The 144,179-nt window shown below is 41.4% G+C and overlaps 2 protein-coding genes across 10 annotated transcripts; both read right to left on the bottom strand.

The window, feature by feature from the left end:
• Nucleotides 1-28,713: 28,713 nt before the first annotated feature.
• mctp2a (multiple C2 domains, transmembrane 2a) lies at nt 28,714-64,780 on the bottom strand. The gene is made up of 25 exons (XM_080504342.1): nt 64,628-64,780; nt 60,541-60,611; nt 60,320-60,419; nt 58,000-58,965; nt 57,124-57,183; nt 56,937-57,048; nt 54,720-54,862; nt 54,547-54,623; nt 54,339-54,453; nt 54,223-54,246; nt 51,703-51,882; nt 50,861-50,991; nt 50,568-50,754; nt 49,838-49,931; nt 49,643-49,745; nt 49,425-49,527; nt 49,236-49,337; nt 49,046-49,120; nt 48,637-48,756; nt 38,908-39,027; nt 37,761-37,802; nt 33,082-33,191; nt 32,844-32,953; nt 31,614-31,711; nt 28,714-29,456 (listed from the first exon to the last, which is right to left on the bottom strand). The coding sequence occupies exons 4-25, from the start codon at nt 58,951-58,953 to the stop codon at nt 29,397-29,399; spliced, it is 3,120 nt and encodes a 1,039-aa protein (XP_080360468.1). The 5' UTR covers nt 58,954-58,965; nt 60,320-60,419; nt 60,541-60,611; nt 64,628-64,780; the 3' UTR covers nt 28,714-29,396.
• Nucleotides 64,781-67,981: 3,201 nt separating this feature from the next.
• Nucleotides 67,982-131,180, bottom strand: mef2aa (myocyte enhancer factor 2aa). 9 transcript variants are annotated; one of them, XM_080505153.1, is made up of 11 exons: nt 130,932-131,180; nt 111,025-111,242; nt 101,462-101,665; nt 84,736-84,867; nt 84,534-84,668; nt 82,913-83,135; nt 75,962-76,146; nt 74,232-74,255; nt 72,256-72,385; nt 71,840-71,963; nt 67,982-71,646 (listed from the first exon to the last, which is right to left on the bottom strand). In XM_080505153.1, exons 2-11 carry the CDS (start codon nt 111,076-111,078, stop codon nt 71,310-71,312), a joined length of 1,548 nt encoding a protein of 515 aa, XP_080361279.1. In that variant the 5' UTR covers nt 111,079-111,242; nt 130,932-131,180; the 3' UTR covers nt 67,982-71,309. The 9 variants fall into 9 exon arrangements, with proteins under 9 accessions (XP_080361279.1, XP_080361282.1, XP_080361280.1 ...); XM_080505156.1 differs by having other exon boundaries at nt 84,766-84,867; XM_080505154.1 differs by lacking the exon at nt 130,932-131,180 and adding an exon at nt 127,566-127,705.
• Between the last annotated feature and the right edge of the window lie 12,999 nt (nt 131,181-144,179).

Below are 144,179 nucleotides of genomic sequence, written 5' to 3'. Positions count from 1 at the left end.
TTCCAGGCAGTTGGAGAAAAGCTAATGTAAAACATAGCATTCAGGAGGGGCTGTTTGCGAGGTGATACTTTTTAATTGCTTCAGACAAATTTGTTTTGAGTCAAGCGTCAAATTCAGAACATTAAAGTGGATTTCAGCAAATGAGCACGTAAAAGGCGTGTCCTTGGGGAGCTCTGTGATGTGCCGGTAATGAGTGGAGGTAATGAAAGACTTCACATAGACAGATGTATCCATTTAAAATAGTAATAACTACAGTTAAGATGGCAAAGTGCAAATTACACACAACTTTCACCACAGCACATGTTTATTCGTGCTCTGCGGGGACCCGTCATTTTTACCGAGTCCCTGGGAAGTGAAGGGAGCTCCTGACGACTCTCATTGCCCCTCAACCAAGGTCAAAACTGTGATAGAGACAGTATGACTGAAGTGCTACTAGGTACTGTACCTCTGAGCCCAGAATGGGCTGTCTGCATAATGCCCCATAAATCCACTGTTGTGTGGCAAATTCGTGGCACTTGAAGAGCAAGATAAAATGCCTTTTGTAATTATTATTTTATACGTATTCCCTCTGTGCATGATCTAATGCAATCTTAACACTGACTGGCCGATCAAAGGGAATGTCAGTTTGATGTTTCATGTACACAATGTCCTCATCTAATCTTTTTAATTCCGACACAGGTGGCATTTTGTGTGAGGATCTCACAGAGGAGGATGACAGACAAAAGATATCCATCACTCAAAGTGAACTTGCATCCCAAACTATGATTTGCTATTCATTCTGCAGAATGAGCATGCGTGACCTCGACACAAAGCTTGTCCATCCATATGGATGGTGTAGCTTCGAGCTGACAAAATAAATGACACTTTATAGAGCAGTGTCGCTCATCAAGCAGTGTGTGCCCGTGCTCGTGTGTAGGTCATGCTTAAACCCTTCACCCCTTGTCTGTGGTTTCAGGTACAGCCTGCCAGCGAATCACTAAAGGTCAATAGACTCAAATGACAAAGCTGAGCACTTCTTCATTCTGCACTGATGGAGAGAGGGGAGCATCTAAAGACAAGGCGCTTATTCGACAGTGATCCGTTCCTCACCTGAGCAATCATTTGTGCCATTTAATTCCCATGGCACCATCTCACTGAGATCCCTCCAACAGCAACTGTGTGGTTTTTAAGGCCTTTGTTGTGGAGTCACATGAAGTGATGGATGGTGAGCTATTGAATGAAGATCAACCTCTTCCTGAGTGGGAGATGGTGTCTGAACTATGTGTATTGGTGCACTCAGCAGCGCTGCCTCCTCCCTGTCTTCTCCTGGAGGGCCCAACCATTTATCCTGATTTAGTCTGGAGTGGAAACATCAGTACTTCCCCTTTGTGTTGGACAGAGACTGATATTCAGCCGCTTAAAGCCTTGGTTGCTCTTGCTACAAATCTGTGGTGTAAAACTCTGAAGAATGGTGTTTGTTTTAAACTTTGAAAAATGAAGTGGCGCTTGTGCATGTGTGTGTCCATGCACGTGTGTCAGTGTGTGAGGGGGGTGATCATGAATGTCTTTGTTTGTGAAAACTGTTCACAGGCAGCATGCACAGAGCCCGCCTGTGCCAAAGCAGTGCTTCCCACGCAGCTAATGGCTGGGATGTGGAAATGACTGGCTGGCCGTGGCGGTGGAGGCAGGGGATGTGTTAATTGAAAGTTAGGATCACTTTGTGGCCATTACAAGGAAACCTGAGACATGTTAACGCAACGGAGTTAGGCAGCACCTGCTGTCGCTAGCTAATTGTGTTGGGTTTGGTCATGTCTGTCAAGAGCAGGTTCCCATCACACTCCGCCTCTAGTTACAGCTGTATTACTGCCAGAGTTGACATTACAGCAGCAGTCACAGGGGAACCGAAGCCAACCTGCGACCCCACCGCCACAGCTCAAGCTGATGGAGCTAATGAAGCTAATATAAGTCATAGACATGTCATTATTTTGGAACTTTTTCCCGTTGTATTTGATAGCTTTGTGTTTCTTGTTTTTTGTGGATTCTTATTATATTTAGCAGTCTGAAGTAAATTACAAATTTTCTACAAATACATTTTGATAAAGTATCTATTTGTATGAATTTTTATCTCAAATTGTTCTACTAATTAACTTAAAGAGCTGCTGGTAGAAAAAAGGAAAACAAATCTGTGTCTTTCCAATTCATCCTCACTTACATATGCATCAGTCACAAACCAGGGTGCTGTGCAGATGACTCGCTGAGGAGGCATACTGTGCTTTTGAGGACCTGCTAGGGGCAGCAATGTATAATCTGATTTAGACTAGAGCAACCTCCTATTTATTTTTAATTGTCCCACTTTAGCATTTAAGAGCTATTGATCCCCGGAAAAGCATTAAGTGACAGAATCACTATTACTGTTAGTGCTCCCTGCTTGGGGAAGGCACATCAAAGGACATTTTAATGTCACTGACTTTCTGAGGGAATTTGAAGCTTGGTTTTGAACAGGCCAGCCTATGAACGGAAAGGACACACAATAGACAAATGCAGAAATAAATGTGAGGGCAAATTGCAGCAAATCAAAGAATGGCTGAGAATTGATTTTTTTTTTTTCCCCTTTCAGCCGGGTGAATGTTTGGAAGTGCAAGGATTTCATAACACAACAAGATTTAAAAGTCATACAGTGCTTCTATAAAATCTCACAGATTGCTGGATGGATGGATGGATGGATGGATGGATGGATGGATGGATGGATAGATAGATAGATAGATAGATAGATAGATAGATAGATAGATAGATAGATAGATAGATAGATAGATAGATAGATAGATAGATAGACAGACAGACAGACAGACAGACAGACAGACAGACAGACAGACAGACAGACAGACAGACAGACAGACACATACATACATGCATAGATGGTCTCTACTGACTCCACTCACAAAATGTGTCCCTTTCAAGTGAGACCTCCCCCCTTCTTCTGCCACCATCCCCAGATGTTTTGATTAGCAGCAACTCGTATGCTGGTCAGATCTCGGGATTAATGATGGATAATTTGCCTAAGGTTGGCATAGCACACCGCCACGCTGCCAGCCTTTGGATGCCATATGGGCAGAAGCAGCTGTTTTCATTACTCTCCCTTGCCCAGATGTGTCAAACAGGATGCCGACTTCAATCCGCAGTCTTGCTGGCACTTGGTGGGGGGTGCTTTCTACTAGCTTGGCAGCTAATTACTTTAATGTAGCCGAGTATGGAGGCCCTGCATGTTTTTTAAAGGCCTTTTACAAACAGCTGAATGCCAGCTGTCACCTCTGTGCACAATAAGGAAAGATGGATAGGTAGAAGCTGAGTGCATGATGAGGTTGGCCGCAGGCACGGACCCGGCCCAGACCAGGGGCAGGGCGGCTCAGCTCACGAACAATAGGAAGGTCATCCCAAATACATGCTGGGAAACTATGTGAGCTACAGCACCACGGTGATACCTCTCCCTTTACTAAAGTCCACACTTTCAGATCTGACCTTGCCCATGTCGTCCATGTCGTTTGCTTGGCCTCCCTCCACCCAGAAAAAAACCCCAGTGCGTTCAATGAAATGAATGTGAATGTAGTAATCCGAGCTGCAGAGGTACAGTGCCAAGTCACGGCAAAGACCACACACAGGATAAGCTGGCACAGGAGCAGAGAACGGCGAGTGAAAACAGAAAGGAGGATGCTGCCAGAATGTCAGCTGGGTCTTTACATGAGATTGCACACACCACGGAACATGTGTTCAGTGTGTCCCGTCTCCTGCTGAGCAGCTCTGTTTTATTGTTCAGTGATAAATCCTGAGATTTGTCACAACTGCCACATTTTTCATTGTTCAGACTTGTATGCCACTGCTGTCTTCAAACCGCGTACAATGTGCTTTAAAGTGATTGACACCAGTCAGATAAAACCTCCCTTTTTTATTCCGGGACATTGACACGTGTCAAACGACCTGAATAATACAAATAATAGCTCCGTGCACTCAGTCAGTTTCATCATTACTGCAGCGCAGGGCATCAATAAGTTTTCATTATGTTGAGATGCCATGTCTATATTATGACTTAAACAGTGCCCAGCAGCAAGAGCTGAGTGCTGACACAATGAAAGGGTCAGCAGTGCCTGTCTGTGGCTTTGATATTTCCATCAATAAGACTTCATGTTTCCACACCTGTATGTCCTCTCTGCTGTAATGATCAACAAGGGGTTGCCATCAGTCAATAGAGTATTATGGTTTCTTCCCAGGGCAAGAGATGATGAAAGCGTTGTCTTCATCCTGTGCCTGCAGTCATCAAGGTGCTGTAACCCGTCCAATGACCTCATGATTTTAAATGTTTTTTTTTTTCTTTTTCTTTTTTGTCGTAGTTCACCAGAGCAAGACTGAAAACAAACATCTGGAATTTGGAGACATTTTGCTCGTGTTATTGACAGGCCTCGGAACATAAGCGATGCAGGGATAGTAACAGCCGTAGCTCTTCCTTGCAGCTTGATCCAACAAAGTCACTGGGGTGTTGTCTTGTTGTTGTTGTTTTTGTTAAGTATTGATCTTAATGTTGCGCTTCATGTTTGTCTTCCATTGGGGAAAAGATGAGTAAAGAGAGCATTTAGTTTATCAAAAGATCCTCTTTCAAGCGAGGGCGCTGCGATGCTTTCCTCCCCTTTTGCCTTTCTTTGTATTTTGAGTGATATTTTGTTCAAATTATTGACAGTGCCTCAGGGAAGGTGATTCCAAACCTCTAAACTGTTTTAAATTATTGTATACACAAGTGCTGCTTTGTGTCCTCGAATGTAGTTCCTAAATCAAAGTGGTGTTTGTTCAGTTGTGGCTCCTTCTGCATGCCACCATGTTGTGTACATCCCCTTCACAGCACTTTTGCAGTCATGCTCACTTTTGGGCCTTAGCCTCTTCTCCCTAAGGAGCCTATTATCCTTCTTAACATATGCAAAAGCCTGCTGGATTGTGCATCATACTCACTCAGGGACTTGACACTCTCGTGTTGTGAGGCTGGTAGTTCTGTTGCGGGCTGCTCAGCATTACCGGAGAGGTGCTTCTTATTTGGAAAGCTCTCCTCACTCTGAGGGCTTTCACAAAGAAAGTCATTATAAGTTTTGAGTGAACATGGAGGGTCATACATCAGAAAGGAGACACTGTTACGTCTTGGTGTGAGTTTGAGCAAGCAGTGAAATCAACTGTTTAACGGAAGGATCCAAGTTGGGACATGTGGATGAATTGCTTTCATAATCAGTGCTTATCCATTTTTTTATATATATATTAAAACATATACAGTGGAACCTTGAGCTCTCCTTTTTTTTTTCTTGCAAGATCACAGTTGATATTTGAGTCACTAACAGGCCATTTTTTGCGGTAGCTAAATATTGTAAATATTTCTAATTAAATTTGAGGATGCAGAAAAACTCACAGTTTTCCTCATCATCACGTCTGTTCTGAAAGCATACACTCAATAGAGATGGGGGCACCTCAGCAGCGCTTTGATTTCAGCTATGAAATTTTAATTTGAAAAAAAGAAAGGAGGGAACATATTGCTCTCATTCAAATCTAACTTTGTTCCCTCAAACTGGAAGATTGGATTTTCTTAATTAAATTATCCCCCTTGTTCACATACTCAAGGGGGCCATTGGCTCAAGGCAGTGAGAAAAATGTGTCTGGGTTTTTGGATGCACGGCTGGCATAATGCTGGTTTGTGAAGAGAATGAAATGTTTTGTTCTGGTTGGACTCCTTTTTTCCATTCCATTTGGACTCCTTTTTTCTAACTGGCCGTCCCTGCTTTCTTCTGTGCTCCTCTGTGTTGTGCCAGCATCAGCCCTGAGCCTCTCACCGAGAGAACGCTTTGATGTGTCCCCACTGTGCCGCCGCCCCCCTGTGCCCTGATTGGTGGATAGCAGGCGGGGCTGGCGGGGCAATGTGGGAGTGGATGGGGGATGAAAGCGAGCAGGGCAGCGAAGGGGCACCTGCACACAGAGCCTTGCCTGTGTGTCTGCTTCATCTTCAACTGCTTCCCTTGACCGCAGTCTGAACTCCTGTGTCAGCGACCATCACACGGTCGCTATGACCTCCCTCTCCCTCTCCCTCCCTCTCTCCCTCAATTTATTTCCTTTCTCTCTCCCTCCATATCCTCCTCTTTTCTTCCCTTCCCTTTTGTCTGTTTCTCTATAAATGTGTTATGAGAGAGTAGCAGATGACAGGTGAATCTCTCTGTGTGTGGACTATTAAGCAGAATGTGAATCAAATGAAATTCCTTCTCCATTCAAACCGATTCTCCAAAGCAGGCAAAAAAATAAAAAAATAAAATTCCCATCTTCGAAGCCATGAGGGATGGACTAAGACTTTTATAATTGTTTTATAAATGCAATCAAAACAGAAAAATGCTCCACTAATGACTCAGGACGAGGTGCATGAACAATATCGGACTACATCTGTCAATTCTAAAGCCGATCTCCTGATTCTCTGTTCTGTGGGAATTTGATTAACCATAAAATGGAGCATTATGCCATTCCTAGTCATGCCATTTAGAGCTGCCAGAAGGTCAGAGCAAAAGGACCCCTTTTTTAACTTTTATTGAGATGTCTCAGCAATAAGGGTACTGTTTCAGCACAGCTGTATGCCAAGACCGGCCTGGGAGAGACAATGAATGTCTCTGTGCCATCACATTTCAGACTTTGCTGTATGTAGAAGAAAAGAGGTTGTGGTTCATGGCTGAAATATGGCTAGCTCATATTTCTTACAATGAACATTTACATATGATTTTGAAACATCTGTTCATGCCGTGCTGGTCAGTGCTATAATCTGAGTGGCAGTGGTGCCAATTTCCAAATTCTTGCTTAACTCTCTGTTATTCAGATTTTATGGCTGTGGAGTCGTCGTGAAATGTGCAATGATTGATCGCTTGTGCCCCTTTTTCCAAAACAACTTTAACTTTCACTATCTGGCACGTCTTCAATAATACTCTGTATTTTTGTGGTGCAGAGAAGCTCATGTTCCCAAGTTGCGACACTATTGTGTAACATATGAAGATAGCGCTCTAATTCTCTGTATTTTTTTTTTAATTACTTCATATCATAAATGGTGCAGGAGTTATAAGAGTTATTAGAAGCATACATGCCAAATGTGACATGAACATGAGGGTTAACATCAGCATGAATGAGTATTCACCCATTTTTTTGAAGGTTGAATCCATATTCAGGAAATGGTCTGAAGTCAGAAATCTCCTCACTCTTTTTTCTTGGAAACTTTTATGTCAGTAAGAACTATAATTATCACTCAGCTTTTATTTACAGTACTATCTTTGACCTAAAAGTTTAAGTTTAAAACAATATTTGCTTCAGCACTGGTGACGATAATTGACATTAGATCTGCGTGTGCACGTGGGCCACATAAACATGTTGAGGTCTCCTCTTGCACACCCAGCTGTGACCCTCCTCTCTGATGTTGCAGACATGCAGTCACGTCTCTGCTCTTGGTGAACAATATACGATTAAGATCTGTCTGCTTTTTAGAGCTGTTTGCTGTACAGAGATCTTAGCTGACCCTGTGTAAATGCAGTTGTTGCAGAGGTGACCTGCTTGTAAATGAGGGTCATGGTTCAGGTGCTAAAGGTCATATGAGTTGGCCCTCTCTGTGCGCGAGGGCACCTTAGTGGCTGCCACCGCTTTGACCCCCAAATGCTGAACGTGCATTTGATTGTGTTAGGGCCAATAACGTATGGAGCTCCAAGGCAAGAGGGAGGTCACCCCTGAGCCCATTGAGATGTGAAAGGTGACAGGCACCAGGATCTAAGCCAATAGAACTCAAAGAGCATCTGTCAGATGTCTTCGACAGGAGTGTTTGCTCAGCAATCAGACAGATTTGCTTTAAAGAGACACAAGTATTACATTCCAGATGGAAAATGATCTTCAGCTCTGCATCATAGAGTGCAATATTTAAAATGCAATAAAAAAAATCTTACGTCCTCCAGTCAATCTTATATTGATCTGAACTATTTTTTTTTTTTTTTTTAATGTAACGTAGCTGTTTGAGAGAAACTGGACAGAATTGTTAAAGAAGTGTAAAATACTTTCAGGGCTGCCTGAGCTTGAGAATTTCAGAGCAAAGCATCACAACGCACAGCACTTAGGCCAAATCCCAAAGGCCGTGACTGGCGCAGCGTGTCCCACATTAGCTCAACCACAGCTCACTGAAATGGACTCGCCTGAGTGGAATGAAACCCATAAGGCACCATGCACACCACGCCAGCGGCTTTATCAGACAAAGATCAATGGACGGCAGCATTCACTCTGAGCACCCAAGCTGCAAGGACAAATACAGTATCTTGGGGGGTTGTGAGAGTCATTGATAGGCTTAGGCTGTGTATGTGTACGTCTCACCCCCTTTAATCAGGTTTCCCAACAGCAAACACTGGGCGTCAAGTGATGCGTTTCAGGCAGTGAGGCCTTTCAGGCAGGACAAAAGGTGGGAGAAGCTGTGGGACTCTGGGCCCAGCCCTCTCATTCGGTGAATGTCTCTCAGTTTTCCAGTGGAGCTCAAAAGGCCTTTGCCCTTCCAGCTGTAAAATTGGCAGACGGGGAGCCTCTAAAATCCCCTACTACTGTGAGTCCACACAAAACTACAGCATTTACTCTGAACCAGCTAACCAGGCTTTAGCACAGCGCACATCAGACTGTGGTGCTGACTGAAAACAACTTATTTTGCACACATTGATTCAGGCAAGTTGAATGGGAGAAATGTGTTGTCTGTGTCAAATATAATATTTACAGATAAACTTAAAATGACAACATACATAATATGATTGCATTTAAAAAAACAAAAAAAACAAAACAAATAACAAAACTTGTGGAAGCTTTTTGAATAAACATCCTCTGTAAAATTAAAAATAAAAATATTGAAATGCTTTCTTTTAATATGAAAAAATGTGCTTCAAAACTATATGATTAACTAATTTAAATAGATTTACAACTCCTACAAGTGCTGTAGTGCAATGATATACATAAAGAGATGTACACAATATTTAAAACCTCAAAACCTCAAATTATCATTGTTCCTTGTGTTCCCTTCCCTTTTAAATAGCAAATACCAATAACAACTATTGCTACTACTAATCTACGAAGAATTGTAATTTGGAATGAAACAACCAGATGTCCATTGCAATGTCAATACACACTAAGTTTGAGTGTAACATCACTTCAGTGTGGGGATCACCATGTCCACTATCTATAAATCAGAGCGCTAATTGAAAGTGTTAAAGGTCTGCATTCATCATTACTGCATCGCAAACGGGTGAACTGAGCAAGACAGGACCCACAAGCCCCTCAACGGAGAATATCATTTATTTATGAAGTGGCCCGTGACTTAAGAGGATCAGAGACCTTCTGAGGGATTTACAGTACCGTACAACCGTGGCATAAAACAAGTGATGTGCTTTTAAACTAAGTAACAGGTCATCATTATCAAACTGGTTATGGCAGCTTCAGAAATCTGTATGTCATCACATGGTGATCTTGCATAAAAGCAGAAACTTCAGTGACCTTGTGCTCATGATTAATCAGAGTAGTAGTGAACAGCAATGTAGTGTGCTAATTCTCTATGTTCTCAAACATTTCTGGTTATTTTGCGTCAGTAAGATAAATTAAGCATATATAATTTATTGTTTTACAAATATGACTTACAAATAGTGTTTTTGGGCATTTTAAAAGAAGGTGATTTTTGATTATTGTTATATATAAAAAGTACTAAAATACTCATATACTATACTCATACATATACTTATATACTCAAATACTAATATCAATGGCGAATTCAGGAGCGCTATACAATTCTACTCAATATGAAAATATCTTCTTTCAAGAAGTATTACATTACATGGGGATTAATGAGTCACTGTTTCTGCTCTGCATCAGCCAAATCCTCATATTGCATTGTGTGTTTGGTCTCACTTGGACAATTCAAACTGAAATCTTTCAACTTGGTTAAAACCCGTAAAGGTAATTCACCAATGTTGCCAAGTGAAAAAGTTTCTGATCGTATTTTAGAGATAATTTTGGGATAATTTACAAGCCTCCGTGTGTTTGATAGCATCCTACAGGCGCTTGCAGCTTTGTGCCATCACTATGGAATGGACCATCAGCAGCCCCAACTCAAACCTGGGTTACACTAGTGTTTCCCAAATCTGACCTGACTCAGGGTCCCGTAGGAAGGCCACAACTGACCATTTGGCCAATCAGGTTTGTTGTTCTGAGACAAACGTCAATCGTACTTCATGCCCAACAAAGCATCGTCGACTGGAAATGTAACATGGGGACGGATTCCTTCAGGGTGCACAAGAAACTTTCCATCAGGTTGCAGGAAGCTGATTACAAGCACATATTGGCAAAATGGTCAAATTAATTGAATAAAATTAAAAGATAAAATAATTATTTCACGCCTGCCAATGCTGACGATAGCAAACCTGAGCTTCACACACTGACAAAACAAAGCTTCCACCTTCAAAAAGAAAGCAAAGCTGTTATACATCATACATGAATTTTGTTTCCCATTGAACCCTTGCAGGATGGTCAGGGACTGCCAAGGGCCGCATGTGGCCCGCGGGCTGTACAACGCTCAGGTCTGTTCTATCGGCATCACACCCTCCCGAACAAAACTGACTTATTGCATCATCATATCAAAGCATCGCATTAGCTGACTGAAAACACGCTGTCAACGTTTGTTCACCTTTCCTGCTACTTTTACACCAGTTTTTAAACAAACACACTCCACGGGCAGGCAGAAAAACTGACAGCTAAATGTAGCTAAATGACGACTAATTAAAATCTCACGCGGTATCTCCCAACCATCTGTAAATTTCTGAAATTGACTAACGACAAGGTTACGACATAGGCACCGGGACACTTTGAAAGGAAGACAGTAGAGGATATGTGAGGTTGACACAGAGCACATCAGTCAGTGCCTGGCCATGTTGTTTACATGATTCATAGGACTTGCTGCCCATCACGGCCTGTGGCACTCTGTCAGGAAAAGAGAGAAAGGATTGTAACTTTGGCCCTATTGTTTAACAGCTCACAAAGACGGAGGACACAGAAATTATTCTGAAGAGCAGGAGGCACACGGTGGAAAATGACCTTTAACTGCACTTCCTTAGCTGAATCTCATCCAATTAGAGCACTGTATATTTTCCCTAATAGCGGCTGATGAGGCAGGGCGTATGAGCGAGCACGCCCGGCCGGCGTTGCTATGCAGCGAGATGGCTGCTTAGCACCAGAGGAGCGCTGGGGAATAAGTGAGCAGAGAGCTTTAATTTGATAGGGTTAGAATCCTGCAGGCTCCAGGGTCGCGGGTCACCAGGAGCTCGTCTCACACTGAATATGAAGAAATCAGAAGTAAATTGCTTACATCTGCTGCCAGTGGCTGTGAAGGCTGTGATTGGCTCCCAGAGGTGTGCACTATCTAACACAGGCAGCGGAAGGGGGCCTTGGCGCAAAGAAGGCTTGTAATTGGAGTAATTCTGCATTAATAGATGTTAAAAATCCTCCAAGCAGCTGGTTTGAAAAGCAATGCCTTCATGAAATGCTGCAGGATCATGGGGGCGTTTTTCCTCCTCTTCTTTTAAAAAATCTTTCTTCTTCAAATTTCTTTGCTGCAGTGCAATCACAACAGCAGTCTGAAAGTGCTCTGTTTCCCTGATGAAAGCAATGATGTTTATGTCAGACAGGAGACCACATAAATAAGGTAAACAAAGGTGCCATGTGAAAATTACTATCCATCGACATTGTCCACATTCCTGAAATAGCATGTAATACTAGTGCCAATAAATTACGTTATATCAGGTCAAAGTTTCAGATGCTCCATATTGCATCTTCCGTGTTTCTATCTATGGATCCTCTACCAGCTCGCGGCTTTGTTTGTCTGGTATCCATTGTGATTACTGCGGGGATATTCCTCCAGGCTTCAAATATTTTATTATAATTTCCCTTGTCAGTGTGACACTGTCTAGTGGTTCATGTTACTCATCACAGCCCCTACTTTGGGACTGTGTCCAACAGAAAATGGGACAGGCTGTGAATTATCACAAATGCTCTGGCAAATGACACTTCATTGGAAGGTCTTTGTCACCAATTATGTGTCTATTAAGAAACAGTCAATCAGTCAATGTGCAAATAGCCAACCCTCCAAGGGCTCAGCTATTGACAGGATACTGTCAATAGTCCATCTGATATGATTTAGCTGTAGAAGAACTGTGTGCTCACCAGACGCTTGACAATCCAGCTGAATGTTTGGAGACCAACTTCAGCTCTCTCCGTCTAGCTTATTGACCAACAATTATTTTAATGAGCCTTTTAATGGGAATGTATTATTCACTGCAAGGGAGCTGAGCAGCTTGCTGTGTGTGAACCTTTTGATTATGGGGTCTCTGCAACATCAAGCATAGGTCATTTCTTTGCTTAGCAAAATAAAAGTTTCTATTTCACATAAAGAGCTGCACATTTTCTTCCTGTTATGTAACACAAATGAGCCACTTTCCTGTCGTCTTGTGGCCTCCAGCAGATTATGCACCAGCTACATTTGACTAAACCAAAACGCAAATTGGATGTCTGGCAGACTAATTTGATTTCCCAAAAACCCTGAAACTGAAACCCTGTTAGTTACCTCAAATGATGGGCACTAATATTGTGTTTTCAGCATGTAACTGCAGCTCGGCAGACTGTCCCATCCCAATCAAAACAGTTGCTTCCCAAATGTTATTACATTATGTTGCCATTTTCAGATAAATGACTGTAAAACAGCTCTGCACCACCATTGATGTCCTTGCACAAACAGATTACATTTACTGGCTTACTCTGGTTTCACACAGTCCCACTGTCTCATTTCAGTAACTTATATACTTGAGATAATGTGCTACAAAACCATCACTGTGAAGGAGAGGAAGAAGAAAAAAAAAGAACATCTCCAAACAAAAGACACACAGTATAAGAGTCGAAGTAAACATTTTGATCATTTACAATCCGACTGCAAAAATCCCTGTCCTCCAACAAGCAACAACTAAGTTAATTTCCTGTGTTTTTAGTTTGGGGAGCCCTGCGCTGCTCTGAAAACTGTCACCAGAAAAAAAAAAAAAAAAAAAGCAAGCAGCGTTGCTCGGTTCAGGTGCTGGAGAGACGTTCGCTACCGCTTTCAGATGCTATTCCTGTCAAAGATTGACAGGTTTTTCCCTTTCTGTTAGCAAATTATAACATGAATGACAATTCAGTGACTTTACCTGTACCTTAACCAGTCGGCTGGTAGCAGAAGTATTCATGTTCTGACACAGCTTGATGGATAATCAGACACAGCAGTACAATATGGCCATAGAGCGCATGCTAATATACCACTGCCTCAAATACAGTTATTCCTTGCTATACAATGCATGTGATTTGCCTGAGCTATTGCCATTAGGCAGATAAGTGCATCTTTTCAATTTCCCCTAAGCACACAGGAGACTCTTTATGTTCAGGATAGATCAGACTGGCAGTGAGCGAGCTAAGGACCTGATAGTCCTCAACTATCCACCATAATTACCATGACAGACTCACTTAAGCTTCTCCTCCATCTCACAGCGTTACCGACATGGATAGATCTCAGGATTGTGCATAATGGTCATACACTGCGAGAAAGGAAAAAAAAAAAAGTAGAGAGGTTATGGCATCTTCAGTTTAGACCTTGTTCTAAACTGAAGGCACTGAAGTCCTTCCTCTGGGATGCCGTTGAAAGACTGATGGGGTTTAAATTAATTAGTCATAGACTGTATGGGGAGTCAAGCACATTGTCATTTCTCCTTTTGTTTATACTCGCTCCTTGCATATTAACAGATTTTTCTTTAAGAGCAAAAATAAATACAAAATCGAATTTTAGCCAACTTTGAAATTAACTTCAAAAATATCTTTAAAAAAAAAAAAAAAGAATCTCCCCAAGAGGATTTAAAAAATATTCTCTTTGCTCACATTTATTTTTGCACTCATTTTCCACAACAAGCAGGAGACTCAAATGATACCATTCCTTTGATTCCTGTTTTCTTTGGCACATTTGAATAACACTTCCTTGTTTCAGATTTGATTTGTGGGGGAAAAATAAACAGATAATCATTAAAAGCAGTGTAGTCTCCTGCTCATAAATCAGTGGTGGGTGTTCCAGCTGAGGTAGCTCAATAAGCTTTCCCTTAAACATTGGCCCATGGTAATGGGAATATCTGCAGGTCAATCGGGGTTAGGCAGTCTTCCTCAACAGGAAATGAGCTTTTGGTGGGCTGTGTTCCCAAGGTAATGAGCAATGTGTGTGTGTTTAATCTTAGCTAATATTGTTATAATAACTGGATAAATTATTAAAAACAAGCAAATGGTTACATTCTGAAGACCGCCACTACAACCTGACTTTGTTGTGTAATTTTACAACTTCCAACAAGGCAGTGGATCCTCAATGTGAAGCAAGTTCTACTCTTTTAATGCTCGATGAGCCTCGGGATGGTGAAGATGATCCCTGAAGGCAGATCCTTTATTTTCAGAGTTGGAGATGATCACTTCAACAAACTTCTCCTCATTGTCACATGTTTACGTTATGCTTTTTGTTAAAAACAACTTAACTCATAAAGCATTAATTTTACAAGTGAGCTGTCAAATCTTTGTTCTTTTCATCTGATGTAAGGTCATCAATTGCCTCGACTCCGCTGTAAAGCGGCAGCAGCAGTGAGGGGGTATGCAATCTATGTCCTAATATGCAAATGAATTCATGAATGCTCCATATTGTATAACCGCATGCATCTGGCATGATTGGGCAATGTGGGACAAATAGTCCTCAGCCGAGGCGTTTTGCTACTCAGCAAAATCTCATGTTAATAGTTGAACCACGGTCACAATTTCCCTGAACAAGGTGAGCAGAGAAAGAATACATTGTGGAAAAGGAAAACTACTGCAGGGGAGGAAAAAGCTGTCTATATGAATACAATACCTACTTGGTCCTGAAATCACAGAACAAATGCATCAAATAAATACTTCATTCATATGGAGCTAATTTCACCCCTCCATTTTGATCACGTCATTCCCTCTGGAAAATTGCAATTAAGTTTGGAGAGATAAAACATGCCAACTACTCTGCATTTCAAGGCTTGATTGGCCTATCAGCTAGTCAGTATGCTGCCATGGTTTTCATCACTGTTAATTGATCCTTTCTTTAATTAATCTGGAAAGGAAAGCCCATATCTCTATCCTGTCTGATCGTCCCCTCTGTCTGTCATAACACAATAAAGGCCCTATCACCACTGCTAGTAACTCTGCCTTAGCTTCTCCGTCTGGCTCTCGGCCAAATGGACTATTTATGGTGCACCTATCTAACGACAAGTCCGCTGTATGGAGTTCAATGGCTGGGTTCATTAACAGTGCTTTGCCCGGCGACTCCTAATTTGCATGCAGTGACACCTTGCTTTTAATATGGATGTGAAGGTTAGTGGTGGGCCAGGCCACTTTCTCAACTACCAATAGTCTAAATGTTGTTCCTGGAGCTCCTTCTACCCCCACTGTCACTAACACCTCTCCACATTTTCCCTCTGATTCAATTATGCCTCATCTTTTTTGTCATGCTTTAGTCCTCTGCTGGCATTTGTCATGTATATTAGCGCACACCGCTGCGGTCTGAAATAAAACATCACCTCTCAGATTGGTAAAGGCATTGTTTTATTCCATTTTTTTTTTTTTTTTTTTAATTTGTGTGAATTACACATAAGTTGACAGGTTAAAATGACAATTCCAAAAATACTGTGATAATTAGATTATAAGATGCAAACAAATTCATGCTTCTGGAAGCATTATGAGATTACGAACCATTGTGTACTTCTTTCTTTGCTCACTACAAAGGTTTTAATACAGCTTTGTTTGCATGGGTGTGGTCCTCAGCCAGGAGGTAGCTCAAGACTTTTTGAAAAATACTTTCTTTGTCCATGGAATAAAAAAAAGTCTTTGCCCTCTCTTTTGTGTATTTTAACAGTTGGCCTGTGATTCTGACAGCTCTACCTGCTGTAATGGTTGCCTCTAGGAAGTGTGAAACAAGGTCTTAACACTTGGCTTTTCACTATGAATGTGTGCTTCTTTCTTTGCTCACAGTTAAAGTTACAATTGGACCATAAAGCGTTTTTCCCCAACAGACTGTAAAGAAATGGATGGGAGGCAGCTGAGAAATGAACATGTGAGTATCTGTTTCTGTCTAATTAAATCCACAGAACAGCCTCAAGCCTTCCTCTGCCAAGGCTGGATTCAGACAACTTGAGGATACTGTAGCTGCCTTGTGTGGTCGCACACTGCCACCTATTGTTCAAGGCGCTCGTCTCTGCTTTCTGAAACCTTTGTCTGCCTCCTTTCTTGATTGCTGGAAAGACAAGTTAGCTGGTAACAGATAACTGATGATAGTGACATCAGTCATCTGCCGGCATAAAACACTCTTTTAAGATCACATATCTCTTTTGAAGGCTTCTTTATTACTATTTGTACAACACATAGGCTACCTCTAATGGCACAAATCATCTGAGCAGGGGAGTAATGCAACCCCAGCTCTTATGTGTTATCATTGTGAAATGTGTTTTCTTAGTGTGGGATCCTGCAAAGGCCCATTTGTTGTTGTTGCTCTTGAGAACAAAGCAAAAGAAGAAGTGGCAGCTGGAGGAGCAATTTTTGTCCATCAAGGGCTATTGAGAGTTCAATTATTTATCTTGTGAAGTGTTCCAAGGATGTGGTCAGCTCATCAGGGTTATAATGCATGGAGTGAGAGGACATGTGCATGGAGCACAGGGAGGAGGATGTTGTTGTAGTCTGAAAAAAGTCAACTAAAGCTTGTTTCCAGATACCAGCACTCCCACGCTCTCTGCGACTAACGAGGAAGTCTTCAGGAATGAATATTGTTCATATCTCTGCTGGTGAGGAGGATAGGACCGTGAATGTTAAACACTGGACAAACTTGAACCAACTAGTGCAGACGGAATAATTTATTCATTTCAGATTTAGTTATACTTTATTACTGCAAGTGTGTAAAGCAAGATTTGAGGTCGAACCTGCTGGTAACTCACGACATAAGTGAGAGTGTTCTGAAAAAAAAAAAGTCATAGGGATATTTGACATTATATTATATTATATACAAAATGTAACAAAATTATGTTGGCATTTAATATGCCAACATAAAACTAGGGAAGTTTTCTTTAACAAGCATTTTGAATATTTGTTTTCTCATTTTGATTCAAACTTTCAAAAGGTGCTTTTAGTTTTAAATGTTTTGTTTTTTATTGCAGTGGGGCAGATTCAGGTGCTTCAAAAAATTAAGCATGCAATAACATTGGGCTGAATTAAGCAGAAAAAGTGATTTCTCCAATTTTTTAGCTGTTCTCAAGTCAGAATGACTTAATCTTTAATATATTAGACTCAAAACCTTTAACAAAACAATGTCGAGATCGATTTTGTTTCACATCTGTAGCATTGACCCTTTTATTCTGGAGGGAAAATTGTCCTAATCCAAACATGGCTAAAGGATAGAGATCATGATGTCCTGTAAAATTTAGAAGTAAAGTTGTTTTCTATGATTTTGTAGAATATATATCTATGCAATATACTGATAAAACGCTGAATTTCTTGGCTCTGTTTTCTAATTTTGGCAATTTTTACTCAATATAGTTTTGGAGGACAGGGAATGAGTGGGCAATTTGGATGCGGCACAAGAAAAATAAACCTACTGGCAGCCCCTAGAGGCTGTCTTTCTTATATACTAGCGTTTGAGATCAAAGTGTTTTAAACGGACCAACAAACATTTTCATTCATTGGAAAGCCGAGCTTCGGCTTCAACCTGAGGTAAGCAGAGTGGCAGAAGGAGTGCTCCGCTGATCGGAGGAAAATTTATCATCTGCATTTCAAGCCAAGAAAGCCGAGGTCGTAATTTTTCCAGCAAAGATACATAACAACTGTTAATGCAGAGGGATGGCAGCTGAAAATGCATTACATCCATAAACAATGTCAAAGTCCTGGATGACATCATGAGCTGGTTTTGGTCCATATTGCTGCAAAGTAAGTAATACTGAACAAAATAAAAAAATTTATATATATATATATATACAGTATATCTACCCGAGTGCTCCCAATGAGGAAATACAAAAGCATCTTCAAACCTATGTTCTTAAACTGCTTTTGAAGAACAAGAAAGACACAGTGAATTTTATTAAAATAGTGCCTGAGGAGAGATCCATCACTAGTTGTTCCAAAAAAATGGGCCGTTTTCAGAATTTCTTCTAAAGTCCATCCATTTTTCCCAGTCAAATGGACTCTGGAGAAGTGACTGATTTTACACTGAACTCAATAATACCAGAGATGTGCAGTGCAAGTCATGGAGTTTCACTGTGCGTATGTTAACACCATTAAATCACCTCAAATGTCTACATGATTCAATTTTTTTTTCACAGTGGACGACAACTGAATTGAATTTCCCCAAAGTGGCTGTCCATTTCCTGTCTGTGTGTGACGAGTGGCCACGGCTGCCGGGGAATTCAGACCCACTCTCCCATTTACTTAAACTCCCATATCACATTTAGCACAGGACGGGTGGCTGCCCATTTTTCAAGAATAAAAATCTGGCATTTTCTGAGACTGAGTCAAACATGCCATCCCAGAAATACTGATTTTAAACTTTAATTCACTCAAAGGTTATGATTTTTCTTCTCTTTTCTTTAAAAGTGTTTGTACACAGGGTATATTTTTTATTGGGGGATTTTTTTTCTTCTTCTTCTTTTTTTTCCCTCCACTGTAAACAACAGTTAGTGCGTAAAGTTTGGTATTGCAGCCAGATGAGGCCCTGGCCTTGTACAAGCCTGTCAGTGGCACTCTATAGCACAGCAGCTCTTAGTGGCCGTGACTCCATGACCTGCTTTCCTGCTCCATCATGAATAGCTGCTGGCACCTCTCCCCAGCCTGTCTACTAGATGAGGAGCAAGTTTAAAGAGATACACATTTTCTTTTTTCAGTCCTACTCCATTTTGGCTTGATTATGTTATTATGCTATATGCTACGTCCTCATGGTACAGCACAGTTTGACAGTGCCCCCCAGGTCAGATATAAGAACAACAAAAAGAAGCCTCCTTCTGTGTAATTCAAAGACTCTTTGTATAGTTGTGCTACTCACTATGCAAATGCTCAGCGGGAATTAAGAAATGCAGAGGAAAATATAGCTACAGTGTTGACCGTTAAACAGGGAGTGATTTTATTTTGCTTTTTATTGGGCAAAGACGCCGAAAGTTAGAGAAATAAAAAGCCCATCGCGTTATATGACATCAGTGCTCCTCGTAGCTTTTCACGGAAGCTCAAAGATTTCACTGCAACGGTTTTAATCCCACTTTAACAATTCCACTCAGAAAATATGAGCTGTCTAGTCAATTCCAAGATAAAACCTTTCACCGGGAGAGCGGCGGTAGACGGAGTGAGACAGACGATGTACACGTAGGCTGGGGAACGCTGATTCTCTCCGACAGACTGGGCCTGTTTGCTACCTGCCTAATCCGCAGCATTTTAAAACCGTGTTTGGAATAAACGGACTAAAGGGAATAGAGCACCTAAGAGCTCAAGAAATTGAGAGCTCTGCTCGCTTGATTGGCAGGCCTTGTCAGCGAGTCTCTTCCACTAAGAGGCACCTGCCTCAACCCTTGTGGGATCCACGCTCCAAAGTGAAGCGCAAAGGCATTGTCTTAATTATCCCCGTCCCAGCCCCCACACCACCATCTCAACAAGAAGGAGGAGAGGAGAAAAAAAAACACAATTAACAGTAAGCGTTTAGGGGAGAGAGATTATTTACTGGGGCTCATCCAGTGGAGACAGACGCTCAGTGGTCCTGAGAGACAAGCATGTCCATCAGCTTGGGGAGGGCTAGCAATCCAATTAAAGTAGAAGTCTTTCAGGCGGTCACTGCTAACCAGTGGTGTTCATCAACCGCCAACTACTGTTGCTTTAATAATTTCTCAGTACTTAAAAGGTAAAATGTAGATTTTTCTGCAACAACCACAAAAAAAAAAAAGCAGGATATGCAAGATCTTCAGTTGTTTGAATAGTGACACTCAGACATGAATGATATACGCGTATTCACGAAATAAGGTCGTTCTGACGAGTTGATGTTTGTCAGGGTATACATGACGTCTAACAGACTGAGTCAGTGGGAAGGTATCAGCAGTCATTAGCCATTTCCATGGAAGACTGACCACTCTGCACTGAACAAGGGGATTCTTATAAAGACAACAAAAGGAATGCAAGGATGTGACAGCAGGAAGATTCCTGTGCACACCACAGTAGACGAAGACTTCACTACAGACCCTCCAGGCTGAGGCAGATAAAAAAAAAAGAAAAAAGAAAAAGAGATTGCTGCAATTCAAAGAACAGGACTTTGCTCAGAGAGGCGAACCAAATGAGAGTCTGGGCCTTGGGTCCCCAGGTCAGCTAGCAGGTGGGAATGAGATGAAGCAGAGCAGGGGGAGAAAAAACAGGATCGCAGAGTGGGGACGTCACATCTGGGCTGAATTAGGAAAGTAATACAGCGGGCCCAGAAAAGTGTTTGAGGATCTGGGAGGCAGATCTCCTTTCCTTAGGAACAGCAGGTTAGTATGTCAGCAGGGAGTCCAGATGAGAACGATTAGAGCTGGCCTTTGAGGAGCAGGTGCCTCCTCTACCTCTGCTGCTTAGCACTGAATAGACGGTCATTAATCTTACATTGTCATAAGGCATTTAAGCAGATGATACTTTATGAGCTTGTCAAATTCCTCCTTGTATGTGGTTTGTTTCAAATGCTGAATTTTCTATGCATGGACCATTATGAGGAAAGTGCTTCATTACATTCAACAAGCCTTGAAGTTGAAATTAGAATCTGTTGGTGCATCGTGATGAAAGAAAGATGGGGGGGGGGGGAAAAACCCAGGGCCTCTTAATTACTGTAAGTGGATTACCTCACCTAGCATGACATCAGAGCCGATTTTGTGAACACATTATTTGACAATATCGCAATTTAAAATCATGCAAGGAACAGACAACATTGTACGGTTAGATCCTGCCAACTCTTAAAAAGGACTTGCGAAATACTCTCAACAGCCAAGAGTAACAACAGTGTCTTCTTAATAGTCTCATAATTTCCCCCATGGCTCTATCAAACTCACTGTCTCTGTTCGCTCCCCAGCCCCGCCTGCTTCGCACAGCAGAGACAGACATGTTTGAGAATTGATTCAGCGCTACATTAAGTAATGTTGTAATCATATACACCAACTGTTTTTCGGCGAAACAGAAGCATATTAAACAGGCATCGGTGTCACTCCGAGAAGAAACGGAACGTCCGGGTGCAATGTGAGGTCTATCAGACGCGAACGGCTCGTGTTGGGGTTTTGCTTTTTGGTTACTTCCTCGAGCTATACAGTGAAGTGGAAGATCTCCCTTATTTTTCACAGCACCGATTCCACCCCATTTATTTGCATTGCATTGTTATCTCGATCTCTAAAACAACTCAGTCAGTCATGAGACTCGACCCAAAAGAGCGAAGCCGGCATCTGCTCGCAGCGAGTGGAAAGAGTAGCTGTGGGTACAGATTGCTGCATAAGAAGTACAGTGTAGGTGTTTGCCAGCCTAGAAGGCTCTGACAGACAGACAATGATACCTTTTTTCACAGTTTTAGATCTGCACTCAGCTTTACTTCTTTTTTTTTTTTTTCCCACTCATTTCGCTTCACAATTGCAGGCATTCTCACTACATTCAGCTCCACTTAAGCATTGTGATCAGATAAAAGTGGCGATGTAAGGGGCGAGACTATTTAGCTTTCATAGTTTGACAAGTTTGCATTTAAACATTTGTGTTTGTTTTTGTTTAAAAGGATTTCAGTGCAGGGTATGTGTGTGCATGAAACCTGAAGTGCTTTAATAAGAATTCTATAGTCTGTAGCTGTGAGCTGTCTTAAACCTTAAACTCTGGACAAAGACGGGGAGATGGAAAGGAAATCTGAGCCAAAGGCAGTCTAGTTTGAACAGCTTTACAGACTTGCCTCTAGTGCATTGTGCAGATTTTGGGGTGTAAAAGCATGAAAGTAGTAATTCTCACCTGGCAATGGTCTTTGTCGTGAAACAAAAGGTTTGTGTTCCTGCGGAACGTTTCAAAGATATGAGGTTTGAGACACTGGTTATTATTCTGTGATATCCGCAGAGACAGTTTCCAAATGTTTTCGACAACAGACAAAATGTTTTGCTTTATTTAGACATGAGAGTAGAAAAAAAAAGATGCATGTACATATGATATTAATTGCTGTCAAATAAGATTAACATAATTATTATTGATTTCAAATTTGTATTATAATACAATTATTATAATTATTCATATTGTTGCATGATTAAAAAAAAGTTAAAAAATACGCCATATTGTAAAGAAGAACAAATATAACTAATAAAAACTGGATCTCATCAGCTTGAGCTGAGGAAACTTTTGGCTGAGGGAAGTGCATTCTTATCTCCTTGCGTAGGTTTAGGACGGAGGTGTGGGTGGCTGCAGATCAGTAATGATTTACAAATAATAAGTGGAGGAATGAACAAATCAATAAATCAGTAGATCTCTGGATATTTGTGAGGCAACCTTATTTTTTTTTCGGTATTTTATTTATCTAGATGTTTTATTTGTTTTCAGCTCTCCAAGGCAGGAGCAGGAATCCCAAATTATCCAGGGGGTTAGGGGGCGCAGTGCCCCTGAGCCCCAAGCCCCATAGCGGAGGTAACGTATTCAATGGCCTGGGGCGAGTGGAGGAGAAGAGCAGCCCTGCTGCATACTGATGGCAGGGAGAGAAGCCTGTAATTGGAGCTGCAGAGGAGAGGGGAGAGGGGGGCAAGCACTGGGAGATGATGGCTTTGTTTTCGCTCTTCCTGTCTGTGCAGCTCAAACTCCTCCTCCCAGACCTCGCTCTCCTTCACTCTCACTAAGTAGAGATATGGAGAAATTGAATAGAGATACTTGCTAATTGGTCTCTTGCCGCTTGCTTAAAGGACCATGGACATTCTTTTTCATTTGCCTATTGAAACTAATAAACTATGTCTGGATGTGTGCGCCAGTGAGACTGTGTGTGTAGTAATTCAAGGATTACACGAAGCACTGTGTTGTTCTAAAGGAGAAAAGAGGAAGGTGTGAAGGACCGCTATTACAGTAGATTTAAGAATGGTTGTTATTGTTATTAAGATTGAAAGGAGAGGCTGAGCTTGCTAAAGTGAGCATGTTCTTTAAAATATCCAAGACTGGCCTATTTATAATACCATATCAAAGCTCGACCAGATCATTCACTGCTTTATTTCCCCTCTCTTGCCGGAAAACATATGCATTACTGCCATGAAAGCCAATTTAAACCCTGTACTGCCTGATATGAAGTAAATTGGTAAATACTATCTTAATCAAAGCAAATCACAGTTAATTAAGAAAATTACTTTGACAAACGGTTTAAAGCCGGCGTAGGAGCTCAAGCCAGCATCGCAATCATGCTCATTCCTTATGGTGCTGCTCCCTCATGTGGGTAGGGGATGCTGAGAAGGCTATTACATACATTGTCAAACATTGGCCAAGAGAGAGTGGCATGAAAGTGAAATTGTACCCTAAATAATATTGGCACAGTGTCCCCACAGCCTCTCCCGATGACAGGTACTGTCGATGTATGCAGGCAGTCGGCCCTCAAAGAACTAGATGCAGGAGGTTGTGGTGACATGCTTGAGTCGGTGCTGCTGGTCGGCCTGCCCTTAACAGGTTGAAGCCCAAAGGTCACTGGAAGGACATGCGCAAGAGGAGCTTTCATTTCCTGTCAAAGAAGAGCAGAGAGATGCTTTCCAAGGCATCAGTCGCAGGCTAATTGGGCCCCGGTGGGTGACACTGCGGCATCATAAATAAAACAAACACAGTTGAGGCGTTTTCTGCCGCTGGACTCTTTAAACCTTCATCACAGAATAAGCGGTTCCGATGAAACAGCCAGTCTAATTACTCTGGTACGGGAGCTGTTATCTTTCCTGCCTCACTGTAATTGATCCTCTTTTTTTTTTTTCCTGAATGCATTTATGTTTTTAATCAGAAATGAGAGCATGCATTGCCTGAGAGCTTGAAGACCTTGTAGGAGCTGATAATTAGCCGCTGTGGTTAATGGGCCTAGCTGCGCTTGTGTGCTACACAACTCTATGGTGTCATAATGTGGCATAGCTTGGAGGAGACGGTGCTCAGGGGTGATGCACATGTGATTAGTCTCCTCACTTCACCATAGCCCTCTTCACACCTTAGCTTTACAGTCAGCATCACAAACCTCGAGTGTAGGAAAATTACATATCTTTAACTGCACTCACTAATCAAATCTGCTCTGTGTGAACCTCTGACCGATCCTTGACCAGTGTTGGGCTTTAATCCTTTTTTTTCTCCTCTCTTCGTCTCTAGAAAATGATTGAAATGCACAAGTACTGTCTCAGTGTTCTCATGGACTGACACAAAATAAATGTAATGTAATGTGGTTTCTGCATTTATATGTTTGTGTATGTATGCTAATGTATATAAATATACAACTTGCCCTGGGCCGTGAATTATAAATCAGGCTAATAGTGATACACTTAGAGTCTCTTGCTACTTTTAAATTCACACCAAATCAAAACACATCATCTGTCCAGTTGTCATGTCGGGCATTCTTCATCCTGCTGGGTTTCCTGATGATTTTACTTTGTAATTCAGCTGGTGGCTCCTTTCTTGGGACCATATATCCATATTCATTCTGAACCTATAGAATGTGTCAAATAGAGGTGTCCTAATTGTGTCCTTGATGAAAGGCTATTAATATTGAACACTTTCACATTCACCCATGTGCCAGCAGTGAGAAAATGTGTTTTCCCCTTCTTTCACGGAGACAAAAAGCAGATCTGTTCATATCTCTAATGATACCTGATTCCCCAGGGGTTAGTGGCGAGACTAGCTGTGGCTTTAGCAGATTCATCAAACAAAATATGGTGCTCTTTCCTCAGGAGGCTGAGAGTCACATTGCGTTATATCACTGTTAATTAGAATGAAATATGCAGTTCAGTTATTCTTTATGTCGCTTCCTGACGCATGTGCTTGCGCTAACTATAAAGCACTGATGTAACACCAAATGTTAGAAAGCTTAACACTTAACACTATTTCCTCTAATTTTTTTTCAAAGCATCAGTATTTTTTTTCTCTCCCACTGTTTCACTCTATTCTTGAGCATAACAAAATAAGCCCATAACTATTGCATACAGACTACAAAAAACAAACAATTTATTAGAGTGAATTTTTTTTGTTTTTTTGCCGTAGTTCACATAAGCAGCACTGATTGTGAGAGTGGCCGATGGACTGTTCTGATTGGCTGGGTGGCCGAGCGTCGTCCCTGTTTTGTCACACACTGTGTGACATTGTTTTTGAGCCAGACAGTCGCTGTCCTGTGGACGGTGTCAGAACCAAGCAACCTCTGATCTGGCAACAGCAACTGTCAGGCATGCACCTGTAACACTGAGACCTTGTGGCCCCTCCACGTCCACCTCGCTGCACCCACCCACCCCACGGCAACTGCGCTCCCATCCGCAGAGCAAGGTTGTGCTTAGACATGCTTTGCATCTCATCGCCGCTCATTGGCCCAAGCAATACTCTCGAGACTGAGCATGATCCCAGCTGTTGTCTTCATTTTAATGCACTCTGAATAATATTAAAGCAGAATCAGTTGAATTTATTAATGCAACTTGCCCCTTAGAGAGAAGCTTTTAAAGGCCAGTGATTTAATTTCAGCTCTTAAAGGCCATCTTCTGTTGTTGATGCTATAAAGAATTATGGCTTTTGCCATCTCTTAACACCAGTGTGTACTGTGGGCCACAGAATGAATTATTAGTAAACTGGAGCTACTGAAAACAGCTGCTATTAGTGGCCATTTTTCTCTCTGTTGTTATCTCAGTCATATCCATGCCCCTATTCCCAGAGACAACATCGGTCCTGGTTACCATGATTTATATCTACTGCGAAACACTGTAAAGAAACGCGTCGACCAAGTAGCTTGCATTCAGGGACAAAAAGCGTAATTTTGTCTTGCAGATGTGTTCACATATAAGAATAAAATCAGTAACTAGCCTCTGTGTCCTGTCATTTTTGTAGCGCTGAAAGCAAAAACCGCCTCTTTATTGGTGTCAAGAGTTCTGTCTGGAGGCAGACCATAACCTCTGCACCATTAATTTGGGCCATTTAGAAGTCACAGCACAGCCACTGATCTTCATGATCTGCTTCTCAGGTGGTACAAGGAGACCAAATAACACATGCATAAGAGCTTTAACACATGTAAGCCAACTATGAGAGCTGCTTTTGTTACTTTGTCCTACTGTGAGCATTATGTCTCTCAGAGAGGAGGTCAGAGAACCTTAACAGCATTGCACATGTAGCAATTACTAAGGAGGTGTTGAGAACACTGGCTTATTTAAATGAGGAGGATTTTTTTTTTCTCCCCTTCTGCAATGCATCTCGTTGTAAAGCAACGTAGAACTGCGACACAGAGAAAGGGTGCAGTGTTCTCTCTCGCTCTCTCTCTCTGCACTTGGTAGTTTGACGCCCGCTCCGGGGCTGAACATCAGAGGAGCGGTTGCTGAAAAAACAGGTTGTATGGGTCCTTGCACACAGCCTGCCTGTGGTGCTGCCTGAAGGACTGCCATGGAAACAAGGAGTGTGACAGGCTCTAGGGGGATCCGCCACAGCTGCAGGCACTTCCTTTTTGACAGCCTGATGAAGACATCACTGCCACACCATGCACAACAACAACAACTACTGGAGGAAAAAAAAAAAATATGATCAGACAATGTTAACTGCTGTGTGGCTGAAATGTTCATTAGCAAGCTTGTAAAACATCCAGGGATTTCCCCCACCACATTTGGGGACCATATTGAGCAGTGACTTCCTCTGCTGAGATTTGCAACCGTCCCAGGAGAAAATACATTGATAAATAATTCCTTAAATATGATTACACCACTTTGAACAGGGGCTCATGGCTGTTTGCGTGAGTGTGTGTGTGTGTGTGTGTGTGTGTGTGTAGGTAGGATGAGGGTGCATTGGTGCGTGAAAAGTTGAATCAACAATTGCTGAAACCCTGTCAGACTCTTCTGTATGATCCACTGAATATGAATGATACAGGAAACATCCAAGTCCACAACCTCAGTGTCACAGATTCAAAGATTTGACAGCTTGGAGGCGGGCAGCCGTAGTCCCACAGGACCACACGTAATGTCACTGATAGCATTTGCCTCCATAATAGACTGTATATGCCCATGACACAGTCATTTTCCTAAAATCTGCTATTTATCAGCGTTATCTAAGTTGTACTGGGTTTTTATGTCCCACTAATTGGCAAGTTCTTATTGTCATGTGTTCTGTCAGAAATCTAGATGCACTTTGGTTGTTTGCTGCAATGTTGATTAACTGTACCCTGGGAGTATTGCTTAATTGGTTTCACCTCTTGGGGACATTTCATTGGGTCTTGCCAGTGATCTGCTTGTAACCCCCCACCCTCCTCCCAGGCATTGCCCTACCCTTAGCATAGCCCCCCCCCCCCCCCCCCCACCCGCAACCAGCCCCAATGGAGCCAAGGATGTAGGAGTGTTCCAGCCAGTGTGTGGGATTTAGCTCGTCAGAAGCTCAGGGTCACCTCCACACCCTCCTCACTTTGAAATGGACCCCTGGTGGCAGCTCCTGGGAGAGCCCAGTGATGTCTCTATCAGCCTGTCAAAAGAGATAGCCCGGGGCTCCACCAGGTCCCCCTGAGCCAATCAAACTCTTCACAAAGCACAGATGGATGCTCTTTCACCAGCATGCAACTCCTGAGGAGGGGGGCACCCAGCCGCGATGCTCAGTCCCCCAATCAGTTAGAACAAACTCCCATTGCTGGGGTCCCCTCCTCAGTTCAGCTCCACTTCAATTAGAACTATGTATATTTTAAAAGAGAGGACTTGGCATTTTTTCTGCTTTTAAAAGGCCACGCAGGTATTCTTTTTTTTTTTTTGTCATACATTGAAAATATTTTTTTCTGTTGTATAATTTAGTAGAACAATAGTGATATTATTGCAAACATTTTGGAGGGGAAACAATAAAATGGTAGAATGTCATATTAAGTGATTCTTTTCCATAGATCAACTAAATATGCATGAGACCTCAATACATTACTTGTAAAGACAGTTTGGAAGAGACACACGGAAAAACGGAGTACGTATGTGTGTGCGACCAATACATACACCAGGTGATTTTAGTGGAAATATAAAGCACTAAGTGCCGAAAATGGAGAGAGTACTCTCTGTGAGATGAGCTCTTTCTCTCTCATCTGGACCCTGTTATTGTGGGAAGGCAACAAAGCAATGCATTAGGAAGCACACTGGAGCCACACAGCTTTGATGTGAGCTCGGTAACCAAGGCGCAGCGGTGGCCGGTGTGTGAGCTCTGTTTCAATGGCTGTGTTGTGTAATCAGATGTGTTTACTGTGTATTCAAGTAAAGAAGTGTTGTAATCCATCCTCACTGGAGTGCAGTTATTGAAAAAAAAAAAAAACAAAAAAAACACGCGCGCACACACACATGGGCAAGGAAGAACTCATAATGATTAAGATCCTTTATTTGAGATTCTTGTAAATTCTTCATGATGACAGTAAAAATAAAATTTGCACAGGGATCAAGGATCCATAAACTATGTACGAAAAAGAGTTAAAAATACATACATATATATTTTGTGCTGAGACATAAATGTAAAAATTACATACAGCAAATTGTAACTGAAAGGACAATGTTTGTTTTTTTTCTTGTATTTTAAAAACAGTTCTATTTGATTATTTATATATACATGACCTTTCGACCTCTGATTATATGAACACATGGATAAAGGAAAAAAGAAAACTACATTGCACTGGTTTGTTAAGCTCATATTGTCTTTACCTTAAGGCAAATTTCTCAATTTAACTGATGTAAAAAAAAAAAAAAAAAGCAAGAGGAGGCCCTGGGTAAGCCACACCAGACACCTTTCATTCATTTTCCAAATTATATCAAAAGATGAAGGCTGAGCCCTGCAATGCTCTCTTTTCTTTACCTCCAAGCTTGTGATTGACAGCGCCATGTGCTGCCCCCCTCGCCGCTGCAGTTCACAGCCCCTGTCAGGGGGGTGGCAAACACACAAGCCAGAGAGCGGCTGGCTGCCCCTCAGCAGCAGGGGGCAGAGTTGGGGGTGGTACGGTGGGGAGCGCGGGGTCGTGGGCTCTGCTGGCACCGGAGCATTGTTGTCAGGTGGACTGCATCGCACCACTTTTGAAAAGAGACCAGCCAGCCTTTCATCTGACGTGTCCGCGGAGCTTAGCGTCTCTTCCGCGGCTGGTTCTGGCTGGTGGGCGCTCTCAGTGCACTGTACTGCACCTGTAAAAACAAACAGGAGTTTGGTCAGAGGCAGGTAATCCGAGCTCAGTGGAGCGCGCGGTAATGGCTCCCCTGAGGAGAGCTGGTGCAGGGGAAAGCGAGGCGGGCTCGCCTGTAATGAATCATTTTTTAAACACAGGAGCAGAGGGGATTAATCACAGAGAGGAAGGATTTGAGAAGTCAAGGGTTCCGTACCAGTGTACGCCCCCCTCATTCTGCACCAGAATCACAATATTAGAAACAGACATCAACTGTTCAGGTGACCTGCCAGACCAGTAAGGGAGTTGCACAATGCATAACCAAACACTGCAAGTTGTGTCTCCTAAAGAAGATTATCTGAGTCTTTCATGCCGTTTAAGTTGAGAAGTTACAACATCAGCCGATGTGAAACTTTCTTCAGTACTTCATGAACTCTTTGTGTGACTTTGATTCCTTCAGGCTAGAACAAGACCTGAAATGTGGTATCTGAACTTATAACCTCGGTTTTTTTTTCCACAGTTAGTTACATATGTAGAATTAAGCTGAAGATGCATTTGCTCATATTTCAGGATTTTTCCCCCCCTCACGTGACGCTTTTTGATGTTAGAAAACATGTATATTTTGGCTTAATCTTCAATTTCGCTCCAAATACATTCAATTAGTCCTTTTCAAAATTATGAAAATGGTAAAAAAAAAAAAAAAATCATCACCAAAAGAGGCTGATCATAGGGTAACCTAAAAAGAAGAGTTGGAATTCGAAAACTTGCTTTTGAAGCTCGCTTGCCGAGCTCAAACAATACGGCGAATCTGTTGAATAAAGGTAAGAACTCTATGCTAATTAGCTAGTCTCCATTATTAGAATGGGAGATGGAATGTGGGAACAAAGTGACTGCCTCCTGCATCAGAACATGAAACTGTCCTCAGAACTGACAGATGCTTCTTATTTCAAGACAGACAGTGTTGTCAGAAGTCCCCGTTTGAGGCAGACTTTGTAGATGTGCACAGGCACTAATTGCCAAGTCACATTTGCAAGAAAGACAGGAGTCAATTTTCAGCCTTTGTGGTGTTTTGTGTCCACACCTATCTGAGGATTGAAGTTCTAAGTCAACAAAAACAAAATATGTGGTCTATTGTTTTGGGTCTCCTGTGTATATGATGTTAAGGTTATTTTTCACGGTACATAATGAAACGTACTTATGATGAATCTTAAGAGTGTTTTGTTTTTCATGATTGGAGCTATTTTCGAGATGTAGTTTCTGCTTTTAAACCAGGCTAAAAAGTATTGTTTCCATGGGATTTGAAAGTGAGTCATTTTCAAAGCTCAAACATTGTATCCCAATGGGAAAGAAGACATACAAAGGACTCTGAATCAAAATGTATTCACCACCTTGTTTTGCCAACTCAGTCAGCCAAATCTCAAACAACACAGGCTCCCTCCAACATCACAGAGGAGTCAGCAATGGCTTGCTGCAAGAGGACATCAAGGGTGCAGCTGAGAAACAGACTGGGGTGAGAGTGTGTTGCCAGATCCAGACTGTCAGGATTTCTTGTTGAATTCTGTCTGGTGAGTTACCTGCGAGATGAAGGCACTTTGTGGCACTTCATTTCCTGGCTAAGCAAAACTCTCAGTCAAGAGAACGGAAAGCACCTCGCGCCACTTATAACAGCCTGACAGCCCCTCTCTGCTCTGTGAGGTAAATGCAAATGACATATCAGCCATGGCTAATATGTAATCACATATGGCACCCAGCAAGACGACTGGGGCTCACAACTACATTAATTGACTCTACCACCCTGAAGTGACTGAGGCCACATCAGAGTTTCTGTGCTGACACAACAGGCAGAGATGTCAGGAGCCCTCTGCCGGCAGTTAGCCAATCACCAGCTTTAATGTCACAGATCTTCAATCAGACACAAGAAATTGCTAATAACGGTCGAGGTTGCAGCAATATGGCTGAGGACAGATCTGAGCGTCTCCTCGTTCAGGCACCACGACGACTACACGGAGTTGCACCAAGGAATAATTGGGCCAGTGCTGCTTTAAAGGAGAGAGTCCATTAATAATCAAACAAAGCCAGGGGATATATTTCTACAACACCTGGGAATTCTGGTACGGCAAATAATGCAGACATCTTCAGGGAATTCCCTCGCTATCTGTATGTAAAATTGGACCCTTACCTTTTGAACATCAGAAGGCACCCTCTTGAGGAAATCCAGTATTTCATTATTGTCAATAGTATATGGGTTGCGCAGCTTCTTGGTAAATTTGTTAACACCTGTGAAAACAAGAACGCATTAATAAATAAAGGTGTCATACAGACCAGGGGAGTTTACAGTGTTTTACTGCACAAAATGTAACAATACCAAGAAGAGCTGTGCATCCCTGCTCATAGACCTCCCACCAGTGTACCCGTAATGATATTGTATGATGCAGTTTCAATTGATTCCTTTTAGCCAAAATGAATTTAAGCGGGGGTCAATCGATGGAGATAAATAAGAGTTAAGCAATATTAATCAATTTGCGGCTCCATTTTGAACAGCTAGCACACGTTGTTGACAACTTTCTCTCACTTTTGTTTGCTTCAGTGGGATCTTTCCTTACACGTCTATATTTACTTTGCACATGGCTGCATACCACAGAAAAGAACTATCTCTGGGGTCTTGTAATGGGACCATTATATTCACAGCTCGGTACTGCTTGTACCTCAGCATGCAGACAAAGAACCTAAGGACTTAAATATGTGCAAGCAACTTGAAAGGCTTGCCTTGCAACCACAGAGATGGGGGTTAACTGGGGAGGCAGAGGAGTGTCTCAGTCTGTGTGTTTTTTGTTTGATATGGTGGTTTTTTGGTATTGATTGTGTTGAAGGCAGTGTGGAAGTACAGTGGTTGTGGGCTTACAGCTGGAGGAGGAGAGCCTGTTAAGGGCAGCATATCTCCCTGACCACTGAGATGACTGTCTATTCTGTATGACTACAGCAGATAATGAGAGGCTAGACCAGGAGCCTACAGACTGCCCAAGGACATCATGTATTATATACAGCTTGCTACTCTACCTCTGCTTTGTTTTCACACAAACCCTCGGTCATGCCTCTGCTGGGCTCTGCTACATCAGCCCACACTGGGCAGAGCAAACCTCTGCAGCTGTCTGATCTCTGTGCTTTTGCAGAGGTGTGGAAATGGCAGAGTTCTTAAATTACTATACTTCATTAAAATGATGAATTCACAGTAAATAACTTGTGTTTCAAAGTCCTGACAGTGGATCAGGTTTTTTTTAACGGTGCGTTGTGAAATGTATTTCCTAGAATGTAACAGAGTAACTATTTTTATATTTTTTCATTGTCATGCAAAACATTTTTAATTAATAATTTCATACATCAAAAGCCATGTTAATTTCTAAGAACTCACCCCATGTCAGCACAATGTATCGCAGCGGGATAAAATATAATAGTACAGCTCCTGCAAACAACCCCAAGCAGGCCAAGTAGGACATGAACGGCACAGACCAGTTGAATATGCTGTAAAAGAATACAACAGTCAGATTAAAATGTATGGATAAGTTGTATAACAAATGTGTTAACTCCAATATAATGCATGCAATTATAACATTTTATTTTGCAGGGTAAATATAACACTGTAAATGTACTTCTTGATTCGCTCGCCGATGTTTGCAAGTTCCTCCAAACTGTTCTGGACAACCAGTACAACTTCCTGCACCATATGTATCTTATCCATCAAACCCTTCTTTCCAGAATCCTAAAAAAGAAACAGAAAAATGCAGGGACACTGATGAGGTACAGTGCATGTCAATTGTTGGGCAGAGTAGATAAAGAGCAGTTTATCTCAGCGGTGCTATTATGTGTGATTTATCTATTGAATGGCCTGTAATGAGCAAACACTGTACATCTTCAGACTATGCTTTTGAAGATGAGACGGACTCAGTGCTCAGAAGCTGTTATGTGGATGGCTGAGATTTCAGCTTTTGTCCGCCACACACAATAGAGCTGTTGCACAAGTGCAGCACAATCAAGACTCTCTGGTAGATGAAAAGTACACAAAATGGCCATCTGCAATCACGCGGACCCGACAACAACTGCAGGCGCCTCGCAACTTAGGAGAGATTTTATTCCAGCAGCCTGCACAGGACAAGTTCGAACATGTTTTCACAAATCTGTCAGGCCTGGCTTTCTATCTGGGCCTAACATCCTGTCTGCATGAGAAAAACACTTCAGCCAGCTTCAAACATTAGTTGGACGTACAATTTGCCTTTTCTTGTTGTAGTGTGTATATATATATATATGGGATATTTTGCTTTCCAAGCACTGAGATTATAAAGAATGTGTAAAGTCAATACATGAGAGGGTCAGCCTGTTTGTCTCAAAGTGAAATAAATGTGATCATATCAAGCTTTGGAAGTAATGACAACTGTGAAGCCTTCCAGGGCGGAGGAGTGACTCGAGATAACACGAGTAACACAAGCTAAAGAGGGCTGAGAAGCCTCACATCAAAAGGAGGAAATAATGACAGCAATGATGACAGAGAGAAGGGTGGGAGAGGAAGAGAGTGAGAGGGAGAAGGGGAACGAGAGTGTTGGGGGAGGGCGCTCTAATGGACCCTAACAGGAGGCTTGGGGATGTCTATATGTTTGTGTTACAAGTCAGCTGAAGCCACAGCCTGTGTACATTGACAGGGCCCAGACAGAATGCCTTTATCAGAGCTTCATGAGACAGCCCCTGGGAACGCACTGTCTGCCAGCACAGAGAGACTCCCCACTGCTGGGCCCACTCTCCTCCACGAAAGGCGCAGGAAGAGAGCAATTCCCACACTAGCAGAGCCTCCCCCACTGGGCTTGGATCTGGACAGACACTGAAGAGCTCAGCACTGTCCAAAAAAGGAGAAACTATCACAAATATGCTTTCTTTGAGATTACCATCTCATGGCCTCATCACGAGGAAATAAGACTGTCGGTGTGTTTGTGCATCATCTCACTTGCTTTACTCCGCTGCAACGGGCAGCTGTGCAAACCTTCACGTGTGTCCTTTTCTCCATGTCAGATGTTAATTGAGCTTTTTATCCCAAGTTTATTGTGAAAGCGAGGAGCAGTGTTAGAGTCTGCTGAAAGACTCAGAAATCTGTGTCTGGAAGATCCTGGTGGGCCTGACGAGCCACACGTTGCAAAATGATCGCTCATTTGATATGGAGCCTCATCAGTTAAGCGTTCCCGTTTTTACATTTCCATTTCAACTTATTTCAGCAACCCAATTACATGATCTAGGATTCAAACGTAGGACTTGATATGAAGCATTATTTAACCCAAAGCTTGCCTGAAATTTTGCTTTCATAGCCATATTTAGCCATATTGGCTTTCATTTATGAAGAAAATACACAAATAGATGTACTCTGAAGTACGCATCAAGAGGCAGCGCTCTGATTATTATCATTCATCAGCTTTAAGATTCCTGAAATCCTCAATCTCCTTAGCGACCAAAACTGTCCTTCCTACGTTAATCGTGTGATGATATTCTTTGTTCATTTCTCTTTGCAGCTTGTACATGAGTGCACAGAAAACAAAAAATAAATAATAGATCTACTTCTTAAATGGAAAAGGATGGGTAAATTGGGGATGGGCTAAATGAATCCTAAATGTCTACTGATTAGAAAACCTGTGTGAAATCATATTCTCATTCCAGAGAAAAAAAATTGTAAAAGCTTCCTTTTAAGGTGCGGTAATGGAGAACCAATTTGATCTCCTGCACAAAGGTAAACATGCTCTCACAGACGTGTGGTGTTATCAAAGGCTGGAAAAAAAAAGCTCATTTAGCATAATTTTAATTAGAATACACAGTGCCAAATTTGAAATCTCAGACTGAATATTTTTTGACAAAGATATGAAGTCTGTCTAAATGAAAAACACCTGTGTTCCTGGCTATCTCAAACGAGACCAAAATAAGCTCACAAACACGGTGCTGGGATGAGGCTGTAATATGTTGTTGGGTCCACGTGTGGTACGTCTCATAACACACGCCACAGATCATAACATGGGAAGGCCCTCTGACTCGTGCGCTCAAGGAGACCCAGCGGTGACTATGGACTGTTGGGTGAGAGATGGAGTAACCCCGCGGCCCAGTCTCGCACCCCCACAACTTCCCCCTCACCCTCCTCCAGTGTCCCCTGGGCAGAGCGAGTCAACCCCAGACCAGCAGTACCAGCCGGGGGGCAAAGAAAGGGCCGTTTCATCTTCCCTGTTCATTTCTGTGTGAGATCTATGGAGTTGTTTTGCCTCTCTGTTTCTTTATGTTATGATTAAATATTGTCTATCTGCTCAATTGATACCTAAGGCCAAAGGGAAGTCACTTTGCCCACACATAATTTGTAAGCTGTCTCCTTCCCCGAGGACAGATTTGTTCACAGGCAGAGAATCTGTTCTGTATTATCCTGCTGTAACACTGCCTTGCCTTTCGTCTCTTTTTAACGTCATGCCTTCACATTCTTGCTGCTCTGTCTGAGGTTTACATATTTCCTTCCTCAAGGGGGGGAAAGGGGGGATAAAAACATATTTGAGTGGTAATCATAACCTTCTCAGAGGGAAAAGCCTTTATTCACATGTTAGAGGAGAGACTAGGGGAAAGAAAGCAAGGCTTTGAAGTCATCAAATTTAACACTGATCACTCTTTAACCCCAAATATTTTTTAAAGAAGACTTTGATAGGGTGTGTAAAGCTACACTGCTTGATCTTACTGCATGATATCACATTCAACTGACAGCAAGACCATAACAAGACTTTCAAATAAGCCACTTTAAATTAAAGCTGACAGCTTAAAACAAACATGGGTGACTGCTTAATTAGTAAATGAAAGGATATATTTCATTTCCTCCGAGTGTGAAAGAGCTTAGAAGGTTCATGGAAAACCTTTCAAAAAGCTTTAACAGGCTGAGTTTGCAAACACATGACATATATTGAGAAATGTAAACCACGGGCTGCCATTTTCTGAAACCAAAAAAGGAAACATTTCTCTTTCACATTTAAGGTAAAGAAAAACGTAATAATCAGCAATAAATCTGCTTAAATAAACGAGGTCCATTTGGGTAAACCTTTTAAACTCAATATACACAAAATCCAGAATATTCCATGTCAGTGCTATTTTTTAAGCACCGGTTAGGTCATAGCAGAGAAAGAAAGGGTGGCGCTCCATTTGTGTGAGCAGACATATCATGTGAGTTTCATCTGTGAATTAGCCCAGCCTTTCAGACAGGATTTGGTGGATGTGCCTGTGTTTTTAAAAGAAGCTGGCTTTTTTCTAGCCCCTGGTCATCACAACAGAATATATTGAGTGCATTATGGATATGAATCCTGGGCCTAGACACGCAGCGCAAGGGTCACTGCTTCGAGGCTTTGTGTTAGTTCCACACTTCATTGCCATAAAGCAATAATACACATCCCTGTTAACTTTTCCTTCTTTACAGAAAACAGTGGGATGTGTATAATTGAATACTATGTGCTGTGGGAAGTATAATTTTCAGGCTACTTAAAAATGTCCTGCTGTTTTTTGTGTGTTTCCTTTCAAGAGACACAAGAGATATATAATAATAAACATAATTTTTAATGATCTCCAGCAAACTAACAAAAATGATTGATAACCTTCAGGGCGGTTTGTGAGTTTGAGAGCTGCTGGGTTACTGTACTTTGTTCAATTCTTGTGGTAGTAAATGATCACTCTCAAGGTGAGGCTTGAATTTTTACAAATAACCATGAAAAATCAACAGATTTTATTGCAAACAGCTATCTAAAATCACAATACAGTTAATATCTCATTTACGGACTTTCATAGGGCTGTCATATCAGAGGCGAGTGCACCGCACAGTGACGCCATACAAAGAGCTAAATGCTGCAATTGTTTCATTTATGTTGCTCTCATTCAGGGCGTATGAAGATATCCCTATTCTTAGTTAGAGAATAGCCTCCGAGAATAGCTTTCATTGTAACTTTGCTGACATATTAACTTGAATGTGTAGAATCATTTCTGAGAAGTGTTCATTTCTATAAGAGTCCTGGCTTTTTGCTGAAAACGGTCTTTCGCCTGTGAAAGCACATTGCTATATCACACTTGTGATATAGCCTTGGTTATTCAACAAGAGACATTATGAGGATGCGAGAAGGATTTCTATACAACCTATTGAGGAATATAGGTATGAAATGGTGAAAGCAGCCTATGTTATAATATAAATGTTTTTATATAATGAAAAAAAAAAAAAAAAAAAAAAAAAGCTAATGTGGTACCGAAACATATTATCCCTTAAAATGTTAGAAAAAGACAAGATAAAAACCTTCTCGTCTTCCTCTTCATCGTCACCCATGGTCATGTTCACCTAAGAGAAAATAAAGGGTAGAGGGTGATTTTCAACGAATAGGACATGTGGGCACTGGAGCATTTTTAACAAACACCTAGTAATGAAATTTTCTTTGAGTACATTCACCCCTATTGGGAGAGGCTTGTTTCCATAGAGACTGCATCACAGGCGTGACCTCACACAAAAGGAGAGGTGAAAAAGGGCCTTCCTCGCAAGAGCACTGTCACACCAAAGCAATCTCTTTTCTCCACAACATAAGCACACAGAAAAACAGAAAGAGGATAGAAAAAAAACACATTTAATTTGGATGTTGTTGCCTAGATCACTTTATATCAAGTCATCCCTGACCCCATCGTGGTGCACGCTGTGACATTGCCTGGGCACGGAGCTGTGTCATTGCTGGCCAGAGGGTCAGAGAGGGGGTGACAGAGTCTCCACACTGGATATGAGGGTGAGCCGAAGCTTTAACATTGCCCAGGGACGGCATCTTAGCCAGCAGCCGTAAACACAATGACTGGACCGGGGATTTCACTTTGGGGAGGGTGTTTGTGAGCAGGCCTGGCCCCTGGCCGGCCAGTGAGAAGGCTTACAACACAACGAAATTGGGGGGCAGTCAGAAGTGTGAAGAGTATTAACCTTCACAGGAATGTGTAGGGCAAGCATAATTTCCATAACAGTAGACCGGGAGGGGATAGGGCTGATGTTGTAGATAGAACTGTAGTCTTTACAGATGTGGTGAAACGATAGACGATAAGCTTTCCATACATTTAGGGTAATTTAATTTCTGTGTCTTCTTGCAGAATGATGTTTTACGAGGTCCTAAGAGACAATGTAAAAACTAGTCTAACCACCTATAAGCTACATGGAAAGCTGCCAGAGCTATTTAGAGTTTGAGGTGCATTTAAAAAAAAAAAAAAGACTGCTCCAGTATACAATATACATGAAAGTGTAAGAGCAGTTATTTCACATTACTGTAAAATTGCAATTTCCCCAGTGTGTGCGAAGAGGATTTCATTCAATCAGTTTGTCCAGAGCTGGGTTAATGTACTGAATACATTTTCACAGTAAAAGAGTGCATCAGCAGATCTGTATGAATAAATACCAAGGCATACTCATCACTCACCAGGTCCTGGTTGGAGCTGGCCTTTCCTGTAGTGAGCTGGAAGTAGTTCCAGCCGAGGAGCAGGAGCAGGAAGAGTGGCAGCATGAAAAGCTCCCAGTGCCACACCGTCACAAGAAAGATCTGAGGAGACACGAGATGACAGTAGAACGCAAAGCACATCACGTTACAGTACACTCGCCCACAGCTTTCAAATCTCCACAAACCTGTTCCCTAAACAAAATATGTAATGGATTTAACCACATCCCAAATCTCGTGAAGAGCACTACAGCACTGTAAAGCCTCTGAGATTTATCGCTAGTGGCAACAGATTTTACTCCTGGTGGTTTGAAAGTAATAGACGTTCAACTTTTAATATCTTGAAATCCTATTTGCAGTACAGACACCAACAGCCCTGTGCTGGCACCGTGCCTCATTGCTGAACAGAAAGAATGACATGGATATGCGTGCTATAATGTCTTTTAACTCGCACATCAAATCCTCTTAGATTCGGAGGCAGCGATGCTCTCTGACGAAGCACATATGGCAACTGGAGAAGCATTTGCAACATTTACCCCCTCTGTGGTGGTGATACTGAGAAAAGCCAAGACCCCTGGTAGAAATAAGATGGATCACACTGAATGAGTAATCCCTCATAATTCTGTAAAGGAGTGGTGCTAAGCACGTTGCACAACACCCACCGCATTTCACAGCAGAGCACTAATTGGACGGCTGCATTTAAACCCATTTAGTGACAGCCTAATGAGTCTGTCTCCAACTGAAATGATCAGGAATGTGTGAGGAGGATAACACCAGCAGGTTGACAGGGATGAAATGAAAGTGTCCCCCACAGCAAGTTGAATCTTGAAATCTATTATTGTGTGAATAAGTGCCTATACACCCAGCATATGGTCCACTGCAACTTACCACAGACGGTTCAATTTTAGTATATATTTCCGATAATTAATGCATCCTTTACCACAGTTCCACTCATTTCACTTTTATAGCAAGGTTGTTTATTTCAAATACCGAATATGCCGTGACAGCTCTGCTGAACCTACGCAATGGCAGCACTCTGCAGTCCAGCCTCAAAGAGCTGGAGGCTGCTCATAGTACGAACAATATGTTCGAGTTAAGCCCGAGATAGGACGTGAAGTACTGAGGCCTTCAGGCCTCAATTGCAGGCCTGTAAACAGCAGACTGCTCCTGTCATAGCAACAATGTGGAGTCCGTCATGTTGCTCTGGGGGGCAGTCTACCTACAGCCACACCAGGCCTAGGTTCAAACAGCCACCAGGGAAACGTGTAGCATGAGTAACACAGACAACACTGTGGCCCATATGCCCCGGGCTTCACCACTGCATTGCTTATTACCCCTTGATGCAACCTGCAAAGGGGTGGGCGAGCCAAAGCATCATGCAGGAACACAGTGGGATGTCCGAGATGCAAGGAAATGAACAATATGTTATTGTTATCTTTTTCTAAGAGCTCATTTAAATTACGTATACAGCAACAAACTAGAACTGGCGAGGGATAAAAAAAAAAGGTAAACAATGAATATGCATGATGTGCAGAGGTAGCTGCAGTGCATCTCCTCTCTGTTATGAATAACTTACGTCATGTGTTGTCACCTCAGTTCCCATGAGGCAATTCTAAAGCGACGCTCCCCTCACCCCAGAGGAATTCTGCTGGCTGGTGGACAGGTAGCTTGTCATATTCCCAGTATTCTCATAAAAAAGGGAAAAAAGGGGGAGAAATGTGCCTGGAAACTGACATGAGCCCAGCAGGAATGTTGAACCTCCTTGCCCTCCCTGCAAAAGCTGCTACATTAACCACTAAAGTCTAATTGCTTGGTCTCTGTCTTCCTGTGCAAGTCAACAGAGGGAGCCAATTCATTTCCGCCCAGGGAGCCAGCAGAGAGAATCTGTCACAGGTATTCATAATCGCCCACTAATGCAAATTTCTGCTCACCGCGTTCTGGCTCAGTGGACAAGATAAAAGCCTACAGAAATACAATGCCTTGTGTCTAAACTGAGAGCTTAAATGAGGGTATAAACCAAAACTGTCAGAAATATCTTCTCAATTCCTCCCTCATGGTATGTCAACCCATGTGTTCGGGATTTACATGGTTTTTTAACACTAATAAAAACGATGGAGAGAAACATCTGGAAAAACCTCCTGGATTCCTTCACTCAGGTGCACCGACTGAGACTCTGCCGTCAGATATCCCGCAGTAATGAGCAGAGGCAGGACTGTAGCTTCCCCTTGTCTCCTCACATTATACAGAGTTTCTGTGAAATGGAGACAGACCTAATTCCCCACTAAGTGGTTTATGTTTTATAAGCAACTCGCTGAGTGATTAAAAGACGTGTTAGACAAAGTGCAGTCTCTCACAAGTAAGAGTAAGTTTGCATGAAAAAAAAATTTTTAAATAAAAAAAAAAATCATCCACTTTTTATTTGACTCCACTTCAAGGTCCAACTACACATTTTTACTATTGTCAACGAATTACACACAACAAGAAAAACCTTGAACTTTTGCAACACAGTAATGCTAATATTTTACTCAAGAGGTAAGACAGTAATTTATGTGAGCCAAAAAAGATAACCGACAAAAACAAAAGCAAGAGAGGTATTAATTAATGATATACTTGAGCATTTTGGTTTGCACACAGCAGAATTGGATAACGAGCAACTTGTAATTGAACAAGTGTTGGTATGTATGTCTGGGAGGAGTGTCTCTAATGTAGGAAACCTCCCTTGACAAACACCATTTAGCTGAAAAATGTGTGTGTGATTATGCACGGGGTGCCTAGGGAGGGAAAAAAAGAATGAATTAATAAAACTATTAGCACATGGTGGAGTAGATGATGGAGATGCACTCTCCTTAGCCACCTGTAAGCGCTTGGAGAAGGGGGCAACCCTGGGCAGAGCAATTCTGCCAGGAGGGTTAAGAACAGCCTGACAGATTTGTTTTATAGTGCCATTAATATGATTCCACTAAATGCATTCTGCGCCTTCTCATGCAGATCCCCTGGCCAGCAGAATCCAGCACCTAATAATAAAGCACTCAGCGATTAAAAGTGTGAATAAAATAACTTAAAGCTGAGCAAGCATGGCAGCTCCCACCACCCACACTCTCCCAGGAGAGGGAGAAAGGATCGTAGCAGGAACAAAGGGACAAAGACACCTTCTATAAAAGTTTTTACCATTCTGTAAATTGATTAACAGGGGGTGGCCCAATCTAGCAACCTAAACCACTGACTGTCAGACGTGCTGCCAGACTACAAGGCTGCCAAATGCGCTCCTTATACATTACCGTCTACAACGAGCTATAAATACATGGATGACATCAATGTAACACCAATAATACTGTTGATATGCTAAATTAGTATAATGTCACAGCATCAAGAGCAATACAATATCATTACTGTTTCTGTGAAAAAAAATCAAATAAAAGAAACTTTCAGTTTGTGTTCATGTGGTACATTTAAAAAAAATACCCTTATTTTTAAACTATGTACCAACCAAACACACAGAAGATTTAATCTTGGCTCTGTCTTCACTACTTCTCTTCAGTTGCACTCCACTTGGAAAGCTAAACAAAGCAAGAAGAGCGCCAGCCAGCATTATGAGGGTCAGTCATGGGGGCCGTGGACGGGTGCCAGATTACGTGAACATATACTGAAAGAGTTTAAGGCTGACTATAGGCTGCAGGGTTTTATGTCTGCATGTGTGTGTGGATGTCTGTGCATGTAAGAGAGAGAAAAGAGGAATGGACTCAGTGTGTGTGTGAATAAACAGCAAAATATGAGATACAAAATAAATGAATACATATAATATAATTATGGCAAAATGGGGACTTCTACGAAACCTTCATCATGCTGAAATATGGTTTTTAGAGCAAAAATCAATCAAAGTTACTTTTGTAAATATTTATTTTAAACAGAGAAGCAGAAGTAGCCGCGCAACTCCTGCAAGACCCGTTTTGTTTTTCAGCTGAGCCGAAGCAGATTCTGGTTGAGAGGGCTTATGCTGGGGACAGAAGCGGCAGGCTTTAAAGTAGCTGTAAATGCAGAGCAATGAGACATGTAATTTGTGTTGAGCTTGGGCCAGTGTGGGGACAGGCTTTCAGGGGGTGTCAGAGGCAGAGGAAGCACAGATAAGATTTCTCTTCAGGGCAGGTAGAGTGTGTGGGCAGCCGTGGTGCTCGGAGCTAACGCTGAATAAATATTTCACATACGTTCAGCTCAAATCTTATCGACTGAGAGAGAGAAAGAGAGCGAGAGAGGGAGCACCGAGCGAGAGTGGAAGAGGGGGTAAAAGAGAGAGGTTACAATGAAAAGAGATACCAAGAAGACGGAATTCCTCTTGCGGCTCTTCAGCGGGGCGACATGGGTTCTCACAAATTATGTATTAAATTATATTAACATAATCTTTCAAATAAATAGTTTGTTAAAATGATTTTCTGTATATTTGGATGTATAATATTTTTCTTTGGTTATAGTTAATATTTTGGATTGCTAACTTCGAAATGCACAAATGTATATATAGATTTATAATATAGAAATCAATGAATAACTCAGAGGCTTATGGTATTACCACTAGTGTGATATAGTTTAATTTACACAATTTTTTTTTCACTGCAGTTTCAAAGTTGCAAACAAAAGGTTAGTAGGAGCAAAACGATAAGCAAATGCCACAGCTTGTAAGAACGCCTGCACAGTAAAATGTAATAGCGATAGCGCTTTATCAAAGCACTCAGGAAGAGCAGCTGTGCAAGGCAAGGCATTAGCATTTGCTCACAAGGCCAGCTCTGGCCGTTGTCTCCCTGCCTGTCTGACACATGCCAGGGCCAGCGTAGCGCCAGTGCGAGGCTGGAGCGGGGCAGTCAGCGGGGGCCCTGTGGTGTCTGTCAGTGGTGGCTACACTGACCCCGCACTCCGGCACTGGCCACTAGTGTTTAATCCGTGTCGGGAGCGTTAACACTGAGCGACCTCCTGGGTGACAGATCTGCCATGCGAGCCTTTTCCCCTGAGGAGGTGGAGGGAAGGGGAGTGGCATGGACTCTCTCTCCCTGTCAGCTCGGCTCACACACGTTAACGCATCGGGGCCAAGGCTGGCCCCCCGAAACAGTCACACACAGGGGTGGACAGGTCGCTGCCTCAGCTGCACAAAGAGAGGTGTCCTCTGTGAGTCGGAAGGTGGCGAGGATGTTAAAGGCGGTCATTATGATACGGCGCACACAGTGGGGTCAAACACAGAGCATACCTCAACGAGGCTGAAATCATGCATAATGTAAAACAACAAAGAGCAACAGATACACAGATATCATCTTGACTTCTCAATGCTCAGTATTTGTTGTTTTACAATGCTGTTGAATAAGCTTTACATTTAAATGTGTTTTTCCACATTTTAATGTTCGAAAAGATAACAAGAACAATTTCCCTGAATACATTAATATTAGTGGCGAAAGCGCATTCATGCCACTAATAAGGTGGCATGTACCAAGGATGCACATTGTATTCAGCTATCCTGAGGAGCTGTCAATTACAGCTGCTAAATAATAATCCCGAGGTAAATCGGAAGGCACTCCAAACAAGTTTGCAAGTTGTCACAGTCTATCATTTAATAATTAATAGTTCTCAGACTAAAAAACATGAACATACACCGCCATCACTTGTTTTTTCTGACGAGACACATTCCCACTGCACAGCCTGTGAGAACTCCCGCAGCCAAGGAGATGGAGAGCCTAACCCCCAGGAGACCGAAGAAAACCACTCCTTAAGGCCTCTAACTTTTTCAAACAGAGAGAAAACAGATGCAAAGCAGAAACAAGGAGACAATTCACAGGCGTGCACAGTCCGCTCGCTGTTCTCACAAAAGCCCAGCCACACTGCAATGCAGTAAACCACAAAAAGAGCAGATCCAAGACTCACAAAGCATCTCGTTTTCGGGGACAGTGTTAACAAGAACAATTATGACAACTCTGATTATGGCCTTGATCTCGGCTGGGCTGGTGTTCTGGTTAATGGCCCCGACTGCAGCGGCTCCACACAGGTGATCTCTTGAGACCTCTGGAGCCAGATCTGACCCTGTCCTGCCCTCATCTGGGGAGATGATGATTCTATCAGCCCCCAAAACGGACCCGCTGCAGCTGCCAAGTGTGTTTACAGCTGCACCGCATCAAACATTCATCAAATGCCATCTTTACAGTGTGTGATGTGAGGCAATCAGCATTTCACAGGCTGTCAAATGATGTCTAAAGCAGTTGCTACCTGGCAGTGTCAAAAAGAAAATGGTTCAAATACTCACATAAGGTATACAGGTTTCTTTTTAGTCAAACTCCTGACAGATGAGGTACCTCATATGTTAAAATATTAATTCTACTTAAATACTTAAAGTGGCCTAATGACAGCAAAGCTCAGACTCAGCTTTCAAGTGTAAATGATCCTTTTTCTTTTTACCTTTCATCCATTTCATCTAAATCAAAATTGTTCCTAACTTTAAACTTCTGAAACAGATTAATTTGGCTGGCTAATACATGCTCATTTAGCATCCCCCCCCCCCCAATCTCCATCCTCTTTTCATTCTTGGGAAAGAAAGTTGTGTCTCTTAGTCCTAACATACAGAATGGAGGATTTCTCTCCAAGTTGTTCCCACGAAGGGCTCCTGTTGGGAAAAGTAACTGATCTGCTCTCTATAGCGCCTCCACTTGTGTTTCTAGCAGTGCTGTAGCTCCATCTACAGGTACAAGTTGTGAGTGCAGCAAAGAACTCTGGGTGACCCCTCTGCAGTCGCTGCTGATGTATAGCACATTCATCTCGCTCAGTCTTAGTGAAAAGCACATCTAAAGGCAGTTATTTTATGAAGATTTTAGCTGTCACATTTCTCTCTCTCTCTGAGAAAGGAACATGCTGTTGTCAAACTCTTGAAAAGTGCAGATCCTGAGCTCATTACAGTAGCATAAACAAGAGGAGGGGGAAGAAAATCCAAATTTTGTTGTTTGTATTTCATTCACTGATGAAAATGTTTATGAAGATGTGCCAAAACTTTGTTTAAATGCACGCAAAAGGTTTTCAACCCCCCCCCCCCAACAATTCTTTTTTAATCACATTACTTAATTAGAGAAGCATTTTTTTGAAGGTACAGCCCATTGGTGGAAAATTGAAAGCAACTTCAAACAGTGTGGACTCTGCTGATGAGCTTTCACAATCAAAACAAGTAACCTCCTGCACTCACAAATGGCAACAATGCTGCAGGACTTCCTACTCAGGCAGGAGTTTTCCTCGCACGGAAAAACACATTGCAGCAGCTTACAAACTAAATAAGCCAGTGTGTAGTTTTCTGATTGCTACTCACGAGGGGATCATCTTGATAAATATAAAAATAACACAAACCTGTGTTTTTTTTTTTTTTTACTACTTGCTTACCGTGAAACGGAGAGGTGATCCCTCATGCAAAAAAATTGGAATACCTTGCACACCACATACCAACAACCACCTCATAATGCATACATGAATCTACATAAACAGGACAGCGATGCAGACTGCATGCTGTGTGGAGGTCAGAGAATTGCCCTGTGGGACTGAGTGATATAATGGCAAAGTATTCCTGGTAAAGCACTACATGAGCATCCCGCAGTCCCAGTAAAAACCACAGCAGTGGTAATGCATTACAGGATGTACAGAGAGTAAAAGGGTACCACTGGTCTGTATGCATGATAAATAATGTATTGTAATGTATATTAAAGCTAGACCCACCACTGCAGTGTTTCCTACTGGCATACCCGAGAAGCCCTGCAACTGCCTGCCACTGTGGAAAAGAGCAGACACTAGTGGTATAATTATGCACATCTGAGAGGCAAGCAGAGGCCATCTGTCAATGTCTGAATCAGTTACCTTATTACCACTGCCTAAAGATATAAAGATAGGAGTGGGAGCTGCTTTCATTAAAGCACATGGTGGCATGCTGCTTCAGACAGCTCCAAACACTAACTTAATTGGAAATGATGACTAGGAGCAGGAAAAGTGACTGTACGGTGGATGCCCTTGGAGTGGGCAGGGGCACAAGTGAGGATTGTGGCATGGCACTTGGCTTGTAATGATAATCAGTCAAGACCTTGTTGTCGCCCTTAACTGACTGTCAGACGGCACCACGAAGTCAAGCTATCCTCCTCTGATATATTTACATGTGATCAGCTTGTTTCATTGTACTTGTTATTTGTCGAGAATATAATAAATCATTGACAAAAACAACTTTTCACTGGCTGAACTCTGTCTGCTGATGAGTGGGTGATGAATAACAGTGCCAGGTTTACTCTGTTTGGGCAATTCTCACCAGCCACCTCTGACTCTTGGACTATTTGAAGCACACCTCGTCACAGACAAACTTTGACTTCCCTGTCTGCTTTTAAACATTCTCACATGCTGGTGCCTGAAAACACGCTACCTGTTTGAAATAAAAGGATAACGTAGCAATAGCTCCAAAAATTTTCATCCCCACTGAGAGGAAACTGAAAAAAAAACAACCAAAAAACCCGAAACAAAACATTAGTCCGTTGTAACAGTGACAATCCTGACAAGAATAGTGAGTTTTTCAAAAATCTGTATTTTGCACGCCACACTCCTAAACAGCTGGTGGAGTAGAAGTGGAAATGAAAGATTAGAGTGTACCGCCACACACTCTCATCGCCTGCGGAGGATCTAATTATAGGTGGAAGAAGATGGCCCCATCCTGCTGACCTGTCACCTGTCAGCCTGCCTATCCTCCTGCTCTCCTGCCCATATCCATGCCTGCCCGTCTCCCTCCAAGTCTCTCGCTATCAGTCCGCACCTTTTACTCCACTGTCTTCCCCTTTCTCCGCTCCAACTTTCTTTCCCAGATAGTAGTCCTCCTCCCACTCCGTCCTTATACAATTGCCCGCATTGTTCTCTGCCTTCCTGTCTGTGTGTCCGCCTGTCTGTGTGCCGCACTGTTCTAAAGGCTGTGATACACTGAGCCAGGCCATTGCCTGGGGGGATTTGCACCTCAGGATCAGTGAGAAGGGCTTATAGAATACACCAGGTATGAATTGCATGTCATCCTGAGACAGAGCAGACAGAAGAAAGGCGGTGAAAGGAGAGTTCTTCACACACCCTGTCTGTGACCGTTTCCTCACCCTGACACAGCGCTGGCAGGGCTTTCATGGCAAGTGTACACTCTTAATCATGACATTACATGTGCTGTACTGCAGGGGATTCACTGGGTGCTTTCAGATTATTTAAGCTTAGGACCCAAGATCACATACCCTCATTAAAAACAGCTAAACAGAGACATTTAAACATGGTTCAAATTTCAGAGGCACGCTGTCACTACTCTACCCAAGGAAGCTGAGACTGTGATCCTCCTTACACCTTCCCCAGGGTTAGGAGGCTTTGCTAAGAAGTCAGATGTACAAACGCTCAAACCCCACCCCTTCAAATGCACTCTAATGTCATCAGAACTCAGGGAAAGCCAAGTGGGGTTTGATTTAAAGGATAAATCACATCCATCACATACAGACGGGATAAAAACAAAAGGCAGCCATCGTTTTTTTTTTTTTTTTTGCGTGCGAAAAAGACAACCAGAAAAAGAAAATGGCTTCAACCAAAGATTCTCCTCAAAATCTAATTCACATAAAATGAAAGAGTTAAAAGTGGGCTGCAGTGAAATGGGACAAAAGTTGTTCGCCCCAAGGCTTAAAGAGAGTTCATTAACGTGAGGCAATGACTTACCAGAAAGGCTATTAGACTCCGTTGCGTGCTCTCCCATTGAAAACAGCTTTTAATGTACTGTAACGTGTACAGAACTGCTGTGCTGATTTTTCGAACCCGACAGATATTCTGGGCAAGAACCTAATGGGGAATAATTGGAATAAAACACCAGTTAGTAACATTTGATACTGGACATAATGTTTATGACTTTGCAATGAGGTTGAATCAGCTTTACAATCCCTTATTCGCTATTTATAAAGTGAGAGCCAATTAAAGTAATTCTGATGACAATGACCGATCCAAACTATGACCAAGTGGAGCTTTGTGTGGCTACTTTATGAGTTCTTTGTGGGTCAAATCGTTCAACTAGTGTTATTATTCTGTTTGCTAAATTCAGCAAAAAAGAAGAAAAAAACCCCACAGAAATCACCTTTTTGGAGAACTTTATGTTTTCCTCCGATAATTTGTTCTCCTTCGGTTGGAAGGTTTTGATGCCAGCTCTGACCTGGGACAAACAATAAAAAGATATGTACAACACTTTCACTACACTTTTACTCCCTCTCTGTATAAGACAGAATCACAATTATAATAAATGGGACCACATTAAGTTTGATTTTTACTTGGTTGTAGATGACCTCCAGCACAAGTGTGATGGTTCCTTTAGAAGCTCTTCCGAGGTCCTCTTTCTTCAAGTACAAACATATCGGCTGGCCATTCTGAACCTAGAAAATCATTAAAATCCATAAATACATTTGAAAGATTTACAGATTGTAGTCTGTTGTGGTCATTGAATAGCTAAAAATGCTTACAGTCAGTAATGGAATGGCCACTTTCCCCAGAAAGTCTGGAGCCTTGTCTCCATTTTCATTAAGGACAGTCAACTCCACCACATCATGAACATCCTTAATTGGACTGGATAACAATCACACAAATGTTGTTCACATTAAAATGTGGAGAAACAGAAAATATACAGACAGAAGACAATGATTTTTTTGGGTTGTTTTTTTTTAACAAAAGTCTTAATTACAATGTAAATGCTTTGTTCCACTCCGGATTCAGGGTCTTGAACATTGTGTGAGTTTGAAGCTTGCTGTTTCCGAGTTCAACAACACATACAGGGTTGCTTTTCCCTGCAAACAACAGGGAAATGTATTTGTTTACAGTAAAGAAAAAAATGCCATGTCGAAGTGATTAAAAAACAAACGTATAGCTGTCAGTTTACCATTGAGGTCTGTTGCAGGAAGATCGTTTGCCTTAATGACGTTGACCTGAAGGAAACCAACATCTCTCATAGACTTGTGAGAGTTTTTCAAACTCTGAAATAAGACAATAAAGAGGAGAAGTTAAAATTGGGTGACCTAAATAACTTGTAGATTTAATGCATTTCCACCAAGTATATTAGTGATGATTCATGTACATGGTATCAGGGCATCGTGTATGTATGCATCTTAATGTCTGTGAATTCAGTTTTTTCTTAAATACATTGCACATGCTGTAAAACAGTTAATATGAATATACAAGTATCTGAACACCAAAGTTGCCGAATCAGCTTGTAAACAATTTTGCTTACATCTTGTGATGTTTACTTCAAATGCTTGGAGGTTTCCATATCATAGCCAACAGCCTATTTATTTAAATTCCTTGAAGTTGATGGGGTGAAAAAGTAGAGTAACTTTTGTTAGTCGTCACAATGATAATGAACTGGTCCATCTGCTTCTGTAGTGATCACTTTTATACCTTGCTGCGACTGTACTTGTGGTACACACTCAGTAGCCACTGTATGCACATACATTTGCTAACTCTGTGAAATATTTAATTTTTATCCAGGAGTTGATGAGATTTCAGATGTTGCATACTGACATTTGCACTCACATGCTAATCTGACTGAAGCAACTTGAAAATACACATCAAGTACTGTTTACCTTTAAAAACCAAGTCACAAAAACACTTACATATTTCTCCACCACTATGTCTCTCTCATCAGGCTTTGCCAAGGTAGCAGTCTCAATGTCAGAGACCGAGACTCCCCAGCAGGGTCTGAGGGTGACCAGAAACACCAGCCTGCCTTTTCCTGGGTCCAGCACATTAGTATACAGCTGCCTCTCATTAAGTGGAAGTCTCGACAGGTCGACCTCAAACCTGAGGCACAAAAAGAAAATTGCTCCATTGAAGCACGTGAAGCTAACCAGATCTGAGAAGGTGTCTGTATGAGCAAAATTAACACTAACAACCAGAAAATACTCACATTCCCCATGATTCCGCACTCTTCCTGCCTCTCTTTGAGAACAACTCCACCTGCAGAGGTTCCTGGTTATCTTCAAACTGATTGAAGTCAAACTGCTCTCTCCACTGGGGATTCGTCTGAATGCAAAGGTTCTGAGGGCAGTGAAGACACGGATTCAGCACATACAGTAGGGTGGAAGCACACTCGCATGCACACACACAAACCCTTTGACATAATGTCAGGTTTAATGCATTAACAGACTGAGTAGCTCCTGCATGACAGGTGGATTAAGTCTTCATTCAGTCCAACCAGAACGAGGCAGGAGAGGAGAAAGAGAGGTGTGTTGTGCGTGTATGTGTATCTATCTGTGTGTGCTTGTATGTGTACACCTCAGTAGCCACTCTGGGATTGTAAACACTGACAGCTTCCAATTAGAATCAGCTTTGTTCAACAAACAAACAAGCAGAGAGGAAAGCAGAGAGGTTTACAAAGAAATGACACGACAACACAAGACAAGTGCACCATAGAATCATCAGGGGGGAGGCCAACAAGTACAGGTAGATGAACAGGGCATGCTGGGTATGCAAATGAAGGCAATGAAGCCCAGCACCCGAAGCACAGTGAGAAGTGAGTGGCAGCTTTGCCCAGTCTAATGAGCTGCCTCTGCCATGGCCCAGTGAGCCAAGGTGGAGGTGAGTCACTGACAGGCACCTGCTGGGAGAGTAAGGCAGGGAAGTAAGAGATAGGGGCTAGGAAGAAAGTTAAAGTAGAAAGAGAAGGTATTAAATAGACAGGAGAGCAAAAAAAAAAGAGAGTGCAGGCGAAGTGTGAAAAGAGAAAGACTTTAGAAAAACAGGTCCAACCTTGCTCTTGTACTTCTGATCACCGAGGCGAAAGCGGACGTAAATGTCACCCTGGCTACATTGTGGCATCTCCTGTCCCTCCACTAAGGTGATACCGAGCACCCCGGTCCACATCTGGTTCTTCAGCTGATTCTTCTGCGCTTCAGCTGGGCGCTGCTGAGGCTGTGCGGCCTGGTTCTGCTGTCGCACAAAAATGCACACAAACATACACATTTGAGTTCTTTTGTTTTGTTCCTTTTTGAATAAATTGCGCATGCAAAGTTTTTAAGCTTTCTGTGCCCGACACCTTCCACACCTTTGCACCTCATCATGTTCACACAATGCATTAAAGTAAGACAAAAGTTTAGACTGTATAGTGCATCTCTGTTGGAGCACATTAGCACATCTCAAATGACAGGCAAACCACGCGGTGGAGGCTCCTGGAAGGAGAGAGAGAGAGGGACGTCAGCGAGCAGCCAGATGTCCCTGGCTGTGACAGTCCCACTCATCACTGGCTCCCAGACTGAGTGTGGGGAGGCAGGACACTTGGCATACTGCACCAGAGACAGCAGGCAGCAGTGAGTAATGATGCAAACTACACAGCTCTCTCATCAGCAAATTATGCATACATGCAGTATGTATGGCCGGCGTCAGAGTTTAATGCATGTTGGCAAATTCTTCCAGGTCTAATCTAACTCGCAAAAAAAAAAAAAAAGCAAATCTTTCATACTAATGTGAAGCAATAAAACTCAAGAAGATATCGTGATTTCATTAACTCTTTGAAAATAAAGGACACGCTAAGTAAATATCCACTTCTTTTGCCATGTGTCACAGGGGGGAGTGAAAGAGGCCTTGATATGTTTCCATGTTAGAGTTCCCGTGAGGCCGTGCGGTGATAGGCCAGGGCTGTAAAAACAAACAGCACAGAGGTTGTGTAGGGCTGACTGTAATTAAAGAGCAGGAGCGTAATCTGCTCTAGCCTCTTTGATTGCCCAGCTCCTTCGGCTGCCCCAGCGACGCTGCTTCAAACAGCCCCACTGCAACTCCCCTGCCACTCCGGCCCCTCCTCATCACTACGGGGTCACAACCCACATTGCCACCCAATCCGGAGGGGATCAAAGCACATCTCTGGGACCTGAATTAACATGGAATACCACAGGCACAGCCCTATAAATATCAGCCCCTTCAAACGAAGAGGAACAGAGGGAGTGGAGGAGCGATATAAAACAGGCCTCAGCCAAGTCATCCCAAGTGTTTATCTTGGACACATTTCTATCTCAGCGGCCAATAAAACAATTCCACTTAACTGTAAGTGGCCCCTAAAGAGAATCTATTCCTGGTCCTAAAAGGGCTGTGCGATTGCTTCCATATGGTGGGACAGCATGGGGACAAGCATGATGAGCTCAGACCCAGGTCCATTTGGCTGGTACCTCAGCACTGTCCATCCACAGCTGTGATATTACATCCTAACATCTGGGTTATTGCCCGCTATGCCTGGGAATTATCAGCCTTGCCGATCTTAGGCATCCCACACTGGCAACATGCCTCGAACAGCCGAGCCCCCCTTCCGCTTCTCCCATACGCCCCCTCCTGTTTGAAACACTATCACACAGCAGAGTTTTACTCAGGCACTTGCCATCCCCTGTCTCTGTCGTGGCAACACAGAGGGAGAGAGCGATGTTCTGACAGAGGGGGAGTAGAGCTGCAAGAGCAGGGTATTCAGCACTTCCAGGATAGGTGTTAAATGCAATAAGATATTGTACGTTTGTCAAAAAATGAAAATGGGAAAAAAATGGCATTGTTACATTGTTAAATTAGCACTGTGATTTAGGCAACAGAACACTGTGCAGAGTCCCACTACACATTTCTGTCTCCCTTTGAGTATCTTTAACCATCTGTAGCGGATAACCTACAATGTGTATGAAAATGGCATTCATTCCTTTGTCATCTCATTTCAAATTGAGATTGTCTACTGGACCATCAAGAGACTGAACAGTGGCAGATGTAGTGACAGTATAGGTGTGAATATAAACCCACTCGCTGCAGTGTGAGTCCCAAACAGCAACCCTCCTATTTCACTCTGAATCTAATTACAGCTGCAATATATTGAAATCCACTTGAGGAGAGATGGAACTTTGTTTACTACACCACCAAATAGGGTTTAACAATACTCCTCTAAGGGCTCTTTCATGACAACATATTCAGTCAATATTATTATTTTCCGTGTGTTCAGAAGCCGATACCGTACCATACTCTTTCAAACAAAATTATACTATTGAAAATGGTATGCACTGATAAAAAAAGGTTAACTATAAAACCACAAAAGAAATAGGCAGAGCTCAATACAAGGTTACACACAAAAGCCCCAGTCCTGAGCATACGCCTCATTCTTTGTTGCACCATAGTACAGTGAGCTACTGCCCCCTAGTGCCTTTGATCAGGCTAAACATGAATTACCTGAGCAGAATATCCCAATTGTGCTCTCAATCAAATGTGCAAATTCAAGTTTTGAAGTAAATGTGATTGTTCCAATATCCATACCTTGTTCTTTCTTTGTGGCCATCTCTGAAAGTAGAGAGGAAACCCAAGAATTAATTTAGAAAACATCAAAAGCATAACAAAAAGTTTAATTTCTTTTTTTTCCTTCATATTCTTACAGGACTTCTTTTGATGGTGGCATCTCTGAACATAAGGCAAACGTCGACAATAATAGCGCCCATGTCGTCTTCTTTACTCTTGGGATCATTCAGTCTCAGCTCAATTTCATACGTTCTGCAGAAAGAGAGTGGTCAGAAAATGATGACTACTTCTGTATAGCTTAAATAACAGACTTCCTAATATACATCTTGAAATTTTATTACTCACTTGTACAGTTCAAGATTTGTCAGACAAATAGAGCCGGAGCCCATGAACTCATCAGCAGTCCGATTTTTATCGTAGACCTGCAAGATTATTACAAACATCTCTTGAATTGTCATATGAACTTTAATTTGCATGTTGTAAAATATTCCATTTATATTCTTGCAAACGATTCTTACCCGAACCTCCACCTTATGGTCTCGGTCTCGAAGAGGATGAGAGAAGGACTCGTTCCACCGTGGGTTCAAGTTTTTGTAGACCACTTTGCTTTTATAGAACTGCTTTCCTTCAAGTTTGAACTTCACATAGGGGTCACTTGTGCCTGAAATGTATCGTACAAACTGAAAATGAGTGCATTATCTATCACTTAGTGTTATTATGCTGTCCAACTATCAGATGATTACATAGAATCAATGACAGGAATTAGTTATTCAGTGCACTGCATGGTTAAAACCCATGGAACATATCACGGCCGTAATAATGTGCACTGCAAGAAAACACACAAACACACACACACCCTTCCCCCATGGTGTCTGTGTGAGACATTGAAATATGTAGGGAGGAGATGCGCCCCACACATGGCTAAAACAGAGGAATGTAGCTGTTTAATTGTCAGAGTCGAAACAATAGTCAGCGTGAGGCAACCAGAGACCAAAATCGAGAAGCAACCAGTGTTAATCTCCCAAGCCTGTTAAGAAAGTCTGTCTGTGAGTGGGGTGGGGGTATGGGACTTCTTTGTTTCTGCAATTGCATGCAGATTGGCCAAAAAATGAAAGCCAGCCCCATGCCTTCATTTGTATAGGGGAATAAAGGGGTGCTTGAGAGAGCCTGCAGGGAGGCTTGAATCACATGACAAAGGCCCTGTGGGGATGGGCTGTCAGGCCTGTCAGCTCCCCACTCCAAATGAACATCTCGCAAAGGCAGGCAGGACCCACAGCAGCTCCACCCTGCCAGCCTGTGACAGGGAAACCTCCAGGCAACTTGACAGGAGGAGAATGTGGCAGCTAGCAAGGAGAAAAGCTCTGGCATGACTGAGAATGGTGACGATGGAAATTAATGGGAAAAAAAGAAGAGGACAAAAAAAAAAAAAAAAAAAAAAAAAAAGGAACAAGGAGTGGGGGCGGGTGATGTTGGTCCTTTCTGAATATGTAATGACAATGTATGCCATTGGTGATCCTTTGGCATGGTGTTGATTGTTGGGCAAACAGCAGATAGACAGGATACGTGTGGGGATTGCATCATCATGGTGCCATCTTGTCAGGGAAAGTAAGGTCTCAACTCGGGTGCAGGGCTTGGTGGGACTTCTGCCACCAGGCAGCAAAAATAAAAAAACATCACTCAATCACTATTTTGCTGGAAATTATTAAAAAAGTGTGTTATGGTCATTCTCTTCCTTACAAAACCACAACAGAGCCATTAGCCAGAATAAACAGGAGCCACAGAAATGTATAATAATAACTCATTTGAAGCACCAAACTTTCAAAAGTCCTCGGAAAAAATGAATTAAAAAAAAAAAGGACTGTAAGCTGCCCAATTCAGCAGGACCACACAAGATTTCTTTCATACGTTGTAATTTCTGATTATGACCACTTGAGGTTGCTGCTTTCCAAAAGTATAACAGATAAAGACCAGAGAGCCTTGACAGCCTTGAACACCTTGTTCTCTCTTTCTTGTGCATTAATGGATCATCAATTGACAAAAATCACTCATGTGTAAAAAAAATAAAAAAAGAAGAAAGAAAAAGAAAAGACAAAAATGCTAAATGTCCTTTAAACATCAGGAATTGTATACCTCAATATGACTGTAAAAGGGTTTATAATATTAAACATTCCACTTAAACACTGAAAATATATTTCAGGGCGTTGAAGTGTTAGGGATTTTAATATTTAGATACAGAGAACTTGCAGCTAATGTGGGTGTTCTTTAATTTCAACTTGAAACTTTGTCCCAGTTCATGTTTTGTCATACTGGTCTGACTGCATGCTTTACTTTTTTGTTTTCCTTTGTCCATCACGCAACAGCACGAGTCATGCCGGTGAGTTAACAGGTGCTTTAAACTGAACACATCCCATCTTCCCTTTATAAATTGTAACAGATTTTCCATTGAAGTCTCACTCTGCTCTGAATCACAATGGCTGCAAGATCACCAGCACGAATACAGCTACAACGTTTGAACTTGTACTAATAACTGGAAGTTGACTTTTTAACTGAAGCTAAAATCATTCTTCTTGGAATGGGCCTAAAAAAATTATCTTCATCTGCACTGATATTTACCAGCGACGAAATAAGGATTGGTTGTTATAAAGATTTATTATCGAAATGAGAGGGCTCCTTCGCCTGACAGCCTCTAAAAAGGTCAAGATATTTTATGCATCACCGGCAGGTCGCCAACCTACCTGAGCGCTTATCTCTGATGACCAGGTTGCTTCCGTGCTTTAGGTTGATGTTCAAGAGATACCTCTGACATGGAGTTGGAGTTTGGACCTCGGGCCCTGCTGTCAAAACCTCCTGTGGAGAACCGAGAACATTTACATACCGTCTCAAATCAGATGCTTTGCTCACTTTCACTTGGGGAATACTCACAGAGTTTTCCAGCGTATCTTGGATGGCGTCGTCAAAGAAGTCGCAAGTTTCACTGGACATCTGTACAAGAAAACAATCATTTTGGAGATAATCTTACTGAAAACAATACACTTAAAATCAGAGAAAGATGGTCGACCCTGTCAAAGGAAAACAGTGTCTCTGTTATGTAAATGCTTCCCAAAAAAGTGTGAAGCAAAGTGAGATTTTATCAACCTTGTGTTTTCTTGTAAAAGTCACATTTAAACATGTCATCTAGTAAAACTGGTTTTTAACTGGTTATCTTATCTTAGCCATGTTGGAGGCATGAGGATGCAAACGTTTGGGTTTCAACAACAGCTGAGGGCTGAATTACAACTTTATATTTCCCCCACAAAATAAGTGAGGATGCTTTTGATTTACTCAACCCAAAAAGTAATTACTTGCTATTGACAATAGAAATGTGCCTGTAAAGTGTAATGAAGCCGCCTAACAGTTCAGGTTCAGTACCACACAACCAATGCTTGAAGAAAGCAAACCTAATATTCAAACCTTTAAAGAAAACTTGAAAATATGACTAAAATTGCATGATACTGAAAACATTTTTTTGTCTTTTCACATTCTACGTACAACAATGGATCAGTATTTTTTTATTACCTATGTAATACCACACAACCTCTGCCATGGCAATACATGACAACAGAGCCTAACATGTGTACAGAATTTAAAAGATTGACAAATAAAAAATAAACTCTTGATTACTACAGTTCAGCATATCTGCAATACACGATTCTATACGGTTTACTCCTGTAAAAATTAACAAATGTGATATACATAAAGACTTGAATGACAAGAAGAATCTATGAGTTTGCATGATGTTTTAAACAAACAAAAACTGACCTCGCCCATTTCTTCCAGAGCATCTTCATTCTCCTCCAGCAGCCTCTCGTCAATGGAGAAATCTTTCATCAATAATGGAGAGAGGGGGTCTCGGTCCAGTTCTTCTGAGTCTGTCCAAGGAACACTGACCTGCTCCTCACTTGGACTGCCCCCCACAGAGTCCAGCGAGGTGCCATCTGTACTCTCCAAAGGAGTCGGAAGAGTATCTAATTTCAGAGAAGATCTATCCGCTCTTACTGCTGGCGGAGTCCCTTGTTCTGAGCCGGGCCTTCTTTGATCATTTGATGTGACCTTCTTTTCATAAGGGTTTGTTTGATTGTCGCCCATTGAGTGTGCCCTGGCTAGTATTGCAGAAACAGGGCCTGAAGGAGGTCGTTCTGCTGTGGTCCTTTCACCAGAGAAGCCCACTCTCTCTGCGGGGTTACGTCTTGGTGAGGGAACCTGCTCGGTGTTAAAGATGTGCCGCGGGGCAGGAACAGGCTCAAAGGGGAATTTCGATGCATTCCCTTTGGCTCTTTTATCCAGCTGTGCATAGTCGTCTTCCCGAGTCAACTTCTCTGACTCTGACAGTATCACTTCATCAAAATAATCCATCACGTCGACTGACGCACTGACTCTATTCAAAGCTGGAGTGGAGTGATCTATCTGTGGACTTCTGAATCTGGCTTCTGGGTACGACTCAGTCAGTTTGTCTGCAAACAGTGGGCCAGTAACAAGTGATCCACTTGCAATAGAATCTGTATCACTCAGATCTTGAGAATTCTCATAGAAGATCGGTCCATCGGGAGAAAACGCTTCACCAGGCACAAACAGTAGGTCTGGGACAGAAATGCTGCGTCGATGGGCCAGTCCCCGGCCCTGCTTCGCCAGGTCCTTCTTTCGAGGCTTTTTAAGGTTAGGAAACTTGGTTTTCAGACGCAAGTTGTCCAAGAAGTTTTTCTTCTTTGTATCCATCCTGAATTATACCTTACAGATAAAATCAAGCAATGATAAATTAATGTGTTTACATGTATACAGACCAATACAAACGTATCAACATATAGAGTAGCTGTAGTTCATGAATATCAATTAAAAAAACATATACTGGAGGGGACTATAAGACTGACTAGAATATTATAACACATGATAATAACACTGAGCTCGTACCAGTAATTGCATCATCAAACACTTTCAAAAGAATAAGCATGATTCAGCTTAATAAACAAGGTACATCCTGAGATGTACTAAACATCTCAGGATAGTTCATCTTTGTGGGTCCTTCATTTATAAAGTATTTGCAGCCTACAAAAAAATAAATATATATATTTTTTTAAATTACAAATTTACCCAACTAAATAAGTCACTATTTTTCAATGACATGCAAAATTATATTTATTTGAAATGATTGTTCTACTATATCGTATGTGTTTCACATCTAAAACAGCTGCATATCTGCTAAGTTGTGACTGAATCAAGTAATTCAAAAAATCTTTATTAACCATCATATATTATTTTCACAATAAATTACTCAAAATATTTCATATGTATTTATCATTCTGATCTGAGAGTCTTTTACACTGAGGCCTGAAAGAATGGCTATTCAAATCATTACATTAGCACACATGAGGGGAAAAAAAACACAATTGAAAGCCTTTCTTGAAAACAAATTAAAGACCAAACTAATAATTGTAAAAGAAGCTGTCATTTCAAGCCAATGTTCTATTCCATGAAGGTATTAAAATGAGTCTATTGTTGCTGCAAGCAATATCACAAGCAGCACCTGAACATTACACTTAAAATTTAGGAGATGAGTAGATAGTCAAGGTTATTATGTGTACTAGATTTTCCGAAACCCCAAAAGAAGAATGTTTCTTTTTTTTTCTAAAGGAACTCCATAAAGCCAAATATTTTACATTAGATTGACATTTTTAAAACGCATAAAAACAGGTCAGTAATAATCTATGGAACTTTGTATGTTTCAAGTAGCACTCATGCTACACAGGCCACAAACTCTTCTTAACTTTTTTTTCCCTCTCTCTAAGTTTTACACAAACAAAACAGGGTACAATGCAAGCCAAATATTTTCACACACCAGGTGATCGTGCAGTAAATCACATTCACTTAACCGACTTCTGTCAGTTTTCTCTGTTGCTGTTTAACATGATAAAACTAAAGTACGGTAACACCAAAACAAAATGATTATATTATCCACAAGAAAGCTCAGAATCATGCTAATAATATACAATCAATCTCAACATATAAGTAGCTTGATATTTAAAAAAAATATATCTATATATTTCTGTTCTAGTAGAGTGTAGAAAAAGAAAATATACTACTTTACCTGTTGAGTCAACCTCAGTTAGACCGTCCTGAGCTGCAAACGATGTATTTACCACTGAGCGACGTAGAAAGTCTTCCAACAAGCAGCCCAACCATTCCAGCTATGGCGACAAGAGGCAGCTTTTATGACTACATAACATGTCTGTAGCACTTTCCAGCTGGTGGATAACTTTGTCGGGGAGTGATTGGCGTAGAAACCAGACGGGTTGAAACTGGACGTACCAGTCACGCAGGGTGAGTTTCAGGAACTATGAGAATGCCATCATCGACCGTTGAGTCCTACCCAAGGCGTCCTTGACGGATTCAGATACAAACAGCATGATTGTGTGGGATCAGTTTAAAATCTCGACGACAAATATTGAGTACATTAAGACAATGTTGCGAGAGATTAAAAAGACACTGAAGCACTGTAGCTATGAAACAGTTGCCCAGTGAACAGCAGCCTGTTTCGTCAGTCTGTTTATTGTTGATTTGTATATTTGACAGTTTATTTGCCTTCGTGCTGCAATTTGTCAGTTTTAAGACTTGAATGCATTACACTACTCTAATATGGGTTCTCTTACAGGTCCAAGTATTTGAAAATGTACTTAGTGCCATAATCTAGCCTAATTCTACAATACAACTGTCTTTCTTATGTGTCCAAAACAGTCCCAAAATACTGCTGATGGATTCTGCAACATGACTGAGCCATATGAAATGTCAGAACGGATCTGGCACTCGGTCGCTGTCTCGCTGTACCAAAAGCTATTTCCTCCACACAGTCCCATATTTGTTTACAGTAGAACACGGTTTAGCCTAAGCTCGTCAAAAGTGAGCATTTGTGTTTGCAAAGTATAAACTATAGCTTTCTGTCCACACATAGAAGCTAATGCAACAGACCCACTGGTGTTCCCTGTCTCCCGTTGTCTGTGCCGAACAGTGGAGACTATATGACAACAGATGTGTTTGAGTCTGGACTGAGTCTTGTTCAATATTTGCTGACGTCTTAAAGAGATCAGGCCCACATGAAAGAGCCCCAACTTGGCTCGCAGTTGAAAGGCAGGGCTGGGGATCCGCACAGGGCAAGCCCCTGTGGCAGGTGGCCTGTCGCCCTTTTTCTCACACAACTCAAACAACGCAAAACCCTGCTTGGTTACTCTACACATGCACACTGGACTTCTTCCAACTCACGACACAGCTGGTCCCGTGGACAAAAAGCCAAGAACACGTACTCGGGGACAAATATACTCAGCGATGCACATGCAAGCCTACAAAGTGAAAACAACCACAAACGACTGAGGTTGTGGACTACACAGCTGACCTAAAACCTCTGCTTGTCTCGCAGTATTTTACATCTCGTTGTCGAGAATGGAAACTGTGTTAAGAGCTCTTGTTTGTGGATGAGACATCAACACGACGACGACAAACATTCAAAATTCAGCCAGAGACAATTCCTGCGAAACGTAAAGCAAGAAAAATGTTTCCCAAGTGGATGGTGCTTTGACTACTTACTGTAAGGAAAAGCTCGACGAGACAGAATGAAAATGACAGCCTGCATACATTGGGCGAAACAATGAGATCTTCCCAAACAAGAAAAGCCATCTAACCATGGCATGTAAAGAGCACTAGAACAGTATTTGTGCCTTGGTCTACCTGTTACTCAACTTCATACTCTGATAGTTCCAGTTGTTGTTATCAGTCATGCTGAAATGCACGCTGTGAAGCTTTAACCTCTGCTGCTTTCTGTTTTAACCTCCACCAGTCACATAAGAAAAACTAATTAAACAAAGTGTTCCCCTGTTCTTTGTCAAAGCATATTCCCTTTCACCCAGGTAGGATGTCTCTCCCAACGTTTCCATTATAGTCAATGGAACAGCGGGAAATGAACCCTTGTCTTCCATGACATAAGACCAAAACTGGCTGAACTGAATTAAACTGCTTTGAGAAGAGATCTGTGTTATTGGTTTTTAAATCCATGGTTATTTTTTAAAAGCTCTATCAAATCATTCCAACATCTAAACAGTTCAACGACGAGTTGGATGAAAGTGAAATCTACCTCGTTGAAACAAGTGATTATGTGTTTTCTGGTTGGATTGATTAAATTCAAGTGTGAGGGGAGCTGACTAGAGTGGGACTAGTGGGTAGGAACACCACAATGAACCAAACACACAAAGAATTGTGGCATTTCCAGAGTGGGATTTGTGGATTTGCCAGCGCTACCCTGGAAGCTGGGCCGGCCAAGTCAAACCCAAAAGACACTTTTGTTTGTTCATGCTGCCGCCATGCAAGTCAGATGTTTTGGGTGTTGTTGGCATGTGGTTTGAGGTCATAATGTGAGGAGAGAGGTTAAAAAAAAACATTTCCATAATGACAAGATCGTGATAGCGATGCAAAGCTGTGCTGGCTGAACTCCTGTGTTCCCTGGTCACGTTTTGCCATCAGACAAATGAACGGAGGTCTGTATGAAGAAAACTAAAAGCCAAAGTTGCAAGGCGACAGATGTGAATTATTAAAACAGTGCAAGCTCAATGTGCTAATTGAGCTTCAGATTTCACCTGCGTCAAAGCACGCCAAGTTCAAAATAATAAATCGTTGCATATTCATCCCTCTCATGCCATGAGCCCATGGAGCTCAGGGAAGAGCAAGAGTGTTAACATGGGAGCAAAACCTACATTTATATTGGTGCATTAGGATATTTTTACTCTCCATTGGCTGTATGCATTCAGCAGAAGGTAAATTCATAACACTGATACTTATTATGACTAAATATTACATTACAAGGTTTAAATATTACTGCTGCATTTCATATTACAGAATTAACTGTGACGCAAATCCGAACTAGGAACTGAACTCTCCGAAGCATTGTGATGAACATCTATCCACTCACTCTTATGCACCAAGCCATGTTATAATCGGAACAATCAGTCCCTAATGACTTCAACAAATACCAGAAACAAGCTGAGCAGCATCCCATGCATGTGCTAATTTATAAACCTAGTAATAGAAAAGCTTTGCTTCTTAAAAACTTGAGATGTTCTCTTTTTGCTATTATAATAAGCTTAGGAGTATTTCACACAAAAACCTGCAGATTCTGGCACAAAAAAACAATGAAAAAACAACCTGTGTTCCCTTCAAGATATCAATTTTCTCTTAATAGATGCCAAAGGGTTGTTGACCTGGTACATGCAAAGGCAGTTCAGAAACTGGTTTACAATGAGGCCTGATCAAGCTTCCAAAGCCAGCAGGTCAGGCTGTATGAAAAAAGTAGACTTTCACTATAGAGCAACTTTCCTCTGGGTGTAGCGTGAGGCTCGAGCCAGTAAAAGGTTAATGTGAAAGGGAACAACTTGAAATATGCATTTCCTGATAAGAGGAACATACTGCACTGGGCCCAGAACCACACAGATATGGAAAAAAGCTGCAGGGTCACGCACATGACATCTCGGTGCAGGGCTGTTATTGTCTGTTCCATCTTTTATTTGGATTTTCAAAAGCATACTTGAAGAAGTTGAAATTTGATTAAAATGTAATTGAAGTCTGCTGATGAATACACCCTGTCATACAGTCCATGAACTGTCTGTGAATTTCTCGCTGACAAAATTCCCACCACAATAATCCAACATGCATTCTGCCACGTTTATCCCACAGTGAAGTGTTACTGTGGAATTTATGTTGCAGATTAAACATGACAACAGCCGCCCAGAATGTGTTTCATTCCTATCTTGTGGTTCAAAACTTGTGAAACTAAGCACGGCCTTTTCTCGTTTTTTTTTTTTTCCCCTCCTAACCTTGGACAAGACCAGGAAACCACATCACAAGTGAAAACAATCTTTAAAATGTTAATAGATGGGCTCTATGAAGCAATCCCATATCTCTATCAGTACAGTGCTTGCAACAAGGATAGCAGGTCATGATGAACTGGGGCACATGGAGGATACAATCTCTCTCAAAAGAAAAAATACTTTACTTATCTGCTGTCTGCCTATTTTAAATTGTGCCATGCAATGTTACATATGTTAATCATTTAATGTTTAACTATGGTCATAAAGGTTTGCATTTTACAGTTTTTTCCCCAATAGTTTTATTCCAGTTATGGTCACTGCACTTAAATTTCACTTCTACTGTCTCTCCTATTGCTTCTGCAAACTCTTGAATTGTTTGCTGTGTGTGATCTGTCATCGGATGTGATGTGATAAAAAATAATACATCTGGTCCATATTCAAACCCCACCTGTCATCAGACCCGTCATTTCTGTTTGGTCAAACTTTCTTTGTTCTGTTTTTGAGAGGCGTGGACATGTGGATGTCTGAGGAAGCAGTAAAAGACTTACCTCCCTGAGGATTTTCTGAGGAACCGTGAAACAAAGCTGGCTGCGGACACCACTGGAACCGAGTGGAGAAACACCAAACTACCCCCTCCTCCTCATCGTCTTCATCTTCTTTCTCCTTCTTTGTGACACGCTTTTGTTTCTTCCACCAAATGGGGTATTTCAAAAGGATAGCTGGCATGGTTCCTAAAGGAGCAATAACGTTCATGTAAGAGTCCTATCAATAGCATAAAGGTGGACATTATGATTGAAATCATAATGTGTTTTGAGATCAATATGACAATAGGAAGATGAATATCGACGTCAACGGAACAAAACGATCATGTCAAAGCAGAAATCCTCTCTACAGAATAGTTGCTGTTAGTCTTACAGCAGGTCTTGCCAATCAATAAAAATATGCCTAATAAACTCAACATAGCAATAACCACATATGATACATGTATGGTTACAATCTGAAAACATTTACATTACAGCCTTATGCTGGAAACAGCTTTTGGTTTGTCTGGCTGCATATTTTCTGCAGACGTATTTTCACAATCTCACATTCTTAGTGTGGCTTCCATGCTATTACTAATTCACTTAAAATAACTCAGCGAGTAGGAAAACTACGTGATCGCTGTTATTTCTACACCTTACGATGTCATCTGACTGGCCCTTAACCTGTATGTTTTGGCCCATGGCACTTAACCGGATTTCTTAATTTCATTGTCTTATAATGTGGACTGTAACTGTAATGTGGCAGGTGGTTGAGGTGTTTTTTTTTTTTTTCTTGTTTCATCTCCGATGACCCATTCGCTGCAGTGAAATGCAGCTGTCAGAGGAATGCTGCCGTGTAAAAGGTACATTTTATTCTGAATACCTTAACAACAGCATGATTGAACCGAACAAGTCACAACAGGAGAGGCAGTAATGGGAGGTCCCACTATTATATCTATTGTATTGGTTGGACAGGATGTGAGTTATCCTCGGTCTGAATTTCCGCCAGAGGTTTTCCTGCTGTGACAACAAGTCAAAATGTAGGGACAAAAAAAAGTGGTGAAAGCACATTTACACCCATCATGCAATCTGTAAAGTAATAATAAAAAAATAAAAAAATAAAAAAAAACCAACAAGAAACATTTGAGTTACTTCATAACCTTAATGGATTTTGAAGTAAAACTAACCAGTGTGCTAGTAATGTTTTTTGTTTGTATGTTTATTTAAAGTAACATCACATCACAATATTATGAACTTGAGAGTGATTATTTTGAAAACATTTAAATTAAACATTGTTTTGTTTACCTGTTTAGTGTCAGCCAACACAAATAAACACAAAAAGACTTTAAAAAAAATCGTATTAAAGTATTGAAAACCTCGTTTCTTGTTTTATGATAAACTTTATCCAAATTATAAAGTGAAAACACAACGATTGTAACTTTTGGTCGTCACGAATTTAAGCGGAAATTTCCATGCGTCTCTGACGGACGAAGCCAAAATGACACCGTCCATGGTTCAAATATCGACTCTTTTTTAACACGAGACTTCTCAAGTGAGAGTCAGTTAATTAAAAAAGCTTCCTGGGATAATTTTTTAACTTACACGCTGCTTGAAAAGCCTCAGACAAACGTAAAAAGTGACATACCTTCTGTTTGCGGCAGGCCTCAGGTGCTCTAATTAAACTGAAGAGCTCATTTATTGTAGTACAGCGCCTCCTGCTGGCAACTATATGGTAATTCACTCCTTCTTGTAAATTATACGTGTCACGACGTCTCCGCCAGATGTCACCCATGTTCCTCTCCAGCAGAACGTTTGGCCTTCAAAACCTTCATGTTTCAGCTTAAATAAATAAATAATAAGGTGTCATCATGTTTTGAAGTTGGAATTGTGTACTCATAATACTACTAATACTACTACTACTAATAATAACAATAAAACATCTGATCTTATGAGAGATTTGAAATATATTGCATTCATTATTGTTAAAACATCAAAGGTCAATATATGAATCAAACTTGGGTAAAATATTTCTATTCTACTTTTTTTTAAATGAACCTCTATAATATGCTGTAACAAATGACTTAGTGCTAAGTTTGAAACACAATTAAAGTATGGCCTATTATATTCATACGTCATAATTAAACTAAGTGCTATGTATCTGACTTGTGTTTATCAGATTTTTTGGAGGGAGCACTAGTAATTCAAATGGACTAAAAAAAACAACAACTAGTAAATAGAAGAAATCCATCTGTTTTATATTTATTTTGAAGTCACATTTGATGATTTTACTGTCATTTTGCTCAGCTTTCTTCAGCCACTCAAACCTATGTACCATGGTTGCAATATTTAATAATAATTGTAAAGCTGAATTGCGTATGTAAATGTGTTGTGTTGTATTTCATCAGTGCAAGCTGAAAAAACATTGTGGAATGTTCACAAATTTCATCATTTGGAAAATCTTGCAAAACAACTCAACGGAGTTGAAGCACAAGTTTATTATTCTGAATGTTAAATCAATAAAATGTGCTGCCAGTGTTTTTTTTTTTTTTAACCTAATCAATCATGTAAGTAATGCTTGTGTATAACTAAAACATCCATCCATCCATCCACCCATCCATATCTCAACTGGCTTTTCTAAATGTGTGGGGGTATTTAAATTGTATTTAAAGGGGCAAAATTAACTTTCTAATGGTTTTCCAAGAGTCATATCCATCTCTATACCTGGGAATGAAGCGAGGCCCAGAAGTGAGGAAAGTCTATCATGTCTCTCCCTGGCTTGTACCATTTTTTTTTTTTTTTTCTAAAGTGGGCACTCTCACGAGCGAATCCGAAATCAAACCACTCTCAATTAAGGTAGGTCCTCCCTTTGACCGTCCTACAATTAGGATGCTCTGCTCTGGTACATGGCACCATGAGAGGAAGTACTTCCTCCTCTTCCCAAGACTGATGTGTGTAGATGGAGACGGTGATCCAATATTGAAACGGCTGAAAATCAAGGAAAACCTGGATTTGAGGCAACAAACATTGAATGCTGTGTTTTTTGGACCAACGTGACCCATGTGAGAATGTTGAAAAGCTGCATAATGTGCCCTCTTTAAACAGTTATTAAAATTTTACTACAGGCAAGGCAGAATACACCCTGGATAAGTAAATAATCCTTCACAGAGAGAAAGTAAGTACATATTCAGACTCTTGTAAGTAATTTCAGTCACCAGTTAGCCCCACATGTATGTTTTTGAACTGTGGTCATAAGGTGAGAGTTCCCTATGAGAATCTGTGTACGAAAGTGAATCACATGCATGAGTACACAATTAGAATATCACTTTCTTTAAAAACAAAATGTACCTCAAACGCAACGCTGAAAGATGAGTAGACAGTGTGTTTGGATTGAGCATACACTGAGGTGTTTAATAAAGTTGACAGTTTCTACTGTTTGGGACTTCACAGGAGAACAAATTCTATGAAAGAGTTGTTTACTTCATTTTATACAGAATAAGAGAGATAACCTAAATTACACATTAAAAGCCAATATTTGTACTTTTTGTGAAGAATACAAATTTTTTTACAACAACATCTAGCATAGTATCTTAATTGTTTAATAAAAAGTTCACTTGAATATTTATTGTATGATGAAAATAAAATAACACATTCAAGGGAAATAAAATGTAGATTAACTTAAAATCTATTTCGATTTTGAAACAAATAATTTCATCATTGGCAACAAAGTCCAGCTTGTGCCGCCAAACGGTCTGAGCGTTCAAACCGAAAACAGCTTCTTTAGTTAAGTGAACTATCAACTACAAACACTTACCAAACACGTAGTTCTGTTTATAAAAGCCATGAAGCAAAGCAGTGTACTCTTGCACAGCAAAGTGAAGAAAGTCCTCTATGAGGTTCATCCATTACTCTTTCCTTTCACATTCATCAGTTGTGCACAATTTGGACATGGACCAAAGGAGCAAAGTGTATCACGGTGCATTCGCCATGCATTTTCTTGTGTGAGTTCAATCTGAGAGGAGGCAGGTCTGGTCAAGTTTATTTTGTATCTGCATCATCTTGCTTTAACTGAGAGGAAATTAAAATGAGTATATTTCTCTTTGGGATAAGGCATTTCCTAACTGTGCATATAGATAGAGCAACTACAAAACTCCCTGATATGTTATTGAGTGCTAAAATATGTGCTCAACTACGAGGTGATGCTGCCAAGACAGGTTGACAGTTTATTTTTTTTTTTTGTTTTCATTTATTATTGCTATTTTTACCTGCTGTGTTACACTGGATTACAAATGTGGGTCAAAAATATGTAAAGTATGTCTGCCAAACGTGCAGAGATTGCCCCGGGGTATCTAAAATTAATCGTTCAATGGCATGCATTAGATGCAACTTGTAGACCAGTAACTTCCAGATGTGGCACTTCAGAATAAGAGCTCTTAACAGTCTGACAGCTCTTACTAAATTCAGCCCGAACGTGACCTGTAATGACATCATATTCTGTAAGATCTCGTGTGAATTGGGGGTAAAACTGCATAGTTCATCGTGGGCTTGAACTGAAAACTACCATGGAGCTGACGATGAGGGGCGGAGGCGGGTCAGAAACCTGAGAAACACACACAAGAGATGCTGTGGCAAATGCAGAGCAATAACTCTCTCGTACAGCAAACGTCTCATACAAATGTGTGCCTTCCAGCAGTGAGATTGAAGTCAGCCAACATATTGGATGATGATGTGAGCTGTTGAATTATTAGTTTCTGTGATGATGGAGAAGAAAACAAGTCAACGTCCCAGTTTACCCCCAACCCCCTCCCATCCCCCCTTCCCACACCTCCAATCCTGTGTTTACAGAGTATAATAACCCAGGCATTGCTTCCTGCAACGACACCCTGCATGAGCATTTACCATTAGAATTTCGGAAGCTCCGGGAGGGGGAGGGGGGGGGCATTTGCCAATGGGGCATGGATATAGCATAGAGCTTCTGGAGCCAGTTGAGAAAACACATGAGTTTGTTTTTTATATAATTCTGACTGACACTTCAATTACACTGGAAATTTACAAATACATGTGGGCACGTGGGGGGGAGTTTTGTGTGAAGATCAGCAGCCACTTCGACCTCGTCTTTATCTTAAATTCCACCTATAAGACGGTAGTGGAGATGGCTTGAGGGATGGCTTATTTTTAAGTTAAGCTACATGCAATACAACAATAGATCTTTTTTTTTTTCTCAGTGGGACCTTGGGTTTCAATGGCGGCAGTGTATTCAGCAGCTGCTGGTATACAACTAACACAAGACAACACCATAGGCGGGAAGAAACCCCATTTCCCCGAGCCTTGTGGTCGTTCTCCAGAAATATGAAAATAATGGAACTTTAACCTCACAGCATAGTCAGTACAATGCCTCCAGGACAATCACCGCTAATCAAGAGAAACAAAACAAATCAACCATCTGCAACTGAAATTCATGGGACTTTATGTTCAAAATTGAATTTGGAAAAAGACTTAATAAAATTGTGAATGCGGAACCAGTGAATTGTGAACTTCTTTGAGGGTCTACTTTTGTAAACTTGGCTGTAAACCACAAAAATATACATTTCTTGAAAATGGTGCTCATACAGTACATTCAGTATGTACTCGCACCCCTGGTAATATATATATTAAAGTTGCTATTTACACAACAAAAGACAATGTTTGGCTCAAATTCTCAATTAAAGAAACAGAACAGTAAATGTTCATGGCTTTAGATATCGATTCAAGATCTGGTTTACATGACTTTACGCCGTAAGAAAAGCACAAAGAAACCAATGATGAAAGACATGGTGCATTTGAGTGACTCGTTAGGAAATCATAGCAACTGTACAAAACAACACAAAAGAACAGCTTTGGCTTATATTACTGATGAACTGTTACACGAATGTGAACACACTGACTTTCTCACCAGTTCAACTGGACAGATCGCATTACCTTAATTGCACATTTAAATATCCTACTTTTTTAAATTAAAAAAAAAAGATAGCTTGTCATTATTGCAATAAATTCTGTGGCTAATTTGTTTTTATCTCCAACATTTTTTTTTTCTTGTTTCTATTCAAATAAGTAGTCTCGACTTCTCCAAATATTGACCACAATTCCTGTATATGATTTAACTCCATGTGCTGTGCTCTGTATCTCCTGACCCACTGAATAGACAAATTAAATGAGGCCACTTCAGTAAAAGGTCTTGTATGGTTACAGCATGATTTTAAAGATAGTTCTTGCAGTGAACATCATATGTAAGGGTCCTCAGGCTGAAAGCAACACAACTTTCTCTGATTGTTTGCGACTTGCGAGCACAACAGCAAAACAGCGACTACATGTGTCTGACTAGACCAGTGACTACAATAATCTACCGCCTAACAATTGTCTTTGAACATCTTTCTTTTGCAGACGTCATCTGAATTGCACCAAGTACCTGATACCACCTGCTTGTGCATATAATTCAGTCCAGCTAACAGATTTTTTTTTTTTTCTTCATCTGATTGTATCAGTGTGAGAGTTTACGTTAGATATGTCCTGACACGTCTTATCACATTACATTTCAGTCTTACAAATTGAAGTGGAGTTGAATAATAGTATCATAATGATAGCTCTAAGGACCCTTGCTCTTACTATTATCTCCATGTCTCACCCCTCCCTCCCTCTCTGACCGGCTGGTGATTGGAGGCTTGATCTGGGCTCTTTATGTCACCCAAGTGTCCATGCGCAAGCGCTTGACTGACGGGCTCTCCCTCTCTTCGGAGCCAGCAGGGGGTCTGCCGAGCCCCAGCGGGGAGTGGAAATCTGGCCGGTGGTCCTCGCGATCGCTGCCGTCATATGAGCTACAAGACGAACTGAGGCTGTCGGCGGGCGAACGTCCCAGAACTTCCTGTCGGCTGGACCCTTGCTGCGGCTGTTGCTGGGGGAAACCGGACGGGGTGACGCGATCCCGCGGTGGTGAAATGGGCTCGGACTTGATGTTCACGCTCTGGCTGGTGTTGATGGACAGGTTGGAACCCTGAGGTAGGTGACCTCCACCACTGCAGAGGAGATAAGCAGGACAATTGGTGCGCCGCTAAAGAAACGCAAGACAACAAATGTGAAGAGCAGCGATGCGAAAAGCCAGGAATATGTAGATGTGTGATTCAGCATGATATCACAGAGTACAGTGGGTGTTGCTTTCATGTGAGGGCGTCTGGAGAGTGTGCCTTTGTTTGGAAGTGTGTTACTCACACCAAAGAATTAAGAGCTGCCTGGCCCAGTTGATGCTGTTGCCATGCCGACATGGAGCCCAGCGAGAGCCCAGGAGAGCTGAAGCCCTGTAGGGACGAGATCTCTGCACTGCTCAGGGAGTACTCTGTAAAAACAGAAGCAAGCGCGCACACACACACACACACACACACACACACACACACACACACACACACACACACACACACACACACACACACACACACACACACACACACACACACACACACACACACACACACACACACACACACACACACACACACACACACACACACACTGAGAACTCCTGCACATCTCGGAAACAACACTCTGTGCTACTGACAAAAGGAGCATGAACCAACAGCATGCAATGTACACAGGAGATCAGGCACTGGGAGGGGAGTGTGTCCACTTACCAGCAGGGTTGTAGGACGTGGGCATGCCTGAGTAGACCAGACCCTGTGGGGGTAAGCTGGGGGTGGTGACAGACACCACTGGAGTGGCCAGTGGCTGGGCGGACTGAGAGCTGCTTATCCTCTGAGTGTTCTGCAAAACACACATATAAAAGACAGAAAAAAAAACAAAAATAAAATCAGAAAACAGAAATAGTCAACTTTATAAAAAATAACAGTCCTCGGACATGGAATATTTAGTTTTTAGTTAGTTGTCACATTTGTCTCCTTGAACGGAGAGGTCTGGTGTGTAACAAAACTAAATCAAAATGAAAATTAATAATAATACGTTTTTCTTCAAGGCGCCTTTCTTGGCACTCAAGGACACCGTACAATCGGTTAAAACAGTAAATTGTGCTAATTGTGATTGTGTGAGCGCTATGGGGAGTCACGACAGAGGCTGGAGCATGTTTTGGATCTATGAGTTTAATTCTAAGTGCAGCCACAAGGTGGTGATATAGCTTCATAGCAACAACACTGATCGTTCAGGCAGATCGAGTTTATGTGTTCGACTGTTTTATGTGGAATCAGGAAACAAAAAAAGAATAAAATATTACATGGGTGATCAAATACTTGCATACACGATTTTCCCCCCCTGAATTGTTTGTACACAGTACATACCAGTACATATGGATCTAAATAATAAAATAAAAACAACAATAAAACCAACAAAACTAACAAGTTGTGGCTTCAGCGCGGTTGGAAACACTTACCTTTGCCTAAAATCCAGACATAGATCACAGAAATGTAAATGAATTGTTTATTTGTTGCCAGTGAACTATTGACTAATACAGCCAGTGTGGTACTAAAAAGAAATGACATGCAGCAATCAACACAACAAAGCATTAGTCTGCTTCATTACAGTGCGTTTAATGAGTTCAGATGAAATATAAAGAGGGATCCTGTTACTTGAATACTTCAGGACAGGTAAGGACACCAAGCAATTGGGAAGCGCCCTTCAACAAGATCGATCACGTCAACATTCAGTGCGAAAAATCAAAGTGAGTCAGGAGATCAGTTTTACACTCAGTCAACTCCTAACCGAGAAGGTGCAGGAGGGATGATATAAATGACACACTTCAATTCCCAGGTGAGCTTCGGTTGTTTTTAGTGCAGTGACTGGCATGCAGCCCCAACAAACACACCTACACAGCTTTGTGCAGTCATGCAGCAAACTTTGCCGTGAGCTACTCAATGCACACACTTCCAACTGCACTAATCAAGTGCAGACATCGTTTAGGACAGAACTATAACAAATCCTCAGCGCGTAATGAAACGAACATATGTGCAGCTGCCAGCAGTTGCGCTTGGAGCAGCATTGCATGAGGATCCAGTTGATGGCTTCCTTGTATTGTTCCAACACTCTTGAGCCAGATGACTTCACCAAGCTGAAGTATCTCACAGAATGATATCATTAAAAGTGACGCAATCTTTGCCTCAAAAATTATTTGAATGATTTATATTGTATTCGTCACTCCTTAAGATGGAGAACTTCCACTGTGAACAAAGTATCATGGGGTAAAACCTTCAGCAATGATTCTTGCTCTGTTGCGAGCGCGCGCTCACGCACACGCACACACACACACACACACACACACACACACACACACACACACACACACACACACACACACACACACACACACACACACACACACACTTAACACTCTTGGTGGTATATGACTAACATTGACGTGTTGGGAATAGAGGAGCCAATTTAACAGGCTGAGGCAATTTTCACAAGCCAAACCCAAAGCATGCAGTGACAAAAACACTTTTTTCCTTTTTTTATTTTTGTCTTTTGTCGTAATATCTTATTGCTGGCTGTTCTCAGAGCCTATCTCCCCTCCAGCCTGAGCGATTCCTTCAGTCTAGCATCTGTGAAAACCGGAAGCATGTTCACGTTTCAGCCATTTGCCCAGGCATTTGTCAAAACTCACCAAATCCATTTCCTCCTCCTCCGACTGCCCTCAACAGAAGAAAAAAAGAGAATTACAGAGAAGAAGCCGATTGGCTGTGAATTGCTCTCTGGAAAATAGTAGCAGCTACGGAGATTTTTTTTTTTTTTACAGTGAATGGGACAATAATGGAAAAAAAAAACCAAAACTGCAGATGACTTCTGCAGTTGTTGTAAAATCCCCTTCACCTCAAATAAAACACAGGCACCCAATCAGAACGTCTCCCTTTAACACGGAAGTGTCTGGCTCAAACTTTCCATAATATGTAGATTTGAAGTTCTGAGGCTGTTGTTCGGTCCGGCTACAAAGTTATTGTCCTTTGAATAATTAAGAAGTCTGGACAGACAGCTGCAGCTCAGCGAAGAACAGGTTGTCTTTCAGTTCCATCGTGGGCACTTTGAACCCCCCCCATCCCGCTCTGACTCTGTGTGGAAGGGCACGACACAGAGGCACAAGCTTTTTCTGAATCGTGCTGCTTGAGGTAATACACCGACAGTGATTGTATTTCAAATATAATCTGAGTTCAGGTTACAATTATCACAGATGACATCTGTTTTTTCATAGATGCAAATGCTGCCCGCATGCTACCGTCCACCTTAAATCCTCCCTGTGCTGAAAGGAGGCAGGAGAGGCAGGAGAAGCCCATCTTCAATCTTTTCGGTGCTGTGGGACATACTGTGACCAGGCCAGGGCTCTTAATACCCACACTCAATCAATAGCAGGAGGAAGACACGACAAGGGCGACAAGATATTATCTGGCTCACACCCTAGGCCCCTGATTAAGTCTTCATCTACACTCTGTCACACTGAGATGTGATTAATTTAATACCATTATGGCCTAATGACAGGCTGTCTGCAGACCTGCCACCGCCAGCACCCTCTGCAGCCTCTACCAGTCTGAAAAGCTTGTTTGGCTGAGACGGAGCCAAACCGACCTCCCACCAACCGCATAACCTGTTTCAGGCCGCTTGCAGCACGGCCTGTCTTGTTCCACGTATTGCACGTGCAAACACAGTAGCAAACTGTTGTTTAAACACTGTGCCAGGACAAAGGAGGAGCACCAGCAGTAACCGGAGGTTTATTTGCAAAACACAATCACTTCTCTGGTGTGGCTGCTGTTGGTGGCACCACGAGAAACACACCAGATTGGAAACAGTATATTTGCTGCGCGCTGTCTGAAAATCACCAGGTTACTCTTTTGTTTTTTGTTTGTTTTTCGAGTTTATTTTTGAAAGCCGATTCCTGAATTGCAGGGTTTAGTTTAGCCTCGGCCATTGTGCTGTGGTCAGGCACTGCGCAGCTTCATTATTATAATTAGAGAAAGCTTCTCATTTTAATGTGAATAATTGAGGGAGAGCTATAACACCTGGGCCCCAAATCTGGGCTCAGTGCATATTTTAACGGAGGTGATCTAGGATGAACACAGCACAAGAGGAATCTCGCTCAGATGACTCCTGCACACTCTTAATGAGCCCCACTTGGCAGATAAGCAAGTCCTCAATGAGGTGACAACCTCACTAACACGCCATGCAACACTGACGTGAAAGCATAAAAAAAAAAAAAAAACATGTGTAGACACCATCTTACAAACAATTCTGCTGTGAATGTCTCCAACAAGAGCCCTGCTCTGCTCTGCTCTGCCCTGAAGCGAAGCTATTTAAAGGCCCTTGAGGCCCGTGATACTTGTGTGCAGTGGTATGCTCTCTACTCACCAGTGGGGGCATCATTCCTTTGCTTGATGGAGGGATAACAACCCTTAGGTCTGGCTTGCGGCTTCCCATTCCCATGTTCCCTCCTGGGGGTGGCGGAGACTTGGTGGGCATGACTTTACCCAGGCCATTGCCGCTGGTTGTGCTGAGGAGGCCAGGCGAGCCCCTGGGGTTAACAAAACCATTCCCTGTGGAGGCACACAGCAACAGAAACACATCATCAAGCCATGTACTGTGACTGACAACACTCCCAGTCATCAAGCAAACCTCTCGCACCGTGTTGTTTTCCAGCTTGCTGCAGCACGCAGCACTAAGTGTTTCCAGCCCTCTGGGAAGTTTTAATAGACTGGGATAATTATCCTCCACATTTACAAAAATAAAATGTCCATTTCAAAATTGATGAGCCTTTTATTTTTATTGTGAATGATCACATCAAACCCAATTCTTTGCATCTTGGGATGAGGAGCAGTTCACTGGCAAATGTACTGTGACTGCTTAAAAGAAGTAGCTCAGGCCGTTACAGTTGAATCAAAAACAATAAAATGTTGTTCCGTGTTGCTATTAGCACTGCACACGCAAACAGCAGCAGAGTGTGAGACTCTGCTGCAACATTCACACCTTGGTGTTCATGTCCATTAGTCATTTCCTTTTCTCAAAAAGTGAGTATGAGTCCCCACAACTTTTTTTTTTTTTTTTTTTAGGAGCCTCCACTCCCTTCTCTTCTATCACTGGACCAACATTTCATAAGAAGACTGAATCATACCCCCGAATGTAGACACATGTCCGACTTTGTGAAAGAAATTCTGTTCTGAATAGTTCAGGGTGATTTGTTTTATGTGCAGGGAACTAATCAACGAGTATTACAAAACATTCTAATGAACAAAAGTACCAAGAAAAGAGTGCTTTTTAACAAATATTTTTCAAACGTAAAACACTGAGTCACCGTGGGATTATGTAAAGAGACAATCTCCAGGATTCAAACAAACCTTCCATCATTAACTCTCTATTTCTATGCATACTGATTTGACATTAGATTGTATCTTTGCTGCTTTTGCATGAAGTTAATTGAACGTCAAGGATGGCGTACCTGACGTATGCCACAAAAAATTGGAATGCAATGTCATAGTTTATAGCGCCAACCTAATTAAAGCAGTGAAACATGCACATATTTTAGATTTCTAAAACATATTGAACAGATTTATTTCAACCTTTTCTTGTTTTATTTCTATAACCTCGCTTTATGACTCATAAAAATACAGTAATGCAAAATGAAAGAACATTGCCTACAGTCAGATGTTTCTTTTGCTTTTATGATGGTGCTTGAAACATTTTTGTTCATTTTATATGCTTTTTGAAAAAAGAAAAAGTTGTATGATTTATTTTTTTTTTCTTCCTGTTTTTTGCCAACCTGCTGTATCTTCAACAGAAAGGCACGGTATGACTCATCTGCACAAGGTCTGCAGTGGCAATCGGCAGATTCCACACAACTGTATTTCAGTGACAACGAAGCAATGAATTGTTGTGAGGACAACAACCAAACAAACAGAATAGTTCCTGTGCCCTTATTCACCATATACAGATAAGAATCTATATTTTGAAACAACAACAAAAACATAGAAATCCTAAAAAACACAGGAAGGATAAATGGCATCGGGAGCTGTATCAACGGATCAGTAACACTTCAACAAGTTGCTGACTTCTCCATTGTGTTCAGCGTACCCCAGTGAAACACAAAGTGTGCGCACAACGAGAACGCTCTTGTGCAGAAACATAATGGAACAATAGGCCCTCTGACTACAGATAAGGAGCGCAACAATTCATGGTCAAATAAACAGTTACGGAGCCCACAATAGTATCTCACAGCTGAATCAACAGTATATACAAGCAGCTATCGCCATCAGCTCTGGCTTTGATCACATAAAGCTTGAGTGCTGCAAGAAGAAAAGCAATGTTTACAGAATTAGCACGGTAAATGTCCAGGGAAACTAAAAATAGCGGCTCAGATTAAAAACGGTGAAGATGTCATTCAGTGGGAACGAGAAGTTACTGCAAACAGGAGAACGGAGTGTCATGTGGCATTTTGGCTTTAACAGTCTTCTTGTAATATGGATAAATGTCATTAACCTGTTGCTGAGAGAGAAAAACACCAAGACAAAGGAGATGGAAAGTCGCAACACACATTTGGACTTAAAGCAGGGCTCCATCACCCTGGTCATTAGTGGACCTGCAGTGCATCCCGAGCTTCACAGGCAATCTTTTTCGACACTGACATGACAATTTAGTTGTTCACATTTCCAAATAAAAAAAAGCAACCAAGAAATCTTAACCAAGTCAAAAAAAGACACCACAAGAACAGGCAATGCTGTATCATAATGGAAAATAATGGAAGCAGTATCGACACGTACTAATGGCTCTTTTAACCGGAAAAAAAAAAAATTCCCCCTAAGGCCAGCTCTCGAGGATGATGGGCACTTCAACTAATATGCATTGTAGATCATGTTTTACAACCATTTAAAAACAACCTGTGTCACTTGGACTTTTTTTTTTACATTGTTTAAACCATGTTTTTTTCGAACATGGTATTTTAAAATATCAAATATTCTCTTCTTTGATCTTACAAATCTAAACCTGTTTGAAGTGCTATTTACCTTTTGTCCCTACTCAATTCTTTCACTGTCCTCACTTAGAGCTATCCTTTCTCTTAGTATTTTGGGAATATAAAATGATGGCGATATATTATTGATAAACTACCATTCATAATAATATGAATGATATCTGTATAAATAGAGAATTATGTTTTAAAAGTGAAAACAAACTAGTTTCAAAGGGTCAAAATATCCGACTCCGACGAAAAGCAATTTTGAAAGAAATTACATTGATGACAATTTGGAGTGAATAATGTAATAACTTATTATCTTGTTGAGCTTTTTTTTATGAAAACAAAATATTAAACATGCAGGAGTTGTTATTATTCATAGGTGAATTTAAAAGAAAACCTGGAGTACCAAATGACTGAATCACCATATTTATCACCTCAGTGATTTTCTTTGTCTGCTTCATGTATATTAGACTAAATCCTCCACCAACATGCTGGGCTAAAGACAGTGTGTCACACTGTCCTCTGCCATTTCACCAGAGGGCAAAGATGGATAGGCTCAGCGGTGTGTTCGCTGGCTCACTCAGACTTGGATCAACCCACCAAACTGTTTTATCTGAGGAATGTAGCTCTGATTATGACTTCAGACGTCTGTGAGAATCAAACGTTTCCCTCGAATAAATGCCAAGACGGGAACACATGTCTGAGCAAATACTTCGACCGCAAAGTTAATTCAGTGCCAAGATAGCAGCCACAAGTTAAGACCCAGCCTTCAGCAGGGACATTTTGCTGGGCTTTTTTCAGATGTCTTCTCTCATTCTAAATTCAGGCTTCCACAGCAGATCGGTTGTGCCAGTAAATCCTATCTGACTGAGACCGGTGCATGTTGAAAGCTGTTTGGTTTCTGTTCATTGTCCTGAATTATTAACACGGCATGGGAAGGGGCATTACATAAGGCTTTGTGTTTACAACTGAAACATTCACTTTTCATTTTAAGTTCAGAGAGAGACAACACAGCGACTTATTGTGGCCAGCATCCCACGCGGCTCAAGCAGAAGAGAAGACGTCTTGATGAATGAGAAGAAATAATAAATGTGAACCACGGGTTTGGAAATAGCAGCTCTCCAATAATAAATGCCATGCACACTCCTATTGTTACGTCTGAGGAAACTAATTCCAGACAGGATGTCCCGAGGGTGATTTGTCAAAAGTAAAGACACATGGCATCTAGGTAAATAATTGTTCTTACGTCAAACCTTTTTACTAAAAATCTACAAATTAAACAATGCAGAAAATCACAAATCTCTTGATAATCATCCACAATCATCTGACAACTAGGACCACAATTCATTAACAACCACAAAAAAGAAGACACATAATTGCATTTGTTCTGCAGCCTGTCACCTGATGTGACCTGCTGATGATACAAACATGTTTTGTAAACTTGCTTCAAAAGCTTGTAGCCCTCCAATATTAATGACGTGACGTGTGCAGCTTGCAGACATATTGTATAACCGAGAGCAATCCCTCCCTTTTACCCACAAGTTTCTCACCAGTAAGGGACCAGAGCTTGTAATTACATGTAATTGTATTGTGCCGTTAGGAGAAAGGATGTATTGTATATACAATTACACCGGAATATATACTGTACACAAGATTCATCAGTCTGACTTTTAGAGAATAACGTTTTTCGGGAGGTGTGTTAGTGGTTTTAACCATCATCAGAACTGGAGACTAGACAAGCACAACAGATGGCTTATTTCAAAAAGAACAACCAAGAAATGTTTGCCAGAAAATGTTGCCAGTCGTGTTCACTGTGGCATTACATGTGCGTGCGAGCGCTTGCGAAAAAGGACATTTACAGAAACAGCTAATAAATAAACCAGATCCTGCAAATTAAAACAACTGCCTGTCGCAAACTCATGGGTCGTTTGGAAAATAAAGTTTGAATCTCCCAGTCGTGTTCAACACAAACAAGTGTTCAGTATCTCTCTGCTGCTGTACATACATCTTCTCCCTGCGGTGACATGCTCAAACAGGGGAGGCGATATCACACGACACATCTTCCATCTTGGCACTTTCGAAAAGGTCTCGCGTTCATAGTTGCTACTTGTGAAAAATCATAACTATGTCAGGAATGGTCATGTGACATCAGGGCTGGAGAAGTTTGTCTTCCCTGTAGTGGCTGCTGTTCAACACACTTGGCGCAAACAACAGCTGCAGCTTACAAACACTCCCTGGCCGGGGCTCTTTACACGATACCGACCCCGCACCACGCCCGCACGGAAAATTACTCTGATACACTTTAAAAAAAAAAATACTGACTGAAAATCAATTTGAGTGACCCTTGAACAAAAAAAACAAAATCCCTAGGATAAAATCTGTATCTATTTTATAAGTATCAATATCATAGGTCACAGTGTCATAGCAGCAAGGTGCAGTTCGACAGAAATACTATACACTGTGCTACAAGCTGAGTGACATGGAAAGAGTTAAACTCCACCTGCCTCCATGTCTCATGCAGCACATTTCAGCCATGACAGGCTCTCCGGTCATTGTGTACCGGGGACTTAGTAGGATGACATGGCCTGAATACCTACAGGGTTATGCTGGTCTAGCATCTCACCGACCCTCTCCAGCCTTATAAGGGCCGCCAGGGTTGAGGGGGAAAGCAGATGCACCTGTCAATAGATAGATGAAAACAGGGGAAGGGAAAAACCACACGGGGGAGACAACTTTAAAGCAAAGCCTGCTTTTATTTACCTGCCAATATCATCCGGACAGCCAAGTGACCTGCCGAATGCAGACGCCGTGCTGTGTGAATGTGGCTGAGCCGTATTCCAGCTCTCAAACAGGCATTTAACAAGCATGCAATACATGGCCTCAGTTGAGACACACCTGCGCTCCCTTTGCGTTCAATGTGAGTCGGGCGCAGCGCAGCAAGAGAGACTCTCTTGACTCTCATGAACCAAGATCTACACCAGTATCCAGCTCATGTGCTTAGCAGGAGGCCCATTGGGCACCACTACACAGAGCTAATGAATCTCTCCAGGAGGACTTACCCGCTGGGCTGGAGCCCGCACCACTTGGCACTGAAAGGTCTGTGGTATCCAGCATGTCACCTAATGAGATGCGCAGAGTGATATGATTAACCATCTGCATCTTTCCGCAAGCTAGCGGAGCATGTGATAGAGACGCCAGACCAGACATGAGAATGTCATGTAGATCTTTCTCCACAGAACACGGATGGTAATATGTGCTCTGCCAGTCTCCTCGTGCGGGAGGGGAAATAATTTCACTACCTGATTAAAGAGAGCAGCAACTTGCAGATGGTGAATTCATTGTCCCACTGAGAGGTTGCATGCACACTAAGCACTCGCTCATTATCTATGAAATCAGGAATCAGTTTGAGTTGCTCTTAACAATCTACCAACCACAAATCTTCAGGAACTGCAGGAGGTAAACTCAAAGCTGGTATTCAACCTAAAGCTAAAAGCATTGAGCAAAAGAGAAACCGTAATGGAAAAGAAAAACCCTGCAAATAATCTAGAACGATGGAAAAAAGACATATTTAACATAACCCAGTTGAAGCGATAGGCGCCAGTCAGTTCTGATATGTGGTTAAGTTAGAATGAGCCTTTTCACACCTTGCGGCATGTACTTCGATCACATTCAGTGTAACTGAATCTTGCAAAAGCCATCTGGCATCACTGAGTCAGACGAGTCATACAAAAACTAAGAACTGACATCATTTTACCAAAATGCTGATATAGTAAAAGGTGTGATGATGAGTATTTTGTAGGGTGTGAAGAAGAGATTACACAAATATGAGTTAAAAGGGTGTGACATGACAAGTGATACCAGATGTATCACAAAAAAAAGAAAATATCAAACAATTATATAGACACACACACATATAAAATCTATTTGTTACTTTGTATTCAGAATTTCAGCTTCAAAGTCAAATGAATCAAAAATATTATTTTAACAGAGCCAAAAGGTTTCCTCAAATCGCAAAGGTTTTCCTCAAGGTAGTTGGGTGCATGCGAGCACTGATACTGAACCCCTTTCATTTCTATGTGCTTGTAGTAAATGTAAAGTTTAAAAACGGATTTAAGAAATCTATTCCCACATCTCACTGAACTGCACAATATATGTAATTTTTGGGGCATAAAGTGAAGAAAAAAAAAAGAGTTATGCATTTGGGCTAAACTGGATCCAGCTGTGTTGATCTTCTCAACTACCTCTATGGAGGACTCAATACCAACACCAACATGAATTGTCTGCAGCCAAAAAAAAGTGCGGTGTTTACAACATTTGTTCGTGCATCTCATCGTCTGAGATTACTGTCCACTAACCTGCACTGCCTGCACTGTTGGGCCTCTGAGAGCCTCCACTGGAGCCAACATTCCTGTGCAGAGAGGCATGTGGAGGGGACAGCATCCCACTCTCACTCATAGAAGCTGTGGCTGCTGCCAGGGTCTGGCTGGCCAGGGTCCCTCCTCCCTGGTACATGGCATTGGGATTGGATACAGGCACTGCCACATGCATGGAGAAGTTCTGCTGAGGCAATGCTGTCGGCTAGAGGGAGACAAACAAACAAATGTTTACACACAATGCACTCAAAATCCAAGGTCTCGTGAGTCTGATGGGTCAGTGGTTGTCATGGCATCCTCAACAGAGAGTTTTCATTGAGAGCGAGCTTCAATAAATGAATAAGTTCATAAAACAGTCAGACAGAGCATGCTAAAACGCTGCAGAGAAAATCTACTACAATTGATGCAAAGGATTCATATATATACAATACAGTAACAGTAATTATATAATACTGTATAATATGTTAGAAGTGACACCACACAACCATCAAAGAAGTTTATTTTCAGTAACAATATACATTCAAAGTACACATAATAAATCAGTGGTACCAAAGCATACACAAACCACAAAACATACACAGAATTCAGAAACATGCATTCAAGTGATCACTTTGGCATTACAGCAGTCAGCACTAGAGACATGACTTTGCCTTTTAAAACACCAAAACAAAATGCAGTGGTGGAGAAGATTTACATCTACAAATATCACAATATATTTTCATCAAGAAGTGCTGACTGTGCAAAGCGTGAGTGAGAATGACAGGTGGTTGTGAGTCCGTTTTATCAGCATTATCCAGTGAGCTGGTTGGGGTGTTATCATTAGTTTGTTAATAGCAAAGTGGTGCTCATCGTGTCAGGAACATAGAGTGAATGACTACTTGGAAAGCACTATGCTCTTGTGCAATTCTAATATTGTCACGCATGATAAGATCACAAATGATCTGTGATATTTTGGAGAGTTAACCAATCTGGCACTTGATGAAGGCAAAGGAAGACGCTCAAAAGAATATTGTAGTGTAGGTGTGCTTTGGCAACGTTGCAACTTAAATTGGTACTTGTGCTGCAAAGCACGGCAAGAATAAATAAAAGAAAAATAAAATGAGAATTTGCAAACATGACATCATCAAGGAAAAAAACTTGTTTCTTTTTTTATCAATAAGGTGGAAGTTTGCTTTAGAGATGAGAAAAACACCCTGAAACCAAAGATCCATCAGCTTGTTATGATCAACATAACATCCACTGAGTATTTAGCGCAAGTTCCTGATGTTTTTAAAGAGCGTTTGCTTTTTGATTTATGATACCATGACATGATACTAGGGTGTAATCTTTCTAGCAGAGGCATGCAACATTTCACCTGTTAATGAAATGTGATCTTATCAGGGTGTGCCAAAATATCAGCTGCAAAACAAATCAACAAACAAAACAAATGCACGCCCAGTAAAAGCGGCCATTAATCTGAAGGTACAGTAGTTCAGAAAGAAGTTATCAGAAGGTCTGGAGGGGTAACAAAAAAATAAAAAGAGGAAAAATGTTAAAATGAAAAAAGAGCCAAAATCCTTTGTGCCAAAAAGCCAAGCAAGAGCGTTGCATTGACAGTACTTACGATTTTATGATTTCTCATCATATTATCAAACTCCTCATTAATTTTTTTATACTTTTCTTCTGTGTGAGGAGTGAGGACATATGAGGCATCTGGGTCCGGGCTATCACAACCTCTGTGTTCTTTCTTGTTAAGCGCCTGTAGTGAACATCAACATAAAGACAGGAATCAACACAAAATAGCAGGGGATGAAGGAAGTACTTACACCACAGCGCTTGTATATTAAATCACTTTCTTCGCTTAGTTTGCCGAAATGGTCGTCCATGAGGGGGCTGTGCCCAAAACAGTCATCAGGATCAGGACTAGCACAGTCATTATGGCCTTTGTTTCTCAATTTCTGAAATGAAATTGCACAGTTGAACAGAAACAGTATACAAGATGTGGCTCTGTGTTTTTGCTTCTTGTCACCTAATATAAACACAATGACTTGCACGTTTCGGGTACTCTAAATGCTTTAGATTACAAAACCTCAAATGCTATCATTTGATCGACAGGCCAGATGCTTCATCTCGCCTGTCGGAAACTGAATTCTGTTGCATGATAGTCATATAGTCAGAGTCATAAATGCTGGACCTCATAGAGATAGTGTCGTCTTCAAAGTGGCCTGATCTCAACAGTGTAATTGTAACTGGTCAAATAGTCATCGTGGGATTAAGTGAAGATGGACAATCTGAACATCCTAGATCATGGGAACCATCAGGCTCCCCTGCATAAACTTAATCTTTGAAATACCAATTTGATTTCGGCTCATCTGTTTTCTGCTCTTTGCATGAAGTTTATCATTACGTGCGAAAATAAGCGAGAATGATTACAATTTATGTATAAATTTTATGACTCTAAAAATGAATGACAAACAATTCACCGTTTACCATCTTCACATTTTTTCACATGGACATGTATAATACATATTACAAGTAACAATTTGTGCGATATGCTCATGTTTTTCCAAAAATTAAATCAAATATAACCAGATTGGGTAAAATACATTTTTCTCTCTTCTCCATCCTCCACCCTTTCTGCCATCTCAGCCTGCTCTTCCTTCTCACTGTGTGTTTGCATTTTTCATTACATTTCAGTTGCATTAAGCCACCCAACTGTAAGAGCCTCCTGCATAAGACAATCCTGCTGCACAGCAATTCCTGTCCATTCTCTAATCACTTGTGGGATCTTAACAAAGTTAATGCTTGTAGGGAGTAAAATGGATTACTAAATGTGGGTAAATATGTTTATTTGAGCATGGAATGGAGCAATTATTCTAAAAGCAAACCACTCATCACTACATAGGGTGGCGTGTTGTGGCGTAAAGATCCCATTCTCACCACATCGAGTAAAAAAAAAAAAAAGAGTTGTACAATGAAACAAATAAATGTGCTCCAGTGCTCTTTTGCTCACTTTCATACTGGCTGTTCTCTGCTGCTCATTACAGCTCTGAATAGCCGTGTTAACAAGCCTTGCTGACAGCATGTGACAGCTTGTGATATCAAGGCAGTGTACATCAAAATATGATTTATGTGTGGCTCTCAAGGTTCCTCTATCAGGCTTCTGCAGGTCCGCAGCAGCGCCCTGCACTGTCTGTGGGCCGCCTTGAAGGCCCTGCGTCTACAGGAGGGTCACTGACTCCTGTGGATGTCGGGGTCAGAGTGCGAGCCAGAGGAGAGGAACCTACACACACTAATGAGACCCTGCTCGCTCTCTGTTTTTGGTCTTCATCACCTGGCAAAGTGGAAAATGTGTCTGTGCATGTGAGGGACGAACACAGAGAGAGAAACCGAAACTATGTGAGTAGGAGTGTGTGATGCATACGTGCAATGTCTGTACATTGTGTGTGTGTGTGTGTGTGTGTGTGTGTGTGTGTGTGTGTGTGTGAGGTGTGAGTGTGGTGAGGGGATGGGGTGGGGAAGGGGTATTTCTACAGCTGCTACATCCTCTGACAGTGATGTGACAATATATGTAGGTCTGCGCATACAATGCGGCTAACCCAGCGCTGCTTACCACAACCTCAGTGCAAGTTATATTTCCTAAAACCTATACCATGGGCTTTATAAGACTCTTACAAAATGCCATTGCTCATTAAAACCAGATGATACAAAAACTCTGGGCAGTCACCAGGGTACATTACTTGAGAGTTGTATATTTCGAGGCACCAAAACAATGTTAATCTGCATTGCACAGGCTGAAACGTGCCGCTGTGTACAGCCGAGATAGAAATAAGGAAGTTGAGAAAAACACCCACATCTCTTCAAACATGAGTGTCCACAATTCCCAGAGGAGCGCAAAAGAGAGAAGCCCACTGGATAATGAATGACCAGCACTGTACCACAGATGCATTACTGTTTGGTGTGGTAGAGAGCAGAGGCATTCTTCTCATTCTAAGAAAACGCCTTGCTGGTTCATTTCCTGTTTACTGAACAAACCCTCTTTAGTTAGGGTCCTGAAAGACCTGTGTTTACTGGGGTTAAACTATGCACTTTCTCCACCAGGGAGCCAAAGATCTGATCTCAACCTGCAAATTTAAGTTCCAACCTGGTCATTATGGTGAATATCTTGGTCTGACTGGTTGGGCACGGCTGTGCAAGATGGGCAGGGCCACTCTACTTTCACAACAAGCCTGGCTAGCCTTCAGCCCACCGCACCCACTGGCTCAAGCCATTTAAGGAGGGGTTGGAGCAGCACAGAGGGGTAAGCAAGAACCAAACAGCAGCAGTCAAGGAAAAGCAGCACTCACATCTGTTCGATAGTACATGACATAAGTCACCACAATATGTAATATCCAAAGAAGGTGCTGTGTATGTTAATTCACTGTGTAAGACGTAATCATCTCTGTGGCAGCTTAATGGGCACAAGACTCACAACAAAGGAAAGCATGGCTGTAATTCTTCTTTTAATGACTTGGCATGTTGTGGATGCCCCACAGCTCCCGGTAAATGGATCACTAAATCAGCACATGGCCAAACAGGTGTCCCTCTTCCAAACACCTGTCGAGAACTGGCTGCCCATGCTGGCCAATCAGACGGGGCCATAGAAGTGACTACATGTCGCCCCGAGGGCCAACTGACACCAGAACTTTGTTCCCGCATGTCAATTCAGTATACTACTTCAGACGCTACAATGCACTGACTTTGAAAAGGGAAACCGTTGCAAGATTCTGGACACTATAGAAGCAGTTTTAAATGCCTCTCAAATTCTGAATCAAGCTGTGAGGCTTGTATATTGGAAAGTATAGTTGGCTGGATGTGAATGCAGCTTAAACTGGGATTTTCAGTAGCATGTCTGACGAAAGATATGGTCTGTTTGTTGGGAGAGGGGCTTACAAAGAGTGTGGACAAGGGAACTTGTATAATCTATTCACAAGGCCCTGAGAGACCTACAAAGATGAGTGGGAACAAGGCCAGCTGCTATTTTCTCACAGCAGTCCCAACCTGTATTGATAAAAATTTGGCTCTTCAAATAAAAATGAGACTCTGAGTGGCTGATGACAAGACATACTGGGCACTATTGTTTGAGAGTGAGTGCACTGTGTGTCCCTCATTTGGCTTACGTGATACTTCAGCTTCTCTTGAAAAATATGTTCCATTGCAGAAGGCCTTGAAGCTTCCTTGTCCTGAAGAAAACATTCATATGAGCCCTGACTATTAACCTGGCTGTTACCATGGCAAACACACAGCACAGTAATTGCTTCTTCGGGTTAGCAATGTATGTGCAGCACAGAACACTAAGAAACAGAATAAGGCAACCTTGCATCCCTCTGATTTTACAACAGACTGAGAAAAATACTAACATTAATGCTCAGCTTTTTTGCAATAATCCATAAGGTCATAAGTTGCAACAGTTCATCATATCACGTCAGTTCTGGGCCTTAAATATCCTTAGATACGTCGACATTCAATGGGTTAAAAATAAAGCCTAAACTATTGCATAAGCCTCCTACATCTCCTGTTTCTTGAGAAGTACTTTGAGTGAAATGAACCCAAGCAATTTTTCTTTGCTGCTTGCGAGTCTTGAAAAACCATTTCATTCTGATGTTCCTCCTCGCTTGTGTCAAGACAGCTTTCTGTATTTAACTTATTCATGTACTGTACAGTACTGTACATGAATAGAAAGGCAGGGTGAAAGGAGTAAAATAGTGGTTAGGTATAAAAGCTGAACTCCAAAATTGTGGGGGAGATGGCTGAAAGGAGGGCATGAAGAGGCTGTTTCTGTAGTCTCACCCATTGTGCGTGAATCACAGCAAAAGGCTATACTTAAATCAGCTTTTGCTATTGGTTGAGCAGCACCTGACCTATGACTGGTGCATCACAGCTCTGATGCAGGCGCCCTCCATGGTAGGAAAGACAGCTTGCTTGCAATGTAATAAACTGAAGTACATCATGAATGTTTAATCCATGCAGCGTTTGTTCCAGCCTTCCTCAAAGCACACACAGGCTATATTTTAACCGCTTTTTGTGCCCTGGCCTCCTCTCACCTCATTTCAGCCGGGTCCCCAGCCCCTCTCACCCAGCAGTGCTGTGAATTAGACCTTGTGCCCGCCGCTACACTAGGCAAGGTAGCGTGCTAATCCTCATGACATCACCATTGTGTCCAGGCCGTTCCATCTAATGTGCTTATCAAAGGGCTTCTTTGAGTGTGAATGCAGTAGGAAATCAGCATGGGGAGGTGGCTGATAGGAAGGCTTTTATCTGCTGAGGAATATTTCTGCTCTTATATAACATCTTAAGAGACTTTCGCTACCATCATGCTCCCTTTCCCCTGTGGTGCTGTAGTCTTCACTTGAGGGGAATAAAAGCCTCTTTAGGTTGGTCTTCAGGCACTGTATGCACTGTAGGTCTGGCAGTCTGTCACTGTAATGTAGGAATGCCTCTTCTTTCGGTTTCCCACCACATATTGCGAGTAGTGTGAGGGGCAATTAGATAAGGAGACCTCTGTAATTCCCAGACATATCTTGTTTAATCTCATGACCATTACACATTACAGAGGGGAACAGATATCAGGATATGAGACTGAATTCATGTCCTTCCTTCAGCAAACCCCATTGTCTGAGTTGTTAGGTAGGCAGGAAAAGCAGCAGGAGGGGGCAGTCTTCTGACTTCACCGCCTGTATTGCATTTTCGTATTGTTTTCTTGCAGCTGTTAGACAATCCACGTATATGGTGGGACTGGATGTCCTCAATGAAAAAAATGCCATCAAAGTCAAGGAGCCATGAATCCTACGTGAGTCATGCTTGCGAAATCTGAAGCTACAAAAATACAAAGTGCCATGCAAGGGTTTCAGGTGAGTTGTGTGATACTACCTCATTCTATTTACTATTTGTCCATCATGCAGTACCAACAGGGAGGTGTCTGATCGGCTCTAAATGTATTCCACAACCCAAAACATACAGCAAGTGCCCACAGCAAGGGGTCCAAGAAGTAATGGTTTGGCCCCCACAGAGTCCTGCACTTTTCCATAATCAAGTCAGTCTGGGTTTAAATGAGGAGACATAAGGATCTGAACCGACATGCACAGAAAATCTGGGTTTACCTCTGTGTGTGTGTGTTCCTTCAAAAACTGCGTGAATGTGTGCTGAGAAGAACTGATGATCTGTTATAGTCAAAGGTTGACCACATCACATTCCTGTACTGGTAATTCACTTTTCATTTTGCAATAAGATATAAACTATAAATACATATTTTATTTTTATTTTATTGAAGCAAACTCCAGCAGGCATCTGTTAAGCTAAATTCTACACAGTGCTGTATGAAGATGACTCCAACGTGTTAGATTGCATACTCTAAACAGCACATGATTACCTGTCTTTGAAAGTACAGGTTCACAATGTATTATAGCCTATTGATTGTAGTGAATATGAAGTAATTGCTGTGGAGTGAGTAGTTTCTTTAGGGCCTTCTGCTCTGAGACTGTGGTGAATGAGTGATGTGACAAAGCTATTAGCTGCCACAGACAGGGAGAACATTCTCAATCAGAGGACTGCATATTTCCAGTATGGTCACGAGGGAATTAAAGTACAAATTGAGGATGAAGGCAAACCAATGTCATCATTATCTACAGATTAAAAAGAATGGGAACACACTGTCTCCACAAAAGGTGGCACACAATACAAACCTATAAAACGTTAACATACAGATTATTGAAAATCTTTCTGGCCATTTTACTCTCTATCTCTGTCTTCCCCTCTCTCTCTGGTCATTGAGTGGATCATTAGCTGTCAGGGCCATTGAAACCATACCCCCAACCCTGAACTCCCATTCCTGCTTGCCTCTAAAATATTCATAAGGACAATTAGGAGTTCCGATAAGGCGAGTACGGAGGGTTGGGGGGGGGGGGGGGGGGGGGGGGGGGGGGGGCAGAGAGGGCAGGATGTGCCAGCAGGACGTCTGTTCTGCAACACCCTATACCCAGACCACAGACCTGTCCTCATCAATCTGAGACACAGCAGCCACCCTCTTTGCCCCCAGTCAAGCCAGGCAGCCTGGGGAAGGCGGCACAGTGCCAGCTAACCCCCAGCACCTCCCTATCCCAGCAGGCTTTGCTCTGTCCTCGCCCCTGGGCAGGAGGGGTTGGCCGCACCGCACGCACAGCGGGAGGAGGGGGACACAAGGGCAAGCTGATTGTTGCACGATCTAACCCACAGAAGCTGCTTTGCACGAAAGCAAGGTCTCATTTCAGCCGCACAGCAATGTCACTGAAAAACACAGAGGGTGGACCTGTGGCTTGTGGTTCTAATCATCATAACTTGTACCACCTCGGTATTTTACAAAAAAGATCAAACTAAATTAGGTCAGCTCAATGTATGACCTAGTTCATGTGGTTCAGGCCAAACTTTCAAAGAGATATTTAGTTTGAGCCCAATGAGAGACTACACGCAATGCGCTTTGACAAGCAACATTGTAATTCCTGAAATTATCTTCGTAACATAAATCACAACCCAATTGTATTCTTTTATTTTTCTTCATTAATAATGAAATGACAATAATCTGCAGGGACAAAGGAGAATTATTTTTCTGACTCTAAAATTCTGAAAGAAATCAGGTTGAAGAATCCAAACACAATATATGATATAACATTAACCTTCTATACCACTTTGTCCCATTCAGGGTCGCCAGGTGCTGGAGCCAATTCCAGCTAACAATGGGTGAAGGCAGAGGAAGATTGCCAGTCCATCAAAGGGAAAACACACACCCAGAAAAAAAACCCACACACGCACAGGGAGACCCTGCAAACTCAACACAAAAACGCCCAGACTCAAATCTATATCCTTCGTGCAATAAGGCAAGAATGCTAACCATGATATATCTTATTAACTGAAAATCAAATCAAGACATTTTGTTTGCCATTATAGACATTACAAGAGGAACATAAATATAACAATCAGACTTAACACCTGCCTGATAATATGTATGTATCCCCTCTATTTGAAAGTAATGTGTATTGTGACAGCGCCTTTCATATCATCACCTCTCAGAACCAGCATTAATGATTCTGTTGTTTGTTCCCCTTCCTTCCAATATGTTGTGAAGACTGACCAGTAGAGGCTTGGAACACAACGCAGTGTGAATGTTGCTTGTCCTCCATCATCAGGCGATCATCTTTTTCGTTTTCTTCTCTCAGATCATTACAATCACCAATTGTTTTCTGATTCTGGCATATCAACTTTCAAGACAAAATGTTTACTTTTTTCACCGATTATAATTCACCCACTTGCAAGCGCCATAACAATGACATTATCATGTTGGAGTCATATAGAGGTGGCTTGAGTGCATTGAATGAGCCATAAAAAAGTCTACATAATACAATCTCCACATACATTCACACACTTTTTACTTTAACTCAATTTCTTCATAGTTTTCCCTATAATTACTTGCTACAAAAACTCAACAACATTTACTTTCACACGCAACATCTGAATACGTCAACTGGAAATATAAATATATAAAACTTAAGAATTTACAATTTAAAAAGACATGCATGTGTTTTTAGATTATTTAGATTAACACTTTGAAATTGAGACTCATAGTATTCGCTCATTAATGTCAGTAGATGTTGAGAAGAATGCACCACAGCTTCTAGTCTTTGTTACTGTCTTTTTTCATTACATGCTCTCTAAAAGACCCTCAGCTTGAAATGAGACATATGCAAGGTAGTTGAGAGGGTGGGGAGAAAAAAAAGATCTGACGTCAATGAAGCACGACATGTGCCAAAAGCAAAAATCTCTTAGCAGTAACCTGGTAACAAATAATGCACACACTTACACTTACACTCACAGGCACACACACACACACACACACACACACACACACACACACACACACACACACACACACACACACACACACACACACACACACACACACACACACACACACACACACACACACACACACACACACACACACACACGCAAAAACACATTTGTACAGCATTACATGTTGAGTCCACTCAACTATATGGATTCCCAAGTGTTTAAATTTTACCTGTACTGATTAATGCCAACTCTCACTCTAACCCAAATGTGATCTTAGCCCTAAAACCAGGACTTAACGATGAAAAAACAAGCCTTTTATTTATGATTTATTCATGTAACCTTGATTTAAACAGATAGATTAGTTCAGAGCCAGTTTTTATTTACAATGACAACCTGGTCAATATGCAGTATAAGAGGTAAATATAAAGTGAGCAGATACATAGTGAAAAACACTAAAGAAAAAAAGAAAGAAAGAAAGACCTTGTGATACTAACCCTAGAATGTATTTTTGGTTCATAACAGGTGGATTGGATCAGTGAATCAAAAAGGTATATCGGGAATACGTACGAAAAAAAGACTTAATTACTACCATAGGTGCTACGTCCTTCAAATGACCCCCGGCTAATCTTAACCTAACACTTACTGTGGTCTAACCTTTTCTAAACCATGTCTTGATGATTCTCAATGATTCTCTTCACGAAGGCCTCAAATGTTCTCGTCATAAGGATGACAAGTCTTTATACTGTGAGTGTAGAAACTGATTTTGCTCCCTGCAAGAGTAAGGTCCTCAGAAACCCATGCGCAGATAAAACAGAAAAATCCATCCATGCATCTGTCCTCCATCTTCTTTACTGCTTTATTCAACTCAGTATCGCAGTGAGCTGGAGGCGATTCCAGCTGACAGTGGGTGAAGACTGGGTACACAAGACCATCACATACACCCACATTCACACTTGTAGTTAATTTAGAGTCATCGATTCACCTCAAGCCTATGTTTTACATGGTGGGAGGGAAACTGGGGAACCCAGCTCAACCTGGATTTAAACTGTGGACATTCGCACTATGGGAGAGAACAGTTAAGCTCCAATAGTTTCATATAGTACATTTCACGCTTTTAAGTATCAAACTCTGTTACTGTGCCACGTTGTAGCAATGATAATTCTTCAGTCCAACAGTGGGTTTACGTAAGCTACTATACTTACTGTATATGAACATTACAACAACTGTTCATTTCACTCAGAAAACTACAAAAGAAGACTGGTGACCTTTTTTTTCATGAAAGGCCCAGAGGAAAAGGAGTCCTTGTCCTATAAAAAGGGGCACTTTGAAACACAGCATGTTGCTCGCAACGCCACCATTAATACTGTTTCACTCGCTCTGGCAGGAGATGACTTTTCAGAAAACTCTCGCCAATCTATTACATCAGTACACATCAGACGTGAGGAATTAATCATATAATGTATTAAAAGTACCAAATTGAGTAAGTGTCTGCTCAATATATCTGCTATTAAAATGGAGCTCCGTGCTGTAACTGTACCATAGTCGGAGGTTTATCCAGGGGTCAAAAATAAGAGTTGTCTTGTTTTCACAGTAACATTTGTGAGTTCTCATTTTATTTTTATCTTGTCCTACTGCACCAGTCTGAAAATAGATGCCACGGGTGTATGAAGAGTCATTGACATTGTTTTAGTAAGTAACGCAACTTAACTGTACAACCTGGCGAGAAACGCAGAGCCAAAGGTCAAATGATGGCCTTCGGGTACAAAAAAAACAATCTGTGTACACAAGATACAGGAAGCAGCTCCTCTTCACCACAGGGACCATTTATGTCCACGTCTAATGAAGAGACACTGACTGGATTTGAGAAACACTCATGAATAGTGACCTGTTTATACTGCTATATTTTCATCTTGTCAAGAGACAATACTAACGGATAGATTTCACATTTATGTAGAGAAATACATACAAAAAAATACAAAAGAAATCATCTTTATAACAATAAATATCAAAAAGGCTTTCCATATTCATTAAAACCAAAAGCTTCCAAATATATTTCCATCTAAAGGCACGCCACAGCATTGTTTGAGACCTACATTTAATAAAAGTAAAAAATAAATAAATAATAATTTTAATATCACTCCAATAAATCATAGGAGCCCAAAAGTGTACATAATTCCTTTTTTCCGTAATATTAAAAATAGGCTGGCTGAAAATTTCACAGATATTGAAAAGCCCTGGAAAAATCAACATAAACTCAATAAATCTATGTCAACAGCAATGACATTTGATTTAGCTTAAAAGGGAGCTCTCATCATTGCTGCTGTGAGCTCGGCGGTGAAACACAGAAAAGGATGATGGCCATGAAGGAGCAGAAATGGAGAAAGAATGAAGTAGAAAGATATTGGTGAAAAAGCTGGAGGTAGATATTAAGCTTTATGGGAACCTTACTATGAGGTCATGTATTTTTTCTATTAAATGGACCCAATTCATTCCCATCTACACTGAAGGATAAGCCACCTTTTTGATTATTTTCTCTTCTTTTCAGTTTTGAAAGAGTATGATCAGGCTGTCTCTGATATCAGAGAAATTCTAAATGCAATATTTTTGTATTACTTTTATTACTTTTGTGTTTCTCCTTAAAAGTCCTTAAAAAAAAAACCTGAAAATCTAAGAAATCAAATACATTAGAAAAAAATTTGAAAGAAAAAAATGCATGAACCCTATTGGTTTAAATGCAGTTTATTAAGTGCTTTACATGATAAGTTGCATTCTCGGCTCAGATTTTAATGAGTGGATGAATAAAATCAAACAACGGACAACACAGAATTCTCAGAAGCTCATTAATCTAAACTAAAATGTCCAGATGTTCAAAAGAACAATTTTGACAGGAATTGTCTTAAATTCGATCATAATAGCATGTGGTTTTATGAAATACCATATTAAATATATGCATACTCATTTTATTAAAATAGCTAGATGGATGTGAGCATGTTCTTTGGTCGCTGAGAGAAGCTCAGTTGATTTACAGTCACCGCTTCAAAAAAAATCCCAAAAGACCAAATAAATAGGAAAGATAAACCCAGTGTTTTTACACAGTTATTCTCTTAAATCCAAGACAAACAGAATGAGCAGCAGCTTTGTGTAAATTGTGTCCATGGACTCAGGTGGCCCCACAAGTAAATAATTGGATTTCTAGAGAAAAACACTCTGTTGGAAGGGAAGTGAGATCATTAATGTTGTGGGTGAAAACAAAGTCAGTTCACTTCAAAAATAACATCAGAAGAAGCAAAGTGATGCCGAGTGCAATGCAAAAGCAACGCAAGTGGCAACTATTGTTAAGATCACAGATGTATTGATCTGGACAACTAAAGTATCTGGTCAATGGTGAAATTTATGAACTGTTATTTCAAGAGTATACTAAGAAGGAATAAAAAAAATTATGTGAGTATTTTCTTTATATTCTTTCAATATGTACGATTGATTACCTGAGGAATTATGCGCAACACTTTTCAAATGCTGCAGTTTAACAGTTAAGGTGGACCTGCACAAAAATAATTTAAATTTATGAGTGTTGAAAATTAACAACATTGTTCTTAAGTAATTATAATTATATTAAATATTTAATCTGATCAAATGGTTTTGCTATTTTTTAATATAATTACCACAATTGAAATGTGAAAAATATAAATAACTAACTAAACAATTAAAAATTATATTCTAATTTATTTAGCTGTGGTATGCTTTAATGCTAACCCTAATCTAAAGTATAATTTAGGATTATTCTTTCTTTCTTTTTTTAAGAATTGACACAATTTCCCCACGAATACATCGAGGTTTAAAACGTCAGTTTATAAATAAAGTGACAGCCCAGAATGTGTCATATGAGCAAAGAACAATGATGCAACATTGCATGCCTTTCCAGCATGACTGTTCGTGAAATGTACTTGGCAGGATGCGGAGTAAACTGCTTGCAATGTATGTCACATTTATAAATACACACTCAAGTACAATCTTCTGCGAGTACTCGGAGCAGGTTTCATCAGCACGCTTTGATATTCAAGGATTTGCGCTCGCTGTTAAAAACCAACACAAATAATCTGCACACCACAATATCCCCGACAGACTTCAGAGTTGACTGAGTACTGATCTATTAAATATTTGCAAGGCTGATGCTGTATTCTCTCATAAATATTTGATCAGAATTTCTGCTGATTAAGGGTGAGAGAAATGAAAAATGAAAATGCCAACCGTGATTTTGCTCATGTGAGGGTGACAAGAATGCCAACGTTCAAAACAAACCAAGCAAATCACAACCTGTCCAAAATAACTAACGACTTTGTAAACGTTTGTTTTAGTGATATTGTCGTTTCACACACGTAATATGATCTGATTACTGTGATTGGTTCCCTATATTTATATGGGAAAATACAGTAGTTTTATTGAATTTTTTTTTTTTCTTTACTTGTATTTAAATTAAATTAAATCTATTTTGTGATTTATTGAGTGCTGGTAGGTTGTGTTTTTTTTTTTTTTTTTTTTATACTTTTTCATTTTTCTTGCTAACCCCCCCAGCCCATTCCCCCGCCTCTCTTTCCAATGCACCACCAGCAGGAGGATAATTGATCAATCATGCTAATTGAAGAGTCTGGACAGCTAGACCACCATAGCAGATGTGCCAATTTGCATTCATTAAGATCGAAATGAGCCTTAATCACTGCTCAGCCTTTGATTGACGAACATAAATATCCCCTGTCTGAAACTGCTTGTTCCCATTCAGCCCAAAGAGAATTTTTTTGAAGGATTCATTCCTTCACTCGCGACATTTATATTTGAGCAGTAAGTCATTGAAAAAGTACCGCTGAAGCCCAATCTCTACGGTCGTTGCCGGATGATGAATTCAAGCTTTAATTGTGATTACTGTACACATTTCTTTTTCTTTCATATTTTTCTTTCTCAGTAAAGTCTTGGAACGATGGCGGCAAATACAGAAATAAACCTGAAAAAAGGTTAGACTGAGATGAAAACATGGCATTTGACATTCAATAATGGTCAGTATTTACATATCTCATTAATATAGCTCCATTTAAAATTTGATAGCGATCACACAATAAAACCTAATGGATAATTGTATGCCCAGTTCCTCTCGCTATAGTGGTCTGCTGAGACGGGGTCTGCATCCTTCAATAGAGAAGGAGCAGTTTTGCCTGAGCAACAACAATGGCAGCCCGTCTTCATTATGGATAAGATAAGCAGAATTTGCCTATGAATGGTCTCAGAGCGTTTACTCACAAACCATTAGGGTAAAAGACACAAAAAGGAGGAGGGGAAAAAGTCACTTCTTTACAATTCACTGATTTTTGTCACGAAAGCCACATTCCCAAATTGTGCAAAATCTTATTCACAACTTTGGTTTTATAAGATTACAGTTTAAGTGTTGACTTAATGATGATTCCGTGTGCCTGCTAACTTGATAAATACACATTTATTCGACAACGCCCTGATTGATTTCAACTGCACAGATGCCAAACGATGTCTGTGAAGTTACTGCCCTGTGTCAGGGTTCCTCCAGGAGACAGAGGCATCTCTCTGTGTGCCAGACAGCAGTACGAGCTCATAGTGGAGCACGCAAATCTCATTAGCTCCACAAGCGAAGAGGAGAGTAGCACTAAACATTATTAGATTAATGTAATGACTAACGGCAGCATTTTCATTTGTGGAATAAACAAAATTCAATAAGTATCACAAAAGAAACAAGAGAAAAAGATTGAATTGAACACTGTGCTCAGGTCGCAACTATATTAAAATACTGTCCACATTTACAAAAAGAAAGTACAGAAATTTGAATTATTTGTATTCTTTACAAATAACTACAAATTAAGTAACTGTGAATGTTAGAAGTATTGGGCATATCTGTACTGAGTGTCTTTTCTTTACTAAATCAGTCCTTGTTCATAATACACTTTTATAGGATATTTCTTACACACACACACACACACACACACACACACACACACACACACACACACACACACACACACACACACACACACACACACACACACACACACACACACACACACACACACACACACACACACACAGAGGTGAGAGCGCATAAATTCTGATATTACACTGAAGCTCACCTGTCGCCTGGAGATTTGGTAAGGTTAACACATGCAGCCGTGGAAAAGCTCTCACAAACAATACACACACACACACACACACACACACACACACACACACACACACACACACACACACGCGCACGCACGCACGCACACACACACGCACACGCACACGCACACGCACACGCACACGCACACGCACACGCACACACACACGCGCGCGTGGAAAAATCTGCTCTGCTTTGGACTACCAGCCAAGTTTGAGACAAAGTCCATAGCTCTCCACTGGGTTATCAAACTGTGGCCAAGGCATGCATCCATCTGTGGAAAACGTGGAGACTGTTCTCCCACACTGCACAGCTCAGCTTTTATCTACAGATGGTACTACTGAGCAGGAATGTGACCTTTGATTTAGTTTCTCACACGGAAAGAGCTCAGCAACCAAACACGGGAGATAATTCTTCTTGCTTCCCCAAACTGGACAAATGAGCACATGGTTGTTTGCATGGAAAAGGCTTGTTTAACACAATTTAAAAATTTAGGTAAGTGTCCAGCCTAAGTGTCCTCATGTGAGGCCCATTTCACTGGATAAATGAGGCAGAGGGGGGGGGGATTGTGGATTCTTCCCATCATTATAAATGCATCAGCTATTTCATGGAGTGTAAAGGGACGTGCTGAAGTATGGGGGGGAGGGGGACTAAAATTGCTAACCAATTGAGGCAAAATACTGTTTGTGATTTCTCCTAAACCAAAATCAGATCCTAAGTCTTCAGCTACCTCCGAAACACAACTCTTCAACCAACTGAGTAGTGGCGCTGTATTGTGATGATGCAGAGTGAACGAGGTTGGTTACTTCAGCTCTGCTTCACTTCTGAACCTTGACCATAGCTAGCAGGCAGAGGGGGATTTGTTCATATCTGCAAAGATGCTGGCCCAGTGAGCTGGGACAACGGTGGTTTGTTCTCGCCTTTTGTGTGCTGGGGCAGCTTCATCGAGAGCAGCCAGCGGTACTAAGTAGAAAAAATTGACATGGGACCTCTGGTGCAACAGTATGCACAATGTACATTCCAATTACAACATGCTGTTTGCATAAACGTACACGAGCAGACAAAAGATATGTGTGTGTTATAACAGCCTGAGGAAGACCCAACTGATATGAAGCCAATAACCCACCGTGACTCTATGTTGTGCTGGCAGAAAGTCATATTTTTAAAGAAAAGAAAAAACAGCTTCCAGAGTCACAGCAGAAACAAATTGTGGTCACTGTTATGTAAGGAATGTATCCATGTATTTTTTATGCAGGTGAGCCCCTGCTCTGCTCTGAGGGGCCCTGATGGAGGAGTGACTGCACGAGTCTACTGGTTGCCAGAACGCTTTTCTGCAGCTCTGCCAAGCAGGTAATTCACAAGCAGTAGCAGCATAAATAAAAGATAATGGGCCACAGCTGACTCCTTTATGCTGCAAGTAATTTCGCTAATTCCTCCAAGTGAGAGTGTTTTCAAAGCATGAATTCAGGATTTTTTTTTTCTTTTTCTTCTTTTTAAAATCCTAAACTCTTCAGATATCTTAACAGTACAGCAGTAATGGGATGCTATATGTTTTGGTGGGCAGGTGGCATTAAAAACCAAAGTGTCGGGATGCTGCAGTTTGCACAGTGTAATAAAAAGAGTCTTACAAAGTGCAATTGAAATAACAGCAGTATAAATTAATGGGTAACATCATACTTCGCGTAAAGATTTCATCAATAGGCATTAACATACATTGTGTGCACTTTTATTCAGTCAAAATGAAGATACCGGCCTCTTAAAGCAGATTATGAATAAGCTGAGAAACTACACATGTGCCAGTGCAAGATGTTTGGAACAGGATGTATTCCTAATCATTCTCATTTACTTTGGCTTTTACACTTTTGGCTGACAATTTTGTATGCTGGCATAACAAGTGGCTCACTCTTCCGCTAGACGATGGGCATGCAGGAGCTGCCAGGAAACCCAAGTGCTTGTTGAGTTTTATAGAGCTGTATGGAATGCACTAAATGCCGTATTTTCACAGAAAAATGTTGCAGAAATAGCCAAGCTGACTGTGTGCACTGAGGAGTAGCCGGAGAACTGTGCCCTACAGGTACAATATCTACGGGAAACAAGGCCAGTAGCGATGGTCAGCAGCTTCTGTGTGCGTGCGGGTAGAGAGATAGGTTTTCCACGTCAGTTGATGGGCACAAGAGAAGCTGAACTTATCACTGAGTGCAGACCTCCTGCGCCCTATCTGCATGGTGACTAGGAGGAAACTGTTACTTGTTCCTGACTCCAGCATGTTTAAACCATTACTCTCGCAGGATTTACTAAGCAGGCCAACTGCTGTCTCAGAGTAAATTTTGAATTTTCGTCAGATTCCAGTGCTAATATGTAAAAAAAAAAAAGAATAAATTCTTACATCTCATAAAACTAAACATATGTTTAGTACAACATATCATAAATAGGACAAACTACTTGGGCAGAGTGAGTTGAAAAGGCACAATGGGAGAGAAGTTCTCTTTTCACAAGGTAAAAACGCAATATTCACTCACCTCGACAATGTCAGAGTTGGTTCTGCTCTCATGGGGCTCGTTGTACTCTGTGTATTTCAGCAACACTTTGTCCATGTCTGTGCTAGCATACTGGAACAGTTTGTTGGAGCTGTTGAAAATGATGAGGGCTATCTCACAGTCACATAGTACGCTGAGCTCATAGGCCTTTTTCATCAAGCCGAACTTCCTCTTGGTGAAGGTAACCTAAGGAAACACACACAGAAAACAAATCCATTCATTTCAGTGGGGAAACTGTCTCTCTGATTAAAAACAAATATCAAAGTAAGCCAATGAGCAATTAGCAATTTGCTAATTTCCTTTGAGTCCAATTTAAACAAAACAGTTTTACTGTAACAGACATTGGTTATTCATGATTACTGTGCAAGTACCAGTAAAAAATGTGAAGCGTTGATATTTTATAACGGTTGGACCGCAACACTAAAATCTACTGCGGTAAAATGTGAAATGAAAATGTCTATGCTACTGAGCAGGCGCTGTCAAAGCTCCACAGTTCTTTTGTATAACTGGATTCATCCACACTATAATGCTTTGCGAATGCTTTGATGGGGATCATTCTAAGCATGTTATAAATCCAGAATTCAAATGATCTAGGGTATTTTTGGACTTGTGTTTGCTTATGAAAAACCTAAAATATGAATTGAAGTATTTTATATTATTAGCTAGCATTTTGCTTTTAAACACAGTGTGACTGTGTTTTTTATACATGACCCATTGGCTCAAACTGACACGACAAAAAAATGTAATTTAAAATTCTTGATGCATACATCAAAGAAGTTGGCATTTGTGATTACTACTCATTTTTGTTGTGTTTTTAATGAGTGTAACAGCCACTGACAAAGTACCAAGGCAAACTACTGCTTCCTTGGAAACAGTAGACTATTAACGGTTTACTTAACAGCCTCACGCAATTCTTTAGTAATCTTGCGACATTGGGCTTCCCCTCTCATATTGTTGGGTATAATGAAACACATAAGTCTAATACTGTTTACAATTAAAACACTGTGAATAAAAATAAATGCCGAGTACAATGCAATGAAGATTGATTCATTATACCTGAACAAGTGTTACAACAGCAACAATGCTGTTTGCACACAAGGTGACAGATAACAAGAACGTTCCGCCTTTAGGAATGATTGCAATAACATAGCGCACGTCTGAAATGGCTAGTTATCAGGCCAGAGGTCAGGGTTAGAGGCACGACTCAGCGCGCTGAGTCAGAGCTTTGGCAACGACAGGGGTCCATACATTACTGTAGCCCCTGACTCCATATACGGAAAGTTATCTCTGTAGTGCAGCATAAGCCTTGTAACATGAGCCCTCAGATGGGACTTCAGGTCATACATCACTCCACCGGTAACGCAAAGCCTCTGTGCAAAGTGACTTTCTGTCCTGCACCTCCAGAGCTCTGTCTCTGTGGTTGCCCCAGACTCATTCACATATGTCATTATGTTACACCACCTCTTTACAGTAAGCTACATTCATTTCTCAAACTATGATTCATGATGAGGGAGTGTAAGAAAACACTTCGGTACTCCTTTAGTTTCGCAATGGCAGACATTATCTCTTAAAACTGTATTTCTGGATGCTGACATATAATTTTCGTTACCATTGTGTCTTGTCAAAAGCCTATTATACAATGTGCCTTGTAAATGTGCTAGTAAAAACTGTGCTTGGAGCTACAGAGGAGCGTACGGGTCTGTATTCTCCATCAGTTTCACTGACCTACTAAGAGAAGAGTTGAGCAGATGAGCTGGCTTTGTTCAACTTTAATTGGTCACAGCTTGCGGCTATACCCTCATTTTAACTGGTATGATGCAGTATAATCCTATGTGTTGCATAGTGTATGTGTAACCGCTCAGGCAGTGGGGTCACTCCAACTGTGATAAATGCATTTCAAATCTTCCACACTACAGGTAATTACACAGGACCATTACTCGTGCTCTAGACTGAGAGGAGCCTGTCCTCATGTCATATTGTATTCAATGCACCAATGTCATTTGAGCTCATGTGGCAGACCAAATTCTAACATGACATTTCTGAAAATGACACGGTTTGAACACAAGAGAAGCTGGATTGAATGAAATGCTCCCTAACAGAGAGGAGTCACGAAAAGGACTTGAGTGATGGTGCTTTCCGTTTGTCCTTTACCATGTTCCAGAGTGGAAGAAATGAAAGAGCCCCCTTACTCCAGGTTGGTAGACATTTACTAACCTCGAGGCAGCTCAGGATCGGGAATTTTGCAAACAAAATGTGAGCCTGTTTGAATGACTCGTTCCTACATCAGTGCGTAGGGATCTACACTGTTCTTGTGGATGAAATGGGGCAAATGTATTCAATTTCTTTTTTTCCAATTCAGCAACAGCTTATGCGAGAACTGCTTTCCTGTAGGTGTCTGTTCTCTGCTTTGCAATGTTTTGATCAAATTAATGTGACAGCCCAGTTTTTCTGAAGAAAAAACAAAATGCTACATTAATCATTTCAAACATCTGCAATAAATGGACCACAGTGTTAGTTTGGCTGAGAAGAAAGAACATTTTGCACTTTCTTGGAGGAAATTATCTCAGGATGGACCCAGCAGAAGAAGAAATGTGTACTTCCTATACCTAGGCAAGGCAAGGAAAAACAAAGTGATGAAGAATATTGATCTTAAGTGATTGGGATTATGAAATACACTGTAACAAATGGATTTAAAAAAAAGTATAAATGGAGATTTCTATCCAGCACCTGCAGTTCCAACCACCTGATACTGGTCTCCTCTGTCTAAACACCAGAGCTGCCCACTCACTCATTCACCTGCTTGCATATTTGTTTGTTTGCCTAACCAGCTGGAAAGCAGGAGCTGTCAGGTGGGAAAACGATTAACAAATTGTATGCTCTTTAGCAGATGAATGTGGCTGTTAAGCCAGAGAGATGTCACCTTTCAGCAGGAAGCCCAGGATGAGACGCTGAGCGAGGACTTTGTTCCACCTGGATGCATGGCATAGTGCTGAGTGCAGGGCTGCTGACCCAGGTACCGCTTCATTTCAACCTCAGCAGCAGCAGCAGCAGCCGCACTGAGACCTGCTCCCTGCCCCAGCTACAAACACGGTACCTTTAAAACAGCCAGCTCACTACCACGCTATCATTAAAGAGGGCAGCAATGTTACTCTCCTGTTGTAAAACAGTGGGGGTATCTTACCCAATTATGTTCCCTTCAGAAGTCCAGGTCAACAAAGCAGAAAAACCCACATTCAAAAATACAACCTTGTGCCGCCTCCATCTTGCTTGGGGTGACTGGTGCGACAGTGTAAACCACAAACATCCTTGAGGTCAAGTGGGAGGTTCTCTGGCACAGCTTCTCTATGGTTCACCAAGTCAAAGACACCCACAAAGACACTCAATGTGGTTTTAAAAATTTAAGTCACGCCTATAGTGGTGCACACATCGTCTAGCTCCCTAACTAATTCATGTAATTCACAATGACAGGATTATCCTCAACATTGTCGAGCTCTGCCACACACTACTAGAGCATCTTATGGCTGCTCTGAAAAAAATCAAATGTCAGGACAGAAAAGAAAAGAGGCCACATTCTTACTTTCAATAAACTGGAATGATTCCAAGTTCCTATGCGCTTGATAAGGTCATTATAACAGCTCACACAATACACGACAGATCAGCGACTATACCAGCGTTTCATTTAGACTGTGCCCGCCTGAAAACTCCCTGACCTTTTAAGAAGCTCTCACAATGTCAAGATGAGGTGGTAATTCTGCTCTCAATTCATACTTTCTGCATTTCCACTTTATTACCAAGTGCCTCACCATCCTAACTTACAAGGCCTAAATTGAACTTGGTAATTTAGTGTGAATCTCATGTGCTTACAAGCTGACAAATGAAACACCTGAAGACTATTTTTTTTTTTTATTTCAAACTATGCGTTTTCTCATCTTGTGCATTTAAGACTTTGTCTAGGATTTTACTGTATTAAACAATTTCACTTTTGTGAAACTTTTCTGTTTGTTGACCTAATCTACCCGCTGGAGCCGATCCCAGATGCTTATGGGCAGAAGAAGGGTAAACCCTGGACAGGTTTCAAGTTAATCACAGGCTGAACTGAGTTACGCACAATCAACCTCAAATTCATGCATTTCGACTCTGAGGGGAAACAAGTGTCACCAGAAAAACAACCCACAGACAGGAAGACTATGCAAAGTCTACAGAGAAACCAAACATCAAGTCAAACGGGGGGTATTCTTGCTATGACTTTAGAGAGACAACCACTCCAGCACTGTGCCGCTCTGTGAATGTAGGTTGGCTCATATTCTTCCATCTTCTCATTTAAATACCAAACAGATACCATGATGTTGATTGTAGGAATCTGCTGTGGAAATACAATTACTGAGGAACAGAACTCTTCATTTCTCTTTATAGAGTGTCTTGATCGGCTGACATTTTCTATAAGGTTGGGTTTGCTGTATGCTGCTCCAGAGTAGATCTGAAATTAATCCAATGTTTTCTTGATGCTAATGCATGATATAGATTATTTCTTTCAGACAAGCTGAACACTTTCCTCCAGTACCTTGTATCAAAATGACAAGAGTGGTGCTGCTACAGAGAAAAGTGTGCTATATTCCCCACAGTAACAGTGTAGATTCACCCTATTTGCCTAAATAAAAGTCCTCATTGATGAGAGCCTTCATTTTCTGGAACTGACAAAATTATACTCAAGGGAAAATATAAAAAGAAATTACATAAAAGGCAATAAGCGAATTCAGCCTCTAGAAAAATGTGATCTTACCAGTTATAATTGTCTCTTTGATATGAAAAAGAGCAGCTTTGTTACCAAAATGCAGCGCAAAGTCAACTTAGAGAAGTGTAACTGTCAAATGCAGCTTTCTATCTACATTCAAAATTGCTGACTGCACACTGTGTTAAATGCATCTAAAATGTAAAACACAAATATAGATATTTGCTCCTGCCACTAGTGATTTTACTGCTAGATTCGTGTTTTGTTTTGTTTTGTTGTTTTCATCCTCGAGAAGACAGACCCTGCCACAGAAAACTGCTTAATATCTAACAGCATATGCTACAACAAACACTGATGCGCACATTCACTGAGAGCGGATGTGTCAATCAAAGGGTCTATCAATGTCTGTCCTCAGGCAGAGGTGCCAGGATGACAAACAAGACATCTGGGACTGAGAGTGCAGCTGTGACTGGGGCATGGCAGGAGATGCCTGAGTCACTAACACCTTCAGAGGGGTGAGGAGCTACCGGCCTTATTAGAACCTCATGTCACCTCTGACAGCACCCCGTGGCAGACATGAGAGCAGGCTTGAGAGACAGTGAGGTCTGGCACCAGCTGGCAGAGTGACCCAAGCCCTGTGGCTGCTGCCCTGGCTCCACAGTGCCAGGGAGTGCAGGCTTGGGAGACAAGCCAGGGACACCGCGACTGTCTGCCTGGATCAACTCTCTGTGGGAGAGAGGACAGCCCCAGGATCCCCGTGTGGACAACTGATGGTGCAAAAGCATCATCCAGTGGGTGGGCTTGACCTTGAAACCTACAGTAGCCATGACTGATCCCGTCTAGTGGCATGGACGACATGCTAGTTATCAAACGTGTGTAAGCTTCCTGAAAATATCTCTAATCAATAACAAGGCTGATGATAATAAAGCTTTATATTTGTTGACTTTATTAAGATCTGTAATTGAGACGGAGCCGATCATTGCTATAATTGGTTTTTTTTTGCATTGTGTTAGGTGAAGGTTTTTGTACATAATTAGATTGGCTTATATAGTAAACATTAGTATATGTGTAAATAGATATTTTCACCATTTCCAATCCAAACATTGGATAGAATCATAAAAAGTCAAAAATTAGAATAGATCATTAGTCAGAGACTAATGATCAACTGATAAATCTGCAAGTCCAACCTGTCGCGAACCCAAACTTCAGGTTTTGCTGCTTCAGCAAAGATTTTTAGCACCCATATATCATCTTAACCACTGATAATGTATGCACTGGCAGTCACACTTAACAGTTCTCCTCTGTTCTTTCCATTGTCTGTCAACAAGATATTTAACTGTCAGAAAAATAATGATGACCACTCAAAACTTCAGGAATGAGTGAAAGCTGAAAAATGGGAAATATGCGCACCGATGCTCCCTGGAGACTAAATGTGACCGAGCTACGCTGTGCCTACAGGCATTTGACGTGCCAGAGCAAAATCCAAAATGAGCCACAGCAAGGGCAGGCAACCCTCCACCCAGCAGCAAAATCATCAAACTTTTAATGACTTGGACAATTACCCCCGGTGAGCCTGTTAATGGCATCCAGAGGACGTCACCAGGCACCGCTTGCTGGGTTTCACCAACATTTACATTAACTTATAAGGGTCTGCCTGTCCTCACTTCTCCACTATCAATCCCTGTGTAGATCCACACAGTGACAATTGCTCTAGGAATCTAGGTGAAAGATCCAGAATCTGCTATGTGATTGCCACCGGCTCTGCTGTTGTTATTTGTACAGATCATGAGCTCCAAGCCTCCAAAGTAAGAAAGCACAATAGCCTTCTATATTAGAAAACCACCTTAAAAACATCGTGTGGACGTGAGAAAAAAAAAAAAAAACAACTTAGGAGAGGAAAATTAGAAAGTGTATAATGTATCTGTATCTCTTAGTTAGGGTTAGAAAAGGTAAAAATTGCAGTGAATGCAGAAAACCGGGAGGGTCATGCAGAGCACTGCTGCGAGCTGGTCGTTCTCAAGCATTCCCTCGCAATCACCAAAGTCAGTGGGTCTGATGACTCTGCTGCTGTGATGTAGGACCATCACTTATGCAGGGCATGGTTTGGAAACAGGCTCTTTGCATTCTCATAATATGCATGACAGGGCCCTCATATCTCATTCTGTACCTCTCTGCAAGGCCACACGCCACAAAGGCTCTATTGTGTGAGTAAAAAGCTGCACAAAAACATTTCAACTTTCACATAATGTATGCAGCCTAATGTGCATAATTGTACAGTATTTTTTTACCCGTATCTTATCTTGCTTGTCATATTTGCACAATACACTCCATTACAACATAAATATAAATGTTTTGTCTGAGCTCACTGCCGGCACCTACGGTGCACCATCACTTCCTGACACACTGCACACACTTCTCAGCCTGTGTCCCACTCAGTGTTATAAATACTCAAAGGTTAACAGCCCTCCTAAAACACTTGCAGTGACAATGCACGGGAGCCCCTGTTGTTCCTACACAATATTCTGTATAGCAATACTGTCTAATTAGCCCACTTAAGAACTCCTTTCATTTAAATGCTGGAGTGTGGAAACCTAATAGCAGAATGACATAGACAAAGATTCAAATTGTCTCCCGACATTGGGGACCATATGCTAATGGCTATTCCCCCTTGGTTAGGAGCACGCCCTAGGGAGATGGCACTGTGCGCCTCACAGCCCAAGGGAAAAAAAGAGCGAAAGATACACACGCATACATCACTTTGTACCAAAGCTTTATTTTAGCACAGCAGCCTATTGTCACAGCAGATTCTCTGCTGAGCCAGCTAAAACTAACTAAATGCAAGCTGAAATGCCTGTATTTCGCTGATAAACTTTCTCACAAATTATACAAGGAGACATTTAAAATCTGATGCAAACACCATGCTTTGGAAGACACATTCATAATAAGCTCCGTGGCTCTACTTTTCTTTGAAGCTGTTTGACCAAAAAACGCCACTCCTCACTCTTTTACCATTTGCACCGTAAAGAACAAATCATCCGAGGAGATAACTTGCTCACCTCGCACTCAAATGACAACCTGTTTTCACATTAATTTCTCCCTTTCGTTTTTTTTTCCTTAAGTCACAGGTCACTGCAAAGAGTGAAGAAACCAGCGATGAGCCAGGAGCGATTCCTCTCCTGCCTTCTCTATTTGGATCCCACCATGAGCCAGGTGTTATGCTGATAATTGGCCCACACCGTGAATTTTTGTTTCACACTTGACTGAACTGCTACCCTCACTTTCACAGAGAGAAAGATGGTCAATGTAAAGATTGACTATTTCTGTTTAATTAATTATATTCTGCAGCACTGTTAACCAGATGTGTTCTATTTGAATACAGGAAACCTACACAGTATTTAATTGGTGTAATTTGTCAAAAACAGCGCTCACGGTTGCTAACGTAGCCGCTAAATCAAAGGGATGATCTTTTTCGGAATACCAGACTGAGTCTTTCTGCTAAAGATATCCGTCTCTGTTATTCTTGTTTCAAACAGACCCTTTGCTGTTTTGGACAGTGTTTTGCTGTTTAGGAGTTTATATTTAACCAGAGCAGACAGAGTGAATTCCAGCTCTCTCCCTCTTTGTGGCTGGCCGTGACCAGTGTAGCCAAGTCAAAGAAGGGTGCTGTGTGTCCTTCTGACCCACCCTGCAAATGAGAGGGTGCTGTGGTGCAGTGGCTGCTCCTAATTACTACCAAACAGCTGCAAACACATAGGGATACAGCGAAGGGGCCCAGCAATACTGCCGGGCCAGGGGACAAGCCCTACAGTGTGGGGAGGCCACAGGCGGCCCGCTGTGCACCTCGCTACCCTCGGTTCACTCCCACGCCATGAGGCCCCCGCTGCAGCCCAGTGCTCCTGCTGCCTCATCAAGTTCTCCGGCTGAAATTGCAGGGTGGCAAGGGAATCATGTCTGTAAATACGACCGCACTGACAAAGAAATGTCATGGTCCCTGTTCAGCTGGCTGGGACTTTGGGGAGGGAGGTATGTCTGTTTAGATCCATGCACGATATGACAGCTGCTGAACTCTGGTGCACGGCAGAAAGGAAAACTGCAGAAAAGTGTAACCTTCAGACAGGTACAGAGCTGAAAACAATGAAACAATATAGATGTATAGAAATACAGAAAACAGGTATATAGGGTTGATAGTTGGTTGGTTGGATGGATGGATGGATGGATGTATAGATAGATAGTAGCTGGATAGATATAGATAGATAGATAGATAGATAGATAGATAGATAGATAGATAGATAGATAGATAGATAGATAGATAGATAGATAGATAGATAGATAGATAGATAGATAGATAGATAGATAGATAGATAGATAGATAGATAGATAGATAGATAGATAGATAGATAGATAGATAGATAGATAGATAGATAGATTTGTTTGCCTCCACCATGATGTTGATGTGCACTTTAAAATCATATGTTTATATGATGAATGGATGACTAAAATTGACACAAACAAAAAGAAAATGCATATGTGTCACCATTTGACTTCTACGTACCTGATTAGACATAGCCAAACAGTGCAGGGATGACCTGCTAATGTGTCACGGTGGTATAACAACATCCTAGTTAGGAGAGACCATTACAAGCGACTACTAAGTCTGAACGGTAGAGTGTTCAGAAATAAAAATTTGAAGTTATTAGTTAGTTTAGCCATTCTTGACATATCTTTTTATGAGTAATTAGAGAACTGACTCCACTACCAGTAGTGAAAATTTCTATTAACTTTTCAGACATACAGACAGAAACGGATATCCACTCACCTGTCTGTTCCGCTCATCCATGATTCTGGTGATCTGTATCTTCTTCCGCCCCATATCTGCGTCCTTTCCGGCCTTCCGGCACCTCAACAATATCAGAAAAACTTCACACTTTCTTCCCCCACTCTTCTAGTACATTGTGCAGCGGTCTCTCTCTTCTTGTATACACTCAGTCACTCTTCTCGGTGTGCTCCTCGCTCTACAGCAGGCCACACCACAATCTGCAGGAGGGCCAGAAGAGAAAGAGAGAGAGCGAGAGAGAGCGAGAGAGAGAGAGAGAGAGAGAGAGAGAGAGAGAGAGAGAGAGAGAGAGAGAGAGAGAGAGCGAGAGAGAGAGCGAGAGAGAGAGCGAGAGAGAGAGAGAGAGAATAACAGAAAGTTAACTTGACACTCAACAATGTCTCCTCAGGCACTTCAAAGCACCGGAGGGCTCTGTGTTCTGTTCTTAAGCACATTCAGAAAGTATGGGACCCGTATGTTGTCTCTTCTACTGTTGCATTTGAACCACAGCTGAAGTTAGGGAAAGACAGCTTCTCAGTTGGGAGGACAGGAACTATCTTAGTAACTTGATGCTTCTTAGATTGATTGAAACATCAATGGGAGTTTAAAAAAAAAAGATCATGTGTTGGAAACATATGATAGTGCAAGTGCAAACTGAGAGTTGCATAAAATAATGGAAAGTCTAATGAGAGTAATGCGGTACAGAGGTGTGCGCGTGTACGTGGGTCCCAGTCGTGTGATAAACAAGTAATTGCTAAGCTTGTGTGTAATAAAAAGAGAGTTGCTTTCTAGATGTGATAATGAGCCAGTGTTTTGGCCTGGTTCTAATTATTATTATTATTATTATTATTATTATAGACTACACTTTTTTTTGTCTGCACAGACTGTCTGATCTGACAAACGCTGATGATTGAAGATGATTAAGAGAGCACCTAGTTGGGTGTTGACACCAACCTCATTGAAATCTCCAGGGCTGGAGGAGAAGCCGAGAGGGGATAAAGAGAATTGGGGGTTGGGGGGGGGGGGGGGGTATTCCCAAATGAGCTTGTAACCTGGCCAGTGGTTTAGACCACAGTGTTCCCCAGGGAGCGTCTAACTCTGTCCTGTCTTTGCTTCTCTGGAAGAAGAGATATAGCTCCCTCCCTGGAGGAACATCCATCACACACAGCCAGCAAATAGAAAATGTCTAAACAACTGCATTTCCCCTATGAGTACAAATCTAGAAAGGTTAACAACTCAGGCCATTAGATGCAGTCAGCAGTTGTGGGCCGAGGAAGCCAGGGGCCGAATTGGCAACGAAAATGAAAATGACCAGTTCCAGTGGCATACAGTCATTATGGGTTACAGATGGACTGGCATTATGGTGTCTGGCTGTCTGAATTGGGGCTCCACTGTAGGCAAACTTGACTGAGATCACCTAGCTACCTACCCACGCACTGCTGTCTGAGCCAGGAAAGTAACAGCCTGAACCCCCACACAGAATTTCCCCAAACCACATCACAACAGACCAGGGAGAGTGACGATGCTTTTGTTCATTCACCATTTTACACACGGAATGACTGAGCACAGTTGCAATAGGAGAGTACCTGATGTGGAAAGTGTCTGGTTCTTCAAAAGTTATACCTGGGCCACCTTGAAATTTCAGTGCATCTAGCAACCAGTTATAAGAAATAACCACATTATGTTGACTCATTCAGTACATCTTCAGCATTTAAATTGACATAAGTGTTTACCAGCACCCTGGTTTCTGTCATTGCTAATCATAAGATTCTTCATGCCAAATTTCATGAAACAGCGTCAATGTCAGAGTCTCGATTTTACTGCTGAAGTCAAAGCTTACTGTGAAGCAGACTAGCAATAAAATCGACAGACAACGGGTCTCTGTGATGTATTTTGTATGCATTATTATAAAGACTGTGTTTGAACATATTGGTGTAGTAATCTGTAATCACCTGTTGGGGTTGGTCTGACCTAACCACAGAAAGTTCAGCTGTTTGAGAGATTGAGTGTGAACACATTCACTGAGTGAAAGCCTTGTGTACCGCAGCTGAAATAATGACCTGTTCCACTAAAAACAGATCATTATGAGCCTTGCTCTTTTTCATCAACACCGAGCGAAGCATCTGATATGATCGAAACAGTCTCCCACATCCGCACACATTCCTTCCTTTCTTTATGCCGAGGAGCTGTCACAGCAGGACAGTTCAAGTCTTGAGGCATAATAGACTGTGTCATGACATTTCTCTTGCACAGATACGAAACGACAAGCTGAGAGGGCATGAAGACTGTAGGTGTGCTGCGCTCCAAACTTAGTGTCCACATTCATCAAAAGTTAGTCAAATTCTAAAGCAGCCTGCTGACAAAAACCTTTACAGGATTTGAGCGATCGCTCCAATTGTACGCTGTAGTAAGCTGTGTCACCGTATACTCCAATGTACATCAAATAATAAAACTTTAATCTCCAGAACTAAGTGGGAAATTTCCAGCCGGTACAACCACCCTGATAAGTACGTCAGAAGATGTTCCAACTACAAAGGAGAACAATGACAGCATTGTAGCAGAGTACATGTGCATGCGTGACACTCTAGCACTCTTGAGTTCTGAGGATGGGACAGAATATCTGTTTATGGCCTAAATCATGTGCTCTTTGTGCATGTGAGGGTGCATGTGTGTTGAAGGAGATGATAAACATAAAAGGAGAGAGGGAATTCTTGAGAATCAACCAAGAAAGCAGGAGCAGGGAAAGACTTCAGTAAAATGAAAAGCCACAATTTTGACACAATAACTTGTGAAGAACTGAAAAGTAATACAGCTCAGCAAATTCTGGGTTATGCCGTAAAGAACCAGTACGTGTTTGGTGGATTTTTAGGTGTGCAGAAGATTTAGCGATCCAAAACTCTGTTTTGTTTTTTTTTACTCTTTTGACATTAAAGGTGCACTGTGAATTTTTTTTTTATATATTTCAATGAAGCCACATAAAGAATCAATTTATGGAACCGTAAACATAAACTTACTTTAAGTTCTCACCAACTACACAGTTGCGTGGGCAACACTATGAGCTGTTTACCCACATTGATGCACCTTTTAACATACTATACTAATACACTATTATTGACACATATAGAGCTTCCACTTGTTTCACATGATAAACTTGTTTTTGACTTCCAGATGTGTTTATATTATCGAGTCGACTTCAGATCTTCAGACTGGGTTTGGACCTTAAGTCAATCTGGACAAGAACCATCAGACTACAAAAATAAAGCACAAAATGCTAGAAACTCTGAAGGAGTGGGTGCTGAAATAACTCACCACTGCCACTGGATGCACAACAACATCATGACATAAATGTTACTCATTGAACTTTAAACAGTCTTTGATACCTCACTGCATGTGTCACGTATTTTGCATGGAAGACAATGGTCTTCATGTAATGAAGACAAGAAAATGGCCAGCCTTTTTTTGTCCGTGCATCATTTTAAACGTGTTTCAGCCTTCAACTAAAGTCAGAGCACACTAAAACAGTGAGACTCAGGTAAAAAACGTGCAGGAATGTTGAATGGAGGAGAAGTTAAAAGTCAGCAGTACTTTGTATAACAGCATTTCATCACATTAAAAAGACCTTGATAAGATACACCTGGCCCACTTTGATATTAACCAAACCAGCATTTCTGAAATATGCTTACCAAACATTTGTAACACATAAATCAATGCACGGAGAATATGTCACCATAGGAGCAGCAACGTCAGCCTGACAGAAAGTCAATGCCTAATACAACAAGTGCACGCCTTTCTACACCCCCGGTTAAACAAAAATCTTGTTTTGGAATCAACCGCACAAGTAACTAAGCAGTGCGGTTGTTTCTGACCGGAGTCGCACTGATCCTCCATGACGAGGTGTGAGTCTGGTCAAGTGACAGGAGTGCCAGTCTGCCTCCTCCTCCTCCCTTAACACGGACCACTGAGACACTGGAAGCCTTGGTGACAGGCCTGGCCCTTTCACAATCAATAAAACATGCACAATTCCCAATGTAATTACTAGATCCAGCACACACTCCTCCCTCTCAAAGTTGAGGCATTACTCCCTCCTCTGCTGGCCTATATAGAAACGAACATGAATTTACGTTGAGGTTACATTTCAAGGTTTATCTAAGGAATAGCTAAAGAATGAGGCCAGAGTTACGCTGCAACTTTGTCAGACACCCAAAAGTACAACCCCCCGTATGACTACCCATCTTTGAACGTGATGGACAGCAGCCAGAGTCTGGAGCAGAGCCGTGACAGTTGCGCTTCCTGTGCAAAGCATAGTTAGCCTCAGTATCCTACCGCAGGCCGTGGGCAGACAAGACTCAACTTCCTGCCCCTCCACTTCCTGTTATTCAGGACCCTTCGCTGCCTGCCCTCTGCGGGGGAGTCGGATGGAGACGGAGCGAGGCGGTGGGGAGGAAGACTGGGAGTGACCACCTTGGGGACACCCTTCCTCTCTGATCCTTCCCCTTATTACCGTCCTGAATGTACGCCTGAGACTAAACAACAACAGAGGCTCATCTCTTGTGGCTTCGCTGGGTGCGCTCACTGTGTTTACTGTGAGGATCATTACAGTACGTCTCTCAGACTGAGAGACGTGCGCGGGACGCCGCTTTCAGCCACTCGCTTTACAATTAGTAGGCAGAGACCTTTTCTTGTTATTCAAACACTCGGCTGGTTACATAAGAATGAATCACAGCTCCCACAACACCAGTTAATATACATTGAAACAACATGATTATGACAGGAGTACATTTCTAAAGCATGCGGCAGCCTCATGCCATAATCTGATGTGAATTGATATTTTTTATCCATGAAAACATTCTTAAGTGTATCAAACTCACAGTGTCAACATTGTGGCTCGGTTATGATTAGCTCCTGGCAAGCTGGAAACATAAAGAGAAGCTGCCTAAATCCAGAGTGTTACCGATTTGTTTCAATAGCGCCTTGACATCGGCGCAGTTGGAAATGAACATCCACCTCTTTGTTCTTGCTTTCATCAGGAGGTGCTGTACCTGTAAATGGGGCTGTTGGCCTGAGGGGAGTGGAGGCAAGCCAGCCCTCTCACGCTCTCTCCCTCTTCCCTTTTGTGAGAGTGTGCTTATCTCCCTCTCCAGCAGTGAAAGGCAGGATTGTGGCCCGAGCAGCATCACTAGTGTTAATGTCTCCTGATGCTAATCTGACACACGGCTGCTCCCTCAACAACCACTTTCTCTATCCCTTCTTTCTCGCCCTCCCCCTCTGCTTCCTGTCTTTCTTGCTTGTGTTTTTTCATGATTTCTTTCTTTCTTTTTTTGTTCCTCACTTTCTTTGAACTCATGTTATACATTCCCTCACCTCAGTTTCCAAGGCAACTAATGAGATATAATTAATAAGAGCTTTCGCAAGGGCATGCAAACAAAGAAGTGGAAAAGGAAGCTTTGAGAAATGGAGAGAGGTGGGGCAGTCTGCGAAACGGGGGTTTTCGGCAAAACTTACCTCGTTCCCCGTGAAGCATTGCTTGGGGTGGTATTTCGAAATGAAGACAGCCATTTGAATGACATTGCTAAAAAAGGGGAAGTACTTACTATATGAATATGTTACTCTGGATGACAAACTAAAATTGAAATGAAATAATTAGGGCAACATCAAACATGCAAATCTAATGCGGGAGTTAGTAAATCAATACAGGTAACTCTGACAAACCTAAACTAGTGAGGCACATTTTGTACCATCCGCTTTACATGTCAATGTATTTGGGTACACACTGGACTGGTTGCTCGTCCAGCACAGGGCAATAAGTGTCCCCTGCATATTAACCCTCTCTGAATCTATCTGGTTCACTTATAGAAATGCATTGTGCGTAAGAAAACAGTGGCCTGCACGGTAAGGACAGTCACAAAGCTGGCAGTGAGAGCCTGCACTGAAATGGCAGCCGAGCAGACAGCGAGTGGTTAATCTGCCCTGATGACTGGAAGCTCAGTCCAACTCTCCAATGACCCAGCTGTAATCCCACATTGGATCAATGCAAGTTCAAACAATCCTCCATGCTGCTAGCACCTTGCTTGAGCTGGGGGATGGTGCTGTGAGACAGGGACCAGGAGACAGAAAGCTACTTATCACCTCCAAAATGACATCAAAAGGAAATAAAACCCCACAGGATGAACCTGTTCTCACTGAGAAAATGTTTCACTATGGGCCACATTACGCAGACAGCTGAAAGGAAATGATGTCACTCTTCAGATAAATACCAGACATGTATCCAATCTAGAAAATGCCTATGAGTGGATATAACAACCAATAGCAGAAGGACATCATTTGCTGACAGCCTTACCAGACAGACATCCTCCATCTCACTCTCACTGTACTGTCAGGGGATGAGAGGACTATACAAGGTGACTTTGACTAAGTGCCTTGGGGTTTCACGAGAAAACGCCATTGACATTACATTAATTTCATGTCTCTTTTTTAACTGACTTAGTGCCACAGAGCCCTGTACAGCAGGGGGAAAAAAAATGAGAAAGACATTTTGCTTTGGTTTCAAGGCAAAGGCAGCGGGGATCCAGAGGCCAGAAAGACAATACTGACAAATTGGCGACACGATGCACTACCAACTGTGTCCTGATTGAAAAACTCATTCAGTGGAAGCACGAGACGTTCCCTTAACAGAGGAGGGACGTTAGTCAAAAACTTTCCACTACACTTTAAGTGCAGATTTGATAGTAAGTGTGTTTCTGGAAGAGTGGTGGTACCACTGCTACAGCAAACGAGAAGGAGAGGAAGAGAGGGACAGTCCGACAATGAGAAGGACGACAGTATGACTGTGTTAACTATGTGGAAAGATGTAAGGGAAACAAGACTAAAAGAAGCACCCCACGCCCATCCCATCCCACCTCTGTGGTAGTGTGCGGCAGCAGCGTTGTAACATAATTACTGCAGGGACACATCTATTCCCAATGATCCATTTGCGTCAGTCAGGTTTTCAAGCCCAGCCAATGAATGGATTCTCAGTTTCTCAAGGATAAAGAGATGACCCTCGCCTAACAGTTATATCCATTTCATGTAGAAAAGCTACTCTCCTCCTCAAGGTAAATCCCCTGATGCATGTTTGAGTGAAACTTTTATGAACAAAGAAAATTATGATAACTTCCTCGATGCAAGGGTAGGGTGGAAAATTATGTCTCATTAAAAATGAATGTGCTTGACAACTGAGAAATTAGACATACAGTTGCTATAGTGCCCGACTAACCGCAGTTTTTGCCTCCAAAGATGTTATATTACAATGATGTTGCACACTTGAGTATTTGGGCTTGTGTATTAATTTCTCCTAAAATTATGAGCAGCCTTTGAAAGGTAATAACACTCATCATGTTATGATAATATTTGTTTCTTCAATCTTATAATCTTAGATAGTTAGTGAATACAAGTCACTAAGACTGTGTTTGAGTCACGCTCTTTTCAGTTATTATTAGTTTCTTTCTGATATTTTCTATTTCAATACATTTAGGAAAAAGATCAAAGTTGTTTTCAACTTAACATCCAAAGAAAAAAACGCTAAGAATTATAGTCAAATGATGTGAATTATGTGGTTTATGTGATTTGTTGGGTTCCTCGCTGTAAAAAAACACTTAAAAATGACTGTTGTATTTGGTGCTGTATAAATAAAGTTGAACTGAATTGAATTGTGATGTACACAGCAGATTCAGCAGATTTGGTGTTGTGCTGCTGTTGATGATATGAGATAATCCATATATATTGTATTTCAAAAAAGCCTACTTTCACTCTCTCCAAATGGTGAATTTTCTAAATGGTTTTGATTTCAAACATTTAGAAAATCTAAGAATTCATTGATTTTCACTTGAAGTAATGCACATGTCTTCACTATGTTGGTCTAATCCAGTTCGGTTGTTAACAGTCTTTCGCAGCACTTGACGATGACTCCTTCATTAGCGAGAAGTGTGTTGGTGTAACGAAGCATCTACACCCTAGAGGACACCGGTTGAAAACTACTGGTCTGATCTGGCACATGTGTTGATTAAGAAAAAACTAAAATGTGAAAGCAGACAACACCAAATGGTTTTAGTTTCACTCATTGATTTCCAGGTTTATTCAAGGATAAACAACTTGGTGACAGCAAAACTAAGGAACCAAAGCTGCTTGTATTTAGAGTTAAATCTGCAAATTATTTAAATAAATGACTTTTCCATTGTTAATTTTACCGAGTACCACGTCATTAACATGTTTCTAATTGATAAGAGAACAGTGTTTTTGAATGTACCTCATAGAGAAGCAACATTGTGACTCAGAAAACTTCATCATTACATTAACCTCTTAACCCTTCCAAATTATTCATAATGAGCCAATTAACAAGAAGCCTTGGTATATCTATAAAATGTAACTGACAGAGTAATAGCAAACTACTCGCTTCATGTTAACCCTGTTGCTTTAACAAATTATGTCTCTGAGCAAAAGCCCTCCATCAACAGCATTCCTTATGACAGTGTGTCACTTTAACAAGTCAGTGTCTTGACATGGCACAACATCAGTTCAGCACTCGCTGTGGATGAATACTGTGTCACACTGGAGTCTCGCTGATGAAGTTACATGTCACACATCGAAGTCAGTATTTCTCCATTTTCGCTGTTTATTATTTCCAATTGCTCGTTCTTCCCTCTGTTTTCATAACAGTTAAACACACAAACACATTTGCACAAACAAAAAGTAATGCATGCACGGTCCTAGAGGTTTATACATTTGCATTGAATTACAGTGTGACGCTGCGGTCTGATCTGGTATGATGGCATGTGTCCATTTGCATGGTTGTCGATCACAAGATGGACTTCTCACCAGGGAACAATAATAATGCCAACCCCATAGGGAGTACCAGTCCCCCACTCTGCCAGGAACCCTGCGAGCTGTGTTAAGTGTCATGGCAGCCCTTTGATGTTGCACAGGCCCCAACTCAGAAATGGTAAACAGCAGAGATGAACCAAGATCTTCCTCCAGGGGGAATTCACAGTGTAAGGATATTAGGAACGTTATGCATAATGTGTCTCAGCAGCAGTGCATATTCACCCAACCTCAACACGCCTTTTCTAAACACTGAAAACCCAGATTAGACACAGAACTTCTAGATATCCGATGCTCCCCCAATGTTAGAAATGGGCAGGCTGATTAAACTAAATAAATAGTGAGTGCTTTGGAAAAACAACAGATTCCGATGCACATACATGTTGCAGGAATTGTTTATGAGCATAGTCACTATATGCCGTCAGAGAGAACTGGCTCTTAATGGAATTTTTTTTTTCTTAAAAAAAGCTCAGAATAAATATTTGATTTTCTCTTCCCATTTTTATCTTCCACTCGATGCCTCTTTCCCACAGTGTTCCATTACATAAAAGGTTTATGCAATCTGAGGAGTGAGGATGGCCATGACTCATAATAACAGTGAGGGGGGCTAGCTAAAGTAGCGATATTTTTTTCTTTTTTTTTTTTTTTTACATCATTTTAAGTTATCGAAATAGTTTTAAGATGAGCTAACAATGATCAATTGATCTTTTGATTTTCATTTTGAATAGTCCAGAGTGTTCATCGTATCCTTTGTGAACAATATGTTTAGGAGTAAATTATCCATGTACGTGTGCCAGGTAGTCCATGATTTCTTTATTATTGATTCGTAATTTAAACTGAGAACAATCTGAGATATGAGGGGTGATTCTGTGTGATAATTATGTATTGACAGCAATTAACAACATTCACTGTGTAAATAACCTATTGGGGACTTCTGCAGCTCCAGCTCACTGTTCCTCCCAAATCAGATGATGTGAGTTAGCTGTCACATGAACAGTGTGTGCAAACACTGAGGGAGGGAGGGGGAGAGAGGGAGAGAGAGAGAGAGAGAGAGAGAGAGAGACCCACTGGCCCTGCTGCTGTTCGCCTCTCCAGGATTCACAAAAGATTCCTGGAGAGGCTCTGGTCCTGAGTCCCTGCCTCTGATAGCTAATAGCCTCTGGTCCTGAGTCCCTGAGCCAGCAGCCCATGATGAATCCCCCCCCCCCCCCCAATCACCACACACGCTATGAACACTCCTGGCAGTTGGTCCGATGAACGAGGTCCAGGGGAGGAGGGAAACAAAGTGAAGAACAACACAGTCTGACATGAATACAGGATGGCAACAGCTCACTGGTGGAAACACTACACCATTTTCACCTAGATCTGCAGCCCACAGCACACAGATGGAAAGTGGACTGGGAGGAAGGGAGAGGACAGACGGGCAGACGCACAAACAGCGGGCAGACTCAACACCTCACTCACAATCACAGTCACACTATAGAGAGCTGGGATCTGGGGACTGGAGATGCAAAGACAATCATTTCTGATTGCCCTGGATTCAAAGCCACTGGCTTTAACTGAAATACGGGGGGAGGGGGGGGGGGGGGGTGTATTCCTAATTTAACACAATTTTACCCTTTAAAACATCCTCTGAAATGTTAAATCACAAAGATGATGGCAGTTATTTCTTGTCAATTCTTTAACTTGCCCTAAAGACAAAAAACACATTTTCACCACACTCGATATGCACACAGAACAAAACACACAAATAAACATATTCAGTCAGTTGCACGGCTGTTACTGAACTTGTGCTCCAAACAACAAAGAACATGCATAAGGCCTTGCAGTGCCGAGGGAGGAAGCCAACTTTGAACTGTAAGTCAGAGCCCCGCTGTGGTCGGAGCAGCCGGGTCACTTCCCTTCCCTGTTCATATGACCAATGTGTGCTGCAGAATAATGGGAGGAATCACCCCCCCCCCCCCCCCCCCTCCCAGCTGTCCTGGTTCACAGGGCTTCTCAGACAGACAGAAAAACAAGGATATTGCAGAGCGGGCCTCCTTCCTGCAGCTCAGTACCAGACCAGCTGCAGGAGATCCAACAATTCCTACCAGCAGCTACCGGACTGTTAGTCAATGGCCCTGATGTGTGAACTGTGACATCCATACTCACAGCTGTAATTACTGCACAAGCCATTGATAAACATTTTTCCATGCATTCTGCTTCTCGCTATCTTGGGTAACATAATGGGAGACTGGATTAAATGGCGATAAAGGCTGTAACTGAAGCTTCAAATAGCCTATTTTAGCACTCTGTAACGACGGAGTAAAGCACTTCATCACGCTGCGACTCCGAAGAAAGTTTGCTTTGCATGCTGTTCAATTGTTTGTCTGTTGATGATGCTTCTATTTAATCGACTCCACACAAAGCCAGAGAAGTTAAATCTCCAGTGAGAGATGCTTCTTAACATCCACGGAAGAGCATCAGTGGGGTTGATACAGTGGGGTATATTAGCAATCATATGAGATCTTTTGATCTAGTAAATTATATTATAATATATTCCTTTGATTTTTTTTTTTTCACAGGCTCATTAAAATGCAGTTAAAATGCAATTCAGCAAAGAGATGTCTTTCTTAACTTCATTTTTGCTTTATACATGATTTAACTTTATGATATTGTCACAATATTGTGCAGCAACATCACTCCCTTAATATTAGCAGACCAATGTCTGTTTGAGGACAACAACACAAAAATAGGACAAACTGTGAAAAAGAGTCACCAAACCACAGAACAAACACATTTTTGGCTTATGTGTCCTACATGTGGCTCACTCACATCAGGTGATGGGTGTGTGTGTGTTTTGCTTATGGTCCAGGAAACTTAAAGAGAGGGGAGGAGTCGCCTTAAAGGTGCAAAAATATTGGACTTGAAAAAGTCATCACCTTTGCTCCACTGCATGTTTGCAATTTGTCCTATCAAACAACACAGTATGTGTTTGTTTTTCTTATGCTCATTAAGAAAAGTAGGAATTGGCAACTTTATACGACGGCCTCCAGCTGACGGGGCATGAATCCACGTTTGAAATTTACAAATAAAACCTTCGAAATACAGTAAGGATACCACGGTGGCTCGAGTGGCCGTCAACGCGTAATTCCAAAGAACTGTTTGTACTCCCAATCACAGTCGGCGTGCAGTGTGAATGTGGAGAGACACACAGGGTCGGATCACTGCCGGCTGACAGTAGATTCAAAGTGCGACTGTGTTTGAGGATCTTCCTGCTGGGGCCTCCTGTGTGGCCCAGGTTGAAGAGGTGACGAGACCTCCAGCCTTGCCTTGTTTGAAAGAGCGGGGGAGACAGGAAAAGACGGTGCGGCCTTAAGCTGCTCTGCCCCGCTCAGCAACACATGTGCTGAGTGAGCCAAACAGGGTGGCTTACCACCAGAGGTCTCAGTCAAGGGCAGGACAGTTGAAAGGTCACTGCTGGCTGTCTTGCTATACAAACAGTACCTCAGCGAGTAATGCTTGCCCCCTCTGAGCTTACATCAGGCTGTTATAGGGCCTAAACAATTACTGGAGATTATGAGGACAGTTTCTCAGTGCCGGTGCAACGTGGTGATCTAATTAGACGGCCATGTGCTTTTATAGCAGTCACTGCGGAGGATCTTGGTTAAAGTATACTGTGAAAAAGGCATATTGTGGGGTAAACACCCTTATCTGTTGACTTCATGGCATCAACAGATAGATTCCAATATAGTCCATAAAAAGATTTAACTCTCTCATGATGAGGAAATCAAATTCAACAATAAGTGAGTGCTTCTGCCCCCTTTTCCAAGATAACATCAACTTTTGATGGTGTTTAATATAACTATGGGTGTGTTTGACAGCACTGACAAGTTTATGTGTGACACACCAGTGAATCTTGTCTTTGGACGGTCGTATTGCGTAAGATCTGCTCACAAACATAACGACCCCAGAATGTTGGCTGTCCTGCTTTCTGTTAGTCTTTGAATTTTCTAGATTTCATAAATGGTCTATGAGTAGTACCGGTAGATATAAGAAGTGCATGTGTTAAATCCTCTCAAGCACAACAGGGTAGAAATAAGAAGGTTGAAAGTTTTTAGAAATCCAAAATGAATCATTTCTCACCAGACAATAAAGTCTCTGTTGACAATCCTTCGCTGCAAGTTCAGTCATACTTATAATCACAGCGTATGAACGTCCTGTTTAATATGAGAGCCCGAGGCAAACAACACACTGAGCAGGGGCCAGAATATGAACCTCTGCCCCCCCCCCCCCCCCCCCCCTTACTGTGACGTACGAATAACCCTCTGTGGCCTCAGCAATCTCCATATCGAAATCCATAGAAGAGATCAAATAAACCAATAGAAAAAAATAGAACAATAACAGAACAATTTTGAAAGACGTGTCTTTAACCTGAAAACCAAATCACCTAAAGTACATTTTAAGCTAAGCATATTGTTCAACGACAGAAAAATACATCTATATGTCTGACCAATCATTTAGATGAAACGTTATTATTTAACAAAAAAAAAAAAGTCAGCTCTTTTCCTTCAGTGTCCAGTGAACAGTCGACAGCTAACTGCAGTCTAAAACATTATCTGCCAGGCTCAAGATTCTGCATCCAACCTCCAGGTCTCACAGGGGGATGCTGGAATCTCCATATTGATGATGGAGCGCCAATAAACAATGAATCATGTTACTAAGATGCTCAACAAAGAAAAGCTTGAACAGTTTTCCGTATGCTGCCGACCCTTGGTATACCTGATGTTTTCTTTTCGTAGATAACTGCTTGAAATATATACTATTTAGAGTATGTTTAGTTTTCGCAATAAATAGGTTAATGTGTTCAGGTGCTAAAAATACAAATAGACTTTTCATTTCATTAAATTAACCTTAAGAAAAAATATATAATTATTTGAGAGGAGAGTCTGACACACAAATCGTCAGTAAATACATACAGAGATTTCTCTTTTGTACCTTGCTGTGATTCATAGCCTGATAAACCATCCAAAACATTGGCAGCTAATTGTCACTTTCCAATCAAGCTCTGAACAGATGTTAAAGGTATTTTTTTTATTTGTTTTTGCAAAATACAATTATATGAACCCAAGATCATGGAAAATATTTTATAAAAATATATAGCAATCCTATTATATTGTATAGTATTGTAATATCCATAAATGTCTTAAATTTCTTCTAAATCTGCAGTATAAAAGAACATCTTGGCTTACAAACAATCAAAGAAACACTATCCTCTTTATTGGACCAAGAACGTTCTGCTTCTAGCTCTTATTTTTCATTCAATGCATCCCTGGCTTTCAGCTCTCTGGTGTTTTTGTCCTCCTTGGAAAAATGTCCTGGGAGGAGGAGAGTGGAGGAGAAAGACTTTCACTCAGTGATTCAGAGGCATCGTGTAAACGCCAGCATTCTCTTTCTGACAACCAGCGTTAATTGCAGATCCGACTCGCCCACACACTCCACATTTCTCCTGGAAGGAGAAGCTGAGACACTGAGATTGAAGTGGGATGAGGAGTGCAGCAAAAGATGCTGCAGCTGCCCATTCCTCGCACCATCACCACCTCTCATTTCTGCCTTTTCACCGAGAACTTGTGCTGAGACGCTAACAAGCACTTACACACGTTTACAGAGACATGCAGGGGCTCACAAACATAACATACAACAAGGCTAAAACATTTAATAAACAGTGGTAGTCACTGTGGAACATCAGCCATCTATCATGCAACACTACATCATCCGAGCCTTGATTAAATGACACGGGGTGGAATCTAATAGTCATATTATCAAACATCTCTGCCTGTTTGTGTAATGGCTGAGGCAGAACATTCGGGGTCCCTGAGGTTAGAGCAACAGTTCAACATATGCATCAGAAAGACTTTTACGATGGCTCTATCTGTGCTCCACGTTCATTCCTTTGACTAATATGGAACATAAATTGTTAAAACGGCATTCATATCAGCACTATGAAAGAATCTCTCATCCACACATTAGACATAAGAGCTCACGTGATGTGGATCATGAGCAACAAGGTCCATTACTGGTGAGGCCCGGGGCAGCACACAAGCTAATGACTGCAGATTGGAGGGTGCTTTAATGCTTTGCTTTAGAAATCTCTGGCAACCAGCTGGTAATGTAACATGCACGCTGCCATAATAACGGCGACATAGGAAGAACAGTGACAAATGCGAGTAAGCTTTAATACTCCCGCAACAACGAGTGATCCATACAGGATTTCTGTTACAAGGAAATTAGTATGGCTTCCAACCAGATAAGTGAGAAATGTACTGTAAGCTGTAAAGGTCAAGGCAAAGTCATAATTTTGTATGTATTTAAGTCAACAAACATGCACTACACAGATGTTGAGGATGCTTATACATAGTTGTTTTTCATAACTGCGCCAACACAATAAGTAGAAATACACTTTTATTTGTAGAGATTGTTAACATGATTCAATAGATTATATTCATACCAGCATAGACTTGTAAAACAAAACGTGACTTGAATGCAATTTTACTTTGTTCGTTTTCTGTTGCAGCTGAATAAAATACTACTTTATGTACAATATTAATGAGGTATGTAGGCTGTGGGCATACACTAGAAACATTTGAGAAGGTCAGGTTACTCTTAGCCAATTCCCACTCTGGCCAGAGGTTAAGGTCACCGGAGTGCCAGAGACTCAAAGAAACATCAGACAGGAAAGCGCTGCCGTTAAACAGCCTGTACAGCAAAGGCACATGCACTCTGATCTGTCCTGCTCTTATTTTATTTTAATTTATAAAAAGTGAGACACTCATTTAATCTGACATACCAAAAAGAAAGACCTCACTTTTCAGAGTTTACGCAACCTTACCTCTTTACATTTCTTAACTATTTAAAAATAAATATATTTGGTAAAGTCTCTTAACTTTACTTTTATTCCTAAAATAAGGCACAGAAATAAGCGTTTTAACACACATGACAATATAGTTGTTTATCGTTTCACAATATAACGGCCTCTTTTGCGCGCACACTCACAAGTCAAAGTACATGCATAAGAATTATTTACAAAGCGTTCTTGTGTTTTTCATCAACAGAACAATATGGGAACATGCAATTTGTGGATGGCAGTCTTGTATTACCACGATACTGTCACTGTGTGTGAGCTGGCCTGCAGTTGTTGCTGTGATGGATCAACAGTGTTATTATACACACACTGATTACTATTTTGGCCGAGCAATGCGCCTGTTTTACAAAGTGCAGCTTAACGTTACACTCTTGGGATGACACGAGAAAACTCCGAGGGAGCTTTTCAATAATCAAAATCGGTAATCCGGCCACAGTGCGGCGCGCAAAGTACAACTTAATAGCGACGTACGACGAATCCTGTAAAACTTTCCCACAATTGACAGATATCAACAGCGCGCGTCAGGCGGCACCCTCGACCCTGAAGCTCGGACGAAAGCGCACGAATAATTCCCTGTCACTCACGGCAAATGACACGACAACACTTCGACATTGCGTACAGTCTCCGAAAAAGCAGCGTTTGCCCCGGGAGAAGACAGATAAAGAGTTGATCGAGCGTCTCCCAAATCCACTCTACGTCTCCCTCTTGCGCCCCTCCACTCTCACTCCCCGACTGTAGCGACAGTGGCGCTGCCACTCTCCGCAACATTGTTTCTATTTCCGTTACTCACCTTTACTCCCAAGTCAGCCGCTGTATATAGACACTCTATATCGGTGACTCCAGTGGATAAACGTAATTTCGGTTCACATTTACGCGCCGACTGCTATTTTAGGGGGAGCTGACAAACTCAGAAAAGCCAGTCTCCCTCTTGTCAGTGAGAGACTCCTCCCCTTATCTGACGAACGCTCTCTCTCTCTCTCTCTCTCTCTCTCTCTCTCTCTCTCTCTCTCTCTCTCTCTCTCTCTCTCTCTCTCTCTCTCTCTCTCTCTCTCTCTCTCTCTCTCTCTCTCTCTCTCTCTCTCGCGGACACGCGACACCAAAGTTAAAACATGTATTACAACTGAGAAAAGTCTCACAAATGAAAAATAGAAGAATTCTATAAGTCACAGTCAAAGGGGGCTGAGTTAGTGAACAAGGTAAAACAAACAACAACTGCTATGTAGGTTGTCTTTTTCGTCTGTATTGTTTAGCTTTAGTTAAGTTTCATAACACTATTTTGCCAGAATAACACCTTTCCCCCACAAAAATAGCCTTAGAATGAAGTGTGAAAACAGATTACCCAGGAAAAAAGCGAGTCTTAAACCAAGAAAGAAATAAGAGTTAAAGTGTTTTCTTTTTTTGGTATTTGGACAGTGACTTTCCAAAACTGCTGGGCGCAGCCTCATCACGTTAGATACTACATTTGACGTCATATCGCTAAGACAACAGCGCAGGAATTCAGTTTGAAGGACACTTTCATCGACCAATGAAAACCTGTCGCGACTCTGAAGCAGCCAATCAGAGGCGTTTGGGGCGGGCGCGAGTGTGCCTCGCTTTGGAGCGTGTCACGTGTATGAGCAGGATTAGAGGAGGCATGGTGATTGGCCCGTCCGGCTGTTTGTACTGGCGTTTGGAGGCAGGTGCGAAAGAAAACCAGCACAATTATCATGTTTTCCTGTAATTATACGGTTAATAATGATTAGGTAAACAAGTGACCCGGTTTAGGCTTCATGCAGAGCGGCATGGGAAGGAATGGAGCAGCCATCATTCAGAAGATTGACGATTGTGCTTTCTGTTGTGCTCCATTTATTAAATATAATGCACTGCTTTTTGGGTTGTTGGTTTTTTTTTTTTTTTGCTGAGGCTCATGCACCATCATCAACATACTGCTTTCATAAATTTATAATAATTGTATGACTTGTTAACACTGGCATTTCGTGTGAAGCCTTTTGGCTTTAATGCTTAATGTCTGTGTAATGCAGAGCAGCGCCATTGACCCATGTTTATGGAGAATTGCACGATTAGCCACATAACCAAGTATATGGAAGATTATTTAAAAAAATCAGTAACTACATAATATGCATCTATAAAACACACTGGTGATCAAAAATTATAAAGATTCAAATAACCACTTTCTCTTAATTTAATAAAAACTATACAGGTCTACAGGTTACTTCAGGAAAATCAAATGGAGGCAGGTGATTTGATTTAAAATCATAAGAGATTCACATTTTGTTTTTGTACCCTCATGTGGCTTTTAGACAGCTTGAAACCAGGATAGGTACCAATTGGAAAGGCACCACTTCCCAGTATATGACAAAATGCCACATGGCCACTTCTACCTGCTGTCATGGTACAGAAGAGACAAGCAAACTCCTTATTTGACTATATTACATTGATAACACAATATTTTAGTGTTCTGGAATAGACAGACAATTTGTAAAAATGGTAAATGCATTTCACTTATGTAGCGCTTTTCCACTGATTAAGCAGCCCTCTAAGTGCTTTACATCTTTTGGATTCAGTGTCTTACTCAATGATATTGTGACATGTGGACAGGTCGAGATTCACAACTTCAGCAGTCTCAATATGCTCTACAAAATTGGTCTTTTGCACCCATTTGCTCACACGCTCACATACATCAATGGTGAGATCTGGCATGCAGCGAGCTTGCACACCATTGGGAGAATGGTGGGGTTCAGTGTCTTGCCCAAGGACTATTCAGTTAATGTGTAATAAATGTCTCTTTCTATTACTTTTTCATTTTGATTGAAGGATTTTAGTGTGACATAAGTTATCCAGAAATCATTTGACTGCACAAAGTCACCAGATTAACACAATTAAACATACAATTGATGGGGTTTAGGGTTATTTCAGAAATACACTTAACTGTCAAAACAATGTGGTGTCTTTGGAACTGTTGGGTTTTATATTCGATAAAACAAAACTAATTTCAGTATTTGAAAGATAAAATTGTACTAAGAACAACAATATCAAACAGACAGGAATTCTGCCTTTTAGTTTGGAAAACATCTGCAGAGATTAAATTGTCATTGTAGCCATTGTAATCTCTGCTAATCAACAGTAACAACATAATACTCGTGTCAATTGTGTGTAAAATGTCATTTTGAAATATAAAAATAAATAAAAATCTGTCTACTAAACCAAAATGACAGCTGTGTTTGATTTATGTTGCCCTCCCATCTGCCTCCAACACAAACACCAGTACTCCACATGTTTCGCAATTACTTTGTGGAAAAATCAGCCTTTCTTGTTGGTCATTTGTGGAGTCTTGTCTTTTCTATTATTTTTTTATCTTTAGCGCAATAAGGGGGAGGTTCTCAATGTAGTTAGATATTCATTTGATCATTATGTACTAAATGACTTTTTTTTCCCCAAATCAATCTAGTTTATTCTCCTCAAATGTACTTGATGTCTCACTTTTCAAAGATTGTTATATGAATTTAAATAGACATGCATTACAGATATTGATGGTGCATCATGTTAATATTTCCATAAATAGGCAACATTTGATGATCATTCGAAACCTAATTTGGTCTGGAGTGCATCAAATTGGCATAACAAGAAAACTACGTTCAAAAACAAAGAATTGATTGTAGCTGTTTTCATTGCCTCACTGTGATGTGCCATTGTGCAATGTAATAATAGAAGAGCAAATAGAAACACAAGCTTAAACACTCCCCTGCTGTTTTCTCTAAGTTGTTTTGTTTTAATCAGTTTCACTCTGTTGTGTTTCTTTATGAGTTTGGGATGATTCCTGCAGATGACAGTGTAGATCCAAGTTGCTCTCAGTCTCCATAGCAGCAGTTTTGTGTCAACATGCACTCCACTCATCCTCCCAAACTAACGCCAGCAACAACAAAAAAGTCACACTAGCCAAAACAGAGCAAACATCAAGGTAACACTCTGCATCAGCTTGTTTCTACGATTCTCTTGAACATGCCACAGCTGGAAACAATATGATATGGTACATGTGTCAAGATTACTTCTCAAATCCACATAATCATAGTGCAAAGGTTTCAAAGTCACTGGGCATCACATTTCATTTTGCAACACGTGTGAGTACTCTAAACCTTTTGTAACACCTGCATCTCACCTGTTGATGTTGTACAAACAGAACCCGCTGTTCCGATCTTCACCTTTATTCCTGCCCATACTGACTTTCTTTATCTCTTCCTTTTGCTCCGTCTACAACTCTTCCTGTTCTTTCTGCTGCAACAGTGTCACGCTGCCCATTGATTTACCTCAAAGCCAGACCAGCTGGCTTTGGATGCTTCCCTCCGAGCCCTGTGAGGCCCGTCCTCACACCCTGTTCTTCCTCTTGTCCCTTTGTCTCTCTGCCGGCAGAGAGCATGGGGGGGGGCAGCGGTTTGACGAGAAGGACCCCAGATGGACATAGACATGTCGGGCATGCGTTATGTGATGGGGCCTGGCTCAGGGCTCTGAGAGCCAGACACAGCTGTCAGTCATAACTCCAGAAGGTGTTGAGGATTCTTTGTGGCTCTCTCAGAAGGCCAATAGAGGAGTTGTCGAAAAATCTGTTTACGCACGGGCCCGCTTTGAGAGAACACATCCAAGTTCATGAGTGAGTTTTAAATGTCGTCTGGTTTCATAATCGCCATTGTAAAACCCATGACTCATGTCCCATGGATCAAGTACGCATTTCTCACTCATTTCATTTGTATACACACAAAACTTTGTCTTGTCAAATTAAGGGGGAAAATCTTACATGTATGATAGAGTAAGTGATGTATTACAACCAGCTGCAGGGACGCGCCAAATAATGGTTTGTTCCAGCAGGGCTTTTGATGCCGACAGCTGGCATTTCCAACATTACACCAGACCACAAATAGACCCAGACACTCTTTCTCTCCAATTAAAAAATGCATGCTGCAAGCTTTATTAGGCTGTACAAGTCAAGTTTGATCTACAGTAAGATAGCGAGGAAAGAAATAGATGTTTATTTTGTAAATGAGAAAGGCACAAACAGATCACTGAGTCACGCAATTTTTCGAGACGGCAGTCTGAACACCGATCTCTGAAATAACATTTCATTATCTGAAGCTCATTAAAGCAACTTTTTTTTTTTTTTTTTTGAAAAGCCCCTCAACACTCCTCACCACTCACTGGTCCCACAGTTGCTGCACACGACACTTTCAGTCATGTGGCACAAACTGCCAGCAAATGCCACGTCAAATCTGTCCATAACTAACCTAAATAATAAACTGTTTATGATGTGCTGTGCAGTGAACTCTCATATTGTCTCCAATCACTTTGTCATAGAAATGTGTGAGAAAATGACACCACTATATTGTATGTACTGAAAATTGTAAAGCATTTACATCTTCTACAGAATTATTAATAGAATAGTTTTGACTTGATTTGATTTAATTGACAATCTAAAGGTAGGACAATTCTCCTCTATGAATGACTTATTGCATTTGTGGTGGAAAAGTCTTCCAACAAAGTCGTATCTGAGTAGACCACTGCAACATGTTAGATAATAAAGATCAAGGTCTAAAAATACACTGTGTCTCACAGTCTAACAGTCTTCTCTCATTACCCGATGTAATTAAAAGTAACCAAGGCCTTCCTGCTTGAAATAGCACACAACTGTTAATAGGAAGGAGTGACACTTGAAATAAAACACCTCAAGGTATAAGTTTGTTGCGAAAACTGAAGCGGATAACGTAGTGTTCGGAGTACTTCAATAAATGTTTGTCAGGAGAAAAGCTGCCCCGTTTGATTCAATGGCCAAATGGAGTCAAATATTATACTTTTTGTGTATAAATCATAACGTTGCAGGTCGACTCTATTTGCTATACAGATTTAATGACGGGAATGACATCGCAAGAGGTTTGTGATGTTTTTCCGCTTGTTATGTCTCACTTCAGCACAACTTTGACACTTTGCAGAAGGTTTTGTTGAGCGTCTCTGCTCCTCCTGAGGCACAGAATGACAGCACACAAAGGTCCCTGTGATGAGCTGGTGATCCCTCTTGAGATTCCCATTCTCTTGGGTTTTTTTTAATGTATTCATCTCTGTTTATCACCCTACTGGATGCTTATCAACTGCAAGGGGGGGGAGTATCTCAAAAATCCATCGTTGCTTGTTTGCTTGATGAGTGCCTTTTTTTTTTCCTCCAGTAGACGTACAAAGATCCAGATGATAACATAAGTTCTTTAATTATCTGCAATATTCACATGAGTCTATAGCTCCATTTATAAAATGTAGTCTCCATTGTACCGAGCTCATTAAAAATTGAACAAGGTCAGGAAGTAAATTATTCATTTTGTCCCTAATTCCAAGTATTATTAAATTAATCACCTGGTACAACTCAAATAATTCATTGTGTCATAAGTTGCCGGCTGATTTGAGCAAGTTTCAATATGCAAACGTGCATCTTTGCATCTTTCCACATGCGTTATATAGAACAAGACACCATTTCCATTTCTCCCCCCTTTTTTCTTCAAAATTAAAACCAGCAGATATTTTCTTTGGCTACATCAAAATGGAACTCATTCACATTCACATATACTTCCTTGGTTTTTAGGTGATAAATCTTTGATGTTATGTGAGTCCAAACGATCATTTTGTACTTAGGAATTTCACTGTTGGCTAATTTCACAGATTTTCTGACTTGACGATTGCATCATAAGCAAAAACGTGTGCAAGCGTGTCTGTGTACGTGTTAGTTTCTGACATCTCCAATGCCAGTGAGCAGGTGCCATCACTTCTCATTCCCACCATTTACGGTGAAAAGACATGTTGAGGACGAGCTGGATCAAGGGAGTCTGCAAAAGGGAATGTGTGGGAGAAACCACTTTATATTTCTGCCTCTCAGCCAGTTCTCCTTGGCATTTTGGTTATGATTACACATCAAGCTAAAGCTACTGTGATTCAGATTGTCAGACTATGTCACAAAAAAAAAAAAAAACGGAGTATATCTAAATGTACCGTGACTGTACTCTACCTGAAAGCAACAATTTTTTTAAATGGTGTTTTTAACTTCGTTTTCACATGACACTTAAAATATGTTATATTGTGCATCATTTCAGACATGTTTGCATTCACAGACGTTCTATTATTATATTTTATGACTTGCTGCTCCACTGCTGCAATGCTGAAAAAACGAATTAGCACAGTTTCACATCATCTCACAATGCTTCATTGCTGCTGCATTGATTTCTGAGAACCTACCCTATCACACATTTGTAGGTAGTAGGTGCCCAATTCTCTCTAAGCATTATGACTCACACCAGGCATAGAGCAGCTATCCAGCTCTAATCCACAAGAGATAATTTGGTATTCATGTTTTACAAATGTGCTTGAGAGAAATCCCTAAATCTTTTTTGGCAAGTGCAGTCGAGAAAGTCGTGCAAGCATGTCATCCACCATGAAAAGGCAGCGGCACCGTTGAGCAAAGCGAGGCTTTGTCTCCTGAATTCAGCCCCCAAGACGTTGCCATCATCAGCCTTCTTTGTTGCAGACTTTGTCTTTCCAGTATTTTACTGGTCTCTCAAAGGTAAATAGAGGCTTGACTCAGTGGGTCACATGCAGTTTTCCTACAACAGGTAATAAATTTGCGTGTCAGGCCTGCGCGTCACAGATTAAACATGCTTTGTTTAGGATGATTTATGAGTGCAATGTCGTGCTGGGCGCACTTGGCTGTGAGGAGCTGTGGGCTTGATGGTGGTGAGGGTGTAGCAGGTGGGGCGGTGGGTTGGTGAGTGTCAGATTTGTCTTACAGGAAGACTGATCTGTAGCTGCTCCGAGGGTGCCCACTGCAACACACACCTCTGTCATTAATCACACACAGCCTCGGAGTACAGAGTGCTTTGTCTTCTCCTCCTCTCACACCAGTGCAGCAAGCTGTCACCATCCCGAGAAAAGCTTGCTTCAGAACAACTATCAAGAAGTACAAGACCCCGCCTGAACCCTCTGAAGCTGCAGGATATGGATGTGTTCTCACGGAGAAAGATGTAAAGTCGCAACACTAAAACAGGACCCCCGCGCTCGTTATCCTCGCAGTGAAGCAGCTGTTGCACGCCAGTATCTCGACCGCCCATGAAAGTGTACCAAACCTAAGATACTAAACCGTGCTATTCTTGTACTCGTCCTCCTGCAGAGAAGGTTACCTGAATATACAGGATTAAGATCACTCACTGTCCTTATGAAGAAACAGCTGATTCAGCGAGTAGCACAGCTAAAAGCATGTTGACTTATACTCCAAATACAGCTGACTGCTGATGCCCCACTTTCTACTAATCGCACTCGCGCTCACTATTCAGATGCCAAATTCATGTAAATAATCACAGCAGGAATGGTATTAACTCCAGGATCTACTTTGAGGATGATTAGCTGATTTCTTACTGGAAGCATTAAATAATATTGCACTGCCATTTCCCTCTACAGTAATTGTATTCAACCCCAGTATTTACTCATGGTGGCAAGTAACAAAGTAATCAAGCACTTAAGTTGATTATACAGATCATTTTACTTGAGTACTTAATTTTCTCATTATTTTTTATACTCTGTACCAATGAATATAGTTATCAGTGCTATTGTTCTTTCATTCTGTCTCATTACCTGTTTCTACTTTTCCGTCAGGGGTGTACAAACTCTGTCCTGGAAGGCCGGCATCCTGCATGTTTTACTTCTCTCCCTGCTTCAGCATACCTGAATCTAATGATGACGTCATCACCAAGATTGTGAAAAAGCCCGATAACGAGCCCTTCATTGCAATCAGATGTGCTCCCACTGGGAGAGAGCTCAACCCTGCAGGACGCCCGCCCTCCAGGACCGAGCTTGGACACCCCGGCTCTACGTCGAAGGCTCGTCGTAAGAGACGAAGGAAAACAGAGAGTGGATGTCAACCAGCTTCCATACAGCTTCATCCAAATCCGGGTTGCAGGATACTTGAACTGATCCGACTGATTATGGATGAGGACAGATGAGTCACCAGGCTATCACAGGGCAAACAGAGAGACAGACAACCACACACTCACATGAACAACTATGGGAAATTTAGGGTTACCAATTCGCCTCGCATGCATGTCTTCTTGATTGTGGGAGGAAACCAGTGGGTCCAGAGGAAGTTCATGCACAGCTAAGAAGCCACATGGAAAAGCCTTCTGGCTGTGAGGTGAAAGCAAGAAAGAAAGAAAGAAAATGAAACTTGTCAAAACCTATATGTACAGTATTATAGTAAATAGGCCTTCACCTGAATGTCGTTGGCCAGTTAACTCTGTGAAGGTAAGTGCAATAAATGAGGACAAATAATGGCATTGTGCTAAAGCTCTCGAAGGCAGAAGATGTGCAATGATGTGTCTATGACTAAACATGTTATACCCAATGAAGGAATATCGAGGAAAGAGATGAAGAGGACTAGAAACCCGCTCATTATGCAGAACAAACTCAATATGAGCCATCAAAGATTTGCATTAGGTTAATATCGGTGCATTTTAATGTGTTTTTATGCTCCTTGAAACTGTGAAAATTTAATATCAAAATCTGTTTTCCTTGCAATGAAATATGGGTTAAAATTTCCCATCCACCCCAGGAATCTCATAAACAGTTAATTTCTGAATGTGACCCTCGGTGGTCAGGAAGGGGAATAACGATCTGTCAAAATAGAGCGCAGGTCCACAAAGCATGCTTTCACCGTGGAGAGCCAGATATGTGAAGTGCATAATTGCATGCACTGTTTAACATTTATTACATTCAGTACACCATTGCGGTTTGTTTATCAAAACATACCAGGCAAACAGAGTTAATGTGCCTAAGCAAATATTTGCAGCACTATATCAAATTCAGCTACCAAATTAAGAATATCAGAGGGGCCAAATAGGGTCGCGTGTGAAATAACAGAGTTGTTAGGCCATCCAGTGTTCCATACACAGATTGCCCTATCACACGAGTGGCTGAAGTGTTTGCACACAGAGCTTTGCCGCCTGCGGGCTTATATATCACACTGTGCCTTATTAAGAGCTTTTACAAAATCTGGCTTTCACCAGCCCCCCCTTCGTCACTACTCAGAGAGCAATAGTCTTCTGGACCTCGGTTTGTACACAGCACAGGCTAAATGCTTAGTCCCCATAAACAGATTGGGCCAGTGTACATGTGCATGATAGATAAAAAAGCACAAGAATGGAGATATTATAGCTGTGGCGTATGAAGTCTGAGCAGAATTGGTTTAAAGTGATATCCTTTTCCCTCTAAGTGGTGTAGGAGATCAGACACGTTCAGCGTTATTGGATGTCATGGCTTGATGTGATTGAGTTTTATTTTTCACCACATTGAACTGCCTGTTATGATGTGAGCCACAACATCCTTCACATTTCCCCCCTCAGCTTCTGAGTGTGACCCATATTCAAAACAGTTCTACCCTGTCGAAATACCATTTCTAACCAAATTGTACGGTAACGAGTTCTGATAACCATGAAGACAGTGCGGTATTAGTCCCATGATACAAGTTCAGCTGTCAGACAGACAAGCCATTTACTTTTATGCAAAAGTAATGAGCAGTGACCACTGACCCATAAATTAATTATCTCCAGCTGCACACTGACCCAATGAAATGACTTCACTGTAATCGTCAAAAGTTATGATGTGTGTCTGGGTGTAGCCTCGCTCTGTCCTACCCCTTTGGTCACCAAAATAGAGGACTCCATTTTATTATAGCATGCTGGGAATTCCCCACCATTTCCTCACACTGTTGACCTCCCACCCTCCATTGTATGTGGAAGGAGAAGGTCTGAGACCAGAGGCAGCCATGCGGCCCTGCCAGGCTGACGGATCGGCTCGTCGTGCCCTCTGCTACTCCTTCTGCACTGCGGCTCCATTGTTCTGCCCTCTCAGGTCGAGCCACAGGGCAACTCCTCACCATTGTGTCTGACAGACCTGCAACCTGATACCATGGCAGGAGGCGCCTGCCTGCTTCCCTGTGGAGCATCGATGCTGCATGTACTGTATATGTGCATGTGGGTGTGTCTGAGTGCATACCTTCATTTCTGACATTTACAATGAAGAACACAAAAAACTTTAAGCCTTAAAAAGCTTTTAGTGAAGGCGGGAAGTAATGAAGATCACGTACTGAGTGGCTGCAGTCTACTGTATATATATATTTTTACATGTAGTTATATGACCTTGCATATATAGAGCATTTCTACTGCTCTCACAGTCTCATCACACTCCACATGACCTATTTGCTCATTATCACACACCATCATCACACACAACATTGTCACAATGACAGAAACTTGTAGTTCAGTATCTTCCACAATGACACTTGTTATATGGGGTGATAGTCAATTCATTATATCTGTACTACTTTATTAGTTGGATTGCCTTAAATGAGATAGGCGAGAAGTATGCAAAAAAAATAAATACATTTTACTTATTATTTACTTTCTTACTTCTGTACAATACAACAATACAATTCTCACCAAAGGCTTTTTATCCCTCAATGTTTACTTAAATATGTGAGTATGTTTGCCAACTCTGCCTTGAAACATTCCTGCAGCTGCCGTAAATATGGTTTAGGATTTGATAATTGGGAGCAGTCACCTGTTAGCAGCCAACAGCAAGCAACTTTCTTCACTTGTGTGCTCATCACGTAGGAAACATGAGCATGATCCGGGAGCCACATACACAGGGACAAACCAAGCTTATGAGTCCTGACGCTCCTATTTTGAAGTGAACTACACAGCCGCAGTCACATCTTCACTGCAACAGGAGGAAGACTGACATCTTATCGCACCTCCACAGAGAAATGGAAAAACTGAGCCTGAAGAAGCCTATAGTGCAGACACAACACAACAGCCTATACACATCAAAGCAAGCCCCGACCAAGCTGAGCATGCCGTTGTGTGTCACTGAGGAATAGTCCTCTTTTTATGTAACACACAGATGATTAAAGAGTTCAACACAGCAAGCAGACTAATGACTCCACTGGGTTGCAGGGGAACTCAGGAGAGAAGAAGGCAGGGCCTCTGGAGAATTCTTGCTGAAACGGGGATAGGTTCTAAAATATACAAATTTATTCATCAGAAAGCAGTCTTTTTATGTCATCGAAGTGTACGTATGTGAGTGTGTGCAGGTGGCGGGGAGTAAATGTGGCAAGGAAGGTGGAGGAGGAGGAGGAGAGAGAGAGAGAGACGAGAGATGAGAGGGAGAAAGTCTGATAAGACATCAAGCAAACAGTAACAGCCACTGAAGAAAATGACAACTCCACCAGGGTGTTCACTTTCACTTTTCCTGCATCTTTGTTTTCTCCTAAATAGAATAATGGATGTTTGAAATAGTATTAATAAGTTATCGTGCACAACTTATAGGATCAAATTAACTTTTCGTTTGCTTTCTTCCCAGTTTATTAGACCCCGTCGTGGAAGCTGCAGCATGTGCGAACAAAGGAGTCAGGATTTGCTCTGTGACTCAGTGGACACCGCTGTGAGTCTCACTTGAGAGGTTACGAGGTGATGAATGCATTTGGCATCTTTCAGACAAAGTGCAGAAGTCATTTACAGTTATAACTGGAAGTGAGATTAATTACTACCACCTGGTGAGAAAGCACAACATACCAGAACACATGAAAAGAATAAGATTGAAATGGAATGTATTCCAAGTTAATTGGACTGTCAACTCTCACACATAGAAAGTGAAACTCATGGTATTAACGCTTTCGAGATCATAAACTGGATGTCATCTGTTTTTCAGCAACATATTTTAGTTGATGTTGTACTTTCACAGGAATCACACACAAAGATTTTCTTTTCGAGAACTGTTTGGACCCATATAGGCATTATGTGTTAATTAAAAGCCTTTAGTATGGAAATCTGCTGTCAGATCCGCTGCAACTGTTGTATCTATAACGCTTATGGGTTTGCGCTACAGTTTTGTTTGTTTTTTAAATTGAATTACATTTAATTGCCTCTCCCTGAAAAATATAAATTTTACACTCATTTAATTCCTTGAGCTGGGTGAGCTGGATTTAAATCGTTGTGAGACAGGTCAGTTTTACCTTACTGATGGTGTGTTGTTGCAATAGTAATCCTGATACCTGTACAGGTACGTTATTTTCTTTGCTGCGATAACTTTATAAGCCAGTTTTGCCATTGATTTTTATGAAACTGTTCTGGAATTTATCTCACTTGTCTCAGGGAAAGTTACAAACATTTTCTTTTATTGCTATTTTTTGGATGTAAGGTGTTTTCATCCTTTTTTTCATTCTTCCAGTGTTCATATAGATCATTAACAGTCATGGAAATGATGTGGTATAAACCTGTAATATCGCTATTTCAGCAGCAATATGCGAGAGACCAATTACTGTAATGAAATTAATAAAGTAGTTGCAGTTTTATTATGGATAGGTTGGGGATCTGCATTGTCCTTAATTCATGTCTTTTTCGTCTCTCTAGAACAGGTGTTACGCCAAGTTCTGCATGCTTCTAGAGAATTGCTACCGTATTGCAGGATGGCATGCAGTTGAACAAACTGGACTTTAATAATGACAAATTAAATCAAATATGCCAAAATAGATGTCTGCAACACCATTTCATATCGAACTAACTTTAGTAATGTAGATCTCAGTCATCTCAGAATAGATCAGTAAAATGTGAATTATTCTTTTTTTAATGAAAAATTGTCTCACTTTAGAAACACCCTTAAAATAAGATGCCAGTTTAATGCCAAATATTGTGTGTTTTTTTTTTTTCCATGGAGTTGATGGTGTTGCGATGTTCTATTTGTGTGTTTCTCCACATCACTCATCCATTTTCTAATCCTGTTTATCCTGTTCAGTCGCAGGAGACCTGAGCCGTCCCTGCACACAGCGGAGAAAAGGGAGAGTAAAGGCTTCCAGGCAGATTCAAGGTCTCTCACAGACCATGTACTTTTTTTCTTTTCTTTTTTTTACTTGTTACTCTGTTGCATTGCTTTATACATTATACCTGTTGTTTTTATTTCAATGTTATCATAACACAAGTAATACATATGGTATTTTAATCACAAAGACATGTGAATGAAGCATCATTTTTCCACTGTGTCTTTTTGTATCCACAACAAAGTGGTACATTTTGAGTTCTGGGGAGATTCCATTCCTCTCTTGTTCACATTACGCTGGGGCTTTTGTAATCCATTGTGTTGTGAGAGGAAACATACTTTGTCCTTAGAATGAGGTGCTATTTTTACAAAATCATGTTGCCAACAGACCACTATGTACAATCAGTTTCATGATTTAAAATAAATAAATAGGTCTTCACATGCTACTCTGTAACTGAACTAAATGATTAAGTTTATAGATTGTTGTATTACATTTGTTTATGTCAAAGATTGCTTTAATTTCACTTTGATTGTCAACATACATAATGTTAAACATATACTAAATTATTCGTTTTAAGGTAGAAATTCACCATTAAGGTAAATAGATTTTTTTTTTTAGGTTCCCTCAAGTGTATTTGAAATTGTATCCCATCAGATTCAATATTAATCTCTGTCAATTTAATCTACGGTTGTGTAGATTAACCTTTTTTCATTTTCATCCACAAGAGATTTCTTACCACTTCTCCTCGGCTCAAGGCCTCTTTTAGAAATAGAACGTAATACCCAGAACATACAAGGTTTCGGAGGAAGAGATCCTCATCCCTGGATATTGCATTGAAAATAGTAAATGCAAATCCACTAAAGTGGTTACTTCTCTTGAGTACGATCCAGCAGGGATGACAACATAAACAATGGAGCAGATAGTTGTTCAAACCAGCTGCACAGAGCTATTGTTAGGATTAGTGGGGTAATCTCAGGGCTGGAAAAGCTCACCGTAGAGACACCTGATCAGCCAGGGTGGATAAGTACTTGTGTGTCTTTCAGCCTACACAATTACTGCAAACAGCATTCCTTGTGATTACATATTTGGATGATTTCTTCGAAGTTCAAGTGTTTTTCCTCTACCGCTTGGTCTTCTTCAGTTTTTTTTTTTTTTTTTGTTTTGTTTTGTTTGCATTTCTTAGTTTATAGACATAGTTTTTCGGACAAGTTAAAGTTGATTTTGTTAAATCTTTCTGACATTCATATTCAGTGGACTATTGCAGAAAGTGAAATTTAGAGGTGCAAAACAATGTAGAGGAGCTCTGAAATGAAGTGAGAAAAAGAATGAAGGAAAAGAAAAAAAGAAAAAAAGAAAAAGGAAAAAGAAAAAGGCGAACAAAATGAGAGCTTGTGTTTGTCTGGATGGGCAGAAGGCCTGCAGAGCTTGGCAGGAGTCCTGCTTCTGACAGCAGCTGCGGCCTCAGTTTTATATCTTAAGGTGGTGCCTTGACTCCGCCACAGTCCTTCTATCTCCAGCTCTCATGTTTTCAATCAGAGGGGACCATAAATTATTGTCAGCAGTAATCACAGCTGTCCACTGTGGGGCTGCTGAGGGGTCCCAGCCTGTCCTGGTGCATTAAGTCAGTCTGGATGGCAGCACCTCTGATATGGATAGTGGGTTGGAGCTGCGAGCAAACTGAGACACGTCACAAAAGTTTCGAAGAGGCACTAAAAGAAGAACCTGAAGTCAGTGAAAATGATCTACTGAGCTGATTAAACTGTGTCCTAAAGACATGATTTACCTGAAGCATATGCCTTTCACCATAAGATAAGCCAGGATTAGTATCTCAAGAGACCCTCTACAACTGTGCGCAAATATGAGGAAAAAAAGTATCAAACATACACAGTATTTTTTCACAAGGTAGATAGATATTTGACCTCTGACCTACTGGAATTTTTTTCTGTCTTTTGTGATACCTTCCATTTTTCACTGGGATTTCAGGATAGATAATTGAAGCTTTTAATCTATGAGCATTTTGTTTTGAGTGAACTCGTTATTCTGTAACACTGTAACATTGGAAGGCAAATTCAAATGAGAGCCCGTACATCTGTGATCAAACACGATCATTAGTTGTTGCATTTGTGAGAAAAAAAAAAAGATCTGATTTTATTCAATTCTGATGAGATGACAGAATGCCTGTTAGATTTTCACAAAATGCTGGCACAGCGCTCCTCCCTAAAGTTGTAAAGCAGACAAAGTGGGTTTCCCCTCTTTCTTCTGTCCGCGAAATTCATCTGGCTCTTTTGGCAAGCTGCCTGGTTAGTCGTGGCACGGTTTGTGTTTTTCACGACAGCACTGTTATTTCGCTGTGAAAACTCTCAGCATGGGGTGGCACACCCACCTCTGGCAAGACACTGCTGTCAGAGCTGATCAGCAGAGAGCAGCCTTCCCTTTCAATTAGCCTTGTCTGTCTAAGAACAGGGCCAGGAGCACCAGCACACAGCCACACAGGCAGGCACCCAGTGAAGCAACAGCAAGGAGAGCAGGTGGGAGAAGAGGGGAGAGCTGGAGAAGTAAGCCCCAAAACTCCAGACGGGGACTGAAATACCCTCCACTGCTGTGCGCTAAGTCCCTCTGTACCAGAAAGGGCCCTGCCATGGCACGTCACAGTAAACACAGGCAGGCTCCATGGAAACACGGCCATTTGGCACAAAAGCATGGGATGAGATATGGCACCAATGAGGCAGATAATTCCCTAAATAACTATATCTTCCCCCTCTTGTGCTATCACGGTGATGAAGAGTGAGAGTGCATGTCTGTGTGAAAGACAGCATGGCGGCGACATGCAGGAAGCACTCGTATTTCATGGTAACCATAGCGTACCTCTGGAAAATTATGCCATCATTTATAAGCTACTAATCAAGCCAAATTAGAGGTTGTTTGGGGAACCTATGAAAAGTGTCTGAGGGGCTTGAGATGGAGCGCTGGCAGTGAAAAGAAGTGGTGGCAGCCGTGCCCCCAGGTTGTTTATTACAAATGCCACATCCAGGTGGGATTTGCAGCGTTGCACCCTAGCCACCACCTTCCTCTCAGTGGAAAGAGCCTGAGGTGAAGGATGGTAAACATGGGCAGCTGTAATGCAAGAATAAATGTCCTCTTATGCTCGCCTGAAGACTTAACAGGAGCTAAATGGAAGTTGGGCACTGATAACATTATTAAGTGCTTTTTTTTTTTTTTAAGTTCAACACCACCTTCCTAAAGGCGACAAAATGAGTCTGGACATACAGGTAGAACGTGCTTCAAAGACATGTCCCGAGATGAAACAATGTCAAGTTCACCATTTACAATAGTAAAACAAGGCAACTACAAATCACAGAGAGGAGAATCATTGTTTGCCAAAAGGTTAAGTCAAGGTTTCCATAACAGCTGATAAGATAATCTACTATAATGACCATCATGTGCTTAAAACTGCAGTAGAGGGCCATTGTACCTATAAAAGCAGCTATGTTGACAGTCAACTAGGATCTGGAAAGCATGCAA

This window comes from Blennius ocellaris (genome assembly GCF_963422515.1).
Source record: "Blennius ocellaris genome assembly, chromosome: 11".
In the NCBI taxonomy this organism is placed as follows: domain Eukaryota; kingdom Metazoa; phylum Chordata; class Actinopteri; order Blenniiformes; family Blenniidae; genus Blennius; species Blennius ocellaris.
The sequence above is the reverse complement of the archived record's forward strand: the minus strand, read 5'-3'. Positions and strand labels throughout refer to the sequence as shown.

Bases quoted from the DNA above. Each gene is read 5' to 3' on its own strand.
- mctp2a (XM_080504342.1), bottom strand. From the start codon at position 58,953: ATGGATACAAAGAAGAAAAACTTCTTGGACAACTTGCGTCTGAAAACC. The intron at 49,746-49,837 runs GTAAACTGACAG...TGTTGTTTGCAG, and splicing joins TCCTGCAACAGACCTCAATG to GGAAAAGCAACCCTGTATGT. The intron at 37,803-38,907 runs GTGAGTGATGAG...ATTTTCTCTTAG, and splicing joins CCAGCTCCAACCAGGACCTG to GTGAACATGACCATGGGTGA.
- mef2aa (XM_080505153.1), bottom strand. From the start codon at position 111,078: ATGGGGCGGAAGAAGATACAGATCACCAGAATCATGGATGAGCGGAAC. The intron at 84,669-84,735 runs GTAAGTACTTCC...TGTTCACTACAG, and splicing joins TAATATACAAGCGCTGTGGT to GCGCTTAACAAGAAAGAACA. The intron at 74,256-75,961 runs GTGAGTAGAGAG...TGTTGAGGGCAG, and splicing joins AAGGAATGATGCCCCCACTG to TCGGAGGAGGAGGAAATGGA.